This window comes from Micromys minutus (genome assembly GCF_963924665.1).
Source record: "Micromys minutus genome assembly, chromosome: 2".
NCBI classification, from domain to species: Eukaryota; Metazoa; Chordata; class Mammalia; order Rodentia; family Muridae; genus Micromys; species Micromys minutus.
The window spans coordinates 580,825-725,003 of record NC_137971.1 but is presented as its reverse complement, the minus strand read 5'-3'; the positions used below and the strand labels follow the sequence as shown (position 1 = coordinate 725,003).

At 41.3% G+C, this 144,179-nt stretch overlaps 2 protein-coding genes and 1 pseudogene across 5 annotated transcripts; 1 reads left to right on the top strand and 2 right to left on the bottom strand.

The window, feature by feature from the left end:
* Positions 1-30,630: 30,630 nt before the first annotated feature.
* On the bottom strand, positions 30,631-31,743 carry PRLHR (prolactin releasing hormone receptor; the record flags this gene model as incomplete). Its single annotated transcript, XM_080911285.1, has 1 exon — positions 30,631-31,743. One exon carries the CDS (start codon positions 31,741-31,743, stop codon positions 30,631-30,633), a length of 1,113 nt encoding a protein of 370 aa, XP_080767411.1.
* A 45,418-nt stretch (positions 31,744-77,161) lies between these two features.
* Positions 77,162-77,620, top strand: LOC308416342 (small ribosomal subunit protein uS17-like; annotated as a pseudogene). The gene has a single exon. The product of its transcript is annotated as a small ribosomal subunit protein uS17-like (transcript).
* A 6,310-nt stretch (positions 77,621-83,930) lies between these two features.
* On the bottom strand, positions 83,931-143,233 carry CACUL1 (CDK2 associated cullin domain 1). Of its 3 annotated transcripts, XM_080912624.1 has the most exons (9): positions 142,607-143,233; positions 127,559-127,685; positions 126,635-126,737; positions 106,619-106,714; positions 104,246-104,348; positions 98,342-98,431; positions 95,230-95,368; positions 90,355-90,398; positions 83,931-89,971 (listed from the first exon to the last, which is right to left on the bottom strand). In XM_080912624.1, exons 1-9 carry the CDS (start codon positions 142,983-142,985, stop codon positions 89,931-89,933), a joined length of 1,122 nt encoding a protein of 373 aa, XP_080768750.1. In that variant the 5' UTR covers positions 142,986-143,233; the 3' UTR covers positions 83,931-89,930. The 3 variants fall into 3 exon arrangements, with proteins under 3 accessions (XP_080768750.1, XP_080768751.1, XP_080768752.1); XM_080912625.1 differs by lacking the exon at positions 98,342-98,431; XM_080912626.1 differs by lacking the exons at positions 95,230-95,368; positions 98,342-98,431.
* Between the last annotated feature and the right edge of the window lie 946 nt (positions 143,234-144,179).

Here is a 144,179-nt window from a genome sequence, read left to right as displayed (position 1 = left end):
ACATCCTTAGTCATCAGGGAAATGCAAATCAAAATGAACCTCACAAATTCTCACACCAGTCAGAATGCCTAAGATCAAAAATTCAGGTGACAGCAGATGCTGGCACGGATGTGGAGAAAGAGGAACACTCTCCATTAATGGTGAAATTGCAAGCTGGTGTAACCACTCTGGAAATCAGTCTGGTGGTTCCTCAGAAAATTGGGGATAGCACTACCTCAGGAACCAGCTACACTATTCCTGGGCATATACCCAAAAGATGCTTTAGCATGTAATAAGAACACATGCTCTGCCATGTTCATAGCAGTCATATTTATAATAGCCTGAAGCTGGAAAGAACCCAGATGTCCTTAAACAGAGGACTGGATATAGAAAATGTGTTACATTTACACAATGAAATACTACTCGGCTATTAAAAAACAATGACTTCATGAAATTCTCAGGCAAGTGGATGGAATTAGAAAATGTCATCCTTAGTGAGGTAACTAGTCACAAAAGAACACTTGGTATATACTCACTGATGTGTGGATTTTAGACAAAGAGTTTGGGATACCCATGATACAATTCACAAACCACATGAAGCTTTAAGAGGAAGGAAGACCAACTTATGGATGCTTCAGTTCTACTTAGTATAAATAATAATAATCAAAGAAATAAAGGGTTGGGGGGGACTTGGAAGGAAAAGAGGAGAGAGAAGAAAAGGGGACAGAATCGGGTATGATGAAGGAGATGTACAAAGAGCCAGGAAATTGTGTAGCAATTGGGGTATGGGAAACTTTGGGTAGCCACCAGAAAGTCCCAGATGCCAGGAAAGCAAGAGCCTCCCAGGATCCCATGGGGATGACATTAGCTGAAATACCCCACAAAGGGGAGAGAGAACCTGTCAAGACCGTATCTAGAAGTTAGGCATGGCCCCCTGGTTGAGGGAGAGGGCCATCCACCCATTTCCAATATTTTAACCCAGAATTTCTCCTGTCTAAAGAAAATACAGAGACAAAGAGTGGAGCAGCAACTGAGACTGCCCCACCTGGGGAATCTATCCCTCATGCAGACACCAAACACAGAACTATTGCTGATGCCAAGAACTGCTTGTGACGGGAGCCTGATACAGCTGTCTCCTGAGAGGCTCTGCCAGATCCTGACCAACACAGATGCGGATGCTTGAAGCCAACCATTGGACTGATCACAGGGACCCCAATGGAGGAGTTAGGGGAAGGACTAAAGGAGCTGACGTATCTGGTATCAATATGAGGGGAGGCCCTTGGTACTGTAAAGGCTTGATGCCCCAGTGTAGAGGAATGGTAGGGCGGTAAGGCGGGAGTGGGTGGGTGGGTGGGTTGGGGAGCATCACCCTCATAGAGGCAAGGTAAGGGGGGATGGAATAGGGACTTGCAGAATGGAAACTGGGAAAGGGGATAACATTTGAAATCCAAATAAATAAAATATGATTTAAAAGAAAAATAAGTGTTGGGCTGAGATTTTAATCTCAAATGACAGATAAATGGAGATGGAGTCCTATGTAGATGTGCATGTGGAATCTGGCAGTTCAGATAGTTGATACAAAATCAGAATCACTGCCTCCAGTACTTGATATGAATTAAAACTTCTGTAATAGCAAAAATATCCGCAAAATTCCTGTTGCAACCATACCGGTGGCATGCTTTGTAAAAAAAATTTTGCTTTACAGAATATGTTAGTGGATTCACTGAGAGAAGATCATGGGTAACTTTGTGTCAGCATTGATGATCCTGTTAATAAAACATCACAAAAAATGTTCTAAGGGGCAAAGATGTGGTTTCTGATTTCAATCTCAACAGATGGGACAAAATTCTCTGCAACACAAAAAAGAAAAGAAACTAAGAAAAGTCAGAAGTCAGTGTTAACAATATAAAGATGAGGCCCTGTCAGAAAATGAGAGAAGAATGCGATAGAATAAGCAGATCCCCAGACAGCATGGGGAAGAATAGAGACAAAGCAGGAGTCAAAGCCAGGAGTGAGCACAGTGGACTGAGAAGATGGCTCAGTGTGTTCATGCCCTGTAAACATGAAGATCTGGGCTCAGTCCCCCGGAATCCACATTGAAAAGCTGGTGTACTTATAATCCCATCTCTAAAATGGCACAAACATGCATATTCTTGGGCTCTCTGATCAGTCAGCCTAATCTAATCAGTGAGTTCATGTCAAATAAAGACCCTTTCTCAAAACTCAAGGTGAAAAGCATCCTGCTGTCACCCTGGGAAATGACACTCAAAATTGACCTCTGACCTCTACTTGCATATGCACACACATGCATGCATATCTACAGACATACACACCCACAGACATTCAGTATGCATGTGCATACACACACACACACACACACACACACACACACACACACACACGGGAGGGGGTGAGGATTAGCTGGGACTTTGGAAACTGAAGCAGAGGATTATGTGAATTTGGGAATATCTTGAACTACATAAGATAGTGTCTAATTTCTTTTTTTTTTTTTTAATTAAAAGGAAAGTGTGGCCATTTTATAGCACAGCTGTGAGTTTTCTGGAATCCACTCCTAAGAGACAGGTCTGTGCCCCTCTCCCTCAGTGTGGTTGGACTTGTATTTTCTTCCTCATTAATGATGCTGATAAAAATAAACAAACATGGGAGCTCTAGACCAGGTCTTTGAGAACCATGATTCCTTCTACCTTTGGACTGTTGCACCTGGCAAAGCCCAGGACTGGCTTTATTGCACAGCCTTGGCCTGACATCTGGTGGAGAAGCATGAAGTGGCATATTTATTTCAACCATCGGAGAAAAGTGTAGCTAGAGCCCTGCACCAGCAGCCTTCATTGAAGAAATAAAGCATCCAGAATTAGCCTAGAAGCTTCTGTGAAGCAATGGATTCCTGTTGAACCAGTATGAGCCTACGCAGTTCCAGCCAGGAGCTTCACTCCTATCAACCTTCTGAAGCCTGAACACCCAGGAAATAGGAGAGCCTTTATTCTCATGGTGAAAAGACCTGTGTGAAGGTCCCACTATTCTTCAAAGTCCCAGATACCAAATGTGAGAGACTGGCATAACCAGGATCATCTGGCTGAAAACTATGCTGTTAACCACACCCACCATCTCATCTGTTGTGGAGTGCGGGAGTCATCATGGGGACCAATATTTCAGTCTGCTTGGCTAAAAGGAAGAGCAGAGAACTTCATTCTGAGGTGAAGAAGAGGCTGAGAGTCACAGTCCTGATCCTACTCTAGGGTATATGTCGGGGCAGGAATTAGACATACACATGTCCTCGTGGCCTCTCTAGGGAAGGGTCCAGGAATCTGTTTGAGCAGTGCCCAAGAGATTGCTTCCTTGGGGCTAATTAGGGAGATAGTATCTCTATTCTTTCTTCTGCAGGGATAATGGGTCTCATTTCATGAACGTGGTGCTTTGGTGAATCTCTGTTCCTCAGTATTCTCTGTGCATTAAAGAACAAAATCCAAGTAGACCTGGAGCCCTTCAGAGCCTGGTATCTGTAACAATTCAGGGCTCTAGCCCCAGACCCAGGAACAGTGTCTGGCACTAGTTTGTGTGTAGTTGTTTGCATAATTATTTCTTTATGGTGATCCATGTCATTCCCTGTTGCATTTCATATAATAAACAGCTGTCCAAGCGTGACACAGAGAGACTACAGCATCCCCCATGGTGAATGGGATGGCAGCAGGCATGTTTCTACCCAACCCAGGAGAAAGGCCAGCCCCTCGGGGCTGCTAGATCAGGTTCCTCTCAGCCAGGAGAGAATGGAGCAGTTTCTATTGACAGGTTTGGGCCTGCAGAGAGCCCATATGCAAAGTCACCCACACTACCATGGTTTCTAGGGCTCTGGAGAAGCTGAGCTGGCTCTACCAGGTCAATTTGATGTCCCATGTCCATGTCCAATATACAGAAGATGATGCACCAGGAAAAAAATTAATTCCCAGGAGGGGATGAGATTCTATTTATTGCTATATGTCCTTGGATTTAATGCCTGGAAGAGTTACATGTGCACAAAAAATCATTTCACTAATGTTAGTTAGAGGTTAGTTTCAGAGAAACGCCAGAACTTGATGGCAACACAGTAAGACCTATTTCACTGAAGGCTTTATGTAACAATGGGGAAAGAGACCTAAGTGCAGAACTGGACTCCATTCCACATGCAGCTTGGGTCAACAGAAATGAGAATCAAGATGCAATCTGGGTGTAAAAGAGGTAAGGAAACCTCAGAGGCCATGTATTCTCATGTTTTAACCTATTGTGGGTTTTGGTGAAGGCAGCAAACATAAGCTAACATCCCTGGGGAACAACAGTGGAAAGAACCCGATCAGAGACCAAGGGTAAGTGGATCAGAAAGGGCTCTGGCTAGGCTGGTTCAGTTAGATTCTTGCCAAGAGACACTCAGTTGGGCTCTAAGGAAGGTTAGGAGCCTATCTGATATTTCACCAAGCAAAGACCTTTTTTGGTACTGGCAAGGAAAAGTATTGATCCTAAAAATCCTAGATAGAAAAATAGATTGTAGGCTTGCAGAGAGATAGGTAGGTAGGTAAGTAGGTAGGTAGGTAGGTAGGTAGATAGATAGATAGATAGATAGATAGATAGATAGATAGATGATAGATAGATAGATAGATAGATAGATAGACAGACAGACAGAGACAAATAGATAGATAGATAGATGATAGATAGATAGATAGATAGACAGACAGACAGACAAATAGATAGATAGATAGATGATAGATAGATAGATAGACAGACAGACAGATAGTTAGATAGATGATAGATAGATAGATAGATGAGACAGAGATATTAAGGAGTTAAATATAAATATAAATTTTATGTGTGCATGTATGCACCTAAGTAAATGCACATGTTCATGTACATGGAAAGCCCAGAAGTCTATTGAAATTGTCTTTCTTTGAACACCATCCACCTTTTATGGTAACCTCAGAGTTTTCTCTCTGAGGACATGGTCCCTAATTGACCGAGTAGGCTAAGCCAATTAGCTAATAAGAATAATAGAACCTTTCCACTAATGTTGCTGCAGTTCTGAGGCGTTTACAGCACTATGCTCAGCTTTCTTAAAGCGGGATCAATCGATCAAACTCATGTCCTTGTGATTATAAGGTGTAGTGGTCTGAATATTTTTGGTCCAGGGAGTGGCACTATTTGTAGGTGTAGCCTTGGAGTAGGTGTGTTACTGAGGGTATGGGCTTTTAGACCCTCATCCTAGCTGCCTGGAAGCCAGTCTTCTCCTAGCAAATGTATCTATAACTCTCAGCTCCTGTACCATGCTTGCCTGGATGCTGCCATGTTCCAACCTTAATGATAACTGACTTGCCTTCTGAACCTGTAAGCCATCCCCAATTAAATGTTGTCTTTATAAGAGGTGCCCTGGTCACAGTGTCTGTTCACAGCAGTAAAACCCTAAGACAGAAGTTGGTCCCAGAGACTGGGGGCACTACTGTGATGGGCCTGACCATGCTTTTGTTTGGAAGAATGTGGATTTGGGGACGTTGAATTTGGAAAGCAGTAGAATGCTTTAAGTGGGGCTTACTGGGCCATCCTAGCAGGAATACGGAAGACTTTGTTGCTGAGAATGACTTGAACTGTACAGACCTTGCTCAAAAGATTTCAGCAGAGAAGAATTTCAGCACGTAGCATAGAAACTGTTTTTGTGGTATTTGGATGAAGAATGTGGCTGCTTTTGGCCATTGTCTGAATAGTCTGCCTGAGGCTAAGGTGAAGAGATTGAGATTAATTGCTTTGAAAAGGGAAGTCTCAAAACAGCCTAGTATAAATTCTTTTGTGTAATTACTAAAGTTCACTCTTGTGAAGAGCATTTTAATGGAAAGGAGAAAACTGAGAAAAAAATATAAAATATATGGTTCAAGTATTAAACAGGTACCAGAAAATAGAATGGAGCTGAAGCCTATGTTCTAGGAAATAACAGGTTAAGGAAGTGGGACTTTGGGCAAGATCCCGCCCAGGTAATTTAGGTCCAGGTATAGTAGTACATTCCTTTAATCCCAGAAGACAAAACAAAACAGATCTCTAGAGAATTACAGGCCAGCCTGGGACAGAGCAAATTCTGGGTAAAGAATCCCAGGTGACAGAGCCATGAAGATCTCTGAATTCAAGGTCAATCTACAGAGCAAGTTCCAGGACAGCCAAACTTAGGTAGTGACAGAGTTGGAAAACAGGAAGCTGGTAATAGAATAAGGAGAGGTATGTTTCAGACCCACCAAGCAGCAGAACTCAGCAGCTTTGGCCACATGGCTCTGGCTTTAAAGTCTAGAATAGAAGGGATTACTGAGACAACTGGTGCTGGTCAGCTGGAGCTAAGAAATTGAGTTGGTTAAGAAGAGACCAGCATCACTGACAAGAAATCTTCTGGGAAGTATTTTCTAAGAACACAAAGAAGCTGTGTTCCAGAGATAGCCAAGGTTGTACCTCATGCAGCAGGTGGACTTGGTAATGTGTAAGAGTCACCCAGGTGGAAATGGTTTTGAAGACTTGAAGTGGTCATGAAGAACAGCTGAGGCTTAGCACTGTGAGAGGCCATGGAAGGCCATTGGTGAAGGTGCAGCCTCAATTGCAGGACTGATGGGGCCATGCAAAGAAGTTGAGGTTTGGCACCACAAAGAGAGCCTGTGAGAGGCTATTGGTGAAGCCTAATTGCTGCAGAAGACCCCAGAGCATTGGAGATGCCAATACCATGGGCTGCTCATTGAGAACAGTGGCAGCAGTGAAGTGGAGTTAACCAGAGGGCAGAGCTGGAAAAGTGACTCAAGCCCTTCGGGGGATCCCAGACAATGGAACAGGAAGCTTTGAATCTGGAGTTGACCTGATGACCCCAAGATGTTAAAGATGCCAGAGCTATGGGCTATCTGCTGAGGAAAGCTGCTAACAAGGAGTACAACTAACCCATGAGAAAGAAGTTTGTTGCAGTCAACATAGATGAAAAAGGAGCTGGAGATCCGAAGACTGCTTTGACATCATCCAGGGAGATGCATAGTTTGAAGTTTGCCCAACTGTCTTGCTTTGAGGATTACAGTTAAGTGATTAGATGAATCTCAGAAGAGACTTTGAACTTTGGACTTCTAACATTATTGAGACTATTATAAACTATGGAGACTTTTAAAGTTAGACTAAATGTTTTAGCAGTGGTCCCCATAGACACATGTGCCTGAACAAGCCTATGGGGGCCAGGGAGTGGGATGTAGTGTTTTGCATATTTGTGGCCCGGGGTGTGGCCATTATTTTGAGGTATAGCCTTGGAGTAGGTGTGTCACTGAGGGCATGGACTTTAAGACTTTCATCCTCACTGCCTGGAGGTCAGTCTTCTCCTAGCAGCCTTCTGATGATGAGAACTCTCAGCTTCTCCTGTACCATGCCTGCCTGGATGCTGCCATGCTCCCACCTTGATAATGGACTGAACCTCTGAACATGTAAGCCAGCCCCAGTTAAATGTTGTCCTTTTAAGAGTTGCCTTGGTCATGATGTCTATTCACAGCAGTAAAATCCTAACTAAGACATAAGGCAAGCACTGATCCATCTTGCAGGCCACTCCAATCTGCTGTATTCCCATGAGGGCTGGAGGCTCCTCAAAATGGCCAATGAGTCATTTCTGTATCAAGCACCCAGGGACTGACCATTACTCCCCAGTGCTAATTCACGACTCATTCTTGTTAACAAACTCACCACTGAGGGGGAAAGAATGGTAACTCACGGACCAGCAGTGTGATAACTGAAAGACTTTCCTCTGGAAGCAACTGCATCCTAGAAAAATACTTCTGTCTGTCGCTTGATGGCGATCAAAGCTCACACAGTTTGGATTCAACTAGAAACTGATCCTGACCAGATTTCTTCAAATTTTGGTTTTTGTGTTGTAATATCTAGAGGGGAAGCAGCCCCTCGTCCCCTCCATCTAGCTTTTTTCTTCATCATATTCTTGCATAGGTAAACAAACTACCAAAGGGATCCTGAGAGCCACCAGGGCACCAGACTTAGTGAACCTGTAGATGACTATGACTGTTGAGGTAAATTAGTCTATGAATCCCCAGGAGTTTGAGTCTGTGTTATGCTCTTCCTCCACCTGCAGGCCAACCTGAAAACTGCAGCATCACTGGCCCGAACCATATAGATCTGATCTGAATCTATTCCACACTGGAATTATTGAGCTCAGTAGTCCACTGCCCCATATCCCCCATCCTTATAGCTTTTTAATAGTGTGCTGAAGCACCTGCCCCACAAGCATAAGGACATAAGAGTAAGAAATGGAGAAGATCTGGTGCCCAGAATCCAATGAAGCTAGTGGGCATGTCAGCTCACAGCTACCAGGGTTTCAGGGAGGACCTGGGGGTGGGGGACTATCTCAATATACAAGTGGAGACAATCAAGGAAGAAGCCAAATATCAACAACTGATTTACATATGCACTACACATTCATGGGTACTCATGTACAACCACACATATACACATGCCCACACACCATACACATATGCATACATACATACATACATACATACATACATACATACATACAGTTTTTAAAATATCTGTATACCTGAACTGGAGTAAACAGCATATGCTCTGGGACCAGAAGAATGGGATCCAGCAATGGTCCTACAAACAAATGAGTGGTGCTCAGCCCAGGATCATTGGGACCCATAAATTCTCATGCCTGGGCCCCATTTTCAGACCAATTAAACCAGTATTCTTGAGAGTGAAAGCCAAACATTGGCCCACTCCAAAAGGAACCCAAGTGACTAATGTTAAGCCAGAATGAGCCACTCCTGGGCATGTGTTTGGTCTGGCAGGGAGCAAGGGATGGCCCCTCACCAGCTTTCTCCTCCGTTCCTCTAGAAGCAAAATCAAAGCTCAGGCCTCACTCTGACAGTTAAAAATCTCCACAAGGTTTGGACAGGTATGTTTGCAACCTTGGTGTTGCAATTAGCAGCTTCTTCTGGCTTCAGTAGTGTGGTGACAGACGGACGAAATGCATACGCCACGAGATTAAATAACAAGGAGATGTTATGCCAACAAAATTAACTTGTCCAGCCCTGTTTCTTAGCAACTGCGCTATTACTGCAGGTTCCTTCCGAGGCCTCTGGTCCTTCACACCACTCCTTTTCATTAAGATGTGAGCTGGTTATTTATAACTTTAATGAAAAGGGAAAAAAGAAAGGGAAGGAATGTGGGGAAAGAAACTGGTAACTGTCCTTCAGATTGCACCAGTCCTGCCCCCAGACAGAGAATCAAGTCCACAACTTTTAAATCAGGGTGCTGACTTCCCTGCATACTTAACCCCTCCAGCTCCCTCCTTGGACTTCATAAGGCAAGGCTGCCTTTGATGGAAAGAGTGCCTGTGCCAATTCAATCTGGGGCTGCCTGGAAAACCATTGTTCAGGAGTCAGAACTGAACTCTGAAGTACAGAACATGCTGTTCTCTAGGGAAAATCTTTTTTTTTTCTTTATGCAGAAGCCACAACCACAGAGAAGGTAATTGGGATGCTTGTGGGACCATCCCTTCTTACACTGTCAAGTGGAAATGCTAAGGAGGGTGCTTTTTGCATACAGGTTTTGGCCTACAGGGAAGCAGCAGAGGCTGGAGTCCCCTGAGACATCACACCTGGCCAATTCAGGGTCCCTGGCCCTAGATAGCAGTAATCCCTGAACCCCAAGGACTAAACAGAAATTTGGCTTCCTGTGCTCTTCTGACGGGATCCAGTTACGCTCTAGACCTTGCCTGGTCCAATTTGTTATTGATGAGATTTTGGCCTCTGATAATTTTTAAAGCCTTTTAAGAAATAATATTTGGTTCTGTCTCTTTAGACCCAAGCTTTAAAACATGTCCAAATTTATCCTTAACAGCTAAGGACCTTGTGGTGGTTTGAATAGATTTGGGACCTATAGATTCATGTGTTTAAATGCTTGGCCATAGGGAGTGGCATTATTAGGTGGTGTGGCCTTATTGGAGGAGGTGTGGTCTTGTTAGAGGTACTGTGTCACTTTATAGAAGGGCTTTGAGGTCTCCTGTGCTCAGGCTCCACCCAGTGTGTGGAAGACAGTCTTGTCCTGGCTGCCTTTAGACCACAATGCAGAACTCTTGGCCTCTTCAGCACCATGTTTGCCTGGACGCAGCCATGCTTCCCATCATGATGGTAAGGGACTAAACCTCTAAAACTATAAGCCAGCCCCAGTTAAATGTTTTTCTTTATAAGATTTACCTGGTCATATTGTCCCTTCATAGCAATGAAATCCTAACACAGACCTTAAGTAGGATTAAGGGTTCTATGGTTCTCCTAAATGATGTTTTGTAGTAATTTCCTCTGAATTGAAACATTTCCTCCCAGGCTCCAGAGAGACTCAGGAGACTATAATTTGGCACTTATTCAATTATGAATGCAAAATTATTAGATAAACCAGTAGCTTTGTCACCCATTATAAAAAAAAATCACAGATCCCACAACAGGAAGCCTCAGCTGTTGCAGAGTCTCAGATCACAATGCATACGGATTCCTACTTCAGCACTGCATCATAACTTGCTATAGGGTGTTTAGTATGGTTTGTTTTCTGCATTTAGAAACAGTTTATTTCAGCCAGACCTCGTATAGCACTAATGGTACTGTGTGTGATGTAATACAAAATTAAGACATTATCTTGGAAGAAATAGCTTAAGACTCCTAACCCATAACTAGGTCATACTAGTCCCACAAAACTCTATGGACAGAGTTGCCTGAACAATAAATAGCTCTGGAACCAGGATGTCTAAAATCAGGATGCCAGCATAGGGGGGGCTCCAGGAAGGGTCTTCTTCCTGGCTTAGAGATGACAAGGTTATTACTGCTGCCTTCAGCCAGATTTACAGTGAGAATCTAAAGCAAACAGGAGAGCATAAAGATGTAAAAAATGTAAAGTTTAGCAAGACAAGGAGCATGGCACCAGCATGGTGTCCTCATCTCGGTCAGCCAAGCTTGGCAGACTCTCTGGCCCAGAGCTCTTGAAATGTCTCCACCTGACACGCTAAGTTCCCTTGGTGGGTCACAGCAACACCAGCCCAATGCAACAACCACCTATCTCATGAATTTCTTGCTGCAGACTCTGCTCAGTCACAATTCCCAGTAACCCAGTAAAACTAAAACTCTCGAGACTTGTAATTTATCAATCAGATTAATATCAGTAAATTCTTACCCCACAAAACATCCACACAATAAACTCAGAGCCAGTTGATATTGATATAAACTTCCCACCTAGATAAGACAAATTGTCCTGTAATAATTCAGTCCTTATAAGATATTCAGAACTACCTGTGGCTATGTAAAACCACACAGATCCAGGTCGTCCTTCTCTTCCTCCATCTTGGTTTCTTCTGCCTCTTCTTCTATCTCTTCCGCCTCACAAAAATTCTGTGCCCACCTTTCTTTTTCACTGCCCAATCACAGGCTTTGCCTTATCTTGTTCCTGCCTTCACTTGCATATAGACATCAACCCACAAAGAAGCATGAGAACTTTGAGATTTGCAGATATGGACAAATTAGCTATAAATGTTAAAGAGATCAGCGTCTCTAAAAAGGAAATGGTACACTTTGCATTGAGAGTAGGAAGCTGCCTCGAAGACCCCATCTGAAAGGAAAAAGATCTGCTCAGGACTCTCAAGACCAAGTTCTTAGCACAAAGGAGATTTATGTGCCCAAGAGGGACAGAGGGCAGGGATAAAGAACAAAGGTAGGAGATAGAGGAAGAGGAAGGAAAGGAAAGGAACAAAGGAGAGGGGAGGAAAAGGGGAGAGGGGTATGTTCCTGAGAAGACAAAGGACTATCTCTGGATAAAGGAGAAAACAGATATGACCCATAGGCAAATAACAATTTGAAAAAGTACAAGGGGAAACTGTGTTAGGATGAGGTGTTTAGTTTTAATTGGGCATGTTAATTAGGTGAGCCAAAAGTGAGGGGTTGATTGATGGACTGCAATACTTTTACAGCTAGACCTTGATAGCCTCTTGGGAAGAGGAGTTGGCCCAATTAGGGAATAGACCTTAGGGGCTAGATTTAGGAATGTAATCTAACAGTTTTTAACAAGGCAGAGGATATTAGGGAGAAGGGTAAGGCCTATCAGAACCATCCAAGTATGCTCAAACCAGCCAGAGTCCCTTCACCGTCTACTGAAAGTTCCAAGGTGTAAAATTAAAATCTACTTGAATGACTTTCATTTGAAAGAAGATGGTCAGCAGAGATGTGCTGCCCAAACAGGGCAATGTAGGAAAGTACTTTCATAGGTATTGATTCAGCTTTTCAGGGATTCGGTGAATGCTATAGTCGTGATCTACAAGGGTCCAGCTATATTCCAACCCAGCATCAGAACTTGGCACTGTTTGTATGGTGCTGACTTTTCAGGCATGCAAAATGCAATAGTGATGGGGTCATAGAGGCTTGTCTTAGTTAGGGTGTTATTGCTGTGAACAGACACCATGACCAAGGCAATTCTTATAAATGGCATTTAATTGAGGCTGGCTTACATGTTCAGAGATGCAGTCCATTATCATCAAGACAAGAGCATGGTAGCATCCAGGCAGGCATGGTGCAGGAGGAGCTGAGAGTTCTACATCTTCATCAAAAGAAAGCCAGGAACAGACTAAGCATCCTCAGGCAGCTAGGAGGAGTGTCTCCAAGCCCACCCCCAGAGTGTCTCCAAGCCCACCCCAACAAGGCCACACCTTCTAATAGTGCCACTCCCTGGGCCAAGAATATGCAAACCATCTCAAGGCTTGTCCCAAAACTTTAGATAAATGTCTGTGAGGCCAGGAAATACATACCAAGGTCAGACTCTCAGAAGAGATGGCTTCATAGGACAATGTATAAAGTTCTATGAAGGTAAGGTTTCAGTTAAAACAGAGACTCTTCGATGCTAGAGTTCCCAAGAACCTATCTGCAAAGCAAAACTGCAAGGACCAAGTGGAAGTGGCCTAAAAAAGCAAGTATGCTGGGGAGAACTCATCAAGGCTTTTTCAGTTTAGATAATGCAACTGGACCATTAAGATTTGGCCTAAATATTAAGATTGGGCTAAATGCATTTTGCATCATGATATGGCCAGGAGTAGAACATTACAATTTATATGTGGCTTAGGATTTGTTTCTATTGCTGGGGTAAAACACCATGTCCAAAAAGCAAGTTGAGAAGGAAAGGGTTTGTTTGGCTTACACTTCTGCATTTTAGTCCATCACTAAAGGAAGCCCTAACAGGAACTCAAACGGAACAGGAACTTGGAGCTATGAGCTGATACAGCGGTAATAAGGAGGTTGGGCTTATTGGTTTGCACAATTTGCTTAGCCTGTTTTCTTATATAGAATCCTGGATCACCTGCCCAGAGATAACATCATCCATAATAGGCTGGACCCTCCCTCATCAATCACTAAGAAATATGTCCTACACTATTGTTTGCAGCTCGAACTTATAAAAGCATTTTCTTAACTGAGATTTCTTCCTATCAGATGACTTTAGCTTGTGTCAAGTTGAAAAGAAATATACAGTACAAAATGGAGTACCCCCCCACACACACATAGGCTCATGAGTTTGAAATTTTGTCTCCTCTCAGTGGCATTGTCTTTGAAAGTTTTGGAATCTTTGGGACATGGACCCTAGCTAGTAAATGTATCGCTACTTGTAAAGAATTAAAGGTTATACATGGCCTCCCACTTCTGGAACAAGTTTAGTTTTCTGCTTCCTGACCCACCAAGATGTAAGGAGCCTTAGTCACATACTCTGGCTGCCTTGAACTCTGCCAGACCTTCACTTCCATGACTGATTGCACCCTCTATAACCCTGCTCCAAAATAAATCATTCCTTCTTAAAGTTGTATTTGTAAGATACTTTGTTACCATAAGAAGAAAGGTAACTAATACAATCCCTAATCATTACAAGAGGTCCATTTTCATGAATTCATATGAACCTAATCAATTTCCAATATTTACCTGAATACCATCATGTTGGGAGTTAAGATTTCCACATATGGATTTGAGAAAGAACATAAACATTCAGTCCAAAACAAAATTATTTATTATTATAAGATACTGTTTTGTTGAAAGTAGGATAGAAAAGGATATTACACAAATATCAATCAGAGGAGAGTGGGAATGGCCAAATGAACATCATATTAGACAGTGTTCTTTCATTTAACTCTGAGAATGCTTTGTACTATGTCCCTGGTCCAGCTGTGATATGTCCAAACACAAGATATCTGGCTGGCGATTTGCTCCGTTACTTTTGCAGAAAGGGCTCTTTTGGAGTCTGGAGGTACAGTAATAACCTTTTTCCTCAGTCTTGGTTCCACTTTCACTTTCCCTGGTAGCTTTTCTTTATTTCTTTTCTCTTTTTTTAAGATGTATCTATTTTATGTCAGTGTACTGTACTGTAGCTGTTTTGAGACAGACCAGAAGAGGGCATCGGATCTCATTACATATGGTTGTGAGTCACTACGTCATTGCCAGGAATTGGACTCAGGACCTTTGGAAGAACAGTCAGTACTCTTAACCACTGAGCCATCTCTCCAGCCTACCTGGTAGCTTTTCATTGTAGTTTACAGCTTATGACATGCACAGGCCAAGCTCTACCATTGCTCTTTTTTGGGTAATTTTGTTCATTTATTAATCCCAGTGGTTTTCAGAGAAGGATGTGAAGTAACTCCTCTTCTACCTCTTCTCCCAGAATTCCCTGTTCCTTTAGTATTGGACTACACACATACCTCACTCCCCACCAGTCTCTGGGCTCTCTTTTCCCCCAAGTCCTCTGAGTTCTAAAATATAAGTTAAAGTTGAGTTAAAAGTTCCTGTCTGCAAGCATGTTACAACAAAAGCATAGATTTCATAAGAAGGACAATTACCAGAAATGGAGTGGTATTACAGGTTGATAAAATGGTCATTCCCCTTAAAACACTTAGCTATCCTCAATGTTCATATACCAAACAATAGAGTTGTAAAGAATGCCTAAGAAATACATCCACAGATATATTATAAATCGGTATCCCCTTCTCAACAATTGAAAGACCAAATAGACAGAAAATTAGCAAAGAAAGAGAAAACCCCAACTCTTCAACCAATAGGACACTTACAAAGCCTTTCACCCAAATGCAAATCTATTTTCTTTTCAAGTGCCTAGTGACCACATACAAAGATAGGCCATTAAACCAACTGTACTGGCTTGTATATGCTTGGCCCAGGGAGTGGTACTGTTGGAGTAGGTGTGGACTTGTTGGAGTAGGTGTGATCTTGTGGGTGTGGACTTTAATACCCTTGTCCTAGCTGCCTGAGAGACAGTATTCTGCTAGTAGCCTTCAGATGAAGATGTAAAACTCTTAGCTCCTCCTGCACCATGCCTGCTTAGATACTACCATGCTTCAGCCTTGAAGATACTGAACTGAACCTCTGAACCTGTGAGAAACTGCAAATATATGTTGTCCTTTATAAGACTTGCCTTGGTCATTGTGTCTGTTCATAGCAGTAAAATCCTAACTAAGACATCAACCTTGGGAAAATTAAATACGTGTTACAGAATGTGTTCTCTGACAACAATGAACTCAAACTATAATATATAAACGAGGAATTAGCTAGACTTAGAAACCAAAAACCAAAAAACAAAAAACCTCACTTATAAATGATTCATGAATCACAGGGAATTTCAAAGAAACACTTAAAAACCTATAGTCAACTGAATTTAAATGAAATGTTGACTCATCTTCTAAAGCAAGGAAAGTTCACAGAACAAACATAGGAAAAGAGAAAATATCTTTCATTAATTATCTAATTCCACACCTCAGGGATAAAAAGCAAAAAGGAAAGCAAAATAATACAACATGGGCAGAATAAAGATAAACAATAAAGATTATAGCAAAAAAATGGTTAAAGTAAAAAGATAACACTAAGAAATTAATAAAACAAATAGGTGGCACATGGAAGAGATCACTAACATTATAACATCCAGCAAGGCTGACAAAAGGGAGATAAGATACATAGGAGGATATATCACTACAGACCCTGAAGCCATCAAAAAAAAAATGTGGAGACAGTCCACACACATACCATTCACAAACTGAATTAAAAGGGTCCCCCAAACAAAAGCTCCTTCACTCCCTATAATAAAATCAGTAACAAAAGAGCTCTTCACCATGTAGAAGTTTTTGTTTGCAAGTTTTCAAGCCCCTCTCCCAAATCTCCTGCCCAAATAGTTTCAATGGAAACCTCTACAACATACCTAAAGTGTTTATAGCAATATTATATAATATTTTCTTTATAAAGGGAAGAAAATTGGTGCTAGAAAGATGGCTCAGTGGTTAAGAGCACTGACTACTCTTCCAGAGGTCCTGATTTCAATTCCTAGCAACCACATGGTGGCTTATAAGCAACTGTAATGGGATCTGATGCCCTCTTCTGGTGTATTTGAAGACAGCTACAGTGTACTCATATACATAAAGTAAATAAACATTTTTAAGAGGGAAGAATATTAACATTTTCCAATTAATTTTATACAATTAGTATTACTTTGATACCAAAATCAAACAAAGACAGAATTTTTAATGAACAGACCAGCATCTCTCATGACTACAAAAGCAAAATTTTGACCAAATAGGAGTCGTTTCCAAGATGCAAGTCTGGTCCAATATTTTAAAACCAATCAACGCATTTCATTATTTTAGATAAGAAAACTCTCATTGTCGTATCATTTTTTACATTAAAAAAAGAAAGAAAGAAAAGAAAGGCACTAGATAAGGAAATCTGGGATAGGGTACTCCCAGAGCATGACGGCCTATCAGCAAGTTCTAAGTTTGACTGAGAAACATTTTGGTCTTAGCTTAATTTTATCACGTGATAAATCATTGTCCAAAAATGGCTTGATGTGAGGGAGGGTTTCTTTTAGCTTATGTGTTTTGCATCATTGAGAGAAACCAAGGAAGGAAGCTAAGGCAATAGCCTCAAGGAGTGAGCACAGAGGAGTGCTGTTTACTAGCTAGCTCTCAGGCTTACTCAGCTACTTTCCTTATATGACCTGGGACCACCTTCTTGGGATGGCACCACCCACAGTGGGCTGGACCCTCCCACATCAATCATTAACTGAGAAAATGTTCAGTAGAAATCCCCCACAGACCAACGTGATTAAGGTAAATTCCTTAGCTTTGGTTCTCGTTTCCCATATGACTCTAATTTGTGTCAACTTGACAAAAAATAACCAACTCAATAGACTTTTTGTCAGTTTGACACATAAACACATTACTATTAAATCATAACTATTTCTTTATTGTTTAATCCCAAGATCTCATGTTAATATCATAATAGAAAATGTAGTATAACTTTAAAAGTTCCATAGCCTTTAAAAGATTCCAAACATTGTAAAAGTCTGAAGATTTTTTTTTAAATATACAATTTCTCAACTGAGGCGTTCTTTAAGATCAAAAACATGTTTGATACTTTGTTACTCCAACAGGGAAGCAACAGGGCACAGTTACAATCCCATCAAAGCACAATCAAAATCTAACAGTGTAAAAAGCTTAATGTCTGAGACTCATACTCTTCCAAGTGCCAAGGACTTGGGTAGTACGGCTTCTTCTGCCTTGCCATTCGCAAAACACACAGCTTCCCCAGTAGCCTTGGGCCATCTTTACTCCATACCTATCACTGTCTTTGACAACCATTCAATGGTCCTGGCATCTCTTGTGTCCTGTGGTTTCCACTGCAACTGAGAGCTTATCTTTACCAGTGACCTTTTCTGGTCTCTCATGATGCCAAGCCTTAGTTTCTCTCCATGATCTCTTTAATCCTGCAACAAAGGCTGTACCTTCACTTACACTGTCTCCTGTTTTCTTCCAGTGCCAAACCTCAACTGCATTTTATGACCCCTTCACACCTTCAAAGTACACATTACCAAGTTTTCTTTCCAGTTAAAGATGCAGCCTTGCCACTGAACTACAGATTCTGTGTGCTGACCCCAAGGAACTACTCATAGAAGGCATTTCCCCCCATGATTCTGGCCTCTTACTAATCATGGTTGATTTTTTTTTCTGCCCCAGGAAACTAACATCAGTTTTCTCAGTAAAACAAAGGTTTTATTTCACTGGTACTGGTCTCTCTTTAGTCACAGCTAACCTCACTCTCCAAAAAAACAGATTCTAATTACAAAATAATAAACGAACAGCCACAATAGAGTCAGTGACAGACTCAAACTTCCTTTAGAAAATTTTATAAGCCAGGCCTTCCTCATCTACATTTCTCACAACATTCTTTTTGTTTATCTGTTTTTATTTAAGTATTTATTTTAATTTTTATTAGATATCTTATGTATTTACATTTTAAATATTATCCCCTTTGCCAGTTTACCCCCCAGAAACCACCTCTCCCATCCTTCCTCCCCCTGCTTCTATGAAGGTGCTCTTCCTCCCACCTCACTGCCCTGGCATTCCCCTACACTGCAGAAACTGAGCCTTCACAAGACTAGGGTTTCTCCTCCTATTGATGCTGGATAAAACCATCCTCTACTACATATACGGCTGGAGCCATGAATCCCTCCATGTTTGGTTGGTGGTTTAGTTCCCAGGAGCTCTGGGGGGGGGGATCTGGTTAGTTGATATTGTTGTTCTTCCTATGGAGTTGCAAACCCCTTCAGCTCCTTTAGTCCTTTCTCTAACTCGTCCATTGGGGTTCCTGTGCTCAGTCCAATGGTTGGCTGTAAGCCTCCATTTGTCTCTCTGTATTTGTCAGGCTCTGGTAGAGCCTTGAAGAAGACAGCTATAACAGGTTCCTGTCAGCAAACACTTCTTGGCATCTGCAATGTTGTCTGAATTTGGTGTTTATATATGGGATGGATCCCCAGATGGGACAGTCTAGCTGCTGAGAAAGCCTTTGACAAAATTCAATACCCCTTCATGGTAAAAGTCTTAGAAAGATCATGAATTCAAGGCCCATACTTAAACATAGTAAAAGCAATATACAGCAAACCAAGTAACCAACATGAAACTAAATGGAGAGAAATTTGAAGCAATTCCACTAAAATCAGGGACTAGACAAGACTGCCCACTCTCTCCATACCTAGTCAATATAGTACTTGAAGTCCTAGTCAGAGCAATTGGACAACAAAAGAAAGTCAAAGGGATACAAATTGGAAAGGAAGAAGTCAAAATATCACTCTTTGCAGATGATAAGATAGTATAGCCAAGTGACTCCAAGAATTCCACCAGAGAATGCCTACATCTGATAAACAAGTTCAGCAAAGTGGCTGGATATAAAATTATCTCAAACAAATCAATAACCTTCCTCTGCTCAAAGGATAAGCTGACTGAGAAAGGACACCCTTCACAATAGCCACAAATACACACTAAAATTGTGCATACCCCATACATACTTAAATAGTGCATACACAATACACACTAAAACCATACATACCCCATACACACTGAAGCCATACATACACAATACACTGATCACCTTCTCTAAGGGTATGACATTCCTGCTTTCCAGCATAACAGAGTTCAAAGAGGCCAACCTGCATTTGTTCTCTTGGCCAGTATTTTATTCTATAGATGAAAACCTGTTTGTTTGAGCTACTATGAGATTGATCCCGTGAAAGAAAAGCACATTGCTCCTATAGAAGGTGAGCGTGCCATCAGGAAGGGGAAATGAGCAGTTCCAAACACAGACTTTTCTAGAATAACCTCAAGACAGAGAAGGGTGTCTCATCTCTTCCTGCATTTACATCCTCGTCCACCTACATATTCACCAGTTTTAGATGCTGGCTGGGCTCTGAGAAGTACAAAAATGGGCTCTATTTCTGCAGCATTACAATGTCCCTGGGTTGTGAGGACAGTCAGGATGACTCTCACCAAACCCCAGAGAATTTGAACACGCGTCCACAGATTGGGAATAAGTCTGGCTACATTGGACGTCCCTTTTCTGTCATTTAAGCCTGATCTAACACCAGGGAGTGAATGAGGACATTCTCTCGTAACACTGCACCCCAGTGGCACCCCCCACACACACACACACACAAGCTCATTGCTGGAATTCTCTTTTCATTGAATGTACAGAGCACTCCCATCTCAATCTTACTAAAAGTTAAAGTGAAACAATAGGAAGCCCCAAAGACAACTCTTGTGTGGCAGGTTAACATGTATGAGTCCCCAGTGTCTGTCCTCTCTTCTCTCCCAGAATCCCACAGGATACAGGTCAACAACCTTGCTATGGAAGCTTCCCCTAAAGTTGAACCATCTGACTTGCTGACCTGTTGTATGTCTATGTGTGTCTGTGTATCTGTGTCTATCTGTCTGTATCTGTGTGTGTTTCTGTGTATCTGTGTGTCTGTCTGCCTGTCTGTTTGTCTTTGTGTGTCTATGTATGTCTGTGTGTATGTGTCTGTGTATGTCTGCCTGTCTGTCTCTGTGTGTGCATGCCTCTGTCTCTCTCTCTCTGTCTCTCTCTGTCTCTCTCTGTCTCTCTCTGTCTCTCTCTGTCTCTCTCTGTCTCTCTCTGTCTCTCTCTCTCTCTCTCTCTCTCTCTCTCTCTCTCTCTCTCTCTCTCTCTCTCTCTCTTCCTCTACTACCCTCTTAACTCCTCCATGACCTGAATAAACTCTATTCTATACTATACCATTGTGTGGCTGGTCCCTCAGGGGAAAGGGAGTCCCAACATGGGCCTCCCAGAGACATCTTCCTAACCTCCAGGCCTTGCTGAACCTCCATGGGCCATATCCGCCCCCTCACCCTCTTCATCCTTTTCCTAACAGGTGCCAAAACCCAGGATGTCATCTTTTAACACCACTACCAACCAGTGAGTATTTGCTATTCAATTCTCTGCCAGTTGCTCCCTCAAATCAGCTACTTTATTCTCATGGCACCTGAAATGGGCCTGATCTTGCAGGAATTCGCAGCAGTGTTACAGTAAAGCTAGAGATCTGTGTCTTCCTTAAACTTTTATGTATTATTTGGTTTTTTAATGTAATATTAATGATTTATAAAAATCAGGAAAGTAGTTAAAAAAAAACTTAAGGGGAAATCACTGCTTATTTACTGACATGTGCTGTGTGCCCTGGGGCAAGCCTTCTTCTTGTAGCCTTGTCTCCTAATCTACTGCATAAGGAATTAGACCAGATGTTTCTTTGAAGTCCTTCTGAGATCTTGGACTTCTTATTTGATGGATAAAGAGGTTTAATTTTGTAGCTGGACCAGCCAATAGGAATATTCCCTCATGGGTATGCCAATCCTGAGGCCCTTATGTAACCAAAGACACCTATGAATACAGTCCAACACAAAACAATACTTAAAGCATATGTCCTAGGCGATTTCAACTTGACACAGCTTAAAGTCACCCAAGAAGGGAGTCTCAAATGAGGGATTTCAGATTGATCAATGGACATGTGTGTGGGGTATTGTCTTGACTGTTAATTAATGTAGGAAGGTCCAGTCCCCTGTGTGTAGCACTATTCCCTAAGCAAGTAGTCCCTTCAGATTTTTACCTTGAGTTCTTGCCCTAACTGCCTGGAAAAATAAGATGAAATAAATCCTTTGCTGCCCTAAATTGCTTTTCAACAGAATGTTCTAGCACAGCAAAAGAAAAGTTACTAAGAATTATTATTTCTTTAGGTGTGTCTATTTGTGTGTGTGTGTGTGTGTGTGCGCGCGCACATGCGTGACTAAAATGTGTGAACTTTGTAGACCACAGCATCATGCTTCAATGTCTAAATGTTGGAAAAGAGAGCCTGGAGAGAAAGCTCAGTGGTTGTTCTTCCAGGGGACCTGGTTCAATTCCCAGCATCCACATGGCAGTTTGAAACTGTCTGTAACTCCAGTTTCAGGGCATTTGACACCCTCACACAGACATACATGCAACCAAAGCACCAAAACACATAAAATAAAAATAAATGTTTAAAAAATATATTGGAAAAGAATCTTGTCCAAGGCCCAGCCAGCAGAAGTGCACCAGAAATCTGTAATGTGGGCAGTGCTTACTTGGACTAGAGTAACAGCCTGAAATGAAAGGGCAAAATCAGTCTCATTGCTGTGGAGCTGTAACCTGTTCTACCAGCTATGCGTATCCAGAAGTTGCCTTGTCTACAACAAACCTGATCACATTCCTAGGAACGTATGTTGAATGCAGAGGTGAGCACATTCAACCCTGAATTACTACAGAAACTCAAAGCCAGTCAGCATTAATGAATAGATAGTTAAGACACACATCCTAAAGACCTTAACAGTGAACATGAAAGATGAGCACATGGTCCAGTATTACATTGGTTCTTCCTTTGTACAGATAACCTAATTTCTATTCAGGCTTCAGCAGCCACCCCCAGAACAACATTACCCGATGATTGTTATAATGAGCACCTGAGGCCTGATAAATGACTTTCACACGTGTGTGTTTTGTAGGGCGTCCCTCCGTGTAACAACACATCCTGCCTCCTTCCACTCAAGTAGAAAATAACCAGCAGCAACTCCAGAAAGACGGGCAGGGTAATGAATGTTTGCCAGAGGGAGCAAAGGAAAGGCTCAGGAAGGCAGCAAACCCTGCCTCGTGTGAGACTTTCTTGCTTGGGAAACATCTGCAAAGAGCACAGGTTTGTTTGGCAACCCACTGAGGAGTCAGCTGCCTCAGAGAAAAATAGTCTCCATGTGTGGGTGTTGACCCCTCTGGGGTCAAATGACCCTTTCGTGGGAGTTGGAAAATATAGATATTTATATTACAATTCATAACAGTGACAAATTTACAGTTGTGGAGTAGCAATGAAAGTAAATTTGTGGTTTGGGGTCACCACAATATGAGGAATTGCATTAAAGGGTCACAACAAAAAAAAAGGTTGAGAACCACTGCATAAGAAAAAGCCTCTTGCCTGCTTGAGGACCAGAAGCCACCTTGTTTTTATTGTCTGAAAGAATTAGCATGATGAAAGAAAAAACTTAAAGTAATTAGGACAGTTGTAGGTGAGCATGGAGTCTCCTTTTGCTATCTCTCATCCATATTTATGGTCTCCATGATTCATGAATATCTTAGGGTATTAAAAGAAAAAATGGAAGATGAGGAAGGGAGGAAGGAAGAGAGGGATGGAGGGAGGAGGGAAGGAAGGAGGGAGGGAGAAAAGGAAGGAAGGAAGAAAATAGGGAGGGAAGGAGGGAGGAAAGGAAAGAAGGAAGGAAGGAAGGATAAAAGAAAGGGATAGTAGTACTGACTACACATAAAATGTGAGTCACAACACTTGCGGGTGCTGGCAGACATCATTAGTGATCAGTTGCTACTCAGCCCAAGTCTCCAAAGCTGTAACTTAACACATCCCAGAAACCCACACACTTCTGTTCTTTCCTGAACATGTGTCAAGGTTTGAAGAAAAGACACATAGGAACTTTAATAGGCAGAGCCTAACTGAAGGGAGTAGTTCACTGGAAGCAAGCCTTTGACAGGTAGACCTCCTCCCTGATCCACCATGAACAGCCTCTTCCTCTATGTGTTCCTGCCACTGTAACAGTCTGATTCTCCATGGACCTAGATAAATGGCTGAAGTCACTGAAACCATAAGCCAAAATATTAACTTAATTTTTAACATGTTTAATATGTCATTATTTTGAATGTACTCCCTGAGCTATCTGTGTTAGGAATCATGTCACATCAATGAAGAAAGCAGCTATTACATGGTCTCACTCTTCCCCTGTTGCTATAGGCCTAGAGTTTAGTCCTGAACAAATCATTCTTTCTGCTTCTTATTGTAAACTTTCTGTGGCTCCCTGCTGCCTCTCCTAAAGGCCAAGCTCTTCCAGCTGAATCCCTCGTACAATGTAACTGTTTCAGCTTCAGGCTTTGGAGTTTTCAGCCCAGCGCTACCACCTACCATGGTGACATCTTGGCAAATTTTTCAACTTCTCTAAATGTTTGCTTCCCTCTCTGTAAAACAAGAGTAACATGGTAATAGGTGAACAATGTAAGCTCTTTGGCGCTGTGCCTAACACATAGCAGAACCAACTAATGTAACCAGCTTTATTCATCTTTCCGGGCCATCCATCCCTCCTGACTTGTGGAAACATAGCCTACATCCTCCTGTTGAACACTACCCTGTCCTACCTCTGCTAACTCTGCATGTTGGTACAAAGCACCCTCTTCAGTGACTTAAGGTTTCAGGCATCCTTCAGAGTCTGAATGGAATGGCACTTTATCCATGAAGGTTCTACAAGCCCCAAGGCCAAGTATGAGCAGTGCCTCTACTACATTTGCATTGTGTCTGTCATTTTTGTGACCCTGACACCTGCCTGAGAGGTTTCCAGTTTCCTGCAAACTCAACTTTTGCCACAGGCTATCTCTCCACTGTAACACTTGGGGCTAATTTCATTCTTCCTCCAGAGGCTTCAGCTCTTCTAGAGATGATCTCCTCCAAATGACCCATCTTCTTAAAGTTTCAACCCTCTTATTCTCAGATTGAGAGTGATAAAAAAAAAAAAAAAAAACTCTGCTCCTCTGGCCATAAATTCCTGCCCAATCCTCCTATGTCCCTACACCTCATGCTTATGGAATGGATGAACTTCTACTATATCTAAATGTGGGTCAAAACACTCAACTGTGATTAGGTAAGATAAAGTGCTTTACTCTAGCCTCTTGGGCCTCTGACCTGGATTTGTAGCCTCGGAGAAGATACTCCCTGCCACCTTTCTCCTATGGGGAAGATCCTACCTCTGACAGTTAATGCAGGTAGGTAATATTACCCTGACCTGGTCTAGAATCATATTAGAGAAAAACCTCTGAACATGTCTGTAAGGAAATGTCTAGGTTGGGTCATGTGATGTGGGTGGTATCCTTTCATGACCTGGAGTCCTGAATGAGTCAAAAAGAGACTGAGTTGAGTTGGGCAGCAGCATTCATCTCTCTCTGCTTCCTGACTGCAGATACATTTTAACCAGTTGCCTCATACCCTTGTTACCAAGCAATCCCACCATGATGGCCTGGGCCCATAAGCTCTGAGCAAAAGTAAGGTTTTCCCTCCATGTGTTGCTTTTCAGATAATTTGTCACAGAGAAGGGTAACTAACACCCCCAGTCTGACCAGATCGTTTCTTCTGGTGCAGCTATACTGGAGAACTGCCCAGTACCAGTCTCAGTCTAAGCTTGTCAAAGACTATTCCTCTTCCAGACAGTAACACTGATCTCAAACTTTGCATTTGTATCCTTGGAGAGAATTAAAAGGCAGTGGGGTTGGAGTAGGTAGGAAATGGGAATACATGGAGTCCACAGGAAAGAGTTGTAAAATTGGCAGGTTCACCCCTGGGGTGAGGACCCAAGCTGAGTGTGTCACCCTAGAACCTAACTCTGACTCCCAGTTCATCCACAAACTCTCAATTTGGTTTTCTCAGTGCAAAGGGATTTTTTTTTTCTCCTTTGCTGTAGCAGAAGGGTGGTGGAAATGACAGCAACATGGCACTTTATTCATCAGTGGCTGTCACCCAGAAGGAGGATATGTACTCTGGGATCAGGAGACTTAGCCACCAGCAAGCCAAGAAGAGATTTTGTGAGAGCCAAGAGACAAGGGAATGCTTAAAATACCAGGCCGTTTGTTGCTTTTGTTGGATACTGTTTCTTTATTCCAACACAAGATGCTCAAATTAAACCATTTGACCTTTTACTGTTTGGTCTACTTGAGAGCCCTCAGTGAAGTTTATTAAGTTAAGGGTCCTGTGAAAATTCTGGGCAGATTTCTGGGGCTGAAGCTTGACTGTGAAATAGCAGATAGTGAGACTATTGGATCCCACAGGTTACAGGCAACACTGAACTGCAGCCGTGGACATACCTAGTCTCGTGGTACAAGCTGTTCTCCATTATGTGGACAAAGTACTTGAATTCTATCATCTCTCCATCCTTAGGGCAGAAGGTATTTTATTCAGTCAGGAGGTATTTTATAGATAAGTGGAAAGTAGCAAGGACAAATTGCAAAATATAGGAATAAAAATGAGAAGGGGATACATTTGAATGGCAGAGTTCAAGAACCTGTAAGGAGGCTGGAAGATGGTTCAGTGCTTAGGAACACTGGCTGCTCTTCCAGAGGTCCCAAGTTCAATTCCCAGCAAACACGTGGTAGCTCACAACCATCTACAGTGAGATCAGATGCTCTCTCTAGCATACAGGTGTACATGCAGATAGAGCACTCACATACATAAGATATATAAATATATAAATCACAAAACTGAACCTGTTATAAATGTTCATTTTGGTTGTCACATATTTTGGAGGCTTACTACCTCCAAAGACTGACTTCAAGTGTCTAGGCTTTTGGGGAACCTTGACTAACTCCCATCCAATCTGAACATCTTCCTTTCCCAGTATCTGTACACTAGCTTATTTCATGCTCAGGAAGAATAGAAGCAGGGGAAATATGTTTATAAATCCATTTGTAAATGTTTTTATTTTTCTTTGAGTGTGCACGTGTATGTGCAAATAACCAAATGTGTGCTGCTGCTCTAAAAGGCCAGAAAACAGTGTCGGTTCCCATGGAGCTGAAATTACAGGCCTTTTGTGAACTATCCCATGTAGGTGCTAGGATCCAATTCAGGTCTTCATGACTGAGCTGCAAGTACCACTGTGCCAACTCTTTACCCCACCCCCATAAATTCATTTTAGTGCATGTATTTATTTGTTTGGGGGTATGGGCATGCCACAGAGTGTATGGAGATCAGAGGACAACACTAGTGGGCCTGTTCTCTTTCCACTATGTGAGTCCTGTAATTTATCTTAGATAGTCAATCTTGGTAGCAAGCACCTTCTTATCAGACAAGACATTCTGCTGGCCAACCATAAATTTATTTAAAAATTATAATCGATATTCACAAAAAATTTCTGTTTATGACTCCATCATTAATGTTTTAAAATGTTATGGATCTTATTTATGGACCCATGTAGTGTATGTCTTTAGAATTTTCCAAGCTATATATGGGGAAATGGTTAATGATAAAATACTGACCATTAAATATTTATCTACATTTATGACAGCATAGAAACTCAGCATGAAATCATCTACTTCTCTATTGATGGACCTGTAGGCTCCTTCCTCTGAGGTAGAACGATCTTAATACCATGCACCAAAATGCTAGCATCATGTAGACTGGAGACAGAGGGTCACAGGAGAGCCAGCAAGAAAAGTTTATCTCTGGAATTAGTAAAAACTGATAAAATCTAGGTTGGGCACTAAGATTTTTTTTAGAGTGACTTTAAATAGATGTATTAATTCCACAGCTGGAGACTGTGCAACTGATATAATATTTATTATGTCAAACACACTACAAGCTCTAGCCTGAGAAACCTCCCATGCTGACACAGCAACAAAGATATCTTACACATATAGCAAAGAAATCAATGTGTGGACATAAATTCATTACAGACAGGCATTCCCAATCATTCTGTGTGAGGGATAAGTATTGTATCCATTCTCCACCAAGGGCTATTCTTACATGGTGTCCTCGAGGTCAGTTCCTGGTCAGTCTTTCATCTGAAAGACTACTAGATATTCAGAAATGAGAACCAAAGGTGGCCCAATAGTACACCAGAGAAAATAAACCTGAAAATGAGCTGTCCTGGGAAAAGAGCAGCCTGAACAACCATCAGAGCAGCTAGACAAGGTTACATCAATTGGAATATTGTTACTTCGGTGTCCCTCACATTCACTATTCCCAGGTCACTGTTGCCAACACATTGAACTACTCCTCTGCCGATTTGGTGAGATAAATCTATTGATCACACGCCAAACTCGAGGCCTGCTGACAATGCTTGCAAAAAGGATCACAGAGCCTCCTGTCTGCCTTGGGAAGAAAGGCAGCTGCCAAGTTCCAAGCTGGCTCAGTTCCCAGCTTTGGTCTTGACTCACTTCCTGCAGGAGTAAGCCTGCTTACTTGTCTTAGACACTTGCTACTAACCAAAAATGAGTTATGAAATGCAATTTTTATGTATAAGCTATGCAGATTTCTCTGGAACCCATCTCTGAGAGATGTTTTTACAAGTCAGTTTGTTTGACAAACTGCTTCCAAATAGATATCACATCAAGTAACAATTAATCACTTGCTGTTCAGCTGCCACAATATGTAAAGATGCTTATAAGCACAGCCCATTCACCACCCTTTTTAGGCTCCCCAGAAGATCTTTACTAATGTTTAAAACTTTAAGTCACTGCATGACAAGCTGGTGACAATCTCTCTAGTTTAGGAGGGACAATTTCTTCTCACAGTGTAGCCTTAAACTAATTAGAGAACATTTTATTTATTTTTTTAACACCTTGACAATGAAGTCTTAGAATATTTCATGATGGGTAACTTTATAATGCAGTTTAACTAAAACTGAATAATGTTCCTTCTAAACTGATGTGATACACAGGAACTGCTTGGATGAATGCCTAAATATTCTAATCATGAGGATTATTGTCTAAAGCTGATAGAACAGGGATTGTCTAAAGGCTGATTGGGTGTTCTCCAACTGTGATGTAGAACTCACTGTCAGGTCCAGATTCTTAACAACTTTAGTAGGTGCAAATGAAGCATCACAAAGGCATTTCTGAGCAGGTTTGAAAAACAGGATCAGTCTTAAGTGTGCTTAGGCTGCACACTAAAATCTCCAGAAGTGCTTTAAAAAAATGTAGATTCCCAGACCCCCATTTCAAGTCAATTAGATGGTGAAGGGGGAGTGGCAGGGATTAGGAATCAATGTATTTTTGTTTGGCTTGGTTTGTATTTTCCCAGGGGTTCTAAGAGTGGTCAGAGAACCAGCAATTTCAAAAAAAGACCGAAATTGACAAGATCCCTTTCCAGCTAAGCCCACTTCTTCGCCCATTTCCTGGTATCTCCACATGTGCCCATCAAAAGCATGCTCTGGCTTTGAGCCTCAACAGAAAGTACAATAGCCCATCTCTGGGATGACTAGCAAATAAAATTGCTTGTAACATTATGTTTGGGAGTTTGCATCATTAGAATATAGGTTCTCTATGTTCCAGTCTCTAGATGAAGTTCAGAGTCAGTAAAGTACTACTACCGGAAGTAGTTACCGTCTCCTATCTTAACCTGATTCAACTTCTTTCAGTCTGTGGAATGTAACCCTGTAGCTACCAAAGACTTCTATAGCTGCCTAGTGCAAATATTCACACCCACATTGACTGTAGCTGTGAGCACCAAACCCTTGTCATTTTGGTACCACACCTCCTCTTGTACAGCACTCTGATAAATGAGCAAGTCTCTTCCAAAATAGAAGAGAGGGAAGACCTTTCTGGAGTGACAGTAGAGCCTCACACAGGTGCTACAGACAGTAACTCACACCATACAGTCTCAGGTCCTAGGTTGACGGCAGGATACTAAGTATCTTTGCCCAAAGCCCCTTCTCTCATGAATCCCAGTAGCTGCTCCAGCATCCATTATTGAGGCTTTTGGGAACTGAGGCCCCAAGCACATTCCTTATAAACAGAACTCTGAAAAGGTTAATGTGCTGTCAACCCAGGTTCACGCCCAAGAGCCTTCACTGCTCTTGAAACCCTGAAAGTGATTAGGATTTGAACTGTGCATCTTGTGGATAAAAGTTTATTTTTCTTTGCTATTCTTAAATAATCCCGGTTTCAGCCCTGGTTTCTGGGCTGATATGTTGCAAGTCTTCAGGGAGCAGGTGCTGAGCAGTCAGATGGCAGCTGTTGATCTGTTGAAATTCAGCAATTAGAGGATGCAGGAGAATGCTACAGCACACAGTTTACATTGAACATTTCTGTCTGGTGGGAAACACTGCTTGTGCATGCATGCACATGAACACACACACACAATGTCTGCTGTCTTCATGGACAGGTACATGTGTCCTTAAGAGAATCACATCTTCCCCTTTGCCTATATTTTAGTGATTGATTCCTCTCATGTAGCCCAGGCTGGTCACAGATTCCCTATGTAGCCCAGAATGATTTGAACTCCTTATCCTTCTTTCTCTGTTACCTGAGTTATGGGCTCACTGTCACAACCTGCTGTGCGGGAGTTGAACCCAGAGGTTAGGCGAGTGATCTACCAACTGACCTGCTTCCTTCATCCTTTCAATATGGTAGCTAAGAAGTTAGAAGGAAGACAATACCTCCTGAAACATAACCTGAAACTGGATTTGTACTATAAATTCAAATGACTTTAAAATGAAAATCTTTTTGGAACATAAATATCTTACCCGGGGAATGTTAAAATCCTGGATATTGATTTGGGATACATATTTATCTGACATCATAGTGAATCCAAGGGCTGGGTTGACAAAACAGTCGTATCTCAGCTGGGGCCTTTTAAAAAGGAAAAGTGAAAGTCTTCACCAACCCCAGCACCACATTTAAATTCCACCCACAATGCACGCAAAGAGAAAAAAGAAAAACCTCCTGATTCATTTTTATGAACCCAGAGAAATATCTGTGTTTTGCTTTCAGGCATAGATCTGATAAATCTGTTCCTCTGTCCCTGGGCTCTTCTGCTCCAAAACCCACCTAACATTTCAGAGAAACACAAAAACCAAACAAATACCTAGTCAAGAGGGCTGGGTGGGAATTTCACATATGTTGTCTTAATTCTGGTGCTGGGAATGGCATGATGACCTCTGGGGCTAAGGGATATGAAGCTTCCCAGCTCAGACCTGGCAGAGTGACATCAGATGACCACGCTGACAGTCATGTTCTGGCCATGAGGCACGATCTTTCGGGGCCAGGACAGCAGCATCTTGCGCAGCTCCTCTCGGAAGCTGTCATGCAGCCACGCATAGATGAAGGGGTTGTAGCAGGCAGAACTCATGGCAAGCCAGTGGCAGAGGAGCTGCACCAACCCAAAGGCGTAGGGGTCGATGGCACGCGGGTCCAGGTCCCGCAATAGGTTGAAAATGTGCAGTGGCAGCCAGCAGACCGCGAACACTACCACCACCACCACCAGCAGGCAGAAAGTGCGACGGCGACGCGCTCGGTCCCAGTCAGCTTGGCTCTGGGTCACGCTGCCAGGCACCACGCGGTTCCGCAGCTTCACTGACACCCGGACGTAAGACAGAAGGATGGCCAGCAGGGGGAGCAAATAGGTGCCCAGCAATAGACCCCAGGCGTAGATCTGGCGCTGGCGCTCCTGCGAGCCCCAGAACTCCTCGCAGAGGCGCACGTCGTGGGGCTTGAGCTCCACATGGTAGGTGTGCACCGCAGCCGGCAGCGCCAGCACTGCAGATAGAGCCCAGATTCCCAGCACCGCGTAGGCGCTGAGCCTCAGTGAAATGCGCCGACGTAGCGGATGCACCAGAACCACATAGCGGTCCAAGGCGATTGTGGTGAGTGTGAACACCGATACGTAGACGGTGACCGGCTGCAGGAAAAAAACCAGGTGGCACAAGCCTCCACCGAACACCCAGCCACGAGGTTCAAAGGCATAGGCTAGTGTGAGAGGCACACAGGCGGCACACATGAGCACGTCGGACAAGGCCAGGTTGCCGATGAGAAAATTGGTCACGTTGTGCAGCCGGCGCACGCGCATGATCACCAGCACAAGCAGACAGTTGCCCACCAGACCCACGACTACCACGATGCTGTACAGCATCACGATCAGCCCCTTTAGCTGGTGCACCAGTTGCAGGCTCTGGAACGGTGTGACTGCTGCAGCTTGGGGAACCGTCGCAGACACATTGCCCTCCGAGGCCCCTGCGCTCTGGTTGGCTGGAGTGGAGCCGGCTGGCGACAGACCAGAAAACAAGTCTGTGTCCCCAGTGGTTTCAGTGGGCAGTGAGGCCATGGCCACCTGTCGAAAGGTAATCAAAGTTGTCACTTTCCATGTTCTACCAGCCCTTCATGTACCTTTCCCCATCACTCAGCTCCTCTCCTGGACAAAAGCCCCAGAACATCAAACGCAATAAATACTGTCCTTCCAGTTCTATAAAATAAGCCTAACACAGGTGCTTTAAGCGGCTCCTATTCGTAGATAGCTCCCGCGGTCCCCGAAAGGCAGACCGGGGAGCTGGTCCTACCTGTGAGCAGGCTTGGCTGGCGGGAAAAGGCTCTCAAAGGCAGAAGAAGACTGCCTGCTGTTCCTCGGGGATTCTCAGACAACAATGGACGCTCGAGTTGCTCTCTTCTACTAACGGATCCAGTAGTTCCCAGTGGGCCAGCAGCTTGTGAGGGGTCTAGGAGCTCCTCCCCTCCACCTTTCCCCCAACACTCCCCCACTCCAGCTCTCCCTTCTATGGAAAATGGGGCGGAGCATACTGCCCAACTGTGCTTAGAGAAGGGGGGCAGCGTGTGTAAATAGGAATAGAGCAAGAAAAAGGGTAGGGCCAGGAACCTGGGCTCCAAGCTCCAGGGGTGATCTCCACTGCGGAAGTGTGAGGTGCCCCTGGAGAAGCTGTTCCGGAGGGGCGTGTCCCAGGGGAGGGCAGAGGAGGCGCGGAAAGCGCCGATTTGTGATGCCCACCAGGTGCAGTCTCCAGAGGCACAGGGTCTTAGAGGATTTGGAAATAGGGAAATGTAGATAAACTGGGGGTTAAAGGGAAGTCCTCACAAGACAGCTCCAGATCCTGCAGAGCTCCGACTGCAGCTGACAGGGTCGCTAGAGTTGGGGATCTAGCAGTGCTTTGCTATGCTGCACCTGACACTGGTCAGGGATCTTAGGGCTCTAGCCCTCCAGTGAATCCTTTGAGCCTTTTGCAGGCACGGTGGCCAGAGGTTCCTCTCAAAGGGAAAAATCAGCACCTCGGGCAGCTCCCCGGTGACAGCAGAGAAGTGTACGGGTACTGCGCGAGGGGGCTCGCGACAATCGAAAATTACTGCCGCTCTGTGGATCTGAGGCTTGCTCCCTGGACTCGGTTCAAAGAAGTGCAGGATGGAGGTTGAAGGGTTGGTGACTTCGGCTCTAATATGGATCATCACCACCAGGGACCGTGCCATCATTTACAGCCCTCGCTCAGAAAACGCAGCCTTCAGGCCAGTTTGTGCTCCATAAATTCACCCCAATGTCTGAACACAGCGACTCTCCGCTCATTTCTCTTTATCACTACAGCAACCCAAGGCGCCAGCTGTCCTAGCAGAGGGTTGCTGAGTTCCTGACCTTCTTGTCCTCCTTAAATAAAAGCCCTTGCTATCTCAGTTCAGATTTTTTTCTTTTTATGTAATAATGGTTGCAGGATTTCAGAAAGAATAACAAAAGTGACATTTGAAAAGCTTAAGTTTCATAAAATCTTTAGTAGCATTCATTAAGTTGTCACTGACGTATAAGTAAAGCTGCCTGGTGAGAGGTCTGTCAGGAAAGGAGCTTTGTAACCACCCTGTTCACAGAAGGCATTGTGCACCACGGCTTCTGAAAGAGGCTGAGTTCCATGGTCTAGTCCTCTCTGGCAAATCCTGCTTTGGCCTCTGGGGCTTCAGATATCCCAGCTCTACTAGAAAGTGTTAGCAAGTTGTTCCACTCTTGAAATTCCAGTGAGTCACTCACATAAGAAGTCAGTTATAACATAAAAGCTTCCCATTCGTGTGCTATGTCCACCCTACACCCACACTCCCTGAGTAATAATCCATGTAGCAGAAACTGAGATGAAACTCCCAGTGCTAACTAAGTACTGGTGCGCTTTCAAGAGAAGAAGGTAATTTACCACTTGACAAATAAATCTGGTAAAGTAGTATAAATACTTACTAAGGTAATAAGCAATGGGGCTGGAATTTCTATCCAGATCTGCTTTATTCCAGGGGAAATCTGTTTGTGTACGTGTGTGTGTGTGTGTGTGTGTGTGTGTTTGTGTGTGTGGTCTGCATGTGTGTGTCTGCTTGTGTGTGTCAGTATATGTGTGTGTTTCTGCCTGTGCATATCTGTGTATGTGTGTGCATGTGTGTCTCTGTGTGTATGTCTCTCTCTTTCTGTGTGTGTGTGTGTGTGTGTGTGTGTGTGTGTGTATACATGTGACCCTCAGGTATCATTCTACAAAGGCTGTTGCTATTGTTGTTTTGATACTGCTACTCTCACGGGGATCTGGGAATCACTAATTAGCCTAGGCCAACTGGTCAATGACCCTCAAAGGATCTGCCTGTCGCCATCTGAGATTCCAATCACACACTACCATGACAGGCTTTTTACAGGAGTCCTAGGGGTACTCAGACCCTCATGCTTGTGTATCAATCACCTCAGAAACCTCCCCCAGCCCCCAACTGCTCAATTCTTGTGTCTGTGTGTAACAGGTGAACCTGCCCAGACGGAAAATGACAGCATATTCAAATAGACCTGTGAAAACAAGCTCTGGGAATTTGTTTCATTGAGGAAAGTTACAGAAAATCCCATTGTAAATCCAACCTAATCATGATTAAATATTTATGCATAATCCAAAACATCGCTTCTATCTTATGTAAGAGAAAGACTCTTGGGCCATATGGACTTTAAGGAGTATTTGCTAACGATGGCTGTTATGGCTTAAATTAATATCCCTCAAAGGCCTGTATATTAAAGACTGGGTCTCCTGCCGATAGTGCAATGGGGAGGTGGAGGAACCTTTAAGAGGTAAGGTTTAATGGGAAGAAGTTAGGTCACTTAAGAGGATTATGGGAACTTAGTCTCTTCCTCCCCAACCCTCTCTACTTCCTGGAAACAATGAGGCATGCCACTTGCTCCAACACACTCTACCTGCAAAAACCTTTACTCTCTATAACTTGGTTATCTCAAGCATCAGTAATGGAAATCTGCCTGACACAATGACAGTAGATGACGCGATGCAGAAAATCAGAAGACAAGGACAACAGAAACAAAGACTTGTTTCCACTTTCCCCACTCACGGAGCTAGGGTTATAAACATGTGCCACCATGTCTTATTTTTCAAAGTGCTGGAGAATCCAAACTCAGCTCCTCATGCCTGGGCAGCTATGTGTATGCTAATACACAAACAGGAAACAACTATCTAAATCTTGTCTAAGTTCAGGCAGTCACAAGGCAGATGCTCTCCTGCATATGAGTTCTTCCAGACCTGTCTTTTATGTGTTCCAAGGTCCAGATATTCCCTTGGCTCATAGGTTGAACCCCTTGCCAGCTCTAGAAGACTGCTCAAGAGTCTAGAAGACTACCTTGGGCAAATAACCTCCTATGGCAGGCAGTGTAGAAGCTGAAATGTAGCATAAGAAAGTAAAGAAAACTCTTGAGTTAATTCAGGCGGCTCTGAAAGGGGGCTGACTAGAACTGTTCTTTTCTGTCTGGATTTTTCTTCTTGTCCTATCAAAATCCCAAAGCTAGACTCAAAGGGCCCTCTGTCCTCTAACCCAGAGGTATCCCTGAAGTGTCATTTAGGGCTGCCTCATTTCATTCTGGAGTCTTTATTGAGTTCCAGAGTTTTTGACAATGCTTGGGCAAACACAAAGTTCTTGAGTATGCTCAGAACTCTGAAAGAGCGAGCGGTGCCAACTTTTACAGGAAGAAAACAATCTAAGAAAGTCTCCACCCACTCCCATGTCAAGTTCAGAGGATGGGTAAAAGTAACCACTTTTGTTCTTGTGAGTCACTAATTGGACTGTTCTTACTGTAGACAGATTCTGGATAGATGCTAGGCAATCTTGAGAGACAATAGTGACCATCCTAGCATAGGCCCTGAATAGAAAGCCCTCAAAACAAATATTTCTTCGTTGTATCGCATGGGTGATTTGCATGAGATTGACTCTGTGATGATGAGAATTTGCTGGTTTTTAGTCTTGCTTCATAGTCTCCCTTCACAGGGTCATTGTTTCCCAGGCATGCAAAACCCGGGGCCAGATGTTGCAAGAGTAATCAGAAACAAAATATTTTTTAAAGACATTACCATCTAAAATTCTGCAGTCCAGTGAGTAAGAGAGAGAAGTCTAAAAAGATTGTGGGGATATAGAAACTGTGATAAATGCTGCCCCCACGTGCAATGCAACTGAGGCTAATGATCACCAGGAAGTCATTAGATTAACTTTCATTACAAGAGCTGTGTTCACTGTCTATCATAGGTCATATTTATTTAAATGTGCAATGGATTTCAAAGTATGTACAACCTCTTTACCCAGCTGCATCAACCTCATATTTGTCTTGCGTAGGCATGTTGCTCTTCCCATGTTTATGTGTACTATCTACCCACACTATGGGCCCATGATAAATTCTCATGAGTTGCTTATAGGCTCATATGGCATGAGATTAATGAATGGGAAGCAGTGTTGTTCATGTCTCCAGAGTCACTTGAATGAATGAATCACTTAAATTAATGAATGGGAAGCAGTGTTGTTCATGTCTCCAGAGTCACTTGAATGAATGAATCACTTAAATTAATAAATGGGAAGTAGTGTTCTTCAAATGTTCTTCTGGCAGTCTTTGTATCAGGACACTGCATTTTCTGCTTTAGCCACTTACTCAGCATCTATCTTCCTGGAGATGCACTGCCAACCACCTCCCATTGTCTTGTCATCCCTAAGTGGAGCAGCATTCTAGGCTACTAGATGGCACTGCCCCTTTCTCTTTCTGGATCATTTTATTCAATTTTAAAGTATATGCCTTCTGTAGTATCCCACGAGACCCACAAGTAACGCTGATGGCAGGGTCGAAGGCATTGGGCTGTTTATTGATGTGATTGTCCAGTTCTGGTGGAGGGAGCCTGAGCAGGCTGAGTATTTTCCAACTTGACTGTGGGTTATGTTTCCTCTACACAGTCTTCTATGACACTATCCTGGAAGATCCAGGCCCCAGCAAGGGCATCCCAACCTGTGGAATTATGGTTCTCATGTTTAATTCTTCCCACCTCAATTAATTCCACCTAAAATTTTCCCCATAGATATGCCCAGAAATTTGTCTTCTAGATGATTATAGGTCCTGTCAGGTTGATAATTAAGACTAACCATCCCAGCCCTATTCGCCCTCCCTATATTGGCAGTAGTCCTTCCAAGAAGGCATCTGGGCTTATCCATGATGGTGAGCACTGTCATAGCAAAATATCCATATCCACCAAGTGCCACCAGCACTGCACCTGCTCTATAAGTTCCTGGGGTGGTTTGAATGAGGATAGTTCCTAGTCAGTGATGCTGTTTGGGGAGGCTTAGAAGTTATGTCCTCACTGGGGGAAGTGTGTCACTGGAAGTAGGCTTTGAGATTAAAAGTTTCATGCCACTCCAGTTTGTTCTTTCTGTTTCATGCTAGTGGTACAAGATGTGAGCTCCCAGCTTCCTGTTCCCACCTCCATGGCTGTAATGGCTGCCATGCCAGCCCACTATTATGGACCACAAACCAAATTAAATTTTTTTTTCCATAACTTGCTTTTGGCCATGGTGTTGTATCACAGTAATGGAAAAGAAGTTAATACAGTTCACATGTACCTATAGATACGTATACTTCCTGTAAAAGTGAAATATCTGTTAGAGACATAAAGAACCAGAGAGAAAGAGACAGAGAACACTGACAAAACAAGTTTATGAAGGCTGCATGCAGGAGGCAGGAGCACAGGAACACTCACCAGGAGGTCTCACCTCAATCAATCACTTACTTCCCATACAGAGATGAGTAGAATCTCTGGAGGGGAGAGTCCCTGTGAGACTCTTATGAACCACTTGCATCCTCCACAAAGAGATCCTGATAGACCCAATTTCATGAGGAACTCCTGTTGGTCATCTCAGCTGCTGTGCTTCAAAATAACCATGGTCACGTCCAACCAGAGGATATAGTCACATTACAGGGATTAATCGGGATGGAACACGGAAGTGGAGACTTTGGTCTTTAAGAAAACATATTTATGCACCTATTCATTGTGGTATGTGTGTGCAGCCGTGCATACTAGTCACTGTGGTGCATCAGCAGACATCAGAGAAGAACACCTAAGAGTCATTCTCTCCTTCCCTTGTGTGGGTTCTAGAAATAGAACTGAGGCAATCTGGTTTGGAGGCAAGCACTTTTACCCACTGAGCCATCTTGCCAGGCCCCTTATCTGTGTTTAATTAAACAAGAGATTGTGTTTGTTTCCCAGTATGTCATTAAGATTCATTTGAAAGAAAAAAGATGTGCTAGACAGACAGAAGACATTTAATGTTGCTGTTCTTGCATCTACTGCATGGTGTTGGGTTATGGGGAAGGGACTGGAGTCACTTCTGAACTCTGCAGGTAGGAAGGCTGGTTGGGGTTGGCAGTTAGTGGTAGTTTGTTCTCTGGCCCTGGCCAGTATCCAGGATCCCACAGATGCTCCACCTCCTGCCAGGCTGCAGGAGTTTGTTCTCACACCTGGATGAGTCAGAAAAACCCATTCTGCTTGTAATCAACTCAATTTCCCAGTCTGCACCTTTGGTAGCTCTGGCTGATTGAGTCTGTCTTGTGTTCCAGCTATTCCTATTTGTAACAAGCCTCAGATTTGACTCTGTTGAAGGTAGGCCATGACCCACACCATGAAAAAAACAAAACAAACACAACAGCAAAAGCCACAATATTTTCCTGTTGATTCTTTCTTTCTTAAGATGTTGCTTCACAATCTCTGTAAGTTTAAAAGCCAGGCTGTTTCCCAGATGACAAAGACCCCCTTAACAAGACAAAGTACTGAGAAGATGTGCTGTCAGGGACAATTGACCTGCCACACTGCTGACCCAGAATTCTGGGTGTGTGTGTGTTTGCCACACTGTCTGTCAAAGTTACAAAAACACAAAAAGAAAAAAGAGGAAGAAGATAAAAGAAATTACAGAGTCTACCCCAGATACAACCCCAAATGGAGCTGGCTGTGCCCAGGTAACCAAGTGAAGCAGGCTTAGAGAGATGTCTGTTGGGCTCATAACTGTTTTGTGGGGAGATAAACCAGTGGAAATCTAAATGGAGATCTTTGGGTCAAAGTCTCCATCTGAATGTGTCTACAAATTTCTCTTTACAACCAAATGTCATAATGCAGGTACCAGATGGGTTTTGCTGTTCATAAAAGCCATTTCTGATTATTAATTCAGGATGGTTGAAATTGAAATTGGAAAACAAGTTGGCTAGTCCCTGCTGTTGGGGAAATGTTCAATCTAAATGGCCTTCAAGTGTTTAGTTTTGATCTCCATGACTACTTGCATAATTGGGGATCTGAATGTATTGTGTACTTCTGATTAACTAAGGTAGACATGTCGTCCGTATTACTGATGGCTGCATACCCATAGGGGCCCAACTGAAAGCTCAAATCAAAGCCATGGGAGCTCCTGAGCTCTTCTGTCTTTGCTGCCATGTTTTTCCCACTATGATGGACTAAACCATCAAATAGTGAGAAGAAGCAAGCCCTTTTCTTGAGTAGTTTTGCCAGGTGTTTTGTTGGGTGCTTTGTTAGGTATTTATTAGTTATTAAGTATAACTAACAAAGGTTCCAAATTGCCCTCACTAGCACCCCAGGACCTTCCTATGTTCTGGTCATTGAAACACAGAGGCACATTCTATATGATTTAGTTACTTACTGTAATGGTTGGTGACAGTGGGGAAAATGAGCTGCTATTGATGTGGGGCAATGTAGGCAGCATTCTTTGGGGATGATGAAACCATACATCTTTCCCTGCATTTTCTCTTTTCTTCTGGTAAGTACCCATATTTGCCTAGATCTTCCATAGCACCAAAACTTATAATTTCTTTACCTAGCACACAGTCAATCAGAGCTTTATTAGGCACTGGAAAGGGCAAAATCTCTAAGGATGAATGCCACCTCTCCCATCAGGACCTGGGTATACTGCATGTCATATATGTACTGCTTGCCACCTGGTTTAAGGCTTAGCAGAGGAACTTCAATCTTAATCTACTTTTAAATTCAGATGCCCATAGGAGAGTAATGGGAGAACTTTCTCCCTGCAGGAGAGTAAGCACCATATCATCTCTTTTCACAAGGTCCCAATGACACACCGAAGTTCACTTCCACCAAAGCTCACCCTGGAGAAACAATGAGTTTATTAGAATTGCTTATGAGGGATTTGTGAGAAGGTGACCCTACAACAGCCACACTGGAAGGATGATGGCTGTGCCCCTCACCCTCATCCCCTCATCTTCCCCAACCTATATATTCTAGCTCTTCTCCAAGATCCCAAGACCATGTGAAGGAATGGCTGCATACTCAGGTGAGAGTCCCATAGCCCTCCTTGTCCAAGCTGCTATGAGGGAACATCAGCAGTCAAGAAGCCCAACTGTGATGATCTTCTGCAAGCGGGTATTCTGAAGTTATGAAGATGATGGCAGTTTGGGTCAAAGGATAATCACGTACAACTGATACTTCATGTAAACCTACAAATTTATGAATAATTCAGAGTCTTGAGCCAATGTAGCTCACTGGACCCCTGGATCAGTGAGGCCCAGCCAGGAATCTCCTGCTAAATCTCTGTGGAAGCAAACTATGAGAAGGAGAAATACAGGGAGGAGGGGAAAAGGTAAGGTGCTGACAAACCAGGACAGATGGCTATAGATCTCCATGGTGACTGCCCACTCGGGGCACCCAGGACAAGCCCTCCCTTGTCCTGGGATCTCTGCTTTGATTCCACCATTAGCCAAATCTCATCTTGCCTACCTATGCATAATTGTCCAGACACATAAGCTCCTTCTAGTGTCTGGTGTCATTTCTAGTATGAGAAGACCCTGTCCTACCTGGTTCATGGTTGCACAGGTCATATCCCTGACAGGTCTTCAACGTGATTAGCCAATAAATTCCTCACCTGTCCTTGATGTCCCTACCAACTCTGATGATCCAGAATTCAGAAACTGGTTCTGAGATGCTCCTGGGTTGTTCTGGCTGTTTTCATGCCACATAGAATATCTCGTTTGCAGTTCAATCTCTTCCTCCTGTGTGCTGGACATCTGTCTGTCTGTCTCCGTATCTGCCTCCCCCTCCCTCCCCCTCTGTGTGTCTGTGAGTGTGAGTGTATGAGTGTATGTGCGTTCGTGTGAAGGCTAGCTGTCATTCATGAAGTGCCATCCACCTTGGTTTTGGGGTTTTGTTATCATTGCTTTGTTTTGTTTCAGACAGCATCTCTCACTGGTCTAGAATTCACCAAGTAGGCAAGGCTGACTAGTCAGCAATCCCCAGAATAAAATTACAAACATACCCCTACAAAACCAAGATTTTTATTTAAATTCTGGGACTCTAATGTAGGTCCTTATACTTTGAAAAACAAAAGCACCTTGCCAACCCAATTAGTTCCTCAGGCACCTGAGTGTCCTGTTCAGCTGCACTTAATCCTTTCTCCCCACAGCCCTGACCTTCATGGGCAGGATATGTAGGAAATAACCCCAGAAACTGGATTCAAGAGTCTTATCACAGTTTTCACTCTCTTGCTTCAGACACTGACTACATGACCTCTGACAGTCTTCAGAGTTTAGTGAGCACTGTTTTGTTTGATTCTATGACTCAACAGATTTAATCAAAACCATGGCTCACCCATATTCCACAGGTGCTTTCTGTCTCAAAGCTCTGCTGTTTGCAATTGTGCTTGCATTCAGGGTTAGAATAATTGTTTTGTGATCACTGTTCTTTCCTGACTACTTTCCTTTTATACCTTACAATTCATAATTCATAAACACAATCAACAGATGCAGTAGTTTTCTTTCATCAAACCAACAAGGATAAACACAGCTACAGGGTTCCCTGAGATATTTTTATGCAAGCATCTTCATTAACAAAAAAAGAGAACACAGGAGATGCATGGCAAAGACGGTTCCCTAGGAAACTGTCACAAAGCTAGAGTGCAGCAGCTGACAAGCCTGAACATGTCAGACTCAAGAGCTTGCCTTTTGTTTCTCCCATTCATTCTTTATTTGTTCAGCTTTTTTTTTTTTTTTTTTTTTTTTTTTTTTTTTTTTTGAAACAGTCTCAAGTAGCCTAGGTCAGCCTCAAGCACAATATGTATTGAGGATGGCCTTGAACGTTTCATCCTCCTGCCTCTATCTCCAAAGTGCTAGAACCAAAGGTATACACCAGCAGTACACGTTGTACTGAAGATCAAACACAGGACATTCTCGGCCCTTATTTATTTGTTTATTTATTTGTTTTTACAGTTATGTATTGTGCACACAAGCACATGCATGCATATTTGACACATAGAGCACATGTAGAAGTTTGGGGGGCAACTTGGAGAAGTCAATGTTTTGTTTTTTGTTTCTTTTTTCCTACCATGTGGTTCCAATGATCAAACTCAGATTGTCACCTGGCTTGGCAACAAGGGTTCTTATCCCCTGATCTACCTCTCTGCAGCCCTCACCATTAATTTGCCTACTGAAAATGGCCTTTTATGTTTCAGGGACTCCTTTCTCAAAGGATGGTCCATGACACAGCAGCAGAAGTACCCTGGAGCTAACAGAAAGAAGACTAGAAAAAGTGTTCAAATCCCAGTCACTTTAGGCTACCTGAATTCTGCAGTCCAACAGGACAGCAAAAAAACTGTCTGCCCCATTCCCGTTGAAGACAATCTATGCTAGAGACTTTACTTGTTTTCAGCTGGATGCTCAGAATTGTATCCCTCATCCCATTTCAGAGAAAATGCACCAGTATCCCTTAAGCAACACCTTCCCACCATGAGTTTGCATATGCAGCTGTCACCCAGAGACACATACCACCATCCCATGTTAGCTTCCATGGTGAGTCACAGGAATGTCTCTTTGGGCTGTTTGCAGACAGAGTTCCAGAAACAGCAGAGCACTTTCATACTGAGCACCAGGAAGAAGAGATCTGGTTCTAAGGGTTCCTGAAGTCACAGGATTATTCTAAATTAATCGAGTGATGACTTCACCCTTCATAATGGTATTTGTTTCCTCAGATGGGAAAATTTTGGTTATGAGAAATTTATCCTGAAGCATCCAGACTCTGGCATCTCATCCATAGCAAATGTGCCAAAAGCAAATAGTTCTCTACCAAGCTGAGCCGCTCTAGATGGCAGACCTGTGGCTTTTGGGAAAGTGACAGACTTGAACACTATGAGATGTAGAACCTATGACTCATGTGGAACCATGAGTAGAAAGACTGGCAAGAAGTCCATCACTGCCCGCAGTGGACATCTGACAGACCGAACTAGTTACAACCAAACCATCAGACTAGCCTTCCTGTACCTCAGAATTGGCCCATCCTCTCCCTCTGCTCACAACTTCCTAGAATCTGTGTGCTCTTATTGCAATTCCTGTTCATGTTGTCCTTTTCCCTGCTCAAAATATAGCTGGGTTGCAGAGCTCAGGTTACAGCTAAGAAATGAAATAACAAAAGAAAAGAGGAAAGAAAATCCCCCAACAAAGCTTCGACTAATCCGTGAAAAGTTCTGACTGTGTAGAGTTTCATCATATCCCAGCTCCGTCACAGATCACAGTAAGTCACCACGTCTCTCCCCGTTCCTACTATCCATGAGTGTGGGGATTAACTCTGCTTATCAACTCGGCTGGATCTGGAATCAGCTAAGAGACAAGCCACTGGACATACTTATGAAGGATGTTTTTGGTCAAACTATTTAAAGTGGGAAGATTTTAAAGGTGTGCTAGCACCTTCGGTGGCAGTCACTTAAAAGGTGGTCTGAAGGGAAAGTATTGCTTTATGGCCCGCTTGTCTTTGTGTTGCCTTACCACCATGCTGATGAGTTCACCTAGTCTGCTGCCGCTGCTGCATTCATTCCCTGACATCAGAAGCTCCCAATGTGGACTGAAGACCAGTGGCTACCCAGGAAACCCCACACCTTCAGCACCAGGTTGAGACTATGGAGGCACCTGTGAGCCACTCTAATAAATACCCTTACACTGTATATTTATCCTCTTGGTTCTTTTCCTCTAGGAAACTCTGACTAAGGCAAAGACAGACAGACAGAGATAGAGAATAAAGGATGTGTATGTGTAAAGTATAAGTGTATATATGTATGCAGTGTGTGTGTGTGCATTGTGTGTATGTGTGTATGCATGTGTATATGTGTGTGCAGTATATGTGAGCATATATTATGTGTGAGTGTATGTGTGTGTATGTATGTATGTATGTGTTCACTTCAGATAGTTTATGATGACCTGGGTTAAAATCTGAATTTCTCCTTAGCTGATTCAGTATCATATATTCGATATCATATATTATATAAGAAATGGTGACCATAGACAATCTGACCTGCCTATGTTTTGTGAAGAACACTCTAGGCATGCAGCTTCTATGAGTGGTCACAAGGGTAGGATGAGCTTTGGTAGGATATAACTCCTTTTGAGTTATTCAGACTCCTACAAGTAACCTCTCACCTATACCACAGTAAATAACTCCAAGAAACTTATTGGTTCACAAAGCAAAAAGACAAAGAAAAATAAGGAGGAGAAAAAGAAAGAGGAGGAGGAGGAGGAGGCAAAGGACCTTGGGCTAAATATCCTGGAATCTGTATGCTATCAACATTGCTCTTTGGGGAAAGTCTTTAGGGCCCTTCTCAAGCCACAGTGTCATCATGTGTCTGAAAGGGACCCCTGTTTTGTAAATGTCTATTTTTTTTCTCTTTTTGATTCCCTTTCTCAGACACCTACTCTGATAATTTTATGTAGGCCCTTGAACAGCATATGCACATGTATATGTGTATATCCTTGAAGGACAATGTAGGATTAAAGAAAGGCTTAACATTTACACAAATGTGACTGTAGTAGAAATCCTATCCCAAGTAATTATGTTTTCACCCAACACTAATTTTAAGGCCCTTTCATTATGCAAAAATGCATTTGGAATGCATTGCTTCTGACACATGTGTGTTGTTCCAGTGAAGATTTGATAGCTTGTGACAAAGGTGAGGCTTGGGTAAGCGTGGAGAGAATGCACTGGATGAACTCTCTCAGTGCAAGGGTGGCTGCAAGCCCCACTACACAGTGACAATAGGATTTGTTTTCCTCCCTGAAACAGCCACAGGTTTGTGTCCTGAGCTGGCACAGCTCTGCCATCAAGGGCCTAAAGTTTCCATCTAGTTCTCAACACTGTTCCTATCTACTCTACCCACCTCTCCCCCAACACACACATACACAGATGCACACATAAGGAAAGACCTGGAAGACCACAAAAATACATTACTCTTTTCATGGGGGGGAAAAAAAAAAAACAGAAGAATTAGGTGTGGCAGTTTTCTCCTGTAACCCCAGCACTGAGGTACACAGTGAAACTTTGTCTCAATAAACCAGAAAAAGGAGAAAAGAGAAAAGGAAGGAAGGAAGAACTTATTCATGTTAGTACCTCCAGAACACAGCCTCCGTGTGCCCAGCCCAGATGTCTGGTGCACTGGCCACAGTGAAGCCCATGCACAACTCTCAGGTGTTTCCCAGGAGCCCGTGGAGAGCGACAACCATGGATATTAGAGATTAAATATTTCTCTTTATAGATGACAACTGAGGACAAACTAAATGACAGCCAAATTTACTCAGCTATTCAATAGCAAAGAGAAACACTCTGGGACCTTCCACGGGTGTGAAGGGCGCTCTTGGGATATGAATGACCACCTAGGAAATAGGATAAGCTTTACAGAGTTGATGACTTGTCTCTTCTGTCCATTCCAACAACAATGGAAGGGAAGAACTACAGGTCCCAACTCAGTACTCATGTCTCAGCCATGCTCACCCCAGTGAGCAGAAGACAGCCTCAATCATTTTCACCTTTTCCCAAGGTCTCACCTCTAGATGAAGAAGTACAGGCAATCATGGCTGCTGAGGAAGGAAGAATTGGTTTTCTTCAGGGACAGCTACCTGATAGGTTATCCAATCACAAGTGGGCATCCCTCATCTATCTAAATGTGAGAAGCACTAAGTGGACTCAGTTGGATTTTGTGCTTTGTTTTGTTTTATGGTGTGTATGTGTATACGTCAAAAATAGTTAAACATGAAGTCATGGGTTCGAGAGGGAGTTGGGGATCATGGGAGGAGTGAGAGGGAGAGAGGAAGGGTTGGAAGGATGTAGTACTCAAGTATAAAATTCTGAAAAGAAATAGTTTCAAATTTTTAAATTGCTATTCATTTTAGAACCAAGAAAAATATGGAGAATTCTTTTCAGTTCAAATTCACAAGGGCTTCATTGTTTCCCAGAATTCCCAAGTCTACAGCCTCTCTTGTCCTATGCCCCAACTTCAATCTGCATTGAGTCTCACCTCTCTTGGGTTTTAACTGTCTGGCTTTAATTGCCCCCAAGCGACCAGCAGAAAGCTGGTAATTTACCCACCCATTCCCCCATAGTATTCTGTAAATGCCAGTTAAAGCACATCAAGAGAAAGGAGTCTTGTCAGTTTCCAGAAGGAGTTCCAGCTGTGAGCAGCAGCATCCCCACAGGACATAGGTTTCTTTCCTCTTAGCATAATGCCATCAAAAAGAAATTTCCGAGCAGGAGGATGGTAACAGTATCCTTCTGCAGCAGAAATCCCACTTTTGCTCCCTGCTTTGATTCCTTGAAGGCAGAGCATCAGATTTATAAGGGAAAGGATTGACTTTCACACTATCTGTTCTTCCTTTTCTACGCAGGATGAACTTCTAGCAGAAGCAGTGAGCACTAATTGTGGAAGGATCTGACTCAAGTGTTGGTCCACCTGATATGTACTGAGACAGGAACTGTGCCTGCCTCTGGTGGACTTTCTAGTCTCCTGTGCTCAGTGTTACTGCCTACCTTATCAGGAGACTCTCCAGAATTTTCTAGCAGCATTAACGCATCAGAAGCTCTGAAGGATTCCATCAGTGTAACTGTATCTCCTGTTGTGCAATCCTCTGGCCTGCTCTGGTTAATGACTCTCTGTACCAAGGTCAGTCATGGTCATGTGACTAGCAACATTTGCTTCATTCCAAGTACCACAGGTCCCAAACACCCAATCCTATACAGCACTCCAAAATCACAGCTAAAGGAACAGGCAGAAGAAATGGCTGAGTGGTTGAGAACATTTAACTGTTCTTGCCAAGAACCTTGGTTCCCAGCACCCACAAGGCTGAGTTAGAATCCAAACATCCTCATGGTAGCTCACAAACACTTATTGTTTCAGGGGATAAGACACTTTTGGCCTCTATGGATTCCTGCATACAGTGTGCACATATATATAAAAAGGTGCAAGTACACACACATACCCGCTAATGTACGTATACACACACACACTTCTTTTTTTAAAAAGTATTTAGGAAAAACAAAAAATTCAGAGCACGAACTGGAATAAGAAATGGTTGGGAAAAGTCTTCATGGTCATTTTATTCTCAAGCAACCGAGAAAGTCTTCAGATGTTGTCACAGGATGCTATCCACAACGTTCACACTTAAGAATTTCACAGCTCAGCCCAACAGATGGCTCATCAGGTTGAAAGTGTTTGTTGCACAAGCCTGGCAACCTGAGTTCAAGCTCCAGGGCCCCCATAAAAATGAGAGGAAGGACTCCACAAAGCTGACCTCCACCTGTGCTTTGTGAACCCCCCCCCCAGTAAAGCTTTTAAATTAAAAATGTTAAAAAGTAGCACACAATCAAGTTACTCCCAAAACTGCTTTAAAAATCTCAACATTGGAAGTAGGCTTACAATTTTGTGTTGAGCCACATCATTAGGGACCATGGAGTACATGTTGCTGATGAGCCACAGGTTGGGGACCCCAAACAAAACATATTGGGTGGGCCAGAGAAGGAAGACTGAGAGAGCACAAGGTCAAGAACAAGCTGACAGTTGTGAAAAGATAGGTGTGAACATGTTCTCAGGAAAAGGGGTACCCTGGAGGTGGCAGATGAGAAGCCTTCATGCCCACAGCAGCAGAGGTACTACAAATCCACTTTGTGTGGATATCTGCTGGAAGCACCATGCCAGGGCCTGAACACCCGGGACAGACACTCTGCTCTCTCTGACTGTGTGATGCTGGAGACCATTATGATCTTGCTCCTCCATTTATGACACAAACTTCCTAGCAAGACTCACTGTTTTCCTAACACTCTGATGAACTTAAGGAAAATACAAGGTGAAGGGGGCTCTGTGTGGCCCAAGTCCTAAAGGGAGATGGTACACAGTAAATATTGGCATCCATCCTAATCTCTTAGTCTTTATCTTGTAATTACTGCCTTGTTCCCTACCTGTGGCTATCCAGACAATGTGAGATTGTCAAGTCCTTTCAACAAATGGACCAAGAGGTTGCTCTCTGGATAATACTATGGAGTTTACAAGCTATGTCTCAGCCTGGCAATAAAGCTACAGGCATCTAGGACATCAGCATTGAATTTCTGCACCAGCATAGCTACATAAATAGTCACTCGTGACTGGGTGTGCTATCTTCGTGTTTAATGGTTGGGGTTTAAGCATGGGTGTGATACAGTGAGTGCTGGGTTCTGATACATACTCCTCCACTGATACTATCCCTTAACCTCTGGCCAGCCTCCATTTCTGTGGTGGTTTGAATAAAGTGGTCCCCGTATGTTCATAAATTTAAAAGGTGGTGTGGCCTTTTGTAGGAAGTATGTCACTGGAGGGAGGGTGAACTTGGGAGTTTTAAACTCCTATGCTAGGACCAGTCTCTCTCTCTCTCTCTCTCTCTCTCTCTCTCTCTCTCTCTCTCTCTCTGTGTGTGTGTGTGTGTGTGTGTGTGTGTGTGTGTCTATCTATCTGTCTGTCTCTCTCTCTGTGTCTGTCTGTCTCTCTCCCTCCCCCCCCCCATATGCCCTCTTTCTCAGCCTGAGGATTAGAATGTAGCACTTAGCTACTGCTCCAGGGCCACGTACACTGCCATGCTCCCATATGATGACAATGGACTAAGCCTCTGCAACTGTAAGCCAGCCCCAATTAAATGCTTTCTTTTATGAGTTGTCTTGGTTATGATGTCTCTTCCCAGCAATAGAACAGTAACTAGGACAATTTCCCTATCTCAATAGTAATTTTTATACTTCCCTGATAAGACTGAATAGTCAAAGGGTTTAGAATAGCAGTTGGAGCTGAGTAGGCATCCCAGTAAATATGAAGTTGTTACCCATGTTTTAATGACAGAAGTCAAAGGAAAAAGAGGCTGGAAGGCGGATAGCATCCTGCCTATCCTCTCAGCCTTGTGCTTAAGTCCTGGGGACACTGAAGGCTCTCGAATCTCCTGGGTCTCCAGCAGATGCTGCCTACTACATCTGCCACAATCTAATCCAGCTCATGCAGTCTCTTCTTCACCAAGGGACTTCTTTTTAAAAATATAAAATAGGTGACTCTTTTTTTTTAATTTCCTGAAGCTTTGTCACCTTTTAGCATACAATCAAGAATTAAAAGTCTCCAAAGGTAAAAAGCTGGGTCATGAGTTCAGAGATTAAATCAGCATTAAAAGCTGATTCTGGCAGATGCCTTGAGCAACAGAAGTCAGATATGCCCAACTGGTTGAGAAATTGGTGAATGACTGTTCCATCTCTTCGATTCAGTAAGGATGCTTACTTTGAGTTCAAGTGAGACACCGGCTGGAAATGTCATATGCTTTCCCCTGCTGTGGCAAAATAAAAATCTAATTAAGCCACAGAGAACTCTGTTGAAGCCATGACATGATTAACAAACCAGGGTCTCAAATGAGTGTAGTTATCACATGCAGACTCAAGCTGTCAGGATGGAGGCTGAGAGGGGTTAACACTGGGATTTATGTAAACCTAGTATCAGTCACATGCTACGGATATTAAAATATTGCCAAAGTACAGCATCACAAGACCCTGCTTGAGTGTGAGTTCCTCTAAGCTATAGTATATGCATGTATGTGTATGTGTATGTGTTTGTGTGTGTGTGTGCATGTGTATGTGTGTATGTGTGTGGTGGGACAGGGTGTTTGTGCATACATATGTACATGGGTAGGTAGGTAGGTTTTGAGATAAGGTCTCCTACAAGTTTCCTACAGCCCAGCTAGGCTCAAACTCTCTATGTATCTCAGACTGACCTCCTGATCTTCATGTTTTTCTGCCTCTCAAATTTGGGGAATATGGTATGTACTACCTAAGCCAGTTCAAAGGTACATTTGGAAATCAGTGTGGTAATGTTAGGAGGCAGGATGGTGATTTCAAGAGGCATAGCTTAGAAGCTGGTGGATAGATCATTGGGAGCCCAGCTAGTTCCTAGGAGAGGGAATACTCACTTGCCCTTCCCCCTCTCTGCCTTCCATCTCACCACATGATATCCTCGGCTCCCTTTGACCCCACCACAGTGACATCTGCCACAAAGACCCTTGCCAGGGCCAGTGTCATCTGTTTAGACTTCCAGCCTCCAGAACCTGAGCCAAATAAGCCAGTTTTCTTTAAAAATTATCCAGCCTTGAGCATTTTATTATGGAAATAGAAAACAGACAACACACTTCCCAGTCAAAGACAAAGACTCAGAATACTAGAAAGGAACCTTGTTTTTTCTTCTCAAGGGTCCCAGATCCTAGGTAGAAAATCTTCTCTCCAGGCTAGTGCAACATTATGTCAAGAAGGTGTGAGAGTTTTATCTTGGTGAAAGCCCAGTGTACAGTCATTAAAAGGCATAGTCAAGAAAATGACATATGCTTAGAGAACATTATGTAACTCTAGCTTTCCTGAAACTCACTATGCAGACCAAGGTAGTTATGAATTTACAGAGATCCAATTGCCTCTGCCTCCCATGTGCTGAGATTAAATGCATGTACCACTATGCCTGGCAAAATGGGGTACTTTTGTGTGCTGAGTATGACCATATAGTAGGGCAAAGTTTGAATTTAAAGCAACTGTCTCATTCTCCTCACTTATTTACATAATAAGTACATGCATGCACATGTATACATAAATACAGGCATGCACACATACATACATGCACACATCATGCATTTGTGCAAATATACATGTATACACATACATACATGTATACACACATGCATGCATGCATCATACATACATGCATGCATCTGTGCATACATACATACATACATAAGGCCCAGCCTGACCTGGACTCAACTTGAAAGATATGATCAGTCATATCTTTCTTACAGCTTAGCTGTAAATGACAAGAATATGCAAATTGATGAAAAATCTAGAAACCACATACTAAAGGCACTTAGGCTGCTGGGAATGAAGAAACAATAGGTTCTCAGTAAGACTTGCGGCAGAGTAAGGAAGAACTCAGTGACCCAGGGAAACATTAATACGATTATCTTGAATATGAAGATTCCCTCAAATATATTCTTTATTAACATATTATTCATAAGGCAAATCTAGCCCAAAGAATTGCTTGTACCCAGGCACAGTCTTTATGAATATATTATATAAAATGCAATTATATGGATATATTTTCTGGAATGTGGTTTGAATGAATTAATTATATCTAATGAATCTATCATCTGAAGGCTGCAGTCCCACAGGAGTGTTCCTTTGAATTTGTGTATAATTCCTACTCCATTTCTCTCCCCTAGGGCATGTTCTCTCAGCCTCCCTGTTCTCCACTGTTGAGCTGCTCGCTTTGGTAAGAAGGCACTGGACAAAGATGAATTGAACAGCCGTGAAGCTAATTCTACTAAGACAAAGGGAAACTCAGCACACAAAAGTACCCCATTGTGCCAGGTTTAGTGGTACATGCCTTTAATCTCAGCACATGGGAGGCAGAGGCAATTGGATCTCTGTGGGTCCGTGACCACCTCGGTCTGCACAGTGAGTTTCAGGACAGCTACAGTTACACAGTGAGGCCCTGTCTCAGGGAGGTGAATAAAGTATTTCATTTTGTATTATTTAGGTTTTGTAGAAAACATAGTTAACGACTAAAAATCTGGCAAATCCAGTTCTCTATGTATTGAGTTATATGGAAAAGGTAGGAAGGTGTGAGATTTTAGATGGCCACCAGACCAGTGTGAACCTGCTGTGACAATTAGCTAATAAGAAAACTATAATTCACATTATGGCTGTATCAACAATGACTTTGACCTTAACCATGGCTGGTGAGTTGTAGGCAGTCAGTGAACCAAAACAAGGCTAGAGTTCTCACCGAACACTCTTGTAGTTGAAACTGGGAGGGAGTGTGATCCTTTTTTGAGTATAAACTTTAGAAGAAAGATGGAGCTGTGGGCAATGAGCAGTCTTACCTGCTATCCAGTGACGAAAAGTACTACATGCTGATTCTCAGATTAAAGGGGAGGCTAGACACTGTCCAAGCACCTGAACATTGCTCTTCCTGAAGCCCTGCTGCCCCCCAATCTACCCAAAGGAGGAAGTGTCTATCTGTGGCCTGAGGAAATTAGTCAGGCCATGTTTGGAGCAAGCCTTGGAAAATGAGTCAGGGTGACATGCATAAAAGGCAAATGCCTGTGAGGTGGCTGCTTAGATCAGGGTGCAGCACTGCAGGAGGCTGGGCAGAGGCAGAGTCATGTATGTATCGCCAGTTGTTGGGGAGCCAGAGCTGGATCTGGAAAAACCCCACAATCAGATAGAGAGTTTGAGGATGGCTGAAGTGTGTAAAGAAAGGCGCTGAGGTACCAGTAAGGAGCCTGCTGCAGGGACTACATGCAACAAGGAGGCCTAAACAGAGAAGTAAATAAGAGTATCACTGTGAACTTCCAAAACCACCCACCAGGATTTCCCACCTCTGCATGACCCAAACTTCCCCAGATGGAGATGTGATCAAAAGGGAGAGAAATCAGAGCCTTCTGGATAATTCCACCTGAAGCTCCTGAAACGCACATGTCCTTCTCTGCCCAGCCAAGGTTCCTGTAGCGTTAAGTGCCCATGTGGTTACTAGGGTGCCAGAATCCTGCACGTGTTCCCAGACCACTGTCAGAGCCAGCAGAGAGCCAAGCCATTGCCTCATAGAAAAGCTGACTCTTCTCTGGATGTGGGGGTTCTAGTCTAAGAATCTCTGTCAAGAAACTTTTTTTGGTCTATGGCACAGGATATCCCAGACTCCTGTGTGAAAATGTTTCCTACAAATGTGAGGTCCTATGGTGACCAAGTTCTAATTACAATTTTTTTCTGTGACCTTGTTTTACCCCCCATGTTAGACCAGCATGGGAAAATGGAGCTTGCTGCCAGAACACTGGAGAGTGGCTTTGTCCAGGCCCACTAGTTCTATATTGACCTAGTTTCCCATCCTGTCCTGGGCCACCAAAAATGCAGGCTATTGCTAAGTCATTCTGTCTAGCTCATTCTGGGTATGGTCAGGGCATATGGTGCTTTATGTGTGTCGACCAAAGAGGCAGATGGGCTTATTCCTCTCACCTGTTTTGTTGTATTTCTACTTCATATTACTCTGCCCTAAAACCCGATAGCAATTACATAATGATATTCCTACTAATGTAATTTTCCATATTATGCTGTATAACCAACCCAAGCCTCTTTTAATGTGCAAAGCTCTCAAGCCCCATTGTTCTGCTCAGAAGCATCTTTCCCCTCTGCAGAGAAGAGGGCTCTGGCAGGCTTCTTTGTTCTGTGTTCTACATGCAAAGCCCCTGCCATTTGTCACTGTGGATTTTTTTTTTTTTTTTTTTTTTTTTTTTTTTTTGAGTGCAGTGTTGTCCCTTGTAGAAGGCAGCTTTCCTTGTGAGAAGGTGAATTCTTCTCAGGGCCCTCTGGGATGTCAACACTGAGGTGCTTAACAGTGACTGTCCTTCACAGCAGGAGAGAGCCTGCACTGGGAACACCATATATATATATATATATATATATGCACTAAAAATAAAATGAAGCTCAGAATCTCAAACCCAAGGAGTTTGGCACTAACAACTAACATTTTAACATTAACCAGCATGTCAGGCTCATCCCCATGATGTTCAGACTGAGTTTGGCCAAGCAGTTGACTACTCTAGTTCAGTAATTTTCCATTCCTAGCCTCTCCCCTAGCTCCTCCCCTAGCTCTTCCCCTAGCCCCTTGGCCCACAAAGGCAGGATGCTTTTGCTGGGAGTACCTGAGCAGATGCCACCAACGTCCATCTGAGGGAAACCAGATACCTTCTCTCTGGGCTCTTTTACTTGCACAACCATCATGAATGAACAAAGATTGGTGCTTTCAGTCTGGCTCACAACCCAAAATGACCCTGTGAGCCAGATTAAGCACCTTACTAGATGATTATCTGTTGTGGTAGAAATAAAAATTATCAGCAGTTGCTGGTTTCCACATGCTTCTCACTTCTTGCAGTGCTGTGTGGTCCACTAGCAGCCCTCTCCAGACTCTCCCAGCCAGGAACTGCTTGCACAGCCTGGTACAATCATGACTCAATAATCAATAATTTATGAATCAAATTTATATGTTAAATTCTCAATCTACAATCCATCTACACAATAAGCATAAAACCAGTTGACAAAGATATAAACTGACCACACAGATAAGACAAATTGACTTATAGAAACCCTTGAAAATATTTATATCTACCTATCTCCAATTAAGACCACCTGGGTCTAGATCCTCCTTCTCCTGCTCCATCTTGATTCTCTTTTCTCCTCCTACTCCTCTTCCCTCCTAGGCTTCCCCCCCACCCCCACCCCCTACTTACCTTTCCTTCTCATCCAGTGATAGGCTGGACCTGCCTTGCTGCATAATGACATCATCTGTTTACCCACAACTCAGAGCTTTCTTAGGACTTTGTGGGACAAAACTGGCATAGACTTAGGCAGACAGGGGAGTCGAACATGCCACTTCTAAGAGAGAAGAAAACCACCATGCTTTAAATACAGAAACTACCAATCCTTGTGAGGTTTTTTGGTTTTTTCCTGTGACCAATAGACTATTTAGAACTGTGTAATTGGGTACAGGGGGTTGGAGAGATGGCTCAGTTATTTAAAATGCCTACTGCTTTTGCAGAGGACCCAGTAACTAATACATAAGGAAGCTCTTGTAACTCAGGACTCCCTGTAACTCCTTTAGACTTAACTGTAAGTTCTAGAGAATCTTATGCCCTCTGGCCTCTGAGGGTGCTTGTATGTACATGGTTCACATAAACTATCTATTGTGAGTATAATGTGCTTTATAGGAAAATGTGCTTAACAGGATTCACAACCTTTTGAAATTCATTGAAATTTTGTTTTATGGGCCAGCACAAAAAAATCTATCCTGGTGAGTGTTCCATTTATATGGGGAAAAGACTGCTTGTTCTCGGCTGAGAGTTCTATAAATGTCATCTAGGTCAAGATGGTTGATAGTGCTGCCATAATCTTCCAAGCTCTCTGTTCTGTAAGCAACCAAGAGCAGAACATGAATGCTCCTGTGATGCCCATTGGTTTCTCTGCTTCTTCTTTTATGCTGTTATTTTTTGCTTCCTGCATTTTGAAGCTCTGTTATGAAATGTACGCATATTTACAAATGTCACAGCTTCCGATGGATCACACGCAGACTTTTCTTTGTTTCCCCCATTATAAAAGGTCCCTCTTCATCTCCAGCAGTGTTCTTTATTTTGAAGTTTGGGTTAAATAATTCATAAGCTTCTTTATGGCTCTAAAAGAAAAAAATGGTAAAGGAAAGAAAAGAAAAGGCATGTTTGTCCCTGAAGCTGCCTGACTCATTTATACTCAAAGGTATCTGTGTTTTCATTCCCTCTCATGGTATGACAGATCTCAAGGTTTAAAACAACAGTAATGCAAAGGCCAGCCCTCTGACAGAACAGATCCTCCCAGATGTGATTCCAGTTTGCCTGCCAGAGAAGCAGATGCTTCTGCTGAGCTGCCCAGGAGAACTGACAGTTTATCAGATCTCAGAACCTGCCATGGCTGCTCCTGAATGTATCACATTGATGAGGCAGGTGCTAATGGTATTTTTTTGTAAACCTCAAAAACACGATGACCTTCTTGGTAACACACTCCTTCCTCCAGCTTGTCCATCATATTCTCTGCACAGAGATTAAATTGGGTCCTGAGGTTCTTGAGCCTGTAGAGTCAAATAATCAAGTAAATCAAGTATATCAAGACCCAGTCTGATGCTTGAATTCACAGAATAGGCTAAAAGGTCTAAGGCACCTCTGTTAGTTATTTTCCTTGTTGCTGTGACTAAATACCTGACAAGAAGCAACTTGGAGGTCTATTTAGGCTTAAACTGAAGGATGTAGTACCTCATAGCAGAAACGTCATGGTGAAAGGAGACTGGGGTGACTAGTCATGTCACACCCACAGCCAGAAAGCAGAGAGAGATGAGATGGACGGTGGGCATTCTTCAAATGTCCTTTCTTCTTTTTCTTCAGTCTGGGACCCCAAGCCCACGGTTTACACGGCCTACTTTCAAGATGGCTCTTCCTTCTTCAAGTAACTATTTCTGGAAACACCCTCCTAGATACACTCACGGGTATGTTTCCATGGTGATTCTAAATCCTATAAAGCTGACAGTCAAGATTAACCATTACTGCACCCCTGTAGGTTTTAAGTTGGAAGATGGAAAGAGCAGTGTTCCCAAGAATGACTACAGAGCATCTCATTTTACAAACGTTCAGCACAAGGGTAGAACCTACTAAAATGTTCAGTATATAGTTTTAGATGATTTGTTGAATAATTTTAAGGCCTTGCTGTCAAAATGTGTTCTCAAAGGAAAACAGAAGAGGGCATATACTAGGTGTTAAACACTCCTATTTTTTTTAACATACTCTCTTGGTCAAATTCCCATAACAAACAACAGAACCACACTAGCTATGTGTGCCAAAATGAACGTTTTAGAGAGCCATGTGATTACAAAGAATGAATAATCTCTAAGCTAAGTGACCATACCTAAAGACACCTGCAGAGCTGGGCCACTGAGAGAAGGACTCACCTTTTCAGATCAGGAAGCAGAAGGCGGAGGCAGTAATTAAGACTCATGGGTCCACACCACTAGGAGGTGGGGCAGGAAGAGGCACAAAGACTCTGCTTTGAATTCAAGTCCCAAATAAGTCTATCTGACCAGTGATCTGAACCCCATTCAGAGCTACACCTGCAGAGAGTAGAGAACATACAGTGCTCAACTTTGTACTACAAGAGAGAAATTTAGCCTAGGAAAAAGCTGGAGTGGATGCTTAGCGTACTAGCCAGTGATCTCTGCTAGGTGCCTAGTGAGAAGGAAATGTGGGTTTAAAATGTCTCAGGAATATCATGCTGGCTCCTAATGTAACCCGGGACTGAAGAGGCCCGAGCAGAGCCTTGGGTAAATAGGGAAGAAGAGAAACTGGGAAAGGAAGTAGGAACTTTAGAGTATACATGGAGGAAAACCAGTGAGGTGGAAGTGTAACCCATCTTCAGAAAATCCTAAGCTGGTCAACAATAGGATAGAAGAGGTTCCCCCTGTAAGGCCAGAAGGGCAGCAAGAGAGAATCAGAATAGAGGGGTGACGTAGTGACCAATGTTTGGCAAGATCCATTTTGGAGTTTGGATCTTAGATGATCCCCCAAGGTCCATGCATGTTTGAAGGTGGAGGAAGCTTTAAAGCTGGGGCTAAGTAGAAGGAAATTAGATCACTGAAGGTATGCCCTTGACAGAGATATTGGGACCCTGGCTGTTTCCTTTCTTTCTCCTTCCTTCTTAGCCACCACAAAGAGAGTTGCTTCCTTCTCTGTATGTTCCCACCATGATGCTCTCTACTTTACCATAGTCCCAAACCACAGAGACAAGAGACTATGGGTGAAGACTTCTAAAACCATGAGCCAACAGAAACATTCTTCTTTAAATTGCTTCTGCAAAGCAGTCAGTACCTGTCCAGTCCCTCCCAATAGACACTTGTACATGTTCTCAAAGTACAAACACAAGCACAGTTACACGGAATGGAGAAAAAATGTCTGCCTGGATGTCCAACAGGAGTTATCACAGGCTAATGCCATCACAGCAGTTGAATATGCAGCTTACTATCCCTTACCTAAAACATGTGAGACTGGAAGATTAATTTTCATATGTCAGAATATTTTCATATTTACAATGAGATAACTTGGCACTGTTACATCGGAATCACTCTCCCAAACGCCTGTGTTGAAGATTTGGTCCTCAGCCCTGAATGCTCAGATGCAGGGCTTTGTGGAGATGACCATATCATAAAGACTCTGATGTCTCAATTGTTGATATGTTGATGGTCCAGTATGTTGACAACATCTACAGATGTAGAGCCACATTTGAGGAAGCATGTCATGGGAGGAATATATTGGGAGACTTTTCCCTGGCCTCTTTTCTCCTTCCTCTCTGCCCCACTCTCACTCTCTGGTCCTCTAATCCACTTTGAGGCAGGTAATACTTTCCATTGTGATGGATTTGTTTTTTGTTTTTTTGTCTGACCACAGACCCAGAAACAACCAATCATGGACTGAAACCTCTGAAATCACTGGGCAAAGTAAGCCTTTTCTCCTTTTAACTTCTATGTTGAGTAATTGGTTGTCATGGTGACAGAGGAATAACACAGGTTGGCAAAACATCAAAGCCCAAATACAAAATAAGTGCATTTCATATATACCTATGCACATACACCAAAAGTAAGTTTATATAATTGTTTGTACATGAAACAAACTTTGTTTATTGCAGTTGAAGGTCCTGGGAGGACTTTTTCCCCTTGGGAATGCTGAGTAAACTGTATATTATGTACCTACATTTTGATAGAAGCCTACCACAAGAAGTCAGATATGAAATTTTTCACTTAATAAGGCAAGGTCTTGTGAGCACTTAAAGCCTTTGAGAGTTGAGTAGTTAAAATATACATTCTACATATTCTCCATTTGCATGTATATGAGATCATATATATCAACAGAGACTTTAAAAACAGTGTTGGAGTGGGAGAGATAGTTCAGCAGTTACCCTAATCCTAACACTAACTCTTCTGTTGCTGCAGAGGACCCAGGTTCAGTTCCCAGCACCCACATCCAGTAGCTCACAACTGCCTGCAACTTCAGTTCCAGGGGCTCCAACATCTTCTGGCCTCTTAGGGGTATCTAAATGCACATGATACACATAAGGTCAAACAGGCCCACATACATACATACATACATACATATATACATACATACATACATACATACATACATACATACATACGTATTTTTAAATGTTCTGGAACTAATGAAATGGCTCACTGTAAGGAAGGATACTTGCCACCAAACCTAATGATCTGGATTTAATTCCTGGGACCCTCATGGTAGAAAGAGAAAACCAACCTCCACAAGTTGTCCTTTGATCTCTGTACATGTGCCATGACACAGACTACAACACACACCAAATAAATAGAACTCTACCAAATTGCACACTAAATAAATATTAAAAACCAATATTGGGATAGAGAAATAGCTCAGTGATTAAGAGCACTGACTGTTCTTCCAGAGGACGGAGCTCAGAATCCATATGGCAGCTCACAACCATCTATAACTTCAACCTCAGTAATTGTGGTGACCTCTTATGATCTCCACAGGCACTAGGCACACATATGGTACACAGACATGCATGCAGGCAAAACACCCATACTTGGAAAATAAATAAGTAAAAACACGAAACTAAAAGCAAGATGTCAAACGTTACAGACAGGATCTTAAAAAAAAAAAAAAAAAAAAAAAAAGACCAGCATACTAATATGAGTCTTGTTAACAGACACAAGTGTGGATGTGTGTGTGTGAAAATGTGTATTGTCAAAAAAGAAAGGCCAAAAAGCTTCAGCCCTTCTTATAAAAAATAAAAAACAAACAAACAAACAAAAAAAACAGTAAGTGTATAGCACCCTTTCAGAGTGGGGTACACCTAGACCTTAAATCATTACTAATTCAAGAGCTAAGAAGATAGCTTTATAGCTTTGTGGCAATTTTCGGTATTTAAAAATCATTATATTTAATCTATATACACCAAGAAAACTTTGACTATATCCATGCTATGTTTTGTTTTACATGTACTTTATACTTATTGTAACTAGTAAGATTTCAATGCATACTATGACACTTTTAAAAAAAATCAAGTACTGACAAAAATATATTCATATAGTTTTATGCCAAAATGCCTTTAAAAATCTGTATATGTATCTTTGTTTTTTTAAATAAAGTTGTAAGAGAAAAAGAGTTTTAAAATTTATATTAACATCCAAAAAAAAAGGAAAATGTGTATTGTGAAATTTCCCTCTGAATTGAAGCATTTTCAATAGGATGGGTAAGGGAGTCTCATGAAACTCAAGAAGTAAACCAGCCCTACAAGTCCAAGAAAAGCTAAAGCTTCCAAGATTCACAAAGCCTCTTCTAAGTTTATAAAAGCAGCACATTGCTGAGAGAACAAATTCTCAGACATAAGAAACTATCTGCAATAATGGAGAGAGCTGGAAAGAGGCAGCTTCTGTGAACCATCACCCATGTTGGGGTGGGCTTTGCAGTAATTCAGAGCTGTCTATGAGTCACCCCTGTTCCTGTAAGTAACCTCAAAAAAAAAAAAAAAAGTTGGACTTTGGTAGGATTATTACTTTGATCTGTCCTTGGTGCTCTCTTGGGAATAAGTGGAAATTTCTGTCATTTCACTGGAGTGTACTTCCTGGCGTGTGACCACTGGAGGTTAAATCAAAAGCATGAGGGAGTAAAATAGAATTAGCCATTGTCATGTCAAAAAGCTTTATCTCCGTTCCTAGAATTCATTTTTTTAAATGTGTAGAAAAAAATAGACAATATACCCACAGCTATTAATTTAGGTGGGTGACAATGTGATTGTCAGATCCTTTGTGTAGTTCTCTATGAAGTCTAACTTCTTGGGAATGAGTTTAGTTTTTGAAAAGGAGAAGGTGGTGACTCTAAAGTGGCTTCATACATTTAATGCACCTTGACCAATGTTTGTTTCTGGCTGACATATGGATTTGCTGCATAACAGGGTCAAGCACTGCAATCCACACTCTCATGGGTTTTAGTCAAAGAGATGTGACTTCAGGTGGCTCATCCCACTTACAAAGATGCAATTCAAAATCCCCATAGCTTCTACTGTCCTCTGGAAGAGGACAGGTGGGCTAGCTCAGAGCTGCAGTAAGTAAACTTTGGTCACAAGCAAGAGAGATAGCTCTGGAGGACAGATGCAAAAAAGGTCCTCTCCAAGGGAAACTGGTTAGCTTAGAGAAGGGACAGGCGAGCTAAAGAAATGGGGTCAGCAGAGTCCCCGGGAGAAACTCTGGATCTGGGGAGTAACATCTCTCTGATCTGCTCACAGTTGTGGCCACCGGAATAAAGAACCTTGGTCATCATGCAAGTGTTCCCGTAATTGCTCAGAGTGCCCAGGTTGACTACACATCCTTCCTAGCTTCACCAAGGCAAGATGCCTGGATTTCTACCTCTATGAGGGCATAGACAGTAAAATGGGTTTCCCTAAAGGAAACCAAGGAACAGTCTCCAGAGAGGGCATCATAGAGATTCTGAGAAACAGCAAGGCTGACCAAACACACAGGATGTTTATAATTACCCATGTTACAGATGAAGGAAGTGAGTCCTAGAGAGATTAAATAATTTTTCCAGGACATGTAGGGCAGAATTAGAGTTCTAGGTCTGCTCTTGGAACCACAAGCTCATCCCATTCACCACACCAAAGCCCATACACAAGAAGAGCACAGGGAACAAATTCATTGCCTGACATTTTTCTCTCAGTATACTGGCCATCTGAGAGCTGCTGTTTCTCAGAATGTCCGTGTTTTCTTGGTCCAGATGGAAATTAAGGCCGTGACCATGTTCAGGATGTGCTGCTGTGCTTCAGGGTGCCGCTGAAGACATTGTCTTACCTCGGCACAGAGATGCAATTCCTCAGTCTGTTTGGCTGGAATAAGTGTCTGTGAAGGACAAATTAGATAGCCCTGGTGAGACTAATCACATAATAAATGACAGTTGCACTCTCAAGAGCACAGATTCATGGAGAAGCGGACCTGGACACTATTAAGGAGCCCTGGATAAGCAAGCCTGTGTACACCTGCCTCTGTGCCCATCCTTCCCCAAGAGGGATTGAAGAGGCTAAGGGTGGCAGAAAACTGGGTACCAAATGGAGCACTTTGGTATAATGAAATGAGCTGGTTTGTCTCCTGAAGAGCCCTACTGGTCATATTTGGAAGAAAATGTTTTAGATGAAATCCCCTGGTAATCGTGTTACCATAATAATAACTAATGCTTAGGCTGTACAATGGGGCTGAGAAGAAAGGCAGGGAGAGGCAACATTTGTGAAATGTTCATTTGAGGATTATCTTCTTCACAAGGAGCAGGCAGCCTAGAGCTAGCCAGAAAGCGCTTCAGCTAAAGAAAAGGCACCAGCTATGCATCCAAGGACAACTTCAAATTGCGCTGGGTTAAGAGAGAGAGAGACAGACAGAGACAGAGAGAACTACATTGCAGAGAACCACAGAACCCATATTTGTGTATTTTAATGATTATTTAAGAAAAGCATGCCCATTACTGAAAAAATCAGATACTGAGCCAGAGAAACAGATCGGTGAGTGGGTAAAGCATTTGCTGTATAACCATCAATACCCAAACCCTGTAAAAAAGGCTGAGCAATGTATACCTGTAATGCCAGTGCTGGGGGAAGTGTAGACAGCTGGATTCCTAGACCAATCACTGGCTGGCAATCCAGTTTGTCCTAACCAGTAAGCTCCAGACTAATGAGACCCCCTTCTGATTATACCTAGAATAAAATGTTTTAGATATGACCCCCTGGTAATCATGTTATTATGACAATAACTAATATGTAGGCTTCACAGAGAAGCTATCTATGAAAGGTGGAGATTTGAGATGTCTCAGTGGTAAAAAATGCCTGCTGTCCATCCTGAAAACTTGAGTTTCATCCCTGGGACCCTGATAGAGAAGGGAAAGAACCAATTCCCACAGCTGCCTGACTTCTACATACATACTACGGTTTGCATGTGTTCAACCATACCCATCTCTTTACATAAAGTAATATAATTTCAAAGAAAGGAACAACTCCCAAGTTGATCCCATGCCTCCACTTTCATATCTATACATAGGCGCTGACACACACACACACACACACACACACACACAAGTAACATCATCTCGCAGGGTAATTCTGACTCCTACCCCAGCCTCATTGTGGACTTCCACTCACATCACTTGTTGAAGCATAGTCCACTTCCAGCCCTTGGTTCTTTCTCTAGTGTTGGAACATTCCCCAAGTGCTATGGAGCCCACCACTCCTGCTCCTTCCAGTTTCAAAAGTAGTTAGCAAGACAGTGCAGATCCATAACCCCTCACAGTCACAGTCTCAGCTCTGCTAGTTCAGGGGCTATCTTGTTCCTGGTTCGCCCATCACGGACTTTTCACCCTCACCTGCTTTCTGCTCCCACTATCACGGGCCCAGGTGTGATGCTTGTTGTAATCCACATCTCCATCGCTGTGACAAATATATAACCAAAAGCAATTTGGAGACCAAAGGAATTGCTTCATCTTATACTTCCAGGTGACAGGTTCATCACTGAGCAGGAGCCCAAGGCGGGAAGCTAGAACTGAAGCAGAAACCACACTGCTTATTGGTTTTCTTTCTCTGACCTGCTCAGCTTGCTCCCTTTCACAGCTGCTCCTAGGTCCACGTACCTAGGGGCTGCACCACCCACAGTGGGCTGGTACCTCTTATATCAATTAGCAGGAAAATGTCCCACAGACTGGCCAATTCCTCAGTCCAGTTTCCATCTTCCCTGGTGACTCTAATTTGTGTGTCAAAATGACAAAAAACTAACCAACACAGTGCCTAAAGGCTTCACAGGTTCTCATGGGAAGTCTTCTCATGCATCTCAGCTTAGGTGGGACATTATCCCTGTGACAGCCTTCCTGTGCCTAGTTCCCACACTATCCCTGGGAGCACCAGGAATATTTGGGTGAGGCTAGAAGTTTTAGTCTGGCCCTACCTCCTGTTTGTTCTTTGCTTCCTGGCTTTGAATACAATGTGAAAAACACCTAGAAGTAGCTAGAACTCCCACTGTCTGTCATGCCTTCCCCTCAGACCTGTGAGTTAAGAGGGACATAAATAAACCTTCCTCCTTGATAAATTGCCTCTTGGTAGTGTCAGGTACTGGGTGATAGCATTGAGAAAAATAGGCAGGCATGGTGCAGGAGGAGCTGAGAGTTCTACCTCTTCATTTGAAGGAAACCAGGAACAGACTGAGCATCTTCAGCCAGCTAGAGGAATGTCTCTAAGCCCATCCCCATATTGACACCCTTTCTCCAACAAGGTCATACCTTCTAATAGTGCTTCTCCCTGGGCCAAGCATATGCAAACCATCACAACCTCTATGAGTTTGAAGTCAGTCTGGTCTACATACATAATTAATGTTTGTTTAAAGGCCTTTCTCCCTGTAATCTTCCAAGAATCTCAATAGGAACCTCCTTTACCATAAATACAAATACCCTATATATTTATTCTGCAACCCTAGTGGCTCCTGTGTTTGTTTGTTTGTTTTTCCCCAGATGCCTTTGAAGCCTCCCTATAATCATATTTATTGAAAAAAGGTGATAAAAAAGTTTCTTGTCACGTTGAGAGCAACCAGAATGCTACCTACATCAATGACTACACACTTAAGTCTGACTCCTTTTTGAGAAGGCCATGCTCTGGGGGTGTGCCCCATTCTTTCAAGTTCTATCTTTAATAACTCCATTTCTACTTCATACTGGTTCATCCCGAAATTCTTTCCATGTAGTGTGGCCAAGGATATAATTTTACCTGAGCCAGGGCCCCTAAATATTCAAGGAACTCCTTAAGCCTGACATTGTGGAGTTATATCTCTATCTTTACTGCCACTGATAGTGTGTGTCCAAATACATGTGTTCTGAGTTCAAAACCCCCCTTAGAGCACTTCTCAAGTCCCATAATGCAGTTCCCACATTCTGGCACTGAGCAAAAGGATATGGTACCTGCCCTGAGACCAGCTGGGCCCTACCACACCTACTTGTGCCAGGTTCCTTCCTAATCCTATTTTATCTCACAAAAGCTTCTCCAGCTCTGAGGCACCCCAGACTGTGCTCCAGCCACTGCAGTAGGAACTTGTTCCAGCAGAGGCCTCAGTGATGTGACAATTAGGGATAATAACACTGAATCAGACACGAGCCAGCTTTGCAGCCGATTGTTTTTGCAAATATATTGGAGAAAACATTGCTAGCTGTTTATAGTCTGCTCCAACTACCACATTCCCTCCCAGCACCAGCTTTTCAGAAATAGAAACTTCCCACTTGTAACTGGAAGGTGAGAGATACACCAGAACTGGTGGCTGAGCTGCAGGCTCTCGAAGGCTAGGTGCTTCCAAAATCCAGAACCAACCCTACAATCTCTGGAGGGTCTGTAAAGCCTTAATAAGTAAACCCTCCTGCCACATGAATGAACACTCTAAGGTCCAGCCAAAGCCCTTACAACTCACCATGTGGATAGTCCCACCACCATCACCACCACTTGGGAGGTAGAGAGGAAGTGATCAATGGCTTCCTGCCTCTGTATGCCATGTTCTGTTTGAGTGACAGTCAGGGTGGACTGGGCCTCATCTCCTCAGCCACCCCAAACCTTTTAGTTTTCTCCTCAAGGGCTGAAAGCTACGTCTGAAAGTCCACATTCTTCCCCATTCCCAGACAGTTACAATGGGCACCCTGCTCCTGAGCCTCACTGAAAGTTCAGTGGGTCTGTATGGGATATGTGAAAGAAGATGCTCCTGAGCCTAAAACTCTGACTCTGTGCACTGCATAGCATGGATGGAACCAGGAGATGGAGAGGAAGCCTGCAGGATGGGAACAAAGAGCTTCCCTTAGATGCTGCCCCAGTCTCACCTGTACACTGAGTCCTTGATCAGGACAGATGGACCAGCTTCCTCACACTAATTGTCTGATCTCAGGGGCCACAGGACGTGTACCCTTATCTAGGGTGGGTTTCAGTGTAGCCCTGAAAGACCTCGTGCCAACACAGTGCAGCAAGGTGAAGCTTCCCAAGATGACTGAGAATATGCCTGCCCCTGCCACACTCAGGAATCTGGGGTAACCCAAACAAGCCCCATATCCCAGAAGCTGCTCCATCCCCTGAGCTCACAGAACATTATCCCAAGATATTACCATTCTAACTTTCTTTCATCTCTGATATATCTGCCTTGTCTTGTTTGCTCTCTGCCAGGAGCCTGGGGAAAAGGGGGGGTCTGTGAAGAGCTGGTCTAGATACTTGATGGTCCTAGAACCAGGCTCAGAACTGTTTCTGACTCACCCCTCCAGCCCCTGCTGCCCCATCTACACAATAGCTGTGACACTCAAATCTTGAAGGCAGAGGCTGGACCATGTTACCTTCTGAAGGTATGTCCTGTCTCAGACCCTCTAATGTGGTAATCAGAGTTAGGTATTACCCTTTAGGTCTCAGGTAGTTTCAAGACCTGTAGGTACTCAGCAAAGGCTGTGAAGTTAATTCCTTTTCCCATGATTCCTGGGCATGAGTCAGACCTTGCCTGTCTGTGAAGGAACCCAGGCACTGGGGCAGGCCCTTCAGGCTCCTCCCCTCCCCTCTACACCTCCCAGCAAGAGAGGTACAGCTAACCCATGGGACAGCTGCTTAGTCTCCAGAGAAGGGCTAAATGGCTGCTACCATCTCTGCTTTACAGCTGCCAATGGGCTAGCAACATCATCTGATAACCACAAGAGGCTCCTCCCCTGCTGATACCAGCAGGCAAAGGCACAGCAAGCCGAGGCCTCATGATATATGTCTGTTGCTAAGTTGTAATACTAAGTTCTGAACCTGGAGGTCTAACTGTACATGTGAATTCTCACATTTACCAGCTTTTGTTGTGCAAGCCTTGTTTCTTAATTTAAAACTGTTGGTTAAATAAAAATAGTACTGCCAGTTACTGGAGGGATTAGAGATAGGCAGGTTTTGAGTTACCTGGTTAGGAGTTGCAGAGAGAGGGAAAAGAGAAGGTTGCAGGAGGAGAGGAGAGAGAGGAGGAAGCTGCCATAGGAGGAGAGACACTATGACTACACAGCCAGGAGAAACAGCAAGTATTTGGGGTACACAACTGGGAAAGTAGACAGACCAGCAGTCTGAAAAGTAAATTAGGGGTTACCCTCAGTAATTGTTAAAGCCAATAAAATAACCATAGTCTGAGTCTCATTCATTTGTAAGCTAAATGGGGATAAGACTAAATTGGTTCAACTACAATGATTTACTCTCCATAGTTCCCCTGGCTGTGGAGGAAGACAGGATACAGAATCTCGAAGAAAGACAGTCAGAGCTGCTAGGATTGTGGGGGAAAGGAAGGTGCTAAATCCCCACTCTGACCTGCTCTGTCTTGTCAGCCAAATTCCTCTTCAGAGGTGAAACTGGGTGTGACAGGCTTTGAGCCAAGGTCCAGGCTTTTCCATGAGCTGGCTTTGCAGGCCCTATGGCATCTGCCTGGGCTCATGGGTCAGCCTGGCCAATATCAACCAAACTACTCAAGTTTCTTATGCTCAAGTATCAAGTGCAGCATTTAGATAAAAAGATTCTGTTTTCAATCATGGTTACAGCAGATACTCCAAAGATAAGCAGGGTAAAAAGCCTAGAAATGTTGAGGGGTTCTGAGACAGTTGGGGATTCACCCAACTGCTATGCAATCTTACTACACAACTCTCCTTGGGTTGTCTGCAAGATTCTCCATGAGACTCTAAAATGGCCACTCACTGATTCATTTGTCAAGTATCAACCAACTCAGAGAAGATAAAATGTCACACATGCAAATTTCATGCAAATATTTTAACAAAATTAGCATAAACTCTAAACTTCTTAAGTGGAATGTGGGTAATTGGCTTTCTTTCTTTTCATAAGCTACTAACTACCATGTTCAACAAATCAAACACGAAATTTAATTATGGAAACACATGGGCCATTTGACCAACTGATGGGTGAGTTAGATCAGAATGCAGGCCCCTGAGGCTGCACCTTCATGAGACCCCAAAGGACCCTTTCTGTTCTTGCAGCTGAAAAAGCACTTTTGAGCCAGGGCTACCACTAGCTTTAACAAGCCAATTACCAACAGGTGCTACTTTCAGGACCTAGTTTCATTGGCCAGAATGTCTGTGTCAGAGGTCAACCTCACCTGCCATTCCTCAGGCTCCATCCACCTTAGGTTTTTGGGGTTTGGGTTTTTGTTGTTGTTGCTGTTTGGTTTGTTTTGTCTTGTTTGGTTTAGTTTTGAGATCACATCTCTCACTGGTCTAGAGATCACTGCTTAGGCTAGACTTGATGGCCAATGAACTCCAGGCATCTATCTACCTGTCTCTAATTCTCCAGTGTTGTGATTACAAGCACGGGTCAACTTAGTATTTCTATGGTGATTCTTGGAATCAGACTCGGGTCCTTGTGCTTACACTGCAAGAATTTTAGCAGCTGAGCTCATACCCAAGATTGCTTGAGTGTTTTAAATGTCCTGGTAGCCATTACCCCAGCTGGTCTCTCATGATTCCATCAGCTTCCTCTTTTTTCCCTCCCACTTCCCTCAGGACCTAGAGCTCCAAATTGTGACAAATGTTCTCTCTAGCTTGTGATTTCTGTCATCATGGCTGACAGTCATAACCAGCCATCAGGTGGAAAAGGGCATCCCAGTCCATACTGCTTTCTAGGTGGAGAGGAAATGATTCTCTGGACTCTGGTGATTACAGAAACAGGACAGAAGTAGTCCTTGGCAGCCCTCACTGGCCACTTACTTACCTTGGAGCATGTCATGGTTTGAATAAAAGTGGCCCCCAGACTCATATATTTCAGTGCTTAGGGGATGGCATTCGAAGGTATGGCCTTGCTGTAAGAAGTGTGTCACTGGGTGTGACCTCCGAATACCCAAGCCAGGTTCAGTGGCTCTCTTCCTGCTGCCAGATCTGGACATAGAACTCTCAGCTACCTCTCCTGCACCATGTCTGCCTGCATGTTGCCATGCTTCCTGCTCTGATGATTATGGACTAAACCTCTGAACTGTAAGCTACCCCCAGTTAAATGCTTTCCTTTATAAGAGCTGCCATGGATCAATTTGAGAAGAGGCTTTTGTTCCAGAGAGGACACATTTTCCCAATGTAGGGGAATGACAAGGCAAAGGGGTGAAGAGGGGGATCAGAAGGGAGTGGACCTTTGTGAGGGCAAGTGGAAGGGGAGAGGGGATGGGAGCGGGTGGGGTAAAGGAATAACATCTCAAATGTAGGTGCAGAGTGTCTAGTGAAAAAGGAGAGGAAAAAAAAGAGCTGCCATGGTCATGGTATCTCTTCAAAGCAATAGAATGCTGACTAAGACAGGGCTTGTCTTAATTGGTGAGCAGATCTGGAAAGGGAGCCCTCATCTCTTAGGCAGCCCAGAGAACAGGGAGGTAGCTGGGGCTGAGAAGAATGATCAGAGGACACTGTTCAAGCTCAGAACCTAGCCCCCTGCAGCTTAAAGACAAGGTTCTGGAAGTCCATCCAGCAACCTTTCTAGCTCCATCCTCAACAGACTTCCAGGCCTTTATTAGAAAGGGTGGCTGGCTGCATGCTGAGTTCCTGATTCAGCATGCTTGGGAAGGGACTCAAGGAATTTCATTTCTCATAAAGTCTGTGCTGGTGGGTGAGCTGACCAAAGACCTACATCTTCAGAGACAGCTTAGTATACTGGTCAGTAGTGTATTCAAAGCCTCACTCTGCCCTTCCTGCTGTGAAGTATCAGGAAGTTACCCCTGGCAAGTAGTTGATCTCTGTGTACTCACCAGTCAGATAAAGCTAAAGATAGTAGTTGTGGCCTAGAGCTACTATGGAGCAAGTAAGAAAAAATGGCCATAGCACCAGAAAGGCTGCCAAGGGCTTTAGAACTGATTGAATGTGGCCCACCAGTTAGGCTAGCACAACCATGATGGCATCAGGCATTCACAATAATAGTGCTTGGTTTCTTTCAGGCACTGCTGCTGGAGCAGGTGGATGTAGATTGTCACCAATGAGCACCACTCTTAGAAAACATTTGGAAAAGTAAAATTGTTAGCGAATCTAGGTTAAGATGTTTTTGCTGCTGGCTCTGATGTAAGAAATCTTAGGGAACAATTTGACGTTCAGAAAGACACACTCTTATTAGTTAAGCTAGGAACCTTTTATGGTCAGGGAACAAGAATAATGGCAGCACTGGCTGACATGACTCTCACTGAGCCTGGACTGGTGCTGACTGATTTCTCATACCCACTTTTGCTCTCAGCTTCCTGATATGATTGATTTTTTTTTCTTTTTTCCTTTTTTATTGGATATTCTCTGTATTCACATTTCAACTGTTATTTTCTTTCACCCCACTCCCATTCCTGCTCCCCTTCCACTTGCTTCTATAAAAGTTCTCCCTCTCTCTTCACCTCAGTGCCTTGGCAATCCCCTACACTGGGAAAATGTGCCTTCACTGGACCAAATGCCTCTCCTGACACCAGACAACCAACACTATCCTCTGGTGCATATGCAACTGGAGTCACGGGTCTCTCCATGTGTGCTCATTGGTTGGTGTTTTAGTCCATGGGACTTCTGGAGCGTTGGTTGGTTGATAATGTTGTTCTTCCCATGGGGTTGCAAACTCTTTCGGCCCCTTCAGTCCTTTCTCTAGCTCTTTCATTAAGGTCCCTTGTGTTCAGTCCAATGGTTAGCTGCAAGCATCCTCAACTGTATCTGTATGACTCTGGAAGAGCCTCTGAGGAGGAATCATATCTGGCTTGAGCCAGTTAGCACTTTAAAAAAACATTTTTATTAGATACTTTCTGTATTTACATTTGAAATGTTATCTCTTTCGCCCACCCTGCTCCCATGCCCCCTCTCCCTCTTCCTGATATGATTTAATACGAATTACTGATGAGTAGATATGCATTCTGAAGATTTAAGGTATATATGAATGTTTTTTATATAAAAGTTTAGATTTGTGATTCTTTCAAGATTCTTATAAGATTACTTTTAAAGATAACTAATAAGTAAAATAATTAATCTTTTCTTTGTAACTACAAATTGCTGTCTGCCAATAGGAGTGTCTTAGGGTTTCATTGCTGTGGAAAGACACCATGACCAGGATAACTCTTACAAAAGACAACATTTAATCGGGGCTGGCTTACAAATTCAGAAGTTTAGTCCATTATCATCATCATGGTGGAAAGTATGACAACATCTAGGCAGGCATGCTGCTGGATGAGCTGAACAGTTCTACCTCTTGTTTTGAAGGCATCTAGGAGAAGACTGGCTTCCAGGCAGCTTGGATGAGGGTCTTAAAATCAATGCCCACACTTCCTCCAACAAGGCCACACCTACTCCAATAAGGCCACACCTCCTAAGAGTGGCAGTCCCTGGGTCAAACACATTCAAACTACCAAAAGGAGAAACTGACTAAGAAAGCTATATTCCTTGCTCGCACTTGGCTAATATATAACAAGTTGCTTTGTTACAAATATATGTGGGTTCTTAGGAAAAACTAGTTTTGTTTTCCTATACAACATAATGTTATTTCTTATAAAGGTACTAGGGAGCATGCTGTTTTTTTCATGCTAGATGAAAACCAGAATGTAATTACATTGTAATTTCAAACTTCTTAAAAGGTTTTGCTGGGACATATAAGATATGGGAGGGAAAAAAAAGTTGTTAGAACATTGTTTCTCCCACCCATTAACTATGTGTATACATGTATGTGTGTGTGTCTATATGTATACATGTAAAGTTTGTGTGGAAATGTGTTGGAACTCTGTTTCATCCATTAAGTCTGTATTATGTATATATATAAAGCTCATATGGGTATGTGTTGGAGCTTGCTCCACCCACCGACTTTGTGTGTGTGTGTGTGTGTGTGTGTGTGTGTTAAATGCTTGGAGCCTCCTTGTTGGAACTTTGTTCCATCCACTCACGGAGTATGCATATACATGTGAATATGTGTATATATGAAATGCTTGGAGCCTGCCTGTTGAAGCTTTGTTCCAGTCATTCAATGGGTCAGTGTGTATCTGTCTGTCTGTAGGTCTGTATGCATGTATGTATTTGTACGTATGAAGTTATCAAAGTCTACCTCTTGCTTCATTCCCTCAATGTGTATGTGCGTGTAAGCATTTTCTCTTTCCTTTTTTTCTCACCAGCCCCTAAAAGTTAAGAGTTCAGAGTTTCTTTGCTGGCCACAGGGAGTGCCAACCCCAGTAAATTAAGCTTTGTTCCCTCAGAGAAAAGCCTGCTGAGCAACTCTCTAATTGCTGGCTACTATAGGCAGCAGCCCTCATTGGTATCTGGACTGACCCCGGTCAGCTACTCTCAGCACTGATCCCCAATGACTGTCTGCCTCAGTTTATTCTGAGGTATCAAAGCTGGGCATTGGCAGAAGGCTCCTGGTGCTAATGTGCTGAGCTACAGCAAGCACTAGTCTGGGAAGTTGTGTCTGTGATCTGCTCTCTTTCCAAGGATCAAGAGCATTTTACCAAATTCTTTTTTCATTCTAAAGCAAACCTCTAGGACAAATGCTAGTAATATCCAACTTTACATACACAAAACCTGATCAGAGAAGCAGAGTCACTTGCCCAAAGTTACACAGCATTAGTTGCTCTTCTGTCTTTTCACAGCCATGCAAGTGACTTGACTTTGAACTCACCATGACTGGGGATGGGGTTGGGTCCAGCCAGGGCAGCAACCACATGACCATTGGGCATTCATTGCTTAAACAGACAGAAACTACAGCTCCTCTGTTTCACTGGCCTTATATACTGAGCCCAATGGCCACTCTGGACCAGGTAGTTCTAGAACACTCTCATCTGCACACAAAGTGCAGCCTTCTGTACATACATACGTATATATGTATGTATGTATGTATGTATGTATGAAATGCTCCCAGTACTTCTGGGTTTTTCAGTTGCTCCCATTCCAGTTAGAATCTAATAGCTACAGGTCAGGTAAGGTGGCTGTGCTTGTAATCCCAAGTTTAGGGAGGTGAACACATGCAGATCCCTGGGTCTCACTGGCCAGCCAGTCTAACCTAATCTGTCAGACCAACGAAAGACTTCAAAATTCAAAGTGGATGCCTACTCAAAGTCGCCCTCCATGTGCACACATATACATAGAGGGAGTGGGAAGGGATGGAGAGAGACAGATAGAGCAAAGTAGAGACTAGAGCCCCAAGTCTGGACTCAGAGGTATCAGAATCCCCAAAGGTTGTCAGTAGCTGGCACAAACTAGACAATAAATAAATGCTGCATGAACAACTGAAGTAATTGGTGTGCAGGTCAGAACCAGAGCACATAGTCTGCATTTTTGTCTGCTGTTTGTGTGACCCTGGACCATAGCATAATTCCTCTGGGCCTCATGAAGCTGCTGGGAGAAGGGACAGAGAGTTTCACACACTGCTCAGGACTGCCATCATCACTATGATGAAGCAAACAATGGTTCTTCCTATTCATTGAAGAGAGGACACCATCCAGCCTACCCTTGTCACCATCAGGAATCGCTGACAGTGCCCATAGACCACCATTGTTTTTGCAGAGGACCCTAAGCTACCTAAGCTCTAATGGCCAGATACCTTCTCTGTCTCCTGAGGTTCACCCTTGTGACAATAGAGTGTTAACCTCTCCAATTCCTGCTCTCCTTTCCTCTGGAGAACCTTAACGCTCCCAGATTAGGTGGGATGAGGAGCAGTTCAAGGTGAGATTTTTCCAGGTAGGTTCCTGCACCCACAGGGTCTCTTGCCTCTAATATAGAAGTAAGCTCTTCTATATTAGAACCCCAGGACCCTCCTGCAAGAGACCTCCCCATTTGTGTTCCCTCTATAGTTTTCTAAAGTCTTCAATAAAAGACCCAAAGGATAAGGCACACCTTTCTAGTCAACCACTGCCCAGGAGCTCAGTGGTTAGGAATGACTAGGTATTGCCTAAGCACCCACCCAGTATCTGACTTATTTCCTCAAAGCCTGAGGGGCAAGTAGCATCCCTTAGTCGACAGTTCTCTTCACTATACCGCCAGGTTCACTGATTTCAAAATCCATGGCAAGAACAAAAATCCTATCAAACAGTTCTCCTCCCCCAACAAAAAATAGCCCTCCCCCGACTGGTTGCCAGGGTAACCATTGAAATCTATCTATTTAGGAAGTCAAGCATTCTATTTACATCCATCCACATAAGCCTTTGATTGCAAAGAGCACTTGAGGATGGGCACTCTACCACGAAGCCTAGCTAGTAGTAACCCTGCACCCCAGCTGGGCCAGCAGCCACTGGGATATTCTCCCATGAGCTGCATGTGTGCCAGGCCTGATGAAAGGGGCAGGGGTGAAAGGCCCCTCATGAGATCCTAGCTGCAAGGCTAAGGAGAGAGGCAGCATGCATTCCAATAGGGCTCTGCATTGCTGTCTGCTAGACCTACCTGGACCCTCAGTCTCTTCCAACGGCCACCACTGACTCTATTCTCTGGACCTGGCACTCTGTGTCCCCATCAGCCCTGCCCCAAGTCCTTCTTCATAAAGAGAGCTTGGGGCACAGTGTCAGAATTGAATAAAAAGGTCACACAAATTGGGAGTCTAATTTTAGGCCTAAGATGAAAAAAATTATAAGATGACTTAAAAATTAGTCTTCAAGCCAACTGTGGTGTCATACGCCTCCTATCTCAGTACCTGTGATATGGTGGCAGCAGGAGCAAGAATTCAAGGCCAATCTGAGCTACATGAAACCCCATCTTAAAAAAAAATCAAACAAACAACAAAGACAAAAAAACCTCTTCTATTAGACAGTGTGGAAACTGGAATCAGACTTGATCCAGCTTCAGAAGAACAGGTATCTGGATAACTGCACATATACAGAATCAGAACCTCAGCCATGATAATGGGCAAGGAAGCCACGTGACTAACAAATCCTCAGAGACAGCCCTGCTCACAGGAGTTCAAGAAACTAGGTGGCCAAGGGTCTCAGTCAGGCAAGAAGGCGGCCTGGGTTCCAACTCTAGGGAACACAGGTGCTACTGAGCTGGAACAGCTGGGTATGCCAGTTCTCAATTTCTGGGAGCCTCTGGACTCTTGCAGTAAGATCATAGCTGCCAGTAAAGGAAACCTGGGTTGCAATGCAGCTGCGTCACTGGAGTCTGTCAGGGAGGGGTCTTGTTGATCAGTGTCAGGTGGGCTCTGCTGGCTAAATGACACTCATCTCTCTGACCACTCAGCTGAAGTTTGGAAATAACCAGGCAACCTGGTTTCTAGATAGGGTGGGATACTTTACATGGTTTAGGCTGTTCACACTCAGAATTCCCAGGGCTACATGAATGGTTCTCACTCTCATTCTGAGCAGACAAGGGAGGAAAACCACCTTCCGGATCTAAGCATCCAAGCTACAGTCATAAGGAGTCCTTTCATATCTTCCCTCCAGATTCCTGACCGGGAAGAGGTGTGCCCACACTGAAGTCAGCTGCTACTTGCTACTCTACATTGTCACATCTGAGTAACCACTAAAGCCACTTCAGCCAGGGGGAGAGAGGTAAGAATTGCTCCTGGAGCAGACTGTGCTTCAGTTGCTGTCAGGGACTATCCAGTGAACTGGCCAAGCAGCCTAGAGAGAAATATCAGGTTCCAGCTAAAGGTACGAAAATTCTAAATTAGCTCAGTCTTCTTCCACTGTAACATTCCCCTGACGTGCAGTGTGGCCATGTACTGAGAGCTGGTGGGGGTCAGACCCCAAGCTGGACCAAACTCAATACTCCTCAGACTCTGAAAACTTGGAAGGTCATCAAATTTCTCTGAACACTTCTTTACCTGCCCCAGGCTGTAAATGTTAGCAGCTCCCAGAAATGGGGACATAGCTCAGTTTGTACACTACCTGCCATACATACAAGGAGGCACTGGGTGTAATTCTCCAGTGCCACAACAACTAAGAATGATGGTGTGTGCCTGCAATTGTAGGAGTCCAGAAGAAGGCAGGAAGATCAGAAGTTCAAGGTCATCCTTGGCTACATAGCAAATTTGAGGTTAGCCTGAGCTACATAAGACCTGATGGAGGTGAGTTGTTTTTGTTTTTTAAAATACGATCAATTCCCACCAAAAGACTCTTAAAATTAAGTCAGCCCAACAGAAGAAACACTCAATAACTGGAAGCCATTGTCTGTACCCAAGGATGAGTCCTTGGTAGAACTATAACACTATGTGGATGGTTTGGATTACCATGGCAATCACCTAATCCAATACATGGAGGCTGCTCTGTAAGCATTCATTGAATTAAGAGAGAATAAGACTCTAATTCGAATCCCCCCAAAGAAAGTTTAAAAGCAAAGGAATGGGCTACGGCTAGACAGCACGATGATCTGGTAAAAGCTTTGCCTGCAGATTGTAGGCATGATCATTTTCTGCCAGTTCCGGACAGGGTGTGTCCCCTGTAACTGTGGAGATTCAGGGTGGGGGTCATACAGCTACAGGGGCAGAGCTCGGACACTTTGCTCTGATCTCCCTAGATCCCTCAGCATTGCAAACTCAATCTCAGGAAAGTGATAGGACTGTTAATTCCTCATGAGACTCTTGTCTCATGGGAGGAATAGCAGGAGGTCCACAAAGTACCCAAGGGATGTAGACACCACTGTGCCATATGGATGTGGAGGAATGGGTGGCTTGTGTGAAAGGGAGTGGGAACAGAAGGCCCAAATCTGTCACCAGCTGTACCCCCCCCCCCCCAGTGTAACAGAAGCCCCTGAGGTCAGATCAAGACCCAGCAGTGGAATTTTATCTGGAGAATAGAGCAAAAAGCAGCAACCTTCACACTATGTGGGGACGTGTCATACTGTGAGAAGGGCTGAGAACAGGGCTTGACTTTAAGCTCTCATAAATAGCCTGTACAGAGAATGGTGTCCTGCTCAGGACACACAGAAGCTTGAAGTGGCCATGGTAGCTCCTTCCTGCATTGTATGTCTGATGGTGAGTGGGCTGCCTCTGGCTGTCATTAAAGCCTGCTGTTTAGGGCAAGAATCCCCAACTGGGGCTAGTCTCTATCCCCTTGGTGTGGCTCCCACCCTGCAGAACATGTTCGGCCTTCTGAAAGCCAGGGAAGCCCTGCACGGTGGACCATGCCCAAGGCTGTAGGCCAGCCCTGTGAACAATTGCTATGGTGGCAGCTAGTATACTCCTGCTGCAGCCTGGAGTTGGGAAATGTGTTTTTTTCACCTTGTCAGGAAGCAGGGCAAAATCAATTTACAAACGGTCAGCCAGAGGTAACATGCAGCTAGAGGTGTTTGGCGGTTCATTAAACAGTGTGGACAAGGCTTTGAGAAATGTGTATCAGCGCCCACTCATTCAGGGCTGGCAGGGACAGATGAGAAGACTCTGGGGGTTCTTTGCTGGTGAGTAATCAAGGATCTTAGGGGTTCTGAGCACTCCATTCTGTCCTCACCAACTCATACAGAAACTCCACTCTGTAAGAGGAAGGTGGGGGCCTTTATAAGGAACTATAAAGACATTAAGAGGCAAAGTGAATAAGGAAGCCAAGAGTGTGCCTGCCTCTCCTTTTCTCAGGCTGCTGGGAAGATGGCGGACATTCAGACGGAGTGTGCTTACCAAAAGCAGCCTACAATCTTTCAAAACAAGAAGCATGTCTTGCTAGGAGAAACCGGCATGGAAAAACTTCCTCGGTACTACAAAAACATCGGTCTTGGCTTCAAGACACCCAAGGAGGCCATCGAGGGTACCTACATAGACAAGAAATGCCCCTTCACTGGTAATGTATCCATCAGAGGGTGCATCCTGTCTGGTGTCGTGACAAAGATGAAGATACAGAGGACCATTGTCATCCGTCGGGACTATCTCCATTACATCCGGAAAAACAACCGATTTGAGAAGCGTCACAAGAACATGTCTGTGCACCTGTCCCCGTTTCAGAGATGTCCAGATTGGCAACATTGTTACTGTTGGAGTGCAGGCCCCTGATTCAATGTGCTCAAGGTCACCAAGGTTGCCGGCACCAAGAAGCAGTTTCAGAAGTTCTAAAAGGATTCGGACCAATGCCTTAGAACAAATAAAGATATTTTCCAACTTACCAAAAAAAAAAAAAAAAAAAAAGACATTGAGATTGCCTCTGTCAGTTGATAAATCTTATTCTTAGGAATGAGTTTCCTATAAATGATACCACCCAGCACCATTTCCACCTCCATTCCCTCACCAGAAACCCTGTAAGAAGCCAGGCAAATATTCTTGAAATTCTCTGCCTCTATAGCTTTTGGGCCAACTAAATCTATTCTTTATAATGTACTCAGTCTCAAGAATTTTGTTGTTACAAGACAAAGAGGGCCAAGACAGGGATAACCTAGAAAGGGTGCCTTTTGTTTACAAACAGATGAAAACACTGGCAAGTAGCCCTCTTTAGATGCATTTATTCCCTTGCTCACCCTTTTCACAGCTGCTTCAAGAACAAAGACCCCACACTTATGGGGAAGAAATTCTATAGCAAGCAGAAGCCCCCAGGAGCTTTTCTAAGAGTCTCAAACTTCAAGCAACAAAAACTGATTCATCTTTCAAGGTTATTGAAGCAGGAGGCTGGTGAGGAAGGGCAGTTACAAAAGAGAAAGCAAAACTGCAGCTTTAGGGAAGGCCAGTACCAGACAGTACCAGAATCTCAACAGCAGGAGTCCAACAGTCTCCACCCCTTGCCATGGTCAACTCCAGCTGCTAAACAGTTGCAGCTCCAAGATAGAAGCCTAATTGGCTAGAATCACATATCTATCTTCTGGTTGAGGGAGGCAGGTCCCCTCCACCAATCGTATTCTCATGGTTTTATGTTGAGCAGAAGTACTGTTAAGCATATGACATGAATGGCAGGGGGAGGGCCCTGACGTTGGTGTCTTCTACCACAGCTAATTTCTTGATTTATTAAAGCACAGAGACACGGGCAATTAGAAAGGCTTGATGACTTAGTGAACCAAGAGTGCAGCCAGGATTCCCAGTGTGTACCTGATGATCCCTCCCTGCAATACCATCCTTCCCTAACACACATGACTTTGGTATGTAATTCCTGTCCTCTGCTCAACAACCCATGACTATCTTTCCATGGTGACCTATTGTTTTGGTCCTATCGACAGGACAGGATAGGCACTGGAGCTGAGGGAGTCTCTGGCCTCTGAAATTGTGCTCTGGACAGTCCTGTGAGGTATCTCTCCCTCCATGTGCCCACAAAGCCTGGCTTTGTACCTCCACAGGTAAGGCACTTGGTTGGAGCAATCACCAGGCCAGGAGCTCTGCCACAATCTAAGATAGTCCATGGATCAAGGGCTTGGCCACTGCTATTTGTTTAAGAAGAGGCTATGCTCACTACCTGAGTATCTTTACCACCATGGATCATACCTGCTCTTTGGACACAAGGGGAGATGTGGGTATTTCCAGGCCTCCTGATCTATCCAGTGGTGTCATGGCTGCACTTTGAAGACCTATACCAATGCTGGGCAGTATGACATTAAGCCCAAGTAGCTCTGCCACACAAGGGATGAGAGTGAGTGGCAATAGGAGTTAGAGTGGGGACCATTTTGAGCCCTGTGGCTGAGAAAAACCAGGAGAAAAGAAAGGCAATGGGCTGCTGATTTTAAGGAATATGCTAAGGTTCAAAAAGGTGAAATGATCTATACAGGGATACAACTTGTAGGCCCAGGAGTTACCTGACCTCAAAAATACCTAGGTCTGGTCTAAGTATGGCTCACCTACTGCAGTATGGAGCCTCCCAGAAGTCCTGATCCCAGCTTCATCACCATCTTCTACCCATAAAGGCTCATCCAGATGCCAAGCTGATATGAGGCAGCTTGCCCAACTGACCAAGCAAGACCTGGTGCGACTAGCAGTCTGACCGTTTGAAATATATTGATGACCAACCTTCCCCACAGTACCTGCCTCACCATTTCTGTTTTTCCTTGGCTCTGTGAATCCTATAAGCTGTCCCCTTCCAGGAGAAAGTTCTTGAATGTCTGCTTCTAAGTTTTTGATATCCTTCCTTGTACTGACAGACAGGGCTGGCACCTCTCATTTTTTCTATGCTTTACTTGGAGGCAGGATGCAATTCTTCACACTACCACAGGGACTCTGATTTCTCATCCTTTCCCCAGGCTTAGGAACTCCAAGTGGAAGAATGATTGTCACAGAAATCAGTGTTGAAAAGCCCAAGAGCAGTTTTGCTGAAGCCAAGTACTTAGGGAATTTTCCCCAGCTACTAAGAATCAGTAGCAAGTGACTCAAAATATCCCTTTCTCATGTTTCCCGACTAGATACAAAAATATTATGGGTAAAGTTAAACTAATGTCACCTCCACTCTCCCATCCCTGACTGACAATCAAAAATGTACTGTCAAAGGCAATGAGGTACCATTGAGAATAAAACACAGTGGAACTTACATTGACCAGATGGTTCAGCAGATAAAGGCACCTGTTCTATCCCAGGACATCACATGATGTAAGTGTTGTCTTCTCAACTCCACAAGCTCCCTCAACACTTTATCCCCAACACATACACACACATGAGGGAGGGGGATCCATTGGCATATTCCAACTCAAACTGTCTCAGAACAAAAGGCCCATTCTCCTTGGTTATTGTTTGAGTATGCTCCTGTGTTGCCCTACACTCAGACCTTTCTCACTGACAGGTACAAAAACCAAGTCTCTGGGATATTTTGCTGCTCTTAAACTGACTTGCTCTTAAACATCTTGGGGGTAGAGGCTTCTTCTTCCACTGGCTGGTATAGCAGCTGAGTACAATAGCAGCCAAGGAACCATGATGACCCAGCCTACACAAGGAAGGTTATATGTTCTATCTCTGAGACAAATACCCAAGAAAATAACTCCAGAAAGATTAATTTTACTTGTGCTTCAAAGCTCCATTGTTGTGGAGAGAGCTGCTAACAGAAAATGCCAGCTCTCTAGGAAATCTTTTAGTATTTTATTTCATCTGGAACCCCAGCCTACAGGATGGTGCTACCCACATTCGGGAATACTGTATTCCTTATTTAATATTTTCTGAAATACCTTCAGAAACACTCACATGTGTTTTACTGTCACCAAGCTCTCCTCCACGCATTTGTCTTACAAATCTTTCCAGCCATTCCTCAATCCAAGCAAGATGACAATTGTGATGAACCATCATGCCGAGGCTGGCCTGGCACAAACCCAGAAGCAGCCCACTGTTAAGTTTCCAAAGAAACCCAGGATAAATGGCTGAGGTTTCTATTAACATACTATAGTGGACACTGGGCTCTCTCTGCTCTGCAAGTGCCTATTACAGGATCCTTGCTCCTCTCAGCACTTGTCAACCCATTTTTAACCTAAATCTCCAGCCTCTGAGCTTCCCTTCCCTTCCCCCAGCTTCTGATTCCTACAAAACCCATTTCAGTCATATGCTCCCCTAGTCTGTTTTCTCTTGGTTGGTTCTTCTCTTTCTCCTGGTCATCTCTCTTCTCTTTCTCTCACTTTTTCTCTCTCTCCTCCCATGGCCCAGGCTATTCTGTATATTAGTTTAATGCATATACTTTACCATCTTCTTCACAGCACATTGGCAATAGTTTAAGAGCAAGATAAGAATTAAACTCCAAGGGGCCCGCTGGTTATCTTGGTGCAATTTTCAAAACACTGTCAAACCAGGGCTGAAGAGATGGCTCAACCAATCAGAGCAATTACTGCTCTTCCAGAGAATGTAGGTTTTACTCCTAGCACCCTCAGTGGCTCACAACCATTGGTAACTCCTGTCCCAGGGGTCTAACAGCCTCTTCTGGCTTCCACAGGCTCCAGGCACACATATTGTTCAAAAAATACATGCAGATAAAATACCCATACATGTAAATATGTTTATATTAGTCAAATTTACAAGACACTTGAAGTTGTTTTTCTCCTTAAAAACAACAAAAAGAACAGATGTTTGATAATTCTGCCAGTCTTAGCCTGGGATGATAAGTATTTTAAAGTATTAGTATGTCATCTAGGATGAAATTCCATAAAGTGAATGGGTAATCTCTTTGTCTTTTTTTAAAAGGATTTTTATGAGTATTTTGCTGGAATGAAAGTATACTTGCATGCTGGTGCCCTCTGACCAGAAGAGGGCATTAAATTCCCCTAGAACTGGAGTTACAGCCAGTTGTAAGCATGTGAGCTCTGAAAATTGAACTCAGATCCTCTATAAGAACAGCAAATGTTCTTAACCACTGAGCCACCCTACTGTCTTCATGCCTGACTCTTCAAGGCAAATATGAAACACAAACAAGAAAGAGGGGAGAAGAAGTGGTGACTCAATCAAAAGAAATTCATGTTAAGGATATTTTGGGCTTATCAGGTTTATGTCTAGTAAGGGTCTTTATTGCTGTGTTAAACACCATAACCAAAAGCAAGTTGGGAAGAAAAGGGTTTATTTGGCTCACACTTCTGCATTACAGTCCATTACTAAATGAAGTCATAGTGGGAACTAGAGGAAGAGAACCAAAGGCAGAAACTGAAACAGAGGCCATGCCAGAATGCTGCTTCCTAGGTTGCTCTTCATGGTTTGCTCAGCCTTTGTTTAAAAATGTAAGCAGTGGGCTGGAGAGATGGCTCAGCGGTTAAGAGCACTGACTGCTCTTCCAAAGATTCTGAGTTTAATTCGCAGCAACCATCTGGTGGCTCACAACCATCTGTAATGGGATCCAATACCATCTTCTGGTGTCTGAAAACAGCTACAGTGTACTCACATACATTAAATAAATATATATTTTTTAAATGCCAGCAGCATCAGCCTAGATGTGGTACCTAGTGACCCGGGCCATCCCACTTCATTAATCAAGAGATATTTTCTCAGTTACAATTTCTTTTTCCCAGATATGTCTAGGTGTGTGACAAGTTGACAAAAATCAAGCAGCACAATATGGGGTCAAAAATATCCTATGAAATTCTGTACTTCTAATGCTAGGAAATAAAACCCTAGAATACATTTCCCTGTTGCTCTTTAGGCTGCTGTCAACAGTGCTAAAGATTGATTGCATAAATTACTTTTATGTATTCAGGAAGTCAGATTACTGACTCTGAGAAATATGAAAATACCAAGAAACACCTTGGCAAACGAGGTGGTTGAAACGGAATATTTCTTCTAGAAAACATTGCTATTTTGCACCAAAAGGCGATAGCTGTTTTTAAGTGTGAAACAAGCCACTAAGTAGCCTTTAAAATCAACTTGCCTTAGAATCAAAACATTGAGATCTTTACATAAAGTAACAAAAGAAGGAGTTTCAGAAACAAGACATTTTTAAGGGCTGGAGCTGTAGTTCAGTGGTTCCTAGCACTACATTAAAAAACAAAACAAACCTTAAAAGCTGCATCTTAAAAAATGTGTGACTTAGTGTGTTTTTATTTGCAAGTAATAGAATGTGCTGGCTAATTTTGTGTCAACTTGACACAGGCTAGTCCTTTGGGAGAGGAGAACCTCAAGAAAATGTCCCCCAAAATAATGGGGTTGCAAGCAAACCTTAGTGACTGGGTGAGGGCCCAGACCATTATAGACATTCCTGGTCCTAGATTCCATCTAGAATGATGGTTTAGGTCCAGTGAGTATCACCCTTCCATGGTCTCTGCATCAGCTCCTGCCTCCAGGTTCCTGCCTTGGAGACTTCCTTCAATGAATTATGATTTGGAAGTGTAAGGCAAATAAATCCTTTTCTCCCCAATTTTTGTTTAGCTTTTTCTGGGGGGAGGCACCTCAGGATAGGGAATCCCAAGACAGACCAAGGTATGGATACCACCCAAATTCAACTTGTTGAACCAATGTTGTTTTATTGGAGTTACTTACAGGATTAGAAATGACCCACAGATGGCATCACCATTGCCCATTCCAAAGTAGGTGACAGCACACAAAACCTGGAAAACATGAAGGAGACTCTATGTTCTGCAGGCAGCTCAACAGGCTGAAGAGTGTAATTTCCAAGTGACTCTGGTCTAAACCGCTTCTAGGCAACAGAACTGGTTTCTACTTCCTCCAGACAGCTGGTTGGGTCAGTCATTGTTGAACTATTTTTGTTGTTTTTTTTTTCTGTCTTCTTTGTAGCTCAGATTATAAAATCTTTGCAGTTCAGCACTTTCCTCTTAAGCAGGACTCTCAGCTTTTGTTTACTCTGGCAGGAGACCTAGGTAGGGGAAACTGGTCAGTTTTATGGACTTCCTGAAGCTATTTTGAAGTTCTTTATCTTTTTATTTAGAGAGCTTCCCTGCAGGATAGAATGGTTTTGTTTTGGGGACCCTGTCCCAGTTGCTTCCCACCCCTCTAAACCCCCACCCCTGCCCAGAGACAGGGTTTCTCTGTGTAGCCCCAACTGTCCTGGAGTTTGCTATGTAGACCAGGCTGGCCCCAAACTCTGAGATCTGCATGCCTCTGCTGGGATTAAAGGCTCCAAGAAAACTTGTTTCACAACACTAACCAGCTTTTGGTCATGGTATTTCATCATAGCAATGATAACCTTAACTAAAGATACAGATAGCATTTATGTTCCTTAAGATTCAGACTTTGGTCTTCACACATACATAGCAAACTCTACGGCCCCGAATCACCTTCCAACTGCAGGTCTCTTACTTAAAAACCTCCCTCCCCACCTCTCACCATTCTTTTAATCCTAAAACTTGGGAGGCAGAAGCAGGTGGATCTCTGAGTATGAAGCCAACCTGGTTTACAAGTGAGTTCCAGGACAGCAAGGGTATATATACACAAGAGAAATTTTGTCTCAAGTAACAACAAAACAAATTTAAAAAGGGAAAAGGACATTTTTAAAAATAAAGTTTTAAAAAATATAAATTCTACCCAAAATAATTTAAAATACTTTCTTTTCTGCCTTATGTGTATATAAGCACATTTAACCAATTTGGGGCAGGATGGCTCCACACTAAGTGCATATTCCTTTTGCAGAGGACCTAGGTTTGGTTCCCAGCAAAGTCCTCAACTTGTAACTCTAGTTCAACCTTCCTAAAGCTGCCTTCCTTTAATACAGCTCATGTTATGGTGACCCCAGCTACAAAATCATTTTCATTGTTACTCCATAATTGTAATTCTGCTACTGTATGAATTGTAATTTAAGTACCTGACAGGTAGAATCTGATATGCCGTCCCTGTTAAAGGTCATTCGGCCCCAACAACCCACAGGTTGAGAACTGATACTCTAGTCCTAACTAATGTTCTTCTTCTGGCCGCTGTATGCACAAGGTACATATAAATTCATGTAGGCCACACATACATATAAATTTAAAAATGTCAAATGTACCCAAAAGTACACATATGGAACACTCCACAGAGCACAAAGGCAGATGACATGTCTACAGCACTTGTGTCTCATAAATGTCCTTAAAATAAATGTCTCGATTCCTGAAGATGGGAACATTTTTTTGTGCTGTTTTTAAATTTAATTTTTAGTCCATCTAGGCTTTCTTTGATGAATGGGGTGACAGTAATCAATCTAATTTTCTCCAACAGTTTTCAATGAACAGTTTCTTGTAGCCAGTGTAATTCTTAAAGGCCATTGTTAATGTACGCCTTCATTCCTATTTTTTACCCACTGCCCATTAACCCGCCTGTTTACACCATTATAACTGTTTTAAATTTAATAACACTTCTGAAAAATGTGATGAATCTTTTTGGTACAGCAAGTTTTTTCTATTTCTCTTCTTTCAATGGGTGTTTTCCTATTTTCATCTGTTTACACTTATTTATGAGATTTTAAATTATATTTAAAACAAGTCTTTTGGTCTTTGGACCAGACTCACATATTAATCCAAAAGGAAATGAGATGTTTACAACAGTCAAAATATTCTTATCAAATGCTTATAAGCTTCTGGGTTCCTCCACCAAGGAAATCATGTACATTGTACATGTATATCGTAAATGTGTACACTCATCCTATATATGCCCAAAGCACACTGTACACACACACAATGTATGCCTACAGTACATGTGCACACATTACACCCACAGTACATCATGTCTATACACTATACACTGTATCTTCAGTTCATGTACATACACACATACTATATCACCTACAGTACATTCATAATATATACTATATACCTATACACAAACTACAGACACCCACAGTACATGTTTAGTAGTAACCAATACAGAGGCTAAGATTGTGTGAGTTGTAGCTGCCATGCTCAGAGCACCCTGTAAGTCCATGTTACAGCAGCAAACCAGCATCAAGCCCAGGGACACCTGCACAAAACTTAAAAAACAAGTTTAATGACATCTGTACAAGATTTTTCATTTACCACGATACTTTAGAGAATATACACCCAATACAGGAGTGATTTAAAATCCACAATTTTTATAAACCTGGAGAGAACCCAGGCCAGCAGCTTTGTAAGCGCTTCAGTCATGTTCTATAAGTGGTGAAGGACAGTGCCCGATCTGTCATTTCTTATGACAAATGGGTGGGAGAATAGAGGGCAAAGCTTCATTTGCTCTGCTATGCTGGTGGGTGGCAAACGCCTTTAGCCTGCACATGATCTCCAAATTTCATAAAATCATTTGTTTAAGCCAATTTCTCAGGACTTGAATATTTAAATAATTTCTCTGGAAACCCATCGTTGTAACACTGACATAGACTAAGAAGAACCAAGAGCACTGCCAGCCAGAACACCCAGTCTTACTGGATTTAGTATGTCACAATATGTAAATCCGTAAGAACCAATACAAAGTGCACTTTTTAAAAACCACTCTTAACCCTAGAGCCATGCTGACAACCTCCCCAGGTCTAATCCCGCAGCACTCTTCTAGCAATGGAATCGAGCCTAAAATGAAGACCTTCATGGCAGAGATTGGTTCTGCACCCAGGAGGCAGACCCATCACTGGCTCTGTCTGAAAGGAGGTTTAAGGTGCCACTAGCGCAGGAGGGAGGAGGCAGTGATTGCAGCTAAGCAGCAGGGGACCGAAAAGGGAGCATTTCCTTTGGCAAAAACAAGCACCTCCTTCTAGATATTTTAAGGGTCAGAAACCAAGGGCATTTTCTATGTGGTAATGAAAGCATGAGAACCCCTATGACTTTCTCTACAAACCCCTATGACTTCTGCTTAAAGCTCTGGTAAAAAGGAACATTTTGCACAGTATTACTAAAAGCAGTAATCAACAGAGAAGGTCAATGCTTCTTTCAGATGTCAGTTAAGGGTGTCTCATCCCAACCTTGAATTTTAACATCTCCCCTAAGAGACCTACACTTGGATAAAAGCAAACAATATTCCAAACTAAAAGCTCAAGAACACACCATTAAAAAACAAACCTGATAGCTAATGCACAGGTTTTTGTTTTGCTTTTTAGTTATTTCTTATTATCTCAGATTAGTACACATTCATTGAATAATGATTCTTAGTGAAAGCTGCTTAATAAAGCTGAATCTTAGCTCAAGGGCAATTACTCTTGCATACTAACCATGGAAATAATTACTATGAGAGAAGGGAAACAGAAAAGAAAAAACAACCAAAACCCACAGCCCCAGTATGCCAACAAAATCTGGAGGGTTTCCTACTGTTTATAGGAAGAACTGGGAGGTCATTTAAACAAACACTACATGCTCCTCTCCCCATTACCTGCAGAAACCAGCCTTGCAAGCTCACCATGACTTCTCTGTGCTAATAACCTTAGATGCTGTTTGGTCTACACAGACTATATTGAGGTGAGGGGTGTGCAAACTGTTCCCGAGGAATCACTCACGTGTGCAAATTTGCAGCCAAAAGAAAGTAATTGACAAGGGAGCAGCAGCTAGACGGGTCTGAGACAGTGTCATGACCAGGAACATCCAATTCCTCGGCAGTCTCACAAACCTACACACAAACCAACTTCATTCTAACAAAAAGGGGAACGAGTGACTTGTCATGAAAGACTGAGAAATCTTAGCAATGCACTATCTTTACTAACTGCATGCAAATCAGTTTTTTCTTGCTAATCCTGCCTAAAGTATTAGGTAAGTTAGACCACTAAATTTTACTTTCTGCCCCAAGAAAGTAAATCCTGTCAGGTCAGGGTGCAGTTATGACAGCAGGTGACTAGATAACTCAAGTGTAAGGTCAACCTTTAAAGTGAGCACTGTCTCTCAACACCACTGTCTGTTTACATTTTCAAACTGTTACTTGAAGATGACTCCTGGATTTTGGGATTTTTTTTTAAAGGCCTACTTTTAGGCAAATGAAACACACTAGCCATTTAGCCAAATCAACTGTATTACAGTGACTACACAATTTGACCTTTAAGGATCTGACTGAGAAAGCAGTCCTCAGCAGGGGTAGAAAAAAACTGTATTGGTAAAAACACATGTACACATGAAAAGAAAATGCTTTCAGGAAATAAGACAGAACAGATTTTATTTCCTCGTAGTTGGAGATTAAGACTTCTGTGAAGATTTCAATTAACAAGAAGTGTCAATTTCACCTGAAGTTTTACAAACTGTAAAGCCTTGCTTATCCACCAGGACACATCCATCAGGAGCACACACACTGTCTCCACACCAGCAAAGTGGTACCAGGCTTTGACTCAGAGAATAAGAATTTCACAGACTGTCCACTGCCTATTTTGTGCTAACACAGAATGATTATGACTACTTCTCCATTCATTTACCAACACAAAAGCATCCACTTTAATGCCAATTTATTTAATATAATGCTTTTATAGGGAAGGTTCTTTTGGAGAAAAAGAAAAGAACTCTCTCCTAGGGGTCCGAGGAGGGTATAATTAAGACACTAACCTATTATGTTTCAAGAAATGTTTCAACCTTAGTATTGTCAAAAATATTATTAAAGCTGTGTTGAAGAAACCAATTCCAAATGATATTTACAACTTTGTGGTGAGCATTCCATCAGAAAAGTAAACTGGGCTTTTTGATAAAATGAAAATTTTCCCTTGACAGTAGAGCAGAAAAAGCTATACAGACCATAGGTAAGAGCCCACCTGTCCCAACTGCAGACAAGTACCTGAAACAATCAAGCTGTCAGTTCTTAACTATTCCTCCCCTGGAACACTGTTTGCTACTGGGTAATGTTCTTGTCCTCGGTGTTCCATTTCTAACTCTGCTGCCCACTGAGTTGGTAGCAGTAGCTTGGGGGCGGGGAGGCATTCTTTGAATGGTCGGCTTCACTGTCAGATGGAGCCTGGGAACACAAAATCAATGCTCACTTCACATTCAAGCAAAATTGAGAAGAAAAAATACTTTTCCCTTGCCATGTCTAGTTTTATTATTGAAAAACAACTAGATAAGCTTCAGACTTTTGTGAAGAACTAAAGAGCACTGTTGGTGTAGTGAAACAGGTAATACAGATTTAGCACAGCTGAAATGAGCCTTCAAACTACAGTACAAACTCTCCCTGTTGCATTCGAATATCAAACATGATGTTTACATGATGCAGGGTGGAGCTGACCTTTTATTAAATGCACCTATTAAAATGAGATGGACCAAGAACTATCGTCCAGAGAGAAACCCAGGGAGCAGCCCCCACTGTTGGGCAATCTCTACAGTATCACAGCCCCAAACCAGGGCTCCACCCAACTCAAGGCTGAGATCAGGTGAGGGGATAGCAGAATGGAAGCTACTCAGTAAGAGTTGGTTCCCTGGAGAGCTGGGACAGCAGGGTGAATTCTCACCAGCCTCTAGTGCTTCTGTTTTCTCAGTCAGGTTCTGCTACAAACACAAAGCCATACCAGAGGAAGCCAGCTGGAGATACCAACATCTCCAGGAAGCATTGTGAGATTAATGACAGGGTCACATAGCTGCAAAGTGCACAAAGCTCAAGGCACACAGTTGAAACAGGAGTTGATAGGAAAGTACTAGTGAAAGCAGTTAGCATTTTCCTCCACAAAACTAATTGCTAAACATAGACCAATCTGAACTTAAAACAGACTGTTTAGAGCATGGGTGAAAACACTGTATTATAATATCTGCTTGGTTTTAAAGTAAAGATATCTTGACATGAGACACCATGTTCCAAGTCCACAAATGAACAAGACGAGTGCTTTAAAAAAAAAAAAAAAAAAAGATTTTCATTCTTGTACTTCTGGAGGAAGCTGATTCAAACGTTGAGCTTCACTTTAGCAATGGCCACCCTCCAAAACACTTGCTCTGTAGATTAAAAGATTGTCCCATTTCAAAATCACCCCCCAGTCTAGCAGCAATTGTTTTTGTTAGTTCTTGTTTTTAAAAACTGAAAACCAAAGAAAGAAGTCCAGTATTCTCTCTGAGAACAGCCTTTGACAGAGCTCCTGAGTGGTGCAGGCCCCACTGTGCCTGGAACAGTTTCTGTAGCCCATGTGTCTTCTCTCCGGAGAAACATAGTTCAACAGTCACTATCTATACCCCCTGGAACTTGCACACGCTGATGGACTGTCTAAAAAAAAGTCAAAAGAAGAAAAACCATGAGACAGAGCACTCTGCACATAAGTCCATTTTCCTCCTGATCTCTATCCTCTGGTCTGTTTATTTCTAAAACTTTGAAAAAAAAAAAAAAAAAAAAACAGTTCTGAGAAGTGAAAATGAACCAATGTCACCAGGAACTGATCTTGGGGCCTTACCTTAACCCTGAGTATGATAGAGAGAATCTGGGTGGTCTCTTGGCACTTGGTAAGCCAAGGCCCGAATGACCCCCAACTCCACATGCCAAGCTGGGCCATCTAGACTATATATACCCCTGCCCACAAGATCTACATACTCATCCATAGAAGCTGGCCCACATCATGGTCCCATCAAAACAGGAAAAGCATTACCACTTACTATAAGCCAACTCATCTCCAGCTCTCTTCCGGGACTGGTCACCTCTAGGGATAAGAAAAGAGGAGGCAGTCAACAAAACTGGTTTCTTTACACACAAAACCAGCAGAAATAAACTAATGTACACGACACTACAAACAACAAATACTTAAGGCTCTAACCCAACAGTTTGTTTAAATACACTGAACATCAGTTGAGTCTTACACTGAGCATTCTTTGCTCAAGGCTGTATAGTCTGTTAAATATAGAAAGTTATTAGGTGAAGGATCATCTATTAAGACGGTTTGCACTGAGTACTAGAAACAGATGCAAACTAACATGTTTTTGAAAACTTGGGATTCTGCTAACAGTGTTCCTAGCAAACTGCATAAACTAGCAAAACTTTAAATATCAAACAGAAGTTAAAAATCTTCCTTCCTCAAGCCCCAAACTGAGACTGAGAGTCACAAATCCTATGAAAGTACTAATCAATGGTGCTTGAAGACCTTTGTGGTGGAGAACACAAGTCTTCACATATAATATACCCAGCCTAGCAGCAGTTAAGTTCTGCACTACAGTTAAGAGTAGTTGTGAATGCCCCATACGTAAGCCTCCTAGAGTCATGATTCTGGCTTACCAGACTCCAATACTGAAGCAATGAGTAGTAATGGCACCAGTTGCTTATCAATCAACCAAAGGTGCAACTCATTTCATCTTTCCTGAACCCATTTCTTAAGCTTCTTCTGACCTTTCTTCTACCCATTGTTGTTGGCTCTGCTAAATACTATCACAGACCACTTTTCCTGCTCCATATACATTCGTCTCTCTTTCCTAAGATGCAGATCATACCAGTTCTGTGGCTCTCAGATTTGTGGGCAGCTCTGATTTCTGAGAGCTGCATCTTCATCATTAAACACACAATGAACATTTACATATCTAAAATACAATGTGTGTTCAGTTCCATCCCCAAACCATCTTCAGGCTTGCTATTATTCTTGATAAGAGCAACAGTGAGCGGATATAAAGGTAGAAATAAGATAGTTCACACCTCTGATTAGAACTCATCATAGCTTTCCATTAGTTCAAAATCAATTCCAATTCATTTCCCAGTCCAGTGTCATGGCTCTGGCCTGTCTCTCCCACCTCATTTTCCTGCTGCTTTGGAGCTGGTGGTTTGCTACTCTCTTCCCAAAGCATTCACATAGCTGTCTCTTTCTCCTCCCCTTAGCTGTTATCCTCATGAAGGCCAATACCACATCACTGATAACTCCAACTCTACTTCATCCTCTAGTTCTCTTCACAGCATTCTTTTTTTTTTTTTTACTTGAAATTATTCTTTACAGAGAGCATCTAGAAAAATTTCCATTGTGTTTTCCACCAAGAACCCTGAACAGCCTAAAAAGAAGATATCCACTTCCATGACCTACCAAAGCCAGACAAGGAACTTACATGGATATAATGCTGATTAAAATCACATAAAGATGTACAACTTTATGTCTGGGACCTCTACTTCTAAACAAAGCATTCCTACTGTCTCACTGGTTTAAAAAAAAAAAAATAGAAGATGGGTAACTAACAGGCTGAAATGCAGATGTGAAAACAGTAGGCAGAACAAAGTAACTGTTGTAGAAGCCAAAGATAATACGACTTGTGAAGTTGCCCAGTTGTACACTGTCTTCTATTATGAAACAAAAACCGCCCACATTCATGGGCCACCATCTCGAGTCAAAACACAACAGTATCTTTACAAGGTTATACTGTATTACAGAAAACCAAAGACAACTCTTCTCAGAAGAAATATTTTATTTGTGAGATGTCCGCAAGGACTTAATGGTACACTCTAGCCCAGGCCCTGTGTTTTCTGTTTCTCAATAAGCTTAATCTCCGCAAGGTAATTTCTGACAGCAGACACCAACCTATTTGCTCCCCAACCAATTTAATTACTCACAAGCAAGAAAGACTATGATGCTTTTAGCTTACTATGTCTTTTCTAGTCTTCTTTGTATTTCTTTCTATACATCTAAAGATCCACTACAGAGAACAGATCTGAGGACATCTATATATATGTACAAACATTTCAAAGATTTTCACACACAATGCAGAACTTGGAACACTGGTGAATTAAAACTTAACAGATAAGCAGTAAAAGTGTTATTTGACTATTTGACAGTGTGTTCGAGTTTCTCTCCCCTTTCACATTAGTGAACATAACTTTTCTCTAAAATAATCCTAGCTAGCTAATGACTAGCAAGAACATTAGAGTGACAGGGCATAGAAGGTCCATGACACAAGGCTTTCTACAGAAGTTGAGTATGGAAGTCCTTTCTAATAGGTGGTTAAGCAAGCTTTTATAAAGAATGAGTCCTGGGATGTTAGCTTCAGCAGGGCCTATTCTGTTCAAAGAGCCCATGAGATTCATTAGGGAGTTTAATCCTCACAGTAAATGTGTTGGAGTGACCTTCCTTACTCTGTCTTATGCTGTGTCTCTGTTTTTTCCAATTGTTGATTACTATAAGGGGAGAGGGCTAAGTGCTGGCACTATTTTGGTAATGTCATTTCTATAATGGTCCCTCCCAAAACATGGAGGTCAGGCAGGTCTTCACTGCCTAAAGACAACCTAAGAGTTTTCTGGCATTGTCATACTGATGACTGGTTAAAATAAAGGACTGAAGAACAACAGGGAGCAGGGAGTGCCAAGCTACAGTGCTGGGAGACTGCCTTAGCATAAGGCGTACACTTCAAACTGTGTTAGAAGCCCCCATGCCATTACTGAAATACTGGCTAGCCAGCTAAGCCCTGCAATAGATGTGCAATAGGATGTTAACTATAAAAGTGGCTCAATTAAGTGTGATATAGACATTTAACCAATTAAGTGTAATATAAGACATTTAAATTTTACTACTTCTTGGAATGCTACCTAATTTCTTTTAAAAAGCTTTCAAGAATCCCATTATGAATAATAAAAATTCTAATTTACAGCAAAATCCAAGACAGTTCCCTGACCCTGTTGGCCTTGGCAACACAACATTACAGTGGTCCTTTTAAAGCAAAGTGGTCTGATGGTGTCCAGAGTCAGCTACTCATTTCTTCCCAACCCGAGTCTTACAAATCCATCTACACAGCAGCTCCACACCCAGCTTACCTGTTCTGATCTCCAAGATGAGGCTAGAAGATACCTCTGTATCAGTAGTCACCATTACAGTGTATGCAAAATGGCAGTATTAATCACATTTCCAATTGTATCTACCCTTGACCCAGCCAAGCTGAGATACACATCCAACAAGCACTGAATTAGGCATATTTTTGCTTCTCCACTGCAGCTCTGTTTGTCTGTGTTACCAAAAAACGACTTGTAATCTAGTTAAGTATCTTGTTAATGTAAAATATTAACGCACAGTAAAATGTCTAATAGTCTAAACTGACACCTTGTTAAATACTTGGGGGGGATAAATATAAGGGAATACTTTTTTTTCTTTTATCTATAATTTTAAAAACCACTAGAAAAAAAATCTAATAATAATGGTTACTTAATCAATTGAGGTAAACAAATACAAATAAAAATTACTGTTTATTCTTATAATATTTAAAGATGAATATGGGAAGGAGAAATTCCCAAGGTTCAGCCTCTAGCTGAGACAGTTGATGGATGCTAGAGGAGGCAAAGTCACATTTGGGATGGTGTGAGGGAGTGCTGCTGGCAAGGTGCCCACCCCCAGGAAGTAACCCTACACCCATGCACACATGGACAGCACTTACTGGACAGTTACTGAAACAAAATGAGAGAGGACATGAAGTTGGAAGGGAGATCTACTGAGAAGTATGGCAGGTAATGGGGAGATGACTATGATTAAGATGCAGCAAAGATACCCATAAAATTGTCAAAAATATAGCATTAATGGCTTCACTCTGTACATAAAATACTCTATAATTCTTCAGTTTCAAAGAGAAAAGCCATCTACTCAGATCTGAAGCACCACCCCTCTGCACTGACATTTCTGGTATCAGCTCTAAGGGAGGGACGTGAATGACTAAGAGACTTGCCAGTGCCTCTTCTTCCCCATGACAAGATGTTACCATGACCAAAAAAAAGGGCAATAAAGTCCAATCTGTGGACCAACAAGAGCACCATAACAAAACTCCCTTTTTTAACCTAAAACAGATTAAGTAAGCGACCCTAGTAAAAGCTGCTGGGGGGGGGGGGTGTCTTGTTTTTCTGGCTTTTTGTTCCCCTGAAATTCAGTCTGGCCCTAGAATAGATTAGAAGAATATTCATCTGCGTCTTTTTCACGATTTTCCTCAGTATCAGGTATTTGATACCAGAAGATAGGTAAGATAGCTAAATGTAAAAAATAGGAAAATACAAGTTACTAGAGTGTGTCCTTGAAACACTGATTTCCTGACTTTAATATTAATTCACCTTAATTTAAATATTAAAACAAAAAGAAAAAGAAAACTGCACTTTTCCAGGTTTTTCTGGGGTATGTACATTATAAGGAATTACAAAACATTTTAGAAAAATAAAACATATACACCAAAAACAAGAGAAGCAAAATTTCTGAGCATTTATAAAGAGATATTCTACTTTTAAAAGACATTTGGATTTAGAGAAAGCATGAAAGATAGTATAGTGGGAAAGTGCATAGTAATTAATTGTAATGTTTCAGTTAATGGTTTTTGTTGTACTTAGGATTAATGTGAGAAACTCTAAGCAGAAAGAGCCTTGCCCATCTAACTGCCCATTCTTGAAATGCACACAGAAGCTAGCAGCTTTCACCACAATAAGGAGCCTGCAGCCTCAGCTCTCACCAACTCCTCTGCCCAAGATGCTCAGCAACATGCCAGGCCAGGCCAGAAACCTAGAGAAACGGGATATTGTCACCAAGGAAAAAGACAACTTGCCTGGTAAAACCGTTCTGTATAAGTTCTCTTTGAAGCTTTTGATCTTGGGCAGCATACTCAGAAAGTTCAGATTCCACAGCTGGGGGCAGAATGTTTGGAATAAACTTAGAAAACAATGTCGGAGCCATCTGAACCCATTCTGTCAAGGAAAACAAATGATTCATCAAGGAAATGATAATTTAAATAAAACAAACAAGTTTCTTATTTAAATAACAAAAAAGTAGACCAAATTATAAAATCTAGTGTAGCTCTGTTTTGATGAACATATATACAAAATTATACCTACAATTATAAAGAAAATTAACATTTTTACATTATTGATTCAAGAAAATTGAACCTGTAACTTTTTAGTAAATATTATAAAGAATTTTCTCAAGATGCATAAAAGCACAAAGGAGACGACTAGGCAACTCCACATGGAAGAGGATGTGGCGAGCAGCAGCCTGACAGCAAGTCCAGCTCTAGGAGTATGTGTGCTGTTCCAAACAACAAAGCAGTCCACACCACACTTCAGAGGGCAAGGAGGTAGAGGACCAGCGGATGCTTTGGAAATAAATCCCAGCTTAATTACAACCCCATGTGGGAGAGGGAGCAAGTAAAGCAAGTTACATGGTCATCAAGAGACCAAAAGAATAATCTATAGAAAATAAAAAAGAAGAGGTCATAGAAATATATTTTTCAACAGACATGACAAAAATGTCAGGTTCTGGGGTAAGTAAAAATGAATTATTTGAATAAAAAAAACAGAATTAAGTAGGCTTGCAAATATTAAATTCTATTATGCAAGGTAAAATACACATGCACATTGGTCCTCCACTCAGGAATAACACTAATGCAACCTTCCTGACTTGATTTTCCATGAGCACTGCTCAGCCTTTTCCAAGTGTCTCAGGTTAAGGCTTTCAAGATTCCTCTGTAAACCATGTGGCTGTTTATACTATACAACCACAAAACATGCCAATGCTCTGTAAGCCCGTAAACCCACTTGAAAAGCCACAATCTGAAATGGCTACAGTTTTGAAGCTATATAGTGGTGGGCCAATGGCAACTTAAAAAGTAGGGGGAAAAAAGGGTCCAAATGAAGAAGAGCTAAATGAAAGGACACATGCAGTGTAGTGAGTGGAGCAAGTAGCCTACACCTCCCTTGTACAGCATCATGGCAAATGTTCTCAGTGGTGTGTCTCTCTGGCATGTGGTTTTAGAAAGTCATTAGGGTGTTCTGGGTAATGATTAGCCAATCATCTGAGGCACAGAAGCCAAATCCTTCCACCAGTTGGTGTGAACTCTAATCATAAAGATAAAGAAACAAAAGTATATACTGTAGATGAAAAGCAGGGTGAGGTGGCTGAGGCTGGTTCTAGTTGAGCTTCTAAAAACTGATGAAACCGTAGTATTAATGCTAAGTCTTCCAAATTTCCAGTGGGTCAGGGCAGGAATCTAAGGTTGAAAACCTTGCAAGGTGATTCAACTGTGGCATAGAAAAGCTATCATTATCGAGGACACCTGTGACAGAAGACACTTCTACATTTAAAATTTAGCTTTGAAATATTCCAACCTTTATCTGTCTGGTGCCTAGAATTTTACTAGACCAGGAACATGATGGGTACTGCCAAGGCATGGAAATATCAAAACATGTTTAATAACATCTCTGAAAGCACCTAGGGCTGCAAAGGTTAGTCTGTGATAAAATTCACCTTTTGAAAAGAACAATTCTCACACACAGAATTTTCCTCACAAAGAGTATATACATCCTATTGCAAGAGCCCAATCTGGATAAAACAGTATTTAGATAAACAGGCCCTGAATTTTTTTTTTCTATTCACAGTGATAATAGCTTTTTTCTGCAATGTTGCTGCATGTGTAAAAGGCCATGGCTAATAAACCTGCCTCCTTAGAAAGCAGATTTTTGTCATATTGCACTAGGAAGACTTTCAAAATAAAAGAAAAATATCATTCATAACTTTGTATACAAAAATATTCATGAGGTATTTTAATAACACTATAAAAGTAAAACTCAAATATTTGAAAAACTAGGAAAAGACCAACTTACTAGAACATGTAATAAATTATTTTTGTAACTTTATATGATTATTTTATACAAATGACTTGTTACAAGTAACAAAGAATAGAGCTTAAGACCAAAGCCAAAGTTACATAAACATGAACACTCTGCATGCCACTGATCATTTTATAGTGGCCTCAGAAAGACTGTTTTTTGAATCTACTTCTTTAATACCAGTTTCACTTGGGTCTTATTTTAGCAAGCTAAATTTTATAGTGTCTTAAATTAATTACCATCAGTTATGAGTTCATTAAAATAATCATTGAATTCAAGTGGTAAGTAACTACAGATAAAAATGTTGATCATAGGTATTACTATTGATGAACACACTTCATTTACATTTTATTTCTTTGAATCTCTAGATATCAAAAAACTTCCCCTATGGATGGGCATGTTGTAAATGGCCAGATAAGGAAGACAACTACAAGGCTCTTTTGATTGCTTTGCATCTAACCATACATTTACTATGAACTAGGCACACTAAGGTCATTTTCAGGCCTTGCTTGTAAATAAAAGTACTGTTTATGTATATTCTCTTTATCAACTGTTTTAGATCCCTTGCCAGTATGTAATGGACTAGAAAATGTAATTTGAGTATGTATTCTTATGCATGTTTACAGTGTGGAATGAAGAAGAAACTGTAACAACAAAGACAAAACTTAGACCAAACATGAGATTGCTTGCTCTTGCTTTGATCTGCAACAGTCTAGTTTGCAGCATTCAGGCTGGCCTTACTATCTACACTCCTGCCTCAGCATCACAGATGATGGCACATGCAAGTGCCACCACCACACCCAGTAAATGTATCCAACCAATAATTTTGTGGCTCTCTCTCAAAGTGCGACAAAAACCAAAGCAGCTGCTTTATACTGGTAGAAAATAGTTACATGTGAATCCTAAACCAACATTCGCTCTGATTTGAGTTCTAGGATTTCTGCCACCCAATTGTCATTGAGCCTCTTGACACATGTAAAGACAACTGCCCTCTTGGATAAGGCTGTAATAAATAGAAACACAAGCCCAATCCCAACAGAAATGACAGGTGTTTACCTGGTCTGAGAGTGTACAGGCCTTTCACAATATTTGCCATAGTTGAAGGTGTGACCTGAAATGGTGTTGACTGGGCTTCTAAAAGTAAAGCTGGAATAAGAAGAAAAAACAGGTAAAAAAAAAAAAAAGAAAAGAAAAGAAAAGAAAAAAAGAAAAGAAAAAGAAAAAAGGAAAAAGAAAAAAACAAGAGATAAAAAGAAAGAAAAAATAAACACAAATGAAAAAGAATAAAAGAAAAAAAAAAAAGAAAAAAGCATGTAACACTTGCTAACAGTAAAAGTTCTATTAGTATTTCTAAGGCTGAGTGAGTAAATACCACAAGAAAAGGGCAGCACAAGACAGAGCAAGAGCTTATACACAAAAGATTACACGAGCCTTCAGCACAGCACTCAACAGACGCAGAGTCTGCACTGCTTTGCTGCAGCAGTAATAAGCAGAGCAGTGAAGAGGAGTCTAAAAGAGAACCCTTCTAAAGCAACAGCTCAGCGTGCCAGTAGGAAGAAAACGACATCTGACCCGACCCTTCTTTCTTCAAATCACCCTCATCTAAAATGCTTGCATCCCAAGTTGTGAGCATCCCTAAATGCAACAAATCTGAAATACTCTAAGTTTTGTCATGCTTGAAGAGCTACAGATTTCAGATGACTATGGTGGTACATGCCTTTAATCCTAGCCCTCAGGAGGCGGAAGTCAGCCATAACTTTATAGTAGACACCCTCCCTCTCAAAAACAAAGTAAATTATAGATTTCTGAGCATTCTAGATTTGCAGATTAGGGATGCTCAACCAATAGTAATTTTATTAACTGTATCAAAGCCTACTTTCGCAAATGCCATAGCTCCATCTTCTTCCAAAAAGCCTTCCGACACAGAAGGCCAGAGAAGATGACAATTCATCTTTACTACTTTTCTGTGGCAACAAAGTTGACCCTGACTTTTGACTGTGAACAAAGAGTCAGCTTTATTTTTAAAACAAGTAATTACTTCAATAACACTTCTAGATTGTATCATTAAAAGACTCTAATTCAACTACTGATTGGACAGAGCAAGTGCCACTACCCTAAAGCAGTTAATTTTTAATCTCTCTTAAAGATTAAAAAAGCCAAAAACCAAAAAAACTATCTTACTATACAAACCAAAGGGGAGGAGACTAAATAGTATGGTTTTATATATAAACCAGATTTGTAGTTAACTGTTTTCCTTTATCCATGTCTTTTTAAATGGAAGTATCTTCTTACTTCAAGGACTGCTAACTTCATCTTTTTTTTCCTTTTGGATATATTTTATTTACATTTCAGATGTTATCCCCTTTCCCTGCTTTCCCTCCATAAACCCCCTATCCCACCCCCCTCCCCCAGCTTCTATGAAGGAGCCCCCCTACCCACCCACCACCTTCTTTCTGCCTCTCCACCCTGACATTCCCCTAGACTAGGGTATTGAGCCTTGGCAGGACCAAGAGCTTCTATCCCCACTGATGTGTAACAAGGCCACCCTCTGCTACATATGCAGCTGAAGTCATGGGTCCGACCACTTGTACTCTTTGGATGGTGGTTTAGCTGATTGGTTGGTATTGTTGTTCTTATGGAGTTGCAAACCTCTTCAGCTCCTTCAAGCCTTTCTCTAACTCCTTCATAGGGGATCCTGTTCTCAGTTCAATGGTTGGCTGTGAACATCCACCTCTGTATATCGTGATCTGACAGAGCCTCTCAGGAGACAGCTATATCAGCTTCCTGCCAGCAAGTACTTCTTGGCATCAGCAATATTATCTGGTTTTAGAGGCTGTGTATGGGCTGGATCTCCAGGTGGGGTAGTCTCTGTCTGGCCTTTGCTTCAGTCTCTGCTTTAAACTTTGTCTAAGGATTGGTAACTTAAGACACAGGAAGTTTCATGGGATTTACTAATGAAGAAGGTCCCAGGACTGTATCAATTTAATTTAATTTAATTTTGAATGGCGAATTTTAAAGATGATAAATGGAAACTTATAAATCACGATACTCTAAAATATGTTTAAAAACTGAATTTCTAAATGAATTTCTATATTTTGAAAGCCTTAGGTATTGAGCATACATGCTTGTTTTATCCTATTCCTAGTTTTTGACCAATGCCTGAGGCCTTCATGCTCAATCACATACTCAAACTGTGGCTGAGTCCTAATCTTTGCCAACAGCCCTACCATAATTTCTATGTCAACCTGACAACTATGAAGAAACGGCAAATTTTAAAGACACGTATGACTTAGGAAATTTGGAATGAACTAACTGTACATAATTATATTCAAGAATAAATATTACTAGAAGCTGGATGTAGCTCAGTTTGCTAGTGTTTACCTACCTAGCTATAATGTACAAAGTCCTGGGTTTGATCCCCAGCACCACACGAACCAGGAAGGTGAAAGTAAGATCACAAGTTCAAGATGATCTTTAAGAATTTTGGGCCACCCTGAGTTACAAGATACTCCATCTCAATAAAGCAAAATAAAGAAACTTGTAAAGAAAGGGTTATTAAGAGTTGGTAAGGTATTTTAATAATTTGCTAACATCCTTTCTTCTCAAAACTCTTTGGATTAAGTATTTAAATTTAAAGGATTTTCCACTAAGGAACTGGGACTTGCTGAGGATACAGTGGGTATGTGTTTGGGGGTGGGGTGGGGTGGTGGCTACTGAGCCTAGTGAGCACTGGCCTTTACCTCATCTTTGTCTGCAAAGTAGATGAGCAGCACTCCAACACACCACATCCACACACCCCTATCTAAAACCTCAGAGTTAGCTGATAGCAGAAGAAGCTTTAAGACTTATACTCCCTGTGACCCCTGTAAGTGCTCCTCCCTCAAACATGCAACCAAGGACACTGGTCTTACATGGTCTGGTACTAGAAAAGTGTCATCTTAATAACCAGTTCCTTCTGAAAGCCATGTATTAAAGAGCAGTGTCCTTCAACAATTCTGCTACTCACAGATGTATATCAATCATAGGGTGTTAAGCCTAGGAGTAGATGTCTAGACCTTATGCTATGACTTCAGTATCAAAGTCTTCAGTATCTTGGTGGGTCCTGAGCTCCTCTGATGTTTCAATGGTCCTTGGTGCTATAATGCTACACAAGGCTTTCTTCTTTTAAATTTAAAAATACATTTATTTATAAAGTAAGTGTGTGTGTGTGTGTGTGTGTGTGTGTGTGTATACAGTGCACACACATGCATCAACACCACAATGCATGTGTGGAGGTCAGAAAATGACTTGCAAGAGCCACTTCTCTCCATTTACAGCAAGCAGACATACTAAACCATCTTATTGTCTTCATTGCCCAAGAGATTCTTTTAGTAATTGGTCTAGAGATGAAAACTAAAACTACATGAATTCAAAAAGTGTCAAACTACAAGGGTCTAAAACTAAAATGTAGACTGTTAAGAAAGTTATTTGAGTCTACGAAGTAAACTATCTTTAACTGCAAAAGTCAACACATTATATACTTTCTCTGGAAATGCCCAACCTAATTGCTACATATTGACTGTCACAACTGCTTAGTACACCACCAAGCAATACTTTAATTAATGTAAAACCTCCTATCTATACTTTCAGTTTAATTCAAGGTGAAAACTAATTTGTATGGAAAATAATTTTGTTACTAGTAAAAACGTAAATCTGTTTATTTTCTAAGGACACTTAGGAAAAATTAGCCTTACCTACAATGATGACACTCAACCATCATATTCACAAAACATAATTCAAGAACATGAGGACACTGACAACCACTTTGGTTTTGGCACACAGGATCATTTTGCCTTGGCTCACTACTAAGTTTAAAATATGAACTCCAGACTAGTTTGAAATACCTCTCATTGAGAAATGGGATCCAGGATTATGTACCAAGACCCTAGGTTCTGCAACTGCTTACCCAATAGAATACAGGAAATCTTTTCTGAGTCCATGACTTTATACATTTATATTTTCCAATATAAATGTATAAATCTTTCTGAATCTTGGAACATATACTGTTGAAGAAAACTAAAAACCATACTATTGAAGAAAACTAAAAACCACACTAACGTCTCAGTCATGTAAGCCACCAACATAGCCCTAGCTGGGTCACATCAGCATCACCAAGCCCTTTCCAGACTACATAGTAAACTAAGATGCTACTGGCTGAAGCCACTGTTTCCAAAAACAGTAAATGGAATAGCAGCATGTCCAGATGTGTAAAAGCCAAAAGAAGGAGACTGATGCTCAGACTCTTAGACAAAGAAGGAAACTGGTGATCAGACTCGTAGATACTGCAAATACTGGGTACATTTACTTGCTTTGTGGTAGCCACTAGAGCCATGACACAAACCCTGAGTCACTAACATCTGGACTTTATTTTTTATCTCTTTGACTCAATTTCTATAGAATGACCACCGATCCTATAGTGTCAAAATGTAATACTATAAATACTCATAAAGGATTTAGAACAAGTCCACCTACATGTAAACTGTGTGTATTATGTGTTTAAAACTCCTTGTGATGATCACCTGTGCAACTATTAAACATTTATAGGAATTTCTGTCCTGGGACCCAAACCAGTGTGACTGGCAATCACTTTCTGTGTCCTCCAACATAAGTATCATTTGCTGGAAAAAGGATATATCTGTCTTTAAATATCAATTTCATGATATTTCATGAGAAACCCAGACTACTGGTTTAAATTGGGAGTACTCTTACCCAATTTAAGAACAATACAACATTCTCTCCAATATTCTTCCCAGGTGGCCAATAAATAAAGCTGACTCCAAATTATTAACAGTATAAACACATATTTAGAATAAAAATACATATTTCTACCAAATGTAGCATTTCTCTATGAACAATGTCAGTACCCAATGTTATAACCAATGGCTAGAAGCTGATGCAGTTGTGCACCTCCACCATCTAGCACTTGGGAGGCTCCGGCAGAATTTCTTAAACTTTCATGCCTGGATTATAGAACAAGACCCTTTCTCTAAACAAAAACAAATGGAGTATCTCAAAATTAATGTACAAAAATCATATATAAGTATCTGATCAGTCTTAAAAATAATGTGTGTTAGAATCCAAACTTAAGGTTCTCCTATTTTGAACTCCGACTCTCTGGGAGTATGATGTCAACTGAATCTATATTATTATGTGCAAACTGTGCCTTGCAAAAGTGAACTGGCCTAGTATATAAATTCTTGTCTTCATTTAAAAGACAAAGTGAACACAAGAGCTTGTAGTAAAGCTTTAAAACAATTACTTTGTAGACTTCAGTAAAACTTCTGTGGGGCAGAAATTAAATACAACTAAAAGTCTTCAAGAAAACAAACTACAATCCACATTAGTTACAGAATATTAAAGAATGCCTTGCTGAACACTGACCAAAACATGAGCTTCTGAAGGTGCTGAGTGACTAGTGATGGTTTGTGTAAGAAAGGCTACCGACTGTTAGCCAGGGACTGAGAAAGACTGACTGAACGGGGAACCTGGATCTTAATTAGCTATCTAACAGCTAGCAAGTATTTTTAAAAAGCTAATCCACACAGGAAGCTAGCAGTTTGCTGACATGAGTAGCAACCACAGAGAAACCAGAGAAGGCCTGTGCTTGCTTGCTGCCTTCACAGACACCCAGCGCTCTTACAGAAGTCACTGATGACATGTGACCCTCCTAATCATACACCTGCTCAGGAGAAAAATAGTAACACAGAACTACTGAGCCGGTTTCAATCATATCTCTCTATAGATTGAGATAGACTTAACAACCCCCTCCCTGCTCTCTAGATCTAGGAGATGTCAATATTGGAGTTTAGAAGACAATGTTCTCAGACGAAAGGAAAGAATAAGAGTGAGCTGGAGAAGGAAGGGAAAAAGGAGACCATAGCTAGTATTGTCTCACCCCCATAGAAGTAAAAGTATACTTACGCATTAGGCTGTAAATGTGCTTCTCTGCAACATGTTCCGTAAACAGTTTTATAAGGTCATCTTTTAAGTCTCTGTTAAGCTTAGTTTCTATGTAAAACTTATTCTGAAAAAAAAAAAAAGTATATACGTTTTTATATATCAATAGGGGAAGGTAATCACTCCTATGAATAGGAGAACTAAATACTGTCTTAGGAAATAATGAATAAACATATTGATTGAAAAAATAATAAGATAAAATAAACCCAGCCATTCCTAGTCATGGGTCTTTTTGGCATGAGATTGGAAGATCCAAATATTAACTTCCAAACAATAAGGAAACAGTACAGAGCCACGCTGTGTGCCATGCCTTTAAGAGTTCATCACCAAGGCTGAAGAGATAGTTCAGAGGTTAAGAACAGTGACTGCTCTTCCAAAGGTCCTGAATTTTAATTCACAGCAACCACATGATGGCTCATAACCATTTACAATGACATCTGATGCCCTCTTCTGGCCTGCAGGCATACATGCAGGCAGAACACTATACATCATAAATAAATAAATCTTAAAAACAAAACAACCTCATCACCAACATCAAAAGGCAATGCTGGGAAACAAGAAAGGCACTCCTCAGCATCCAAAGCTTAGGGCAGGCAGGTAGTGGAAGCCACTAGAAGAGTCCCCATATACATGCCCTTCAGTAATGGCCACTATACCAAAGTCTAGATACCACCTCTGCTCAGAGGCAGACACCCACTCAGGCAGAGAAAAAGCAGTGACTGAAGGAAAAGTTCTTCACTTATACCCAATAAAAGAAGAACTATATATATGGTGTACATCAAGGAATAAAACAAAAACCCTGACTTCAGCATCCTTGGGAACTGCCTACTCTCAAGGTTTGTTACAAGATGGACTGCCATTCCTTATTTACAGGAATCAGGTTTTCTTTTACTACTTTGATTCAAGTTTTCTCATCCTTAACAAAATCCACCTGACTAGAAAAACACAAAGAAAAATATGAAACTGTTATATGTGTTCATTCTTTGAATGCTAGCTCAATGCCAAAGAATAAAAAACACAAAAGGAATGAAAAATTTCTCACTCACTCTCTTAGTTCAGAAGTATTTTCCTCTCTGTTTAAAGGGGGGTAAGGGTGCACTAAAAATAAGATGCATACACTTGATTTACTACAACTATGTCAATGGGTGTGTGATCAAAAGCCTTCCAGAGCTTATCCTGTGTTCTAGCTTTATAGATCCCCTTCTATAGAGAAAAATCACAGGGCACACATGTTTTAAAACACTCATTGCATGGGAACCACCCTTTCCCTGTTGAGCATGTACTGCTTGTATCTGGCTCTTTAACCCTAATGTTAGGACCTAGGAGACCTTTATCCACAAAATATAGAAACATGTCATTGTATTAACTGTGTATTCTCTTGATTTCCATAAATTTTTAAAATTATCCCCAACTGATGACAATACAAATATGCCCAATGCTCTGCTATTAAAATGTATGTATATATATATACACATATAAATATAAAATGTATATATATATAATGTATGTATACAGATATGTGTATATATACACTTAAACTGTGTTTATATCTATTTACGAATTTGAGAAATTTTACACATAAAATTTGAGTCTTTCAAGGCAATTTTAGCAATTCATTTCCACTCTAAATTATAGGTCTGTTTCTTTTACAGATTCACCAAAAATGATTATTTCCAACCACTTTTTAAAAAGTAACTTAAAAGTAATTTTAAGTTATATTTAACAATGGCATTTGATATATTGTTCCTTTTTGATGCTACATATTTTCTGTGAAGTAATTCATACCAGATAAAAACATAGTATTTCTGACTTCCTAATTAATCGATGAAAATTAATTATCAAAGGCAATAAACCTGTGTCTAGTGTTTTACAAATTTCCAACAATGTTCCCCATCTACTTTTGAGTATTATTCTGAACAAAGATGTTTCAAGCGCTTCATCATCTAATAAATCTCCTTCCTGACAGGATTTAAAGGTCTCTCAGCAAGTATGTAGGAATGGGACCTGTGGGGATATTGGAGAGCAGGAGGGGGCAGTATAGAGAAAGAGAGGGTTAGGGAAAAAAACGAGCAAAATGTACTGTATACATGTATGAAACTGTTAAAGAATAAATTTAATAAAAGAAAGTTGTGGGAGGGATAGAGAAGAAATGCCCTTCTAGCTTTCTCACCTCCAATTTCTGGCTAGTTCTGCTTAGATGTGCTGTAAGAATAAGGTGGTGATTAGACTCCATACTCCTAAATACACCCATCTGTAATCTGACTCAGGAATGAAAAACATAGTAAATGAAAACACAATTAACATGGTTTGGGAAAAGGAGACAGAGCTCTGACTTACCATATATATGAAAAGAGGCACGATGCTCTGCAATGCTCCCATATACTGCCCCAGAGCTATATTAAATCTTTCAATATACAGGTCTGGAGGGCTGGCCTGTGAGAAAGAGTATCAACATAAGCACTCTGGGAAACCAGGTGAAAGTCCTTCAACCCCTACAAAAAACCAACTCACGAATACACTAAAGTCAGCTCAGATTTCTTTGTTCCAAAGTCTACTATATTATATGACACCTCATTTTAGTCACTTTTAAAAACTGTATAACCTTAACATATTAACTAAAAATTATGGTTCTAATACACCACCACTGAATTAGAGATACTTCCTAATGGAATCAAACTGTATTAGAACCTGGAATTAGGGGGGAAAGAATTCAAGCAAGTAAAACAGGCTACAGATACCACCAGAGGGGCTAAATGATGCCAAGCAGTTAAGCACACTTGCTGTTCTTACAAAAGTACTCAGGTTCAGCTCCCAACACCTACATGGTAGGTAGCATACAATCACCTGTACCTTTGGTTGTAGGGAATCCTACACCATCTTCTGGTCTTTACAAGCACTATTATGTGGTTTAAAAAAAAAAAAAAAAAGCACCGAAGTAAAACACTGACATGTATAAAATAAAATAAGCCAATCTTTAAGACACTACTAGAGTGACTAATACATTTTTACAATGCTATCAACGAGGACTCATGATTCACATACACCTGCAGGTCTAGACTGAGTTACAGTATAATGTACACTAACTTCGCTCCTACAAAACACTAAGTCACAAGGTCACTAAAAAGCCTCTCCAAATTTATTGTATGTTGACTGAGCATGTCTTGTTTCCCAGTATAGCTGTATCTAAAATAAGGAAATAATTAGAATTCCATTAAGTCATAAGGGCATGGCCCTCATCCTACAAGACCATGCCCTTAAAGAGACAACAAATGGTTTCTAAATCTTTGCTATCAAAATGTGGCAGAGAAGCTTTGGTGAGAATGTTTCCTCTTCATCCAGAACCTCCATCTGGAAACTTCTCAGCTTCCAAGCCGTTTAAAAATTAAGAAATAACTTAAATTACTCAGTCTATGGTATTATGTTGTTATCTTATAAGTTAAGGTGTTATGTTTTACAAAACTATATCCATGTACAATTTTATTCTTTCATTTAACATTAAAGAAACCTAAATAAAAGTTAAAGATTAAAATAGTAGCAAATGATAAGATACATGAATTCAACTAAAAATTCCTGAGCCACGGTATTGGGGAATGGGAATGTATAAAACTTTAAAAAAAAAAAAAAGTCATTCCACTTAAGGTCTGTCCTTTGGAAACTTCATCACCTGACAACCAGACTTTAAAGACAACATCATGCTTTCAAGTTTTGCCATACTAAGACTACTAAGAACCAAGTTCAACCCACATGAAATCAGGGGACTGGAGAAATAAATGGCTCAGTGCTTAAGAGTGGTTACTGTTTTTCCAGAAGACATGAATTTGAATCCCAGAACCCCTATCAAGTAGCTCACAACCTATAATTCCAGAACCAAGGATCCCAGCCCTCTACTGGCCTCTTCAGGCACCCATCCACATAGACACATAGAGACATACATATAAAATAAGTGAAATTATAGAAGCTGTGTCTTAAACTATTTGGGAAATTATGAATTTTTAATACTCCAAAGGAGTCGTCTCATAATGCTTTGACTTCTACCTAAAACCTTGGAATATGTGCTGGGAACTATCTCTACTTGATCTTTCATTACAGAGCACTTAAAAGTCTGGTGTTATTTTTCCATTTCTTTTCCTAGTCCTCCTAACGACCTGTGGAATAAAAGTTGTCTCCATCATATAAGCGGGAAACAGCTCAGAAATATTTAGCCATTTGAGTATGATCCCAAGCTAATAAGCACTAAGACTCAATCAGATTCTGACAACTGAAGATATTCTATACCTAAAGTCCCTTCTTAGTACTCCAAAATCTCTACTACCATCCTTTCCTTGCGTTCAGACCTCTCAGTTTAGGGCACATTGTTTACTTCTCTGATTCCACAGTGTACACACAGCCCAGCTTAGTACATGCACCAACTAGCCAATCCCAAGTAATATCAGTGTTGTTGTCTGCCCAAACATATTTCCCCACCCCTCACCAGTCTTGCTCTACTCCTTCAACATTTGTCGCTTTCTCAAAATAGATATCTGAGTTCCATGGCCCTTCAATGGGGCAAACCACCTACTGCCCCTACAAAGTAATCTCTGCTATTAACTGCAAGCCCCTGAGGCAAAAACTCTGTGCCTTATCTGTTCTCCAATCTAACCAGAATGCCTAGAATACAGGAGACAGGGAAAGGTGTATTTTTCAAAGGCAGACTGTGTTTTTGAAATATGAATTTTACATCTAAATCTAACCTAGTACTGTTTAAATTTCTACTTTAGTATCAACAAGGTTCTATGGTACTGAGTAACTAATTCATCACTTTGAATTTCAATTTCCACAGTAAGGAGCAATACTCACTACACTATTTCTGAGAATGTGCCAAAAATCAGAGAAAAATCTGGAACTGCTTTGAAAAAGACACATACTGTATACATCTATATGAGTTTAAGGGTGCACAGCAGCTATATGCCTAACACTTAGAAAACTCCATTAATATTTTTAAAAGCAATCTTCATCAACCAAAGAACTTGGGGGAAATGGTTTGTATTACAGGCAAACCTAACTCTCCTTAATGAACAGACTGGCATAAACCATCTTCCTCAAAGCAGCTTCAAAGAATTCAGAAAATGATATTTAGCACTCAAAGAAGTAAATTCAACCCATATAGAAGAAAAAAATCTGAAAAGCTGTTACATTAAAATACTTTTTCATTTTCATGAAAGGACACTTCGTCTAAGTGTTAAAAAAAAAAAAAAAACATGAACACTGATCAAAAGGCGCATTTAACAGCAGAGAGAATAAATACAATTGAACTCCTTATTCCTTTACAAAGTTCCCAAGCCTCAAAGGTTAGGAATATTAAAAAAGTACTTTTTGTGCTAAATCAAATGTCAGAACACTTAACTTTTTTACTTCCACATTTCATGCAGCACTTACTCAAAACCTTTGAAATGACAAGACAGTTTGAGAAAATAAACTCCATCTATTCCAGGAACCTAGAAATAAATGTCACCATTTATTTATTTTTGTACTATTTAAAATAACTGAAGAAGGGGCTGAAGAGAAGACTTAGTAGTTAAGAGCACCTACTGCTCTTGTAGGGAACCTAAAATTGGTTTCTAGCTCACCCTGACAGTTCACAGAGATGTGAAGTGTCTTCTTGCTGCCACATGAAGCACATGAACTCATGTAGACACACAAATACACATGAAAATAATAAATGATGAGTCTTTAAGCCTGAAGGCTCCAAAAAGCCTTCAATTTTATGTGGGCTATAGCAAATATTTTTCTAACTGGAATTAAAACAGGGGCAGTGAAGAGCACCTGTACTCCCCAAAGACACTAAGAACAGCCTGGGCAACAAGTGAGAATGTGTAGTACAAAAACAAAGCTGGACTTTATAAAGAGGGTGCTCTCTGGGGACACTCCACCTCTTAACCATTTAAAGCGCAGACAGAAACAGTATATACTACTACTCACCAAATCATATACAACCTGTAAGTCAAATTATAGACATTTTTAAGATGAGTGATTTGGTTAAAAATGGTATTTATAGATAGACAGACCAGCCATACCCCCTGCCACCCCTCCCAAATCAATTCTACTGCAAAGCTCAAAGCAGGGCAAATGGAGTTTGTCATTTCCTGACTAAGGAACTATAAAAAGTTAAAGTCCACAAATAAAATGCTCAGCCCCTACTAGTACCCTTAGGTATTGCCCACGTAGGAAATGAAAATCACTGTGACTTAAACACAGCAGGAAACATTCATTTGTGCAAACACGGAGGATGTGCAGAGCACATTAAGCACACTGAGCTTCAAAGGCATTGCAGACTAGATAGAGGGAACTGACTTCACAGATGAGAGCCCAGAGAACAAGTCCTTCAGTTTTCAAGAGACATAAAACCAAGAAATGTGAATTGTATGCTGTGTCAAGAACAGACGAAGCAGGATATTTGTACAGCAAGAAGGGAGAATGGAGGGGGGACTGACGTAAAAGGGGGAGGGTGGGAGTCATTTTGAAGGAAGCTAAAAGAGCTCAACAAGAAGAATGAGACTTAGAGAAGTTTTGGTAGAAGCTCTACAAAGCAAGTTAACCTTTAAGCTATTCCAGGCATCAGGTAGCAGAGTTAAGAAGGACAAAGACCAGAAAAACTCCAGCTATGTATAATGCAAAAACCTTAAAAGCACAGGTAGGTCAAATAGCAAAGGTTATTCCAGAACTATTCAAGATAAGCTTTTTTTTTCACCACTAAGGTCTTCAAAAGTACACCAGCACACATATTTCTTACTTGCTGCTATCAAGAATCTATGAGAGCTGAAGAGATGGCTAAGTGATTAAGAGCAACTGCTCTTCCTGAGTTTAAATCCCAGTAACCACATGGTTGCTCACAACCATCTGCAATGAGATATGAAGCCCTCTTCTGGTGTGTCTGAAGACAGCTACAGTGTACTCATATAAATAAAATAAAAAAGTCTTTTTTTTTTAAATCTGTGAGCTGCTATTCTGCCCTGAGTCTAGTCTCTTCTGCTACAGCCAAGTCACTGCCACTTCACTGTGTATCGATATAAAGAGCAAAGGCTCAGTGATCCTGAAACCACCCAACTGCTTCATATTATAAGCAGCTGAAAGCATTTTTACCCCAGGGTTGACCTTCTTTGTTATATAATAAACAAACAACAAAGGGAACATGTTTTACAATACTTAAAAGTCAACATGGATATCGAGTTTTTTGATTTAAAAAAAAATCGTTTTTTATAAAGTATCCAGTCGGCAACATCCTAAGGCTTTGCTACATTATGTACTATCATATAACCCTTTATTCTTGAAGGTATTTTAGAAAGTTGGTATATTGCTATGATAAAACAACTTGTTAAGGTATATCTTTGAAAGAAGGCCTATTGCATTATGTTCACAGGAAATAGCACACATTTGTTTAAAATTCTGGCTTTCGGGGAGAGAATAAAGTTGAATAATTTTCATTAAAACATCTTAGAAATATAACTATGAACATCTGAACATTCAATGTATAAAAAGTTGACATATTCTCAGTGATACCAGCATTTAGTGCCGTAGTCCTAAAACACAGTCTGAGGCATAATGGTCATTCCTTGTATCTACCATTTGAAAAGCTTATGAAAAAAAAGAGTATTTGTTGTGGCATGAAAAGGTATATGCTGTCTCCTCACTCCCAACAATTATATGTAAAATATAGTTCTATATTATATAAATAAAATGGAAGCTCGACAATTTACCTACTTAAAATGTGTATTAATTTGTCCTAACACGACAATAACAAAATCATTACATCTGAACAGGCTTTCATGAAAATAATCTTCCAAAACAAATCCAAATTTATTTAAGTAACTTTAGTAACTATTTTGACATTTTAACAAATCTCTTATAACTTAATAGAACGTACCTAGATTCTTCCATCTGCTTCAATATTTAATTGTATACTTTGAAGTCAAGGAATAAAAAACATTTTTTTAAAGATTTATTTCTTCAGACACATGAGAAGAGGGCACCAGATCCCATTACAGATGGTTGTGAGCCACTATATGGTTGCTGGGAATTGAACTCAGGACCTCTGGAGGAACAGTCAGTGCTCTGAACTGCTGAGCCATTTCTCCAGCCCAAAGGAAGAAAATTTAATGTCAAAATATTTTAAATGGGGATGGGGAGAAGGTGTATGCCTTTCGATACCACAACAAATAGTCTCTCATTTTCATCAGCAAAGGGCAATTTCTTGAAAATTTGTTTCAATCAGAATTCAAACACCTGAAAATACCAAGGAGTACATTAAATAATAATATATGAAGTCTGGTTTATCTTCTATTTTGAAAGTCTTTAATCCACATTATTTGCTTCCACTGCACACTGATTACAGGAAAACAATGAGTTACACAGATCTTCTAATTTCAAGTACCTAGGTCCCTTATTCAGTCTGTTCTTCAACTGTTCCATAGAGAAGGGTAGTTTTCTCAACATTCAGACTGCAGTTTGGTATATACCTAAGCATTCAAATATAGAAGCATATAGGGGCCATTCTTATTCAAACCACCACAGCTACTATGAAGATTAAAAACACAAAGGAGGTATGGGAAGGGGCATTCTTTACAGTCACATTCTTGTGGGCAAGCTTTGCTCATAAAACTGTCCTCTATCTTTTAGACTAATACTATGAGGACTGAATAAGTAGATAGTACATTCAGACATTATACAATTACAGAAGTTCTTAAAGTACATACCTTTTAATACAGAGTATTTTAGTACCCCAAAGTCACAATTCAAGAAAGTGAGTACTTTTTATGGTTCTTTTAGAAGACTGTATCTTATTTATAGACCAGATTGGCCTGAAGCTTGCATGGGTCCTCCTCTGTTTCTGCCTCCCCAATGGTAGGATTGCAACATGTGTCAATCATAACCCCACCATATAGAATGTTCGTAAGTGAGATTGGTTGTTCTATTTTCTAATTTACACCTGTACAATCTGACCCGCCATTGCTTGCATCATCACTGCAAATGTCAACAAAATTACATGAAGAAAATACAAAGTAGAAAGCTTTAATTTATCAGACCGTTGAAAAAATTTAAGGGCCCCCACAGTTACTCTGGCAAGCACATCAGGTGAACTGAGTTCCCAAGACTGGCAATGCTAGGTCCTCTGAAGAGAGCAGCAAGCATTCTAAACAGCTGAACCACAGTTCCAGTCCCTAAGAATTTTTTTTTTTTTTTTTTAAGAAAATTTCGATCTGCCACCTGGACCAGCAGAGTCCCAGAGATAAGGCCTGATGAGAAGGGGATCCAAGTAGCCAGAAGGCAGAGATCTCTGCCGAGCGCGCACAAAAAGCACACCCCTGCCCTGCCTGATCCAGGGACCAGGAACCCAGCATTGGGACCTCTGTTCCCACCCGGCGGCTTTGGGACACAGAACAAAGCTCGGACCATCCGCCACCTGGACCAGCAAAGATTCAGGGACACAGGCCAGGTACAAGGGAAAGGCAAGAACATATCACTGACAACAAGAAAGCAAGAGGAAAGTGAACGAGCATACCCCAGGGAAACCAAGACAACCTGGCAACACTAGAACCCAGCTCTCCCATCACAGCAAACAGCGAATGCAAAACACTCCAGAAAAAGAAGACTCAGACATAAAATCCTACCTCAAGATGATGATAGAGAACCTTAAACAAGAACAGGAGGAAAAGAATAAAAAATTAGAAGCTTTTAAAGAAGAAGCAAGAAAAACACTCAAAGAACTAGAAGAAAACAGAACCAAAGAGATGAAGGAATGGAAGAAGGAATTTAAAACAGAAATGGACACAATAAAGAAAACACTAAAAGAGACAACCCTAGAAGTAGAAATCCTAAAAAAGAAATCAGGAGTCACAGATGCAAGCATTTCCAACAGACTACAAGGGATGGAAGAGAGAATCTTGGGGGCAGAAGACAACATTGAAAACATAGACAAAACAGTCAGAGAAGATGCAAAAACCAAAAAGCTCCTAACCCAAAATGTCCAGGAGATCGAGGACACAATGAGAAGACCAAACCTAAAAATAATAGGAATAGAAGAGGGAGAAGAATATCAACTAAGAGGTACTGTAAATATCTTCAACAAAATCCTGGAAGAACACTTCCCTACCCTTAAAAATGAGATGACCATGAGCATAAAAGAAGCCTACAGAACTCCAAATAGGTTGGACCAAAAAAGAAATTCCTCCCGACACATAATAGTCAAAACACCAAGTGTCCAGAGCAAAGAAAGAATACTAAAAGCAGTAAGGGAAAACGATCATGTAACATATAAAGGCAGACCAATCAAAATCACACCGGATTTCTCTGAGACTATGAAGGCTAGAAGAGCCTGGACAGACATCATGCAGACCATAAGAGAACACAAGTGCCAGACCAAGATGTTATACCCAGCAAAACTATCCATCACCATAGATGTCGAGACGAAGATATTCCAAGACAAAACTAAATTCACACAATATATGACCACAAACCCAGCACTACAACGAATTATAGGTAGAAAACCCAATATAATGAGGGGAACCACCTCATAGTAAAAACAAGAAAACTTCTAAGCAAGAAAACCAAAAGAAGAAAGACACACAGGCACAATTCAACCTACCAAAGCAACAATAGCAGAAAAGCAACCACTATCCCTTGATATCTATTAACATAAATGGACTCAACTCCCCAATAAAAAGATATAGGCTATCAGACTGGATATATAAACAAAACCCAGCATTTTGCTGCATACAGGAAACTCATCTCAGAGACAAAGACAGACACTATCTCAGAATAAAAGGTTGGGAAAAAACCTTCCAAGCAAATGGCCCCAAGAAGCAGGCTGGAGTGGCCATTCTAATATCGAATAAAGTAGATTTTCAACGAAAAATTATCAAAAAAGATAAGGAAGGACACTTTTTACTCATTACAGGGGAAATCTGTCAGGAGGAACTCTCAATCCTAAACATATATGCTCCAAATACAAAAGCACCCATATTCAAAAAAGAAACCCTACTAAAGCTAAAAAAAAAATACATTTTACCCCACACAATAATAGTGGGAGACATTAATACCCAACTCTCAAAAATGGACAGATCATGGAAACAGAAACTGAACAATGACACTGTAAAACTAACAGAGACTATGAACCAACTGGAATTAATAGATAGCTATAGAACATATCATCCTAAAACTAAAGAATAAACCTTCTTCTCAGCACCTCACGGCACCTTCTCCAAAATTGACCACATAATTGGACACAGCATGAGCCTCAATCGATACAAGAAGATCGAAATACTCCCATGCATCCTTTCAGGTCACCATGGTCTAAGGCTGGTCTTTAATAACAACAAAGACAATAAAAAGCCCATATACACGTGGAAACTAAACAATGCTCTATTAAACGATAGCAGGGTCAAAGAAGAAATAAAGAAAGAAAATAAGGATTTTTCTAGAAGTCAATGAAAATGAAAACATGACATACCCAAACCTATGGGATGCAATGAAAACAGTACTGAGAGGAAAACTCATAGCTCTGAGTGCTTCCAAAAAGAAACTGGAGAGAGCATACACTAGCAACCTGACAGCACAGTTGAAAGCTCTAGAACAAAAGGAAGCAGATACACCCAAGAGGAGTAGACGGCAAGAAATAATCAAACTTAGGGCAGAAATAGACCAAATAAAAACAAAAAGAACCATTGAAAGAATCAACAAAACCAAGAGCTGGTTCTTTGAGAAAATTAACAAGATTGATAAACTCTTAGCCAGACTAACTAGAGGGCAAAGAGAGAGTATCCAAATTAACAAAATCAGAAAGGAAAGTGAAGAAATAACGACTGAAACTGAGGAAATTCAAGAAATCATCAGATCCTACTACAAAAGCCTATACTCCACAAAGTTGGAAAATTTGGAGGAAATGGATGAATTCCTACACAGATACAAGATGCTAAAGTTAAACCAGGACCAGGTAAACCATCTAAATAATCCCATAACACCTAAAGAAATAGAAGTCATCAAAAGCCTTCCAACAGAAAAGGCCCAGGTCCAGATGGGTTCAGGGCAGAATTTTATCAGACATTTATTGCCGACATAATACCAATACTCTCCAAACTATTCCAAAAGATAGAATCAGATGGAATACTACCTAACTCATTTGTTGAGGCTACAATAACCCTCGTTCCTAAACCACACAAAGACCCTACAAGGAAACAGAATTTCAGACCAATCTCACTTATGAACATTGATGCAAAAATACTCAACAAAATCCTTGCAAACCGAATCCAAGAACACATCAAAACGATCATTCACCATGATCAAGTAGGCTTCATCCCTGGGATGCAGGGATGGTTTAATATACAGAAATCCATCAATGTAATCCACCATATAAACAAACTCAAAGAAAAAAAAAATCACATGGTCATCTCACTAGATGCTGAGAAAGCATTTGACAAAATTCAACACCCATTCATGTTAAAAGTCTTGGAAAAAACAGGAATCCAAGGTCCATACCTAAACATAATAAAAGCAATATACAGCAAACCAACAGCCAACATCAAACTTAACGGTTGGAAACTTGAAGCAATCCCACTAAAATCAGGGACTCGACAAGGCTGCCCACTCTCCCCCTACCTATTCAACATAGTACTGGAAGTCCTGGCTGGAGCAATTAGACAGCAAAAGGAAATCAAAGGGATACAAATCGGAAAGGAAGAAGTAAAAACATCACTTTTTGCAGATGACATGATAGTGTACTTAAGTGACCCACAAATTCCACCAGAGAACTCCTACAGCTGATAAACAAGTTCAGCAAAGTGGCTGGATATAAAATTAACTCAAACAAATCAGTAGCCTTCCTATTTTCAAAGGACAAACATGCGGAGAAAGAAATTAGGGGAAAGATTCACAATAGTCACAAAAACTATGAAATACCTTGGTGTGGCTCTAATTAAGCAAGTGAAGGACCTGTATGACAAGAACTTCAAACCTCTAAAGAAGGAAATCGAGGAGGATCTCAGAAAATGGAAAGTTCTCCCATGCTCATAGATTGGAAGAATCAACATTGTAAAAATGGCCATCTTACCAAAAGCAATCTACAGATTCAATGCAATCCCCATCAAAATTCCAACCCAGTTCTTCATTGAGTTGGAAAGAGCAATTTCATCTGGAATAACAAAAGACCTAGAATAGCAAAATCCATCCTCAACAAGAAAACATCTGTGGGAATCACTATCCCTGACCTCAAGTTATATTACAAGGCAATTGTGCTGAATTGGTACTGGTACAGAAATAGGCACGTGGATCAATGGAATAGAAGATCTAGAAACAAGTCCTCACGTATATGGTCATCTGATTTTTGAAAAAGGAGCTGTAAACATTCAGTGGAAAAAGGACAGCCTATTCAACAAATGGTGTTGGTCCAACTGGCACTCAGCATGCAGAAGAATGAAAATAGACCCTTTCTTATCTCCTTGTACAAAGCTCAAGTGTAAGTGGATCAAAGTTTACACATTAAACCAGATACACTGAAACTATGAGATGAGAAAGTAGGAAAAACCTTAGAACACATACGCACAGGAGAAAATTTTCTGAACAAAACACCAATGGCTCAAGCTCTAAGGTCAAAGATTAACAAATGGGACTTAATGAGATTGCAAAGTTTCTGTAAGGTTAAAGACATTGTCAAGAAAACAAAATGGCAGCCAACAGAATGGGAAAAGATCTTTACCAACTCCACATCAGATAGAGGCCTAATATCCAAGGTATACAAAGAACTCAAAAAGCTAGACACCAGAGAATCAAACAACCCTATTTAAAAAATGGGGTACAGAGCTAAACAAAACGTTCTCAATTGAGGAATATTGAATGGCTGAGAAACATCTAAGGAAGTGCTCAACATCCTTAGCCATCAGGGAAATGCAAATCAAAACAACCCTGAGATTCCACCTCACACCAGTCAGATTGGCCAAGATCCAAAACTCAGATGACAGCAGATGCTGGGAAGGTTGTGGAGATAGAAAGAGAAACACTTCTCCACTGTTGGTGGGGTTGTAAACTGATACAAGCACTCTGGAAATCAGTCTGGTGATTCCTCAGAAAATTGGACCTGAAGATCTAGCTATTCCACTTCTGGGCATATACCCCAGAGACACTCCAATATACAACAAAGACGCATGCACCACAATGTTCATAGCAGCTCTATTTATAATAGCCAGAAGCTGGAAAGAACCCAGATGTCCTTCAGTAGATGAATGGATACAAAAATTGTGGTATATTTACACAATGGAGTACTACTCAGCTATCAGAAACAATGACTTAACCAAATTCTTAAGAAAATGGTTGCATCTAGAGAATATCATCCTGAGTGAGATAACCCAGTCACAAAAGAACAGACATAATATGCAGTCACTGATAGTGGGATGCTAACCCCAGAGGGCTCGGACTGCCCCAGAAACAACTCATAGACTGTGTGAAGTTCAAAAAAAACAAAACAAAACAAAACAAAAAAACATTATGCTCAATCCTTACACACCAAGAAAACGTTGACTAATTCCAGGTTACATCCTGTTTTACATGTACTTTTTTCTCATTTTAACTAGTAAGACCTTAATGCAGAATATCAAACCTTAAAAAAAAAAAAAAAAAAAAAAAAAAAAGCCAAGCACTGACAAAAATGTATTTGTATACATTTAAGCAAAAAAAAAAAAAAAAGCTTAAAATTTGTTCTTTTATCTTTGTTTTTTAAAATAAAGTTAAAGAAAAAAAAAAAGTAAATTTCTCCTATCCTTAGTAATATAATGGGGGTGGTGGTGGAGAGATGGCTCATCGGCTAAGAGCACTGACTGCTATTTTAGAGGTTCTCAGTTCAATTCCCAGCAACCACATGGAGGCTCACAACCATCTGTAATGGGATCGGATGCCCTCTTCTGGTATGTCTGAAGATAGCAACAGTGTACTCATATATAAGTCTTATTTTTTTTTTTTAAGGAAAAAAAAAGTAATATAATCTATAATTTATGGGAGCAAAAGAGATGACTCAGAAGTAAGGGGCATATATTCTTCTTGCAGAAGACCCAAATATATATAACACCCATACTGTATGGTTCAAACTGTCAGTAACTCCAGCTCTAAGGAATCCAGTATTGTCTGGCCTCTAGGGGTACCAATACACACATTTCTACAGATACAACATATATACATTAACTGAAAAAAATGATAAAACAAAATATTAAGTAAAAAATGAAATCTGTACACATATATTCTACACATTCTGATAATAAGCAAATGTAGGTAGAATCTGCTTCTTTTTCCAAGGTCAGGATCTGTCTCAACTGCAACAAGCAGATGCTTCAAAAATCTCAACTGTATTGCAGGTCTGTAATTGTAATGTCACTCTTAATCTGTTTGAGGACATAAGATCATGCTAAGCCTGTGATGGAACAGGTTAAGAAGTCTCTACCCTCAAAGGCTGATGATGAACATCAAAACCACTGTCTGAATGAGCACTTGCAGAAATGGTTAAGGGTCAGATTGTCTCACTGTCAAATTCTATAAGAATAATTTTCTGATGGCAACTGCTTAGTGAAAAGCCTTTAGTAGAGTTCACAAGTAAAGAAAGGTGAAAAAGCAATTTCCTTTTAAGAAAGGGGAGAGAGGGCTGGGGAGATGGCTCAGTGGTTAAGAGCTCTGACTGCTCTTCCAGAGGTCCTGAGTTCAATTCCCAGCAACCACATGGTGGCTCACAACCATCTGTAATTCGATCCAATGCCCCCTCTACTGGTGTTTCTGAAAACAGCTACAGTGTACTCATAAATAAAAATAAATAAGTAAATCTTTTAAAAAAAAAAAAAAAAAGAAAGAAAAGAAAAAAAAGAAAGGGGGGAGAGACTGAGACCCCAAGACCATGTGCATGGGTATCCATGAAGTCCAGAACCTCTTGAAGCTGGAGTTACAGGCTGCTGTGAGCTGCCCAATGTAGGTGGTGAGATCAATTTCTAGTCCTGCACAAGAGCTACAAACACTTTTAACCAATTCTTCAGTCCAATAATTTTATTACCTACAATCTTCAGTCTACCAAGAAGTAAACAGCATACTAGTGAAAATAATAAGGTTATCTGTTCATCTGTTTGTTTTAAGACATACTTTGAATGTCAACAAATTTAAATTTTAAGGCCCTTATTTTTTATTTTATTTTATTTTATTTTTTTAATTTCTGCCAAGTCAACTGCAAGCAACCAATTGGATTGTACTGCCATCCACTGGGCAAAAAGCAAATAGCAATGCAACACCTGCCCAGATCTTAACACCCACCAAAACATGGCTGGTCCTTTACTGACAGTTGGACAAAAAGGCTTATATATAAGCAGATGTTTGTACAGACTGAATAAAATTAAGTAAAAGAGAATAGCTATGTATTCAACTAATAGCTTAGTTTCAACTAATTTCATTTTTGACTGGTTTGTCAATTATAGTAAATAGAAACCCAAGATATATTTAGCTTAATTAAACATATCAAAAGTATTAATTTTATTAAAATATTTAAGTATACCCAATCAACTTCCTTTTAATTAAAACAGCTAATAAATACTTCTCTAAACTGCTGTTTAGAGATTTAAGAATAAAAGTGTATACCATCCGCAAGCCCCCTTGCTGTTTTTGGTTGTTCCTTACCAGGATCTTAAGAGATTTATCTGTGCTGTTCCCCCCACTTTAATGTTATTAACTTTCCCTGGAAAATCTCTGTCTCTGCTTAAATAACTCAGTAATGTAAAGTTCCAAATTATTGACAATAAGCAACTCTTAGTGGTCAATGAACTGCATCAAAAAAGCCACAATGCTCAGGTGGCTCAAATGAAGATACTTATCAACAAAAACGCTTAGGGAAAAGTGCTCTCACAACTGTTCCAGTGGATTCTGCATCATACACACAGAAATGGGGAAGGGGATAAAATAAAATAAAATAAAATAAAATATAGCTTTCTTGCTCATTCATGTTGTATCTAACCTGTGCTGAGAGTGATTCACATTATCCTTACTTAGGAATAGGATTAAGAGAAACCTTGCAGCTGAAGTGGTTTGTAACCCCATAGGAAGAACAATATCAACTAACCAGACCCCCTAGAGCTCCCATGGGCTAAACCACCAACCAGAGTACACATGGAGGGACCCATGGCTCCAGCTGCAGATATAGCTGAGGACTGCCTTATCTGGCATCAATGGGAAGGGAGGCCCTTTGGTCCTAAGAAGGATTGATGCCCCAGCGGTAAGGCAGGAGTGGCTGGATGGGTTGGGAAGTGCCCTCAGCAGAAACCGGGAAGAAGAACAAAATTTGAAATGTAAATAAAATAACCAATAAAAAAATTTTTTAAAGGGAGGGAAACCTTTGCCACTAGGAACACCAAGGCAAGAAAGCAGCAACTACAGAGCCAACATTAAGTATTCCCTGCATTGGACACACTACTTTCAATCACAACTCATGTGTCAAAACGAGTCATGTGGTGTGGCCTAATTTCAAGGTAGTGAGTAAGTACATCTCTATCTACAGAAGGAAATGGGAACTGGGAAAAAGGTCAGCAGCACTACAACTGGCGCATTCACCTCAAGTCTTAAATCAAGACCACAATAGGCTTACCAGCATGAGTCATTCTCAAAAGTACACATCGTTCAAAAGATGGCATCCTGATGGGTAATTAAACACACCAACTGGCACAACTGTTAGCATGACAGTGGCAACATAAACATTAAAGTCTGCCAAGAGTAGAGGATTCAAAGTAGAGCCAACCCTAGCAGACCAACAGAATGCTTCTTTGGCAGGAAAGAGGAGCTACTGGCAAAAGAAACCAGATGAGAAAAAGATCTCCTACAATCCACCTAAACTTGAAAGCAAAATACTGCTATGTAATTCTTATGGGAAGGTCAGTACACAAGGAATCTTAAACCCCTCATCAAGGGCTATTGCCTTGCTCTGGAGGGAATGAAGTCAGAGTTAAGAAAAGGTGATATAAAAAGTCTGAAAATCAAAATGGACCAGGGGAAAGTATGAAGCCATGATATAAGGTATCTTTTCTTATTGTCCAGTTAAGCATCCACCAAGGCAGCTTAAATTGAGATAGAAAGTGACACAGATATATTTGAAAAATTTCCAGAGAAAATTAGCCAGAACCTGGAACTCAGTTTATCTTCCTACCCAATCAATCTTCACATTTCAGACTATTAAAATGATTATTATGCCTTTCATAAAAGCTACAAAGAATAAAGCTGTAATTTTTTCTGTTACCCTAGTATCTAGGCACTGCATACCATGCCAAGCATAAATATTTGTGTCAAATCAAACATTATAAAACACTGTCCCATCTCTAATGAATACAGAAATTTTGATCTCTTGGGTTGGAGAGATGACTCCGTGGTTAAGAGCACTGACTGCTCTTCCAGAGGTCCTGAGTTCAATTCCCAGCAACTACATGATGGTTCACAACCATCTGTAATGAGATCTAATGCCCTCTTCTGGTGTAGCTGAAGACAGCTTCAGTATCCTTAATATATAATAAATACATCCAGAAGAAAGGAAGGGAGGGAGGGAGGGAGGGAGGGAGGGAGGGAGGGAGGGAGGGAGGGAGGGAGGGAGGGAAGGAAGGAAGGAAGGAAGGAAGGAAGGAAGGAAGGAAGGAAGGAAGGAAGGAAGGAAGTTCTATAGCCATGTACCTTTGGATAGCCTGGAACTCACTGTTAGACCAGGCCAGCTTTTAAGTCAGAGATCTACCTGTCTGTTTCCTAAGTGTTGGGATTAAAGGCATGTACCACTATGGCTGGCCTTTTCCCCTTCCTTTACCAACTGGTCCATAGTTCTTGCAAGTAACTATGGCTATTTTCTTTCTTTCTGCTCGTTTACCTCTACAGAGTCTTCATTCAGTTTTAATATCTTTAAAATCCATAATTTGTGGTGGTGTGTACATGTGGGCCTGTGTTTGAGGTGACAGCACCCCACTATGTAATCTCAGCTAGTCTGTTAGTGCAGGGTGCCAGCAGCAATTGGTAAGATAGCCTACTAACTGGCCATCTCCTGAAAGCAAAAGGAAAGAGAAAAAAGGAGTCAAATATGAATGTCTGAGATAGTGATCTAGGTATACATTTATAACCATTCCAACTTGGCTATAAATGTAACGATCTATCAGAAGTAATTCAAACTCAGAAGGCATGTTGGACATCCTCGTCTGAGCCCTCAGCTCAAATATGATGATTTCTACAAATTTAAACAGAACTTTGCAAAACTAAGCAGCGGGGCCAGGGGTGGTAGTGCACACCTTTAATTCTAGCACTGGGGAGTCAGAGGTAGAGAGATCCTTCCAAGACTATCAGCCAGGGCTATATACTAAAATACTGAGCAGAAACAACAAAAATAAAAACTAAGCAAATTATAAAGTAAAACAAATTTCTGTATATAACTATTTCCATTCCTTTGTGAGTAAAAAACTAAAAATTCGAATACTCTAGAGAAAAAAACCTGAATTTCCTTATGACAGCTAAAGGAGACCAAAATGATAGTATAATAGGAATATAGACAGTTTAGCTAATTGTTTCATCAATTCAACAAACAATTTTTTAAGTTATTGAAGGGATTCAAGAGACACTATTCTCAAATGAAAGATATGTGTAGGGGAGTGTGTTTTAAAATGCTAAGATTATGCTACCATACAACAATATCTAGGTTTTGACAGTATAATGTTTTAAAATCTGAAAACAATATTCTCTAGCTTTTAGGTCAACACCAAAAATAAACATGGAATGCTCTTTCACACAACACTGAGTTTTTCCAACAGAATGTGCTTTTAAATATGGATAAATAAGCCAAACCAGTAGCTATTTTAAGGAGCCCTTGACAGAAATTGATGCCCTGTGGGTCCAATCCATTGATCTGTCAACTTCATCTACTAATCGGCCAAATGCAACTCATCCCACAATACTGTTTTGGCTCAAGAATTTAAAAAAAACAGGTTGCAAATAATATGTTCCACCCAAATACAATGCCCTGCCCTGTACAAAACTAAGCATCTACAGAACATGAAGATCAGTTCTCAAAAGACTCATCAATACTCTTACCATTGGCATAAGTCAAACTTAGCTAATGAGCATTCACTCAACAAATGTTTTCCAAGTTATAGTTGTACCAGATATTAAGGCTAAAAAGAGAAACAGAAGAGAGTCCTTACCTCCCAGGAGAGCCAGAGAAGTTGTCAGGTATGAATACAAACGGTACACAACCGCAGCCCTAATGGGCTTATTACTTGCTAAGAGGCTCTGGATCCAGACAAATACCAACAGTATGTTTTGTTCTATTCTGTTCTGTATTGTTTTGAGAGGAACAAGAATTCCAGGAAGGCTATCCATAAGTTATAAGAAATGATATAATACTGAAAGAAGGTTCTGCAAAGCAGGAAGCACAGGAAAAAAGGGACCCCAGATAGGTCAATAAAGCTACTTGACCTTAATGTTGAAGAGTTGACAAATGATAACATGTTTTTAAGAAGGGCCTACAACTGGTGAGTGACAAAGCTGAGGCCAGAGTCTAAGGTCCACATGCAGTTTCCTACTTTAAAGCTATTTAGAACTGGTTACAATCTTCTGAAACAAGTCACTTTAAGAGTTGGGAGGGTGGGGCATGCTTAAAATCCCAGCACCGGGAAACTGAGGCTGAACTCCATATCAAGGCCAGCCTGGCATAACTGTAACTCAGTAATGTTTGTTAGGTGAAGCTCAGGTGAGCCTATCTCAAGAAAACCAACAGCTAGTACAACTGGCCTGGGGGGTGGGGGGGCAGCACTTGCTTAACATGAAAGAGACTCTGAGGATTTGATTCCCAGAAATTCAAAGAAAAATTTCTAAATAATATTTTTCAAACTTAGTGAGATGTGTATTATTGACTCTAAAAATGAAGTTCCTGGTTTTACATCATATATACCTTTCCATTTACTGACAGTTTTTTAAATACTAAAAAGAGCACCTATTTTAATCCTGTTTTAAGTCCTGTTTTAATCTTTAATAAGTCTTTCCTAAAGGAAGTTAAAACTTACTTTTGTAAAATGCTCTATTACCTGGGTGAGGAAACTTGGACTCTGACGTGGCTAAAACCTGGGAGACTAATGTGGTTACTTTATGAATGGTAAGATGGTATTACTTACCAAATTGATTGTTCACCAAAGTGTTATTAATTTAAAAGCTACCTAAAGACCAATCAGTCAAAAGATGGCTAAATAAACTTAGATACATAAAGTAAAGAACAACAATCACCAAAGCAGTCATGAAAGGACAGTGATAGGAACCAGAAGAATGGCAAATACACAGAACAGAAAGAGCAGAGAGCTGTCTTTCAGAGATTCAAAGAGTTGAGAATTAAAAAGCAAACTATTTAAAAACTAAATAGCTTTTGGGTTTCATCTATAACTGGCACAGAATACCTAGGCTAAAGAAACAACAGCTTTCTATACATATGTTAATGAATAAGTTGTATTCAGGTAAAAATGGTAGAAACCATTTAATAAGCAAAGTTGTTTATTTTAGAAAATGTAGCTCTAGCTGTAACTGAGGGGGAAAAAAAAACAAACCTTGGGCCATGAGGTGGCTCAACATGTGAAGATGAGATACACCTAATGACCTGAGCTTACCCTGGGACCCACACAGTGGGTGGACAAAAAACAGCTGCAGCACAACAGCATGTGGCCAAACACAAGAGAAAAGTGAAAGAAGATAAAGTGAGTGAAAAATAGTCTCCAACAGTCTACTGTTGGAACTGTTGCTCACCTTGGTATGAACCCTAGTTACCTAATGTGAGTCAGTTTTTAGGCCCTGTTACTTATACTAGAAATCCAAGTAGAACCAGGCTCTGGAGCAAAGCTAGTGTTTAAAGGAAAGACCAGCAGGTCAGGCACCCCAATGAGGGTTTTCTGTTTTCTGCTGTTACCCAGATATTAAGATCACCTGCAGGAGTTTGCCAATAGCTGGCTCCAGTTGTTCATACTGAAAGCTTTAGAAATAGGAGATAACACTCACACTTGAAAGATGACTCGAATTCAAAAAACAAGATATATATTATATAATTTCACCAAGTTAACAGAGAAAAAAGAAATGCAGACATGGTGTTAAGTGGAGTCAGTTATGGATAAAATAGATTCCAAAGAAATGCCACATAATTTATGTCAAATTTTCAATCTATTCTGAAGACCAGATCATTTGGTCAATGTCTAACTAAAAAGTATAGGCTTGTGTGTTAAATCAAACTGATAAGATCCCAACTGTTCATTCAGCCTAGCTCCACCCTATCAGAAACACTCAAAGCAGCAAACACTGACACACTCAACTTCTTACCTGCAGCTCCTTGGAGACTCGCTCTAAGTGGCTGGTTATTTTTTTAATCAGATCACTGTACATCTGTTCTGAGTGCTGCTGGCACACACACTTATACACACAACTGCAAGAAGAAACAAGGAACAGAAACCAAGTCAATGAAGAAGCATTACACACAATCCCATTTTAAAGCACATATTCAAAATACAAATCACCAACCTATAGTTGCTAATCAACTAGAAACTAAGAAAAAACTACCCTCCCCAGTCAGTGTTCTGATGGAAAGGACATTGCCAACGAACTTCAATTGGCCTGGGTAATACATGTTAAATAGGCATAAGGAGTCAAAAACTGACTGATGACTTATGGACTAAATATGGTAACTCCTTATAAACCACCTGCTCTTGCTCTTTTTAAAAATACATGTCAAAATAAGAAAGAGTGATAACCAGCATAGAGAAAGTTTCTAACTCACGAAGATGCTCTGCAATATATCCTCCTGTACACCAGCTGTGGGGAACAACATAGCTGTCACTTACTTCTTCCTGTCACTGTTCAGCTGATCTCACTTCCTACCCTAGTTCCTAATCTGATGCTTCCGTTTACCAGAGGCTAGGTAAGAAAGTATCAGAGAGAACTAGAACTGAACTGTCACTAAGCATCAACAAAGCTAACAAGAATCTCCCCCCAAAAAAACATGTATTTTTATAGCAGATACCCCACTAGTTTTTCTTCTGGCCTCAGGTTTTCATTCTATATGACAAAGGCAGGCAAGCAAGCAGAGGCAGAGTATCTAGATTTAAAAACCACTTCTGAACCAAACCTCCACTACAGTTGTGTGGAGAATATATACATCTAAATTCATCTTACATACTTTATACATCACATTCATGCTGTCAGCAATCAAATCCCATTCAAACTCAGGAAAATTAAATGGTGACTTACCTGTAAATCTGTTCATAGGATATAGGTATATAGTCACCAGGACTCTGTGTTAAAAGTTGATCTATGGCACCATCTAATTTTGGCCAGTATGTGCTCTTATAATCTTCAATTGTTATAACATTCATTACTACAAGTAAAAGTAAAATAAACATTACTATGTGCCACATGGAAATACAAATCAAAGCAAGTATATACTAATTCAAAATCTTTCCTTCTGTTATGCACCCAATCCATTTCTAAAATGATAAAAATTTAGCCTGGCAATGGTGGTACATGCCTTTAATCCCAGCACTTGGGAGTCAGGCAGTGAGTTTGAAGCCAGCCTAGCTTACAGAGAGAGTTCCAGAACAGCCAGGGCTACTTGGAGAAATCCTTGTCTTGAAAACAGGGGTGGGGGGTGGGGGGGTACAGCGAGAGGGGGGGGGGCAGGCAGTCCTCTCTGAGTTCTAGGACATTCTGATCTACACAGTGAGCTCTGAGACAATTCAGTGACACTGTCTCTAAAAAAGGAGAGCAGGGAGGGGAAGAGAGAGGGGCGGTGATAAAGAATGAGCTGAAGAGAGAACAAAAGCATAAAGCACAAAGAACCTGATTAGTAATATTAAGCAGCCATTTGTTGCTTTTCCAAGTTGCTGTAAGCATTTATCATCAGTAAAGCACTCTCAAATATACCCTGACGTCAGTACATTATTATCACAATTATGTGCCATAATGAGTCATTAATGAACCATAAAAAGACTCCAGGAACTGTGGCCTTCCATAACTAAACTTTATAGACATCCCTGGGAAAAATCTAGTGACTGAACTACAGGGCCTGAGATTTAAATAATGCTCTAGCCCAAAGAGGCTTCCACAAAATATGTTGAGATTTACTCAGACATACTAACTTGGGCTCTAACTACCTGGAACCTAACAAGCCCAAGAAAAAAGATATGACCTAGAAACCTTGCACTGAAAGCTCACTCTGTTCCAATGGACAGAATCAAATCCTTACCAGGGGTCCTTCCAAAGCCTCAGCAAGCTATTCCTAAGTCTAGGGTGATAGGTGCTTTGCAAGATGCTAATGTTAAATACCTAGGGAGCTAAGAGGTGACTAACTTCCAGATCAGGTATCGTATTGCTCATTTTACCAAAAAAGCTGGGACGCAGGAAAGTTTAATGGCTTCCTTCAGAATATATGGCTAATTCCAGACAGAGAGGTCAGGGTCAAGAGAAGCCTTACTTTTATTCTCCTAACACCTAACCTTAGCCATTAAGGGTCAAAAAAAAAAAAAAAAAAAAAAAAAAAAAAAAAAAAAAAAAATATATATATATATATATATATATATATCTCACTACTGTCATTATTATTTAATTTTTCTCTTAATAAAATTTTAAAAGGCACTTAAAGAATGACTTTTATTTACTCATGATACATATGATAGATTTTTTTTTTTAGGTGAGTCAAGATCTCATGTAGCTCATGTAGCCCTTAAAATCTCTATATTCAACTCCTGGTCATCTGTCCTGCCTCTACCTCCCAAATGCCATGACTACAACTGTGTGCCAACATGTTCAGCTTCGGTATAGCATAATCATAAGTACATTTTTGCTAGGCCTGGGGATGTAGCACAGTAGAATGTTTGCCTAGTATATGAGAAGCCCTGGGTCCTGTTATCAGTATCATGGTAGGGGAGGGGTGCCACACAAAAGAAAAACAGATCCAAAAGTCTCCTCTCCATATCTGTAGGAGTTCTATATGTGTAATATTAATCTAGGTAAATCAGTGACTTAAGGAAAAAGCTTAACAAAGGGTTGACAGGGAGATCTTTAGGGTAATGAGACAAGTTGTGTGAAACTAAAAAATTAACAACACACCATTCTATTTGTGTCAGAACCATAGGCCATACAATGAATCATCAATGATGTAGGCTATAGAGGTAAAGATGAGGTAGAAATGTGACAAGTCTAAGTGACAAATGAATCACAGTGCTGACAGTGAAAATTGGGCAGGGAAAGTTCTGACAACATAAAGCAATAACGGGGCTGAGGCTATATATAGCTCAATTTGCCCTAGCATAAAATCCTGGGTTTGACTCTTCCTAATGTTGGGGGGAAAGGGCAATTCTCCTAGAGACTTAGCATTCTAAATCTCTATTTGGAAAATTTAAGCTCAGTGGCTGAAAACAACCTGGCATATGGTGCATGCCTGCAATCCTAGTGTTTGGAATGCTGAGGGCGGAAGATGGCTGAATTACACAGTAAGTGCAAGGTCAGCCTAGAATTCGTGATTTAAAAAAAAGAATGAAAAGCAAGTGAGCCAGAAAATTTGAGTTCACAAGAGACATTCCAATTAAAAATAAAGCTTGTGTCTTTTCAAAACTATTTCCACAAAGGTGAGACCTCAAAATAAGTATGGGAAACATAGCAAACTCACACTACCATTACTGCAACAAAATGAAACTAAGTCTAAAATGCAAATAGCTGGAACCTAGGGCTTGGGAGTTACTACATAGCTCCTAAAAGCTAGGAAATTATCAAAGAGTCACAGCAGGCACTTTCATTAACCAAACAACTTATTAAAATGACACAAACTTAACAGTTGTGATGGCTCACATCTTTAATCCCAGGCAGAGGTAAATGGACCAGAGTTTGATCCTGACCCAGAGGCAGAAGTGGGGAAGATTTGACACAAGTACCATATAGAAGAAATTAAAAACTATAGCCCCAACTCTGAAGTGCTGATAAGTAGTCATAAAGTCTGCAAAGTGAACAACCTTAAACAAAATTACTTATTGGAGAACAAAAACAAGATGATATATTCTAATAAATAAATGTAAATATTTAAAAGCTCTAGCTAAAAAGGAAAATAACTTGGCTAAGGTGTAGCTTAGTTGGTAATGCACTTGCCTAGCAAACACAAAGCTCTGGGCTGCTCCCCAGCACCATGAGAAGCATAAACTGGATGTGGTGGTGCATTCCTGCAACCTCAGTGCTCCAGAAGTAAAGGCATAAAGATCACCTCAAAACAAAAACAAAAGAACACAGAACAGTGAAACAGTTGTTACTAGAACAGGCCAATTTAAAAACAAAAACTCCCCATTGTAAACAGCCTGTTCCCGAGAGAAAGAGAAAACCCAACTCTGTACCACCTATTTGGTAATGTTTTTATTTGCCAATAAAAGAGAGCAGTCATCTGAAACCTAGTGAAGATACATTTCTTTAGACTTAGTCAAATTACATGAAAAGGCTTTGGGTACTGGGGGACTTCCGAGTTTGGGGTTTGGTACACTATAGAGAACTTAAAATGTCTACTGTGGATACTATGAAGTCACTCTTTCTGTAGGTTCTAGAGTTACAATCACATAAACATGTCACCAGATAACACTGGCATCTTGTTTCTATTCAGGTCCTCAATAACATGTTCCTTAAGAGTTCACCTGCCCCAAAAGATGTGCTGTAGTCCAAGTAAGGCTGCAGTAAGCCAACTGTCACTATCTAACATACTTTTTTGATTCAAATGAAGTACATTTTCCCAGACACTGAAAAGGTTGGTTATAAAGCTTTAAGATAATTACAGCATTACTATTCTAGAACCCATCTCTTCATGAGGAATAGACTAGGATAGTAGAAATGCCTTCAACAGAACACTCAATGGCTACTGGGTAAGATGGAAATTTCTACAAGGGACTACACAACAAACACTACTCTACATTCTACCATCATATTTGAACTTGAGACACAGCTATGGACAAAAACTCATTATGACAGTACATTTATGAAATGGTCAGGGCTATCGTGACATCCACTATGGTACCCACTCCATATAACCTAAACTCTCACCAAAGTGAAGGTATTTTAAAAAGGAAATCTGTTCTCAACTACACTAATTACAAGTATCCCATCACTTTAAAAATCTTTATTGTCTCTTAACATTTCAACAGGTTGATCACTCTTTGGCACTGAATCCTAAAATATTTGAGCTCTGAAGATGGAACAAAGGGGGAGTGCTGGAAAGATTCAAGACCAGAGGCCAGGAACTGCCAGTTACTCCCACACAGCTGGAAGAAGAGCTGCAGATTAAACAGTAAAAAGTTAAAACAGAGTTCTGAAAGACCTAGACAGATGAGGGCAAATACAGTTTTCTTATTAAACCAAAAAATAATTATTAAAATACCTTAATCATGGTAAGTCAAGTGTGTTGAGTGAGAAACTAAGCAACAACAACTACCATGAACTGTGGGTAAAAACACCACAAGAAGTGCAGACTCCATCAAGTAACTGACTCCTGAGAAAACTCTAGAACAGGGAAAATACTGCTCCAGATCTCTGATTCTGTCTTTAAAACAGTTGTGTTTCAAGTACAATACTGTATTTTAAAAATGTATTCTATATATTTGCATGTGCCTGCATGTGTTTATGTACCACACATTCGTGCAGGCACCCACAGACCAAAAGGAAGGGTATTAGATCCTCTGGAACTGTAGTCATAAGTGGTGGTGAGCCACCCAATGTATGTTCTAAGAACTGAACTCAGGCCTTCTAAAAGAGCAGCAAGTGCTCTTAACCATGGAGCTATCTCTACTGCCCAGAAAACTTATATTATTTTTAATAACAGCAAAAATCTTTAATGAAATTGCTGTTTTAGGATTTTCAATATTCTAAAATTGGAGAAATGTATATGTTCAGAGTTCAAGTCATCAATCTTGATAATTCATCCTTCCTTACTCCACCCAAAATTTTGTCAATTCCCTAAAAACTTCTAAAAATCTGAAAGCCCCTTCTCCAGAGCTTCAATTGTTCATCCAGGCTCCACTATTGCCTACAATCAATATTGCCTAACTGGTCATTATCTCTACCTCCTCCACGAATACTAAGACACAACTTTAACAATGGTGCTCACTTCCTCCACACCTAGTGGAGTGGTTCCCATTCCTACTAACCATTTCTATCCATTCAGACCTGACTTGTGCCACTTCTTCCTTAGATCCTCTGCTCCCAAAACAACCCTGGGTCACAGGCTGCTCCCTCTGCAAGGACATCTAAGTCTAACTACTCCCCATTTCTCCACTCTTCTGGCAAACATCTCTTCATACTTGCAGGATTCTCTCTCCTCTATGCTATCAACTCTGTGCTACACGACTCCTAACATCCAGTCATAACATACCAGCATCAGTCTGCTCATCACCTCACTGTCTCACTCCACATCATTATCAAAAGGTGAAACGCTACTTTGACATACAATAAACACTCGCTGAATAAAATACCATTCAAATGTCTAATTAGCAGGGTTGTGCAACATATTAGATCTACAGAGGCTAACAGCCAAATGTCAGCTAAAACATAACGGGACACAAGACCAGTTTATCCTACTGAGACACAATGCAAAGGAACAAGGACAGCGAAGGTAACAAAGTGTCTAACAACCTACAGTGCAATGTCCAGGGCTTACAGTTCAGCTAGTTTACAAAAGAAAACTCTTCATTTTCTTCAGAGATTTGAAACTAAGCTCTATATACAAAAGTGGGTTTCTCTTTTTCAATGACATTTTATGTGATATCAGTTTTTAAAGAGGGCTGGAGAGACAGCTCAGCGGTTAAGAGCACCGGCTGCTCTTCCAGAGGTCCTGAGTTCAAATCCCAGGAACCACATGGTGGCTCACAACCATCTGTAATGGGATCTGATGTCCTCTTCTGGTGTGTCTGAAGACAGCTACAGTGTACTCACATAAAAAGAAAAAAGACAAAGAAAAAAAAGAAAAAAGGAGATTAAGAGCCTCAGTAAGACTCTAAAGTTCAGCTGATAGAGATCATGTTCACGGTGATGCTTGCCAAACACAGCTAAGCTAGAAGGTAATAAGATGCCAAACAACACCATATGGTAAGTCCATCAACCACATTGCAAACTGGAAGATAGGCCCTGACAACCAAAAGGCAAATATAAAATTTAGTAAAATATAGTTAATACTTTTAATTAATTTAAAAGTTAACTAAAAACTAGGAAAACAGCAATTTCATTAGGTTAAATTTGAAATATCATGAATTGCCTGCTCACCTAGGGGCAAGAATTATTAGGGGTTACTAAGTCTCCTCTGATCAATGATGCCAAGGTTATCCTCTAGCCTCTACAAATACTCTCATATATGTGTAGCTCATTTGGATCAATGCATGTAAGATCTCTGCAAAATCCAAAGGACCTCTTAACTATTAGAGGTACTAGGCTGACATAGTGAAAAAAATAAATAAATAAGTCCCTACGATTGTGAAATTACCATATGAATTTAATCCAATGACTAAACACGCCTATGGGGGGTACAATACCTGTGATTCAGCAGAACCCTGAGCCCCAGAATGAAGCCAGCATGGCAAAAAGCTGATCAATCTGAGAGCCCATGCTGTCTCAAGACCACTAGCTAAGACTTCACAGAAAAGAAAGTTCCAAGTAATGAAAAAGAGATTAGTAACATTCCATAAAACCACCTCACATTTAATACATGTGGGAATGGATCTTGAGTGTGCCAAACATCAGAGTTAACTGCAGATAAATCCTTAGAAGTGAGCTTACTAAAGATTCTCTGTTCACCATATACTGAGGATTTGCTCAATTAACACCTAGACTAGATGTCAGCCTGTACTACCGTCAGAATCCCCAGTAAATCTGTACCAATAGATTAGACACTAGAAATGAAAGGATGGGTGAGCATGCACACACAGTAATAAAATAAGTGGGCTGACCAGATAGCTAAGCAAATAAAGCCTAAAACCCTAAATTCAGTCTATAAGAACCCACATAAAGACAGGAGAGCAGAAACTCCATTAAGTCATTATCCTCTAGAAAACACGCACACACAGGCATGCACAGAAACATACAAGGGGGCACGTGTGTGTATGCAGACACACAGACACATGCACAGTTTTTAAGAGAACTATTTTTGTTCAAGAATAAAACAAAACACACAAAAAAGGAAGTGGACAGTGCTTCACTACTCATAAAGCAGAAGTACTCTGCCGAGTGGAAATGGGGTTGGGGTAGGGGAGATAATCTGACAAATTCTAAATTCAGGAAAACCAAGGAGGATAAACACAGAAACACTGGCCCCCAGGGAACACCAGTTAAATTGCTAATATTTAAAAAAATAAAGCAAGGCCAGAGATGTGGCTCAGTTTGAAGAGTGCTTCAAAATGCCCTGGGCATAAACTAGGCACAATCCCAGACTTCCCGGACGGAGGCAAGAGAATGAAAAATTTCAAAGTCATCCTCAGTTACAAAGACAGCTAGGGCCAAAAAGATCCTGCAAGAATACACTGTATGCATGTATAAAATTCTCAAATAATTAATAAAAATTGATTTTAAGCAAACAGTGAAGGTTGAGACAATATAAAAACATTTTTTAAAATGCTAATGGGAAAAGAGGGGCTATACTATAGAATTCTATATTCAATTAAAAAAAATTCTTAGAAAATAAAGACTTCCACAGACAAGCAAAACCTGACTAAGTCAAGGACAAGAGAACCAAAGCAATCCTGTCAATTTGGAGGGGAATATGCTGAGTTGTCCTCAGAAGATCCAGAGACACACACTACTAAGCCTGCCTTCCTTGGAGCCTCTGCCTCAAGCTACATTCCTGTCAGCCTGGCTTTATAAACTGGAGCCTAGCATAACTGACCTCTGAGAGGCTCCACCCAGATGACAGAAACAAATGCAGAAACCCAGACTCAGCTCTGAAAGTCTTGTAGAAGAGTTGGGAGAAGGATTGAGGAACTCAGAAGGGACAGGAACAGGAACCCTTGAGGGCTTGCAGAGACTCAATCACCAACCAAAGAGCATTCAAGGGCTAGACCTAGCCACCACCAACCTTGCTCCCACATATGTAGATGTACAGCTTGGTCTTCACTTGAGTCCCCCAACAACTGGAACAGGGGCTTACCCTGACTGTTGCCTACCTATGGACTGTGATCCCCTAACTAGGCTGTCTTGTCTGGCCTCAGAGGGAGAGGGTGTACCTAGTCCTTCAGTGACTTGAGGGGCCAGAATGGGTTGGTTCCAAGGGATAGACCTCCCCCTTCTCAGAGGTAAAGAGAAAGGGGTTGAGGGTAGGATGGAAGAGCAGTAGTGTAAGGGGGGCACTTGGAGAAAAGGGGCCTGCAATAGGGATGTAAAGTGAATAAAAAAGTAAATGGGGGGAAAAAAGAGAAATATTATCATGCTGGGAGGTGGTGGCACACAAGGGTCACCCAGCACTCAGGAGGCAGAAACAGCTGAATCCCTTGAGTCTGAGGCCAGCCTGATCTACTGAATGGGTTCCAGGATGACCTGGGCTACAAATAGAAACCCTGTCTCCCAAAAAAAAAAAAAAAAAAAAAAAAAAAAAAGGCTAAAAATTTTACAGAAGCCAAAGACTAAAGGAAAGAACAGCAACACAAAGAATAATATAAAAAGATTTCTTTCCCAACTGTTTTAGTCATTCTACTGATGTTAAGTGGCACCAGGAGCATTGCAATGTTAATAAAGAAAAGCATTTAACTGGGGACTTGTTTACAGTTTCAGAGGCTACATCCTGATCCACAGGCAGAGACAGAGAATGAGCTCTGGCCAATGAACAAGGCCATACCTATTCCAACAAGGCTATACCTCCTAATTCTAATCCTGAAATAGGAGTATTCATTATTCAAATATAAGAACCTATAGAGGCCATTCTTACTTAAAAAACACTAGTTTTTGATTCTCTAAAAAGTATCTTATGATCCTATAAAAGATTAGCACAAAGACTAAAAGCAGATAAGGGGCTGGAAGGAGGAGTGGGGACTGATTGAGGAGTGGGCATGAACATGTTTTCAGAAGTGATAAAAACAGCATGGAAGTGACAAAGCATTGACTGTCCACACAACATGCTGAATTCCTCACAACTTCACTCTACGGTGGTCAATAAATTGTGTAGTTTTCACTTTAAAAAATATTAAATGGCTACCATTAAATACTAGTTACCTGGGTCATGGGACACCTAAGTGCTTGACAGCTATACACAGCAGTAGCACATAAATAGAATGAAAGAAAAGGAGATGAAAGACTACAGATTTTTATACTCTATGTAAAGGAGTCTAGCAAAAGCCATGCATAGTGAGTTGATGGTGATATGATTGGACAGTGGAGAGGTAGGTAGGGAAAAGGCTAGGAGAAGAAGAGGAGGAAGGATTCCAGGAGGACCAAAAGTGGAGGCAGATGTGTATGTTTCTCTCAGCATCTCTTCATAAAAAAGGTTGTAATGAATATTTTATTAGGGATGGAACTCTACAAGATCATTTGACTTATCTAGGTTGGCAAATTATATCTATTAGATCAGAGTGGTTTGGTATGTTCTTTGATGTGACTACTTATTTGAGTTCAAAGGGTGTAGTAGCCAAACGCATAAAGCCCACCACAGAGTTGAGATGTATGTGTCTAAGGCTTGGCAACAACAGGCCAAGGCAGTCATATCCTAGAACAGAAGCAGCCAGGGAGGCCGTAGAGTGAGCCGAGCCTCAATTCTTAGAGGTGGCATAGAGCACAAACAGTGCCATATGCCCCCCAGGTGCCGGCACTAGTGCATGATAAAAGGTTATGCCACTTCTTAATATTTATTGCAACAATGCATTACTTAAATTTCCACACTGCCAACTCTTTGGGTAACCACTAAGGAGCAAAAAGGATGGTGATAAAACCAAACTGAAATCATATTTCATCAAATGTAGGCAAGACACATAAGACTCATACAATATATGGGTATGGCCAAGGACTCCCTCCCTGAGACTGGAGTTTAAGGTCAGTTTAAGGCCAGCCAGGGCAAAAAAAAAAAAAAAAAAAAAACACCTAAGAGAAAGAAAACAGACAATGGACTTCAACCTTACAGTAAGTGTGAAGAGTCTTCAACTGGGTTTTCAAAAGACAGAGAGGTTGGGAGCTGGGCTTGCAGGCCATTCCTTTAATCTAAAAGACAAAGGTAGGTGGAGTTCAAGGTCTAGGAGTTCTAGGACAGCCAGGTCTACAAAGAGAAACCCTGTCTCAAAACCAGAAGAAAAGAAAGGAAAAGGGGAGAGAGAAAAGAATAGAGGAGGAAGAAAGGAAGAAAAAAAAGGATGGATAGACAGACAGAGGCTACCATAAATAAATTTTAAAAAGCAAGATCCAATCATATTTTATGCACAACAAATGTGCTCTTTAGATTAAAAACAAAAGGACTGGAAAAAGCATTAAACAATGAATCTGGAACTCTAAAGATACTGGACACTTAACAGGGATAAAAACAGGCATTCCATCACTATGAGACACCTGAACATGATACACCATATAAAGGGGTTTGTGAACAGAACTGAAATCTATACATATATAGTCACTTTCTTGCAAAACTGCCAAAATAGCAAGGGTAGTTTTAAATCGAGTATTACTGACACAACTGAACATGTAAGAGGAAAACAAATGTCCCTCTCATCTCACACTAAGCTCATAATTCAGGCCACAGGTTAGAAGCAAAACCCACAACATGCTGGATGAAAATGTAAAGCAATTTTAATCCAACAAAGTAGCTGCTCTGGAAAGGGATCACTTCCAAAGGTCTATGTGATCTGGTCAGAATACAGACAAGCCTTTAATAACAAGAGACAGAAGTCTGCTCTAAGTTCAAGGCTAGCCTGATGTGAAGCAAGTTTCTGGTAAAGAAAACCTTACTTAGGTCCAGGCAAGCCCTTAATCCTCAGGAGACAGAGGCCTTCGGATCTCTAGTTCTAGTCAGTCAGTTAAGGTCAGTGCAGTGAGTTGAGTTTTTGAGTTCATGCAGAAGCAGGTGAAACCAAGGAATAAGGAGAAGCCAGAAGATTAGTTTGAAGTCAAGCAGAGCAATTCAAGCTGAGATAAAAGCGAGATTGAATCAGTTAGCCTGAAGAGGCGGCATTTGTGCCACAACAGCTGAGATGAACCACCCAGCCTGAGTTCAGAAAGAACTAAAAGGGTGAGCATGGGCCTCTAAGAAGACAATCACCATCAGTCAAGAGTAAGATACTTTTACAAGAAAATTTGAGTTACACAAGAATTTCTCAGGATACAAAAACCACAGGCCATAGAAGAAAAAAAAAACCTGATAAAAATCAGTTAACATTGAAAGTAAAAACATCTACTCTTCAGAAACACTAAGAAAAATGCAAGCCAGAGAAGACATTCCAAATACATGCCCAAAGTTCACAAAGATGTCTTTAAACACAGCAGCACAAACAACCAAAGAACAAGCAACAGATCTGAAGAGTCTCATAAGACAGACCAGAAATCACCTGACAAGGCAGAGGCACATAAAAATAAAAGACAGAACTTACTACTGTCCACCTCTGTCAGCCAGCACTGTCAGAAGTTCTAGAGTTAACACAGGGTTTGTCAGACAAATCAAACATAATGTTGGTGGTATTTAAATTAAATTTCTAGATTCAAATGGAGGAAAAGGACATTCCTATATTTTGATTCAAGAACATGAAAACTTGAGCCTTTTATCGAATTCCTCCACAGTTCCTTATTAAAATTTCACTGTCCCTGGGTCTTGTGTATTTGGGGGTCATTTCATTTATAGATACAATTTTGTTAAATTATTATATAGATGTCTATTTTAGTGCCATCGTTACCAGTATGAATTTTATCCTTTCTAGGCTCGTCTTCAACCTAACAATCCATCTACACTGAGTTTTTCTTTTGGTTTCAGTGGTTCTTGATAAATGATATTATTACCAAATTCTAAAGGGTTTCTTTACTTTTTATTTATTTATTTATTTATTTGTTTTTGTTTTTTGAAACAGTCTCCCTTAGCTGACCTGGAACTCATAAGATCTTTCTGTAAGGAACCATGCAAGCAACAATACATTAAGAAACATCCATGGGGGGATGGAGAGATAGTTCAGGGTTAGGAACACTGACTGGTCTTCCAGGGGTCCTGAGTTAAATTCCCAGGAACCACATGGTGGCTCACAACCATCTGTAATGCCTTCTTTTGCTGTGTTTGAAGACAGCTACAGTGTACTTATATGTAATAAATAAATCTTTAAAAAAAAAAAAGGAACATCCATGGGTAGTTACCATCTTATAGTGAATATATTGAAAATATCTCCACTATTATTCCTATTAGCTACAGGTATCTAGTAATGACCTTTGTTTTCCCCAGAGCTGAGGACCACAGGGCCTTGCGCTTTCTAGGCAAGCGCTCAACCACAGAGCTAAATTCCCAACCCCTAGTAATGACTTTTAAATAGTTATCCTGCACTCTTTGAATTACTAAGAGTTATCATAGTACCAAGTATCACAGTATAAACTAGGTGCTGGATGATTGTCATTAAAGAGTTATCAACTGAGATAAATTACAGCTATATATCGATATTAAAAAAACTTGAATAAACTAAAAATCATGATTCTTTTAACATGGTTAGATCTGATGAGCTAATAGTATACAGAATTTTCATTTCTTTTTTTTTATATTCTTTTTTTTAAACTTTATTTTAAAAAACAAAGATAAAAGAAAAAAAATTTAAACATTTTTGCATAAATGTATACAAATACATTTTTGTCAGTGCTTGGCTGTTTTTTTTTTTTTTTTAGGTTTGATACTCTGCATTAAGGTCTTACTAGTTACAATGAGCAAAAAGTACATGTAAAACAGGATGTAACCCAGAATTAGTCAACGTTTTCTTGGTGTGTAAGGATTGAGCATAATGTTTTTTTGTTTGTTTGTCTATTTTGTTTTGTTTTCTTTTTTTCTTGAGCTTCACACAGTCTGTGAGTTGTTTCTGGGGCAGTCCGAGCCTCTGGGGTTAGCATCCCACTATCAGTGACTGCATATTATGTCTGTTCTTTTGTGACTGGGTTATCTCACTCAGGATGATATTCTCTAGATGCAACCATTTTCTTAAGAATTTGGTTAAGTCATTGTTTCTGATAGCTGGGTAGTACTCCATTGTGTAAATGTACCACAATTTTTTGTATCCATTCATCTACTGAAGGACATCTGGGTTCTTTCCAGCTTCTGGCTATTATAAATAGAGCTGCTATGAACATTGTGGTGCATGCGTCTTTGTTGTATATTGGAGTGTCTCTGGGGTATATGCCCAGAAGTGGAATAGCTGGATCTTCAGGTAGTACTATGTCCAATTTTCTGAGGAATCGCCAGACTGATTTCCAGAGTGGTTGTATCAGTTTACAACCCCACCAACAGGTTTAACACAACTACAATCTATCTAGTTTTAAATTAAGATTCCACTAAACTCATAAAATGGGCTTGGGATTTTAAGTTTTGTCATGCTTCTGTGACCTATATTCCAGAATTTATAAAAAGGTTATGGAAGTGTGATGGAGCCTGTGTACAACAATATCTATACCAAGAGATTTAAAAGGGAAAGTCTTGACCTACTAGTCTAAGCTTAGTCCATCCCAACTTATGACTTCTGACAGCTGCACTTGGGAGTTAGTAATTCCTTATCACACATTCCATTTACCTTTCCAAATTTGTTACCATATAATAACTTCTTAAAATCTAATATCTATTTTTAGTTTTCATTTGTCTGCAACTTTTCCCCTTTAACAGGTCTACACAGCTTACTAAACGTTTTTTGTTTTGTGACAGGGTCTCCCGTGTCACAGGCAGGCCTGTAACAGAATATGCTGCTAAGGAAGATGAAATTCTTCATCACCCTGTCTCTACCTCCAGAGTGCTGGACTGGAGTTGTGAGCCACCAGGTAAGGTTTTATAAGTTGCTGGGATCAAACCTGGAGCATCCTACCAGCTAGACAAGCTAGAAATAATCTTTTGGTTTGGTGAATCCTTTTGCTCTCAGCTTGGTTGGTGACTTCTGCTCTTAATGCTAATTTCCTTAACTCGAAGAAATTTTACTTAAGCATTAATTCAAACTGCCTTCAGCATTTAAGGTAAATTACACTGCAACTATAAAATCTAGTTTCACAACTTAACCTTCAACATACAAGCTGCATTATGTAAATGATGGTCCTGTGTATGCATAAAAGGGAATAATCATATACAAATGATACCATCTACACCCAAACCAGTGTCTTTGCCTAAAGCAGTATCTTGCAGGCAAGTAAGTAATGTCGTGTGCTAGTCCCATAAATACTTTTCTATAAGGTTGTGACTACACAACTCCATCAGAACAAAAAAACTCACTGCTGGGTGGGCAATTACTGTTACAGCTTAATAAAACTCCTTAACTAGAAATAAAATCTCCAGTTACATTATCAGATGTCATTTTAAATTTGCAGTTAACAAGGACCAGTAATGGTCAGGTTCCTTTTACACTACCACCACCACTGAGGGCTAAAAAGCACTACTACCTTACTCTTTACCTAGTTATGGAAGCACACTACCTGACTGTAAACATTCTGGGATTAGTTTTTGGTCTTCTGTCTGCAAGTGAATTTTAAGACAGATCGTTTGAAAGTTCAACAATTGGCAGGATCCTGTTTATGGCCACTTGCTGGACCGCTTCTCTGGAACGTGATTTTATACATCAACTTCAAAATACTTGCAGCAGTTCCCACTACATAGTAGAAGTAATTCAGAATTCCATGACAAGAAGCAAAAATGTCACAGAGAACAAAGAGTGGATAGAGACCAACGTTCAGATGCCTGGTTTGCCTAAAATACAGCGGCTAAGAATACATTTCTTTGCCCTCTGGCTGCAAAAATAAAACGAAAGGCCTCTCGATAGTGAAACTCAAGACCTCCTTACTTTTCCCCCCTTGCTTTGTAAGGTGAAACTCTAAAGGGGACGCATTAGAAAAGAGCTTATAGATGTTGAGAGAAGATCAGGCATAAGAGGGATCTTTTCCGAAGCATAATCTAAGGTTGCGCAGGTGTAACAAGCAACCCGGGCTGGCTAGCCGGATACCGGCCGCAGACACCGAATAAGGGTGGGAGGTTAAGAGGAGGAAAGAGAACTAAGTCTGGAACAAAGGAAGTGGAGCTGCTCTCAAGGCGGGGAGGATTCCGCGAGCTGACCAGGAGAAGCCTAGAGGGATGGAGGGAGGGTGCGGGGGAGTGGGAGGGATACTCACGGAACTTGGAGGTGGAGGTGTTGATGTTGATGGTGGAGCTGGGGGTGGGGGCAGGGGCCGCCTTGGCCACCGCGGCGGCTGCGTCGCAGCTCTTCAACATCATAATCACTCCGTTTGGCTCCGGAGACCCCGTCGGGAGCCCTTCCTTAGGACCCTTCCTGTCCATGGAGCCCGCGTGCACAGCCAGCATCTGTCCTCCCGGGAGTTCACGGCCAGGATCCGGGATGGACGACGAGGGCCGCGGCGGTGGTGGCGGCAGCGGAGGGGCGGGCGGGGGCTGCCGGAAGCTGTCTGCGGCGGCCTCCCAGTTGTTGTGGTTCTGGTCGTCCATCATTGCCTCGTAGGTGAACATTTCCTCCTCTTCCATGCTCTCCTCCATCCCGCCGGGCCGCGGCTTCCCAGGCACCTGCCCGCCCACCTCAGCTCCCGGGCGTGGGAGCTCAGCAGCCGCCTCGAGTTCACATCGCCTGGAGCCCTCGCGGGTGCGGCGGAAAATCCAGTGGCGCGCCGACTGCTTTCGCTCTCGGTCTGGACGACTGCACCGGAGGAACCGCTGACTGCGGTGGGCACTCCCGGGGTCCGGGTCTGAGAGAGGCAGCCGCAAAGCAGCGACGTCCCTCACGACATTTTACAGCAGTTTCTTCTGGCGTTTGCAAAGAGCTCTGGGGGAGCGGCCAGGAAGGCACGTGGTGCGAGGGACGGCCTGGGGAAAGCTGGGCGAAAGGGGAGGGAGCTATGATTCACCGCAACGGGAATGCAGCCTGCCGCGCTTTCCTTCCCCCCCCCACCCCCATCAGATTAGGCCAGGTGTCTAGACCCGGATTCGCTGGCCCCGCCCCCGGCCGACATTACGCGATAAAGGACCTTGGTCTGCGCACGCGTGTTCCTAACTTGTTGCCAGAACTAGTCTGGGTGTGCCCGGGAGTGGACGAAAGAGAAACAGCGTGTCGCCGCAGTTGAATTTAAAATATTTTTAAACATTTATTGATATGGATTCTCTAGGTTTTTTTTATTTTTTTAAAGATTTATTATATGTAAGTACACTGTCGCTGTCTTCAGACACACCAGAAGAAGGCATCAGCCCTCATTACAGATGGTTGTGAGCCACCATGTGGTTGCTGGGATTTGAACTCAGGAAGACCTCTGGAAGAGCAGTTAGTGCTCTTAACCACTGAGCCATCTCTCCAGCCCCTGCTGCAGTTAAATTTATTAGTCCTTTTTTTCTATTTTTTTGTAACCCAAACCGGCCTCTAACTCCAGGCAAGTCCTCTTTCCTCAGCCTCCTGAGTGTCCTTTCTTGCCCCATGCTGGCTAACCTTTCCATGGTGAGGTTTCCTCACTGACACATGCTTTTTTTTGCCACCCAGGCTTTGACCTCACAGCTCCAGCCTTTGCTGAGGGATGAAAGGACAGGGTGGCAGTAGGCTCCGGGTACAGACTAAAAGGAGCAGACTGCTTGTGTGTTCCCTCTTTTAGCCCTAGGTATCCCTAACTGAGGAGGACCAAATATTGCTTCAGAAATTACACAATAACACATTCCTTCCAAGAGTATGTAAAACATTTACAAAAGATA

Coding starts and splice junctions, on each gene's coding strand:
- CACUL1 (XM_080912624.1), bottom strand. CDS start 142,985: ATGGAGGAGAGCATGGAAGAGGAGGAAATGTTCACCTACGAGGCAATG. Junction 106,715..126,634: donor GAGTCTCCAAGGAGCTGCAG/GTAAGAAGTTGA, acceptor TCTTTCTCACAG/GCCAGCCCTCCAGACCTGTA. Junction 89,972..90,354: donor TGGAGATGAGTTGGCTTATA/GTAAGTGGTAAT, acceptor ACTTTTTTTTAG/ACAGTCCATCAGCGTGTGCA.